Source organism: Vigna angularis, chromosome 3 (genome assembly GCF_016808095.1).
Source record: "Vigna angularis cultivar LongXiaoDou No.4 chromosome 3, ASM1680809v1, whole genome shotgun sequence".
NCBI lineage: Eukaryota > Viridiplantae > Streptophyta > Magnoliopsida > Fabales > Fabaceae > Vigna > Vigna angularis.
This window is the reverse complement of record NC_068972.1, coordinates 41619452-41755974: the sequence shown is the minus strand read 5'-3', so window position 1 is coordinate 41755974 and position 136523 is coordinate 41619452. Positions and strand designations below refer to the sequence as shown.

The window sequence follows — 136523 nt, the reverse complement described above, 5'->3', positions numbered from 1 at the left end:
AGAAAGGCTAAAGTACAAAAGGCAACCTAAGACATTTGATGAAGGAGCCTAAACATTAAATGTGAGGATCCTTATGTTTTATAATTAACTAGTTAAAGCATTTCTCCATCATTAAATGAAAAAACCTATGCTTGTAACTAACTTAGTCAAAACATTAAATGAAGAGGCTCCTTTATAACTAACCCCTTCTAAACCCATTTTGAAACTCATTTTTAGGCTATAATTACCTTATTAAGGCACTAAAGATGCCCTTAAGTTATTCTTAAGGGCACCAAGCCTTATAAACAAAGCTAAACCATGTTTTTGGCCAAATACAAGGTCGGAAATGAACTATACTACATATTTATAAGAGATACCTAAGATAAAAGAAGGCTAAAAATGCGATCCTCCACAAAAGTAAATTTCTTGAAGTTCCATCTTTCTCTTCCACTTTTTTGACAATGATTCTTTATGAGAAGTCCAATGTCCTCTAAGGTTTGAGGGAAAACAAGAACAAGCTTGAAAGTCCTTCTTCTTCTTCCAATCTCCTAGCCTTACCTTAAGTTGATGGTCCCTTGATGGATCTCCGTTTATTTCCCAAGATGGATTCCATCATAGTCAAACATAATAAGTTTTATTTTCTCCCTTTATGAGGTATTTCCTTCTATTAAGGTGCATGTAAGGCCCAGACCTTGCATGTAGCTCAAGAAATCTCTTAATCAATCTCTATTGTTATATCTTCTAGATGATGTGCATAGGTTTCTAATTGAGGTTCTTAATGTCAAATCAGGTCTTCCTTTGTGAATAGAGTTCTAGAGATTACTTATGAGAGTAAAGACTTTTTAAACAAGGTATATAAAGTTAGTTTTAATTTCTTGTCATATGAATTTTTTTTTGTTGACTAATGTTGTGGTAATTTGAGTTTGATTACTAGATTGTGTTTGCTGTAATTGGTTTGATGAATGTAATGTATGTAAATTTGAAAGCTTGGATAGGTGTAGAAATTGGGGTTTTGAGATGCAAAATGTTGTTTGAATATGTAAAGTTGGTATATTTACTTAATATGGAGTTGAATGGATTGAATTTGGTATGTTGGTGTATCGAATGAAGCATCTTATGTGAGTTGGCATTGTCTGAGATGCAAATTATTGTTCTGCATTATGTAGACTTATTAGGCGAGCCTTATTCCAACTAAGCGACAATCAAAATCGAATTTGATAGAAAGTTAGGGGAGGCCTACTCATTGGGCGAGCAGACTCTTGCTGAGCAACAACCCAACTCGAATTTGACAAAGAGTCAGGTCTTACTAGGCAAATAAATTTACATTTTGGTTTTAGTGCTCCACTTACTGAGTAAGGTTATTAATCGTTGAGCGAGGGTTCCCCTAGGGGAACTCGTTGGGTGAGTAAATGATCTCTTTAAGCGAGACTGATAATTTTCATGGTAAGTTTTTGGTTAACAATGGATTTATGGAATGAAGAGTGGACTGATGGGTATGAAAGAGACATGATGGAATGGAAATCTTGTATGTTGAATGTTATATTTGAGAGCCTTGACTTTTAAGGGGTTAAGAAGTGGACTTTAAGCCTAACTCAATCCTACAAAACCGACTTGTAAGGTGAGGTTTGCACCCACTTATATATTATACATTGACTTTATCTCTAGTCGATGTGAGACTTCTAACACAACCCCCTCACACTGAAGTATAAACATCACCATGAGCGTGAGACTAAACATTAATAGGTGGTTCGATAGCGGATGAAACAATGTGCCTAGCAAACAATATATATCGCTAGGATATGCTTTAACCATAACTCTGATACCATGTTAAGGAGTGAACTTTAAGCCTAACTTAACTCCACAAAACCAACTTGTAAGATGAGGTTTGCATTGACCTTACCTTTAGTTGATGTAAGACTTCCAACATAAAACAAAAATCTTATATATACATATATACATATACACATACATATATACATATATTTATCGTAGATACATATATTATATTTTTTGAGATATTAATTGTGATACTCAAATGTACTTATATATACTTATCATGGACAAAAACATAATGCTCTATAAAGAAAAAATAAAATATCGATGCTGTAAAAATCCATAATGCAGTAAAAAACAGATACGTTTCAACTGTAATGGCTAATATTTTTTTGTATACGCAACAGTTTAATGATTTATGATTACGATTCTACATAAATTTAACATACGATTGAAAATGGTAGCAAAATCTAACTCTAGAATAACATGGTTTTATTTAATTATATGTGATAAGAGTAATAATTTTACAAACAAAAGCTTAAACTAAAACTCATACAAATTTAGCCATCCAGGTGATTTTACCTCTTAATGAAATTTAAATTCTACAAAACAAGACAACTATATGGAAAAATATTTTTTTCATATATATATATATATATATATATGTATATTATAGAAAAATAAAACTTTTCTTGTACATTTTACATTTGAATATAAATTTTTATAATTCAAGTGTGGTACTAAGGACAGTGAAACAGAAAGAGAAAGAGAGTACCTTAAAATTTAACTACCTTAACCATGGAACAGTGTGACACATATTTCCTTTTTCCCCTGTGCCACTTCCCTAAATAGAAAATCTAAAGCCAACACTCAAATCTGATACCTTCCCTCATTCCATATCATATACCTTCTCTCTAAATCTGACTTCTTTAACTTCCTCTTCTCACACCCCAAACTAAGATTTCATCCCATCCCAGTAAGTTTTTTCTTCTTTTCCTTCCCTTTCCTTGCTGATTTTGCCTCAAGTTTTCGTTTTTTGCTCGATCTGGATCGTTTTTCCTTCTGGTTTCGTCTGATTTCGCCCTTCCAATGCTCACGGAAATGTCTGCTTATGTATATATTTAATGTACCCGTGATTGCAATTTTTTATTTTTTTAATTTCTTGTTGTTGTATTGAATGGTGGTTAAATTATCAACTAGTTCTACCCTTTTTGATGTTGATGTTGTTTCCCATTGTGCCAGATCTGGGAGTTCCATTGAATTCTTTGACTGATATTTGATTTAGATCGAATGATGTTTCATAATCGGGTTTTCATTATTCATGATTCATTCAATTATCAGAGTCGTGGGATCTTTATGGATCCATCATTTTCATTGGTTAGGTATCAATGGATTTGAGGTCGTTATCGCTTTCTTTCATCTCATTTCTTTTAATCTTTTATTATTTTTTGTTAGCGCACACAATTTGAGGAAAACTAGGAGTGAATGTTATGGAACGGGTTTCACCTTTCTGGTGGAATTAATTAGAATATCTTCACTTACACTCATTTATTGCATGTTAGAACTTCTATTAGATAAGGCCATAATTCTTTGATTCCTATTGATGTTAATTATTCTTGGCCATTTAGTAGGATTACTTTAGTTGACAGGGTATACCGATACATTTGATCATGTTACCAATTATTGCTAGCATCATCTTCTATTTCTTTCTTTTTACATGCTTACATCTCATCAAACACACATCACACTAGAAAAGCAAAAAAGTTTTAAATTGGTTTTTGTATTTGGACCTGTTATTTGTTTTAATTATTTTAGCTCTATTATTTAATTAAGAAGACAAATTTGAAATGGATGTCTGCATTTATTTGCTGACTGCAATCTCCTTCCTTTTTTGCAGGTTAATCTTTGAAGCAGTTATCAGGAGGTCAATTTCTGACAAACTTTGTTAGGAAGCTGGACCATGCTATCTAGTTTGAACTGTTGGGGGTTGCTAGTTTAAGTGTTGTTTTGGGTGATAAATTTGGTGCCTCATGTCTGGTGAAACAATATCTGTGCTGTGATCAGTTTCAGTTCATAACTTAGCCGTGAAAAATATATTTGGATTTGCATTACTTTCATAAATGTCGAGGGGAAGATCTGATGGATCGCAAAAGAAGCGTGTAGTTGCTTATGCTTGTGGCGTGGCTATCTTTATCGGATTTTTGTATGTGTACCAAGGATCCATCTTTGGTTCTCAGAATGTTAGTTCATCTGCACTTGAATATGGCAGCAAGTCATTGAAAAGACTTGGGGTATCATATTTGGGCACAGATGATGCTTCTGATAGCAAGCAAGAGGATTCTTCACCAAGGATTGGGCTGGGAGATGGTGAGGATGATATTGTACCGAAGAGTTTCCCTGTAAGTGTTTGTGCAAGCTAATACTCAAGTCAGATTTCACTCTGTTTTTTCATGAACACTCCTTTTTGCTTCTGAGCTTGCACTTTATGACCCTGCTATTATATATCATGAAGAGTTATTTTGGTTCTATATTCTAGTTGTTTTAATTTAGTTGCTTACGGTTATTCTGATCATGTTACAATATTAATAGTTCGTAAGTGAATACGTAACTACACATATTATCAAGTTACTAATAAACAATGCAGGTCCATTTATACGAGAAAACTTGAACAAAACTAATAGCAAACTCAAGCAACTGAGGTCTTGATTACATAATTAAAATAAAATTTGTAGTTTCATGATATAATCGAGAGAGCACAGCCTCGCCATAGTGCAAGAGGTAAAATTAAAATTTTCATTATTTTCCTCACCATATTTAGGTTCTATTTCTTGGTCTCTGATGAGATACATTCACCACATGTATTGTAAAGGTTATCTAAGTCAGTATATTTTTAACCCCCATCTACTTGAAGGTGGTTCATGCATATCAACAAGATAGTGGAATTCATAACATTTCTGTTTTTGTAGGTTTGTGATGATAGTCATTCGGAGTTGATTCCTTGTCTAGACAGACATCTTATCTATCAATTGAGATTGAAGCTGGATCTTTCTTTGATGGAACATTATGAGAGACACTGTCCTCCTCCAGAGAGGAGATTCAATTGTTTGATTCCTCCTCCGGCAGGATATAAGGTAAAGAGCATACTGAGAGTAGATGTGATTTGCAACTTCATTTCCTTGTCGATACATTTGTATTGTGTTTGTCAATGCCAAACAATTGTTGTTTCTTTGGTGTTGCAGATCCCTATAAAGTGGCCACAGAGCAGAGATGAGGTATGGAAAGCAAACATACCACACACTCACCTTGCACATGAGAAATCTGACCAGAACTGGATGATCGTAAAAGGTGAAAAGATAGTGTTTCCTGGAGGAGGGACACATTTTCATAAAGGAGCTGACAAGTACATTGCATCAATTGCAAATGTAAGGCTTACTGGTATATGTATTATTTTCTACAATTGGTAGCATCATTGGACTTTTTGCATGTTATGCCGTTTGCCTTCGTTTGATTGACAGAAATGTGATCTATAATTTGACGGGCTTTCCAGTATGTTCCACAGTGTTTATTGTTTGCTGCATTCTGATTACTAAAATTCACGTTACGGATCTCACAGTGAGTTTGTATTGACAGATGCTCAATTTTTCACAAAATATTCTTAATAATGAAGGAAGATTGCGAACAGTTCTTGATGTTGGATGTGGTGTTGCGAGTTTCGGAGCTTATCTTCTTTCATCTGATATCATTGCAATGTCCTTGGCACCCAATGATGTGCATCAAAATCAAATTCAATTTGCTCTAGAGAGAGGAATTCCTGCATATCTTGGTGTCTTGGGAACCAAGAGACTCCCTTACCCTAGCAGATCTTTTGAACTTGCACACTGTTCTCGGTGCCGAATCAACTGGCTTCAGAGGGATGGAATACTACTCCTTGAGCTAGACCGGTTGCTTAGGCCAGGAGGTTACTTTGCATACTCATCTCCAGAAGCATATGCTCAGGATGAAGAGGATAGAAGGATATGGAGAGAAATGAGTGCCCTTGTGGGACGTATGTGTTGGAGAATTGCTGCCAAGAGGGACCAGACTGTCATCTGGCAAAAACCTCTTACAAATGAATGTTATATGGAGAGGGAACCCGGCACTCGCCCTCCTCTTTGCCAGTCTGATGACGACCCAGATGCAATTTGGGGAGTAAATATGGAAGCTTGCATCACACCTTACTCTGACCGTGGGTACCTTCTTATCTTCTATTTAGGATATATGATGTTTTTTGCACTTTATTTCTATACCCTGTATACATTTTATAGTTATTTTTATTTTACTAGAAATATATTGTTGCTTTGCTTCTTTTGGTTTATCCGCAAATTGTATATTTTTTTTATGGTATCATGAGCCATACCACAAATGTCTTCGCTTTCTTTTATTGCTATTTTAGTTTATCTCCTAAATGAATATAATGGCCCTGTTAATAAGCTTCCACTTGGTTTGGTAATTTTAAATTATGGGTACTTATAATAAATTGTAGACACTCAATGACCATTTTGATTATTTGTTTCATCTTCATCTCCCCTAATTAGATTGAGCAGTATTCTCTGCGTTCAATATCGAAAAGGTGATTTGATTGACACGTGATTGTGAGAAAAAGAGAGGAAGAAGGGAAAGAGTGAAAACATTGACTTACAGGGCTGTTTAGTTTTAGAGAATGGCCTAATAAGAAACTATGATATTATGTAATGTAATAGATATTTACTGAATTAAAGTAAATTAGATTAAGCAGTGCTCGTTCCCCCTTTTATATTGAAGAGGAATATGTTTACTTAGGCCAACATATTCATCTTGGCTTCACTCACAGTACTCATTCAACACTCGTTATTTTGTATTGTAATGTCCGTGGATTGCTTTTGAGCTGATACTGATGAGCTCGTTGTGAATGTTCCTAGCTAAAGCATTATTTGAAATACTACAGTTTTTTTCCATCTTCTTAGCCACCGTTAGTGAACTTGTCCGGTTTGAGTGCATGCAACCTATGATAAATTATGATAACAACTTTTATTGAGGTTTAACCATTTTGTTGATTTTATCAGATGACAACAAAGCCGGGGGTAGTGGATTAGCTCCATGGCCTATGAGACTGACCACTCCTCCTCCTAGATTAGCTGACTTTGGCTATTCAAATGAAAAGTTTGAAAAGGATACGGTAATTGGAATTTCAATTTATTCTCTGGCTTGTTATAATGAAGTTCTTGTTCTTGTAAACAGCATATAAACTTTTGAACTAACAAGATACAATTAGATAAATGTGCTATAGGCTTAATTATTTCTTGTGGTGTAGGAACTATGGCAAGGAAGAGTTGAGAATTACTGGAATCTGGTGGGTCCTAAAATGTCACCAAAGATGGTGAGGAATGTGATGGACATGAAAGCAAACATGGGTTCATTTGCAGCTGCTCTCAGAGGCAAGGATGTTTGGGTGATGAATGTTGTACCACGTGATGGACCAAACACGCTAAAGCTTATATATGACAGAGGCCTCATAGGGTCTATCCATGACTGGTATTACAACTGGTTCTCCTGAAGCATAAATTTATTATTGCATCTTTGATATCTTTCACTGACTCACTCCACCTTTTAAGTCTCATTTGAATATACTGATTTCAAGACCCATCTAAACTTATTTGACTTAGCTGATTGGGACAGAACTTCTTTATTTGACTAATTAAGCCACTTATATTTGTTACTTCATTGCTTTAACCTGTCGTGTGTCTCCTTGATTCAGTTAAAGTTTTTTCTACTCAAAAGTAGTTACCACTAATTAGAAAAGGGTTAAATATGTTTTTAGTCCCTAGCATAATGCAAAATTAGAATTTGTCCCTATTCCAAATTTTGATTCAATTTGATCCTCAAACTTTAAAAATGAATAGATATAGTCCTCTTGATCCAATTGCGTTAAATTATTTTTACGTGTCAAACAACATCTCAGGCTTGTATTTAAGTTGTTTACACTGTTTGATATATTCCAGTTTAAATGCAAGTCTTGAACATTGTTTAATACATAAAATGAAATTTAGCGTCCTTGAGTTAAAAGGACCATATTTATTCATTTTAAAGTTTGGAACCAAAATATATCAAAGTTTACGACATGTATGAATTCTAATTTTTTGTCTAAATTTAGGGACTTCAAATATATTTAACCCTTTAGAAAATCAACCATTGAGATTGTAATTAATTTTAGAATTTGTTATATATGTTTTAAATCTCTTAAAATTTAGTCTTCAAAGTTTTAAAAATACAACGGGATTTTATTCTCTGAAGTGCTTTTTTTCAATCTGAGGAACCAAATCCTTTTACTAGTAGCTCCTACTTGTAGTGTCCAAAAACAAAATCCGAGTACGGATGTGATTGACAAAAGTGATGCACTGAAGAGTGAAGAATATCTTGTAACAGGTGTGAAGCATATTCAACATACCCCAGGACTTATGATTTACTCCATGCATGGAGTGTGTTTTCTGACATTGATAAGAGAGGGTGCAGTCCAGTGGATCTACTGATTGAGATGGATCGTCTATTGAGGCCTACTGGTTTCATCTTCATAAGGGATAAGCAAGCTGTGATTGATTTTGTGAAGAAGTACCTAACAGCCTTGCACTGGGAAGAAGTTGCAACTGCAGATGCAGGTTCAGACTCTGACCAAGATGCCAATGAAGTGATTTTGGTTGTCCAGAAGAAATTGTGGCTCACCAGTGAAAGTTTTAGGAATACAGAATAGGACAAGACAACCACAAGAACCATATATGGCTTATCCATTTCCACTTTCTTATAAATTATTCTCTGCTGCTACAAGGGATCCAAAGCATGCATGCCCTCAGTGTTGGAAGCAGTGAACAACAACTGCATTTTGTAGCATTATTACATAATATTTATCATTTTCCTTATTTAACTCATTTTTGTGATAATGATGCAAGTTATTATTAAGCCAAAGGCATTATTATGCTTCTATAGGCTATTCATTATTTTGCCCTTCATTAGGGTATAATGTAAGCTACTTAATAATCAACACATAGTAAACTGTCTTGGTGATTGAAGATTAGGACTTGTCACACTAATGTGTAATATTTATGCAGGTCTTTTTCTGCTTGGAATGAAATATTATATAAGTTTCTTGCTTTCACTTTACTACTTATTTCAATGTAGATCAATCAAAGATTACAAAAGTCAACAAAAATTTAATTAACACTAACCATAGACTCTAATCTTTAATTTGTCTTTAAATATTCTAGGCAATAATATACATTACTAAACTAAATGAGAATCTAATGTAATATGGTTTTGTGGCGTATATCATTGCAAGAGTGTGGAGTGTAACATTTTAAAATCCTTTATTAGAAGTAACATTTTAATATATAAAACATGATACACTTCTTCTTTTGTCCTATTTTGTATTTTTAATTTTATCTTCTTAATAACTACTTAATAATTATTTATAACAAAATTATTTTTCAGTTTTATATTTTAGTAACTACTTTTTTAAATTTAAATAATTACTCATTATAAATAAAATAATTTAGAGTAAAAAGTTAATCAACTCAACTATTGAATTGAAAATAATAAAGTAAACTAATATTAATATATAAACACTAATGAGAATAATTGAAGTAGGATGATTATGTAATTACAAGTGTTTTTACTTAATATATACAATACAGATACTGAATCAAACATATTATATACTATTTCAATCAAATTTATCAGATAAAATATTTATATACATTTTCACATCATATATATCATACAACTTTCAATTTATCTTGCATCATAAAAGAATCAATACATAAAAATATATAATCAAATTTAATTCATTAATATTCAAATAAATGTTAAAAAAAATAGATGCAAAAGACATGAATAAATTATGTTTCATATCATTAAACTTATATATCCAAGTATACTCATTCTAATCATTCAAGTAAGTTTAAAAAGTATTCGTTAACACAATAATAATGTATTCCATGGAATAGCTAATATTGTTCAAATTGACCATAAAACCCAAATTCAAGGAAAAAGTTAACAATGTCTAATGACACAATTTAATCCAAACCTGAGCCCATTAAATGACTAGTTCTAACTCTTTTAACAAGTTTTACACTCCATTATCTATCAACACATTTTCCACATCAAAGTGCATATATAATCACTTAATTCTACAAAACACTCAAACATGTGTATAAAACATAACCTTCAATGTTCTAAAAGTAATAGTAATAATGTATTTTTCTCTAATCAATTTAATTATCCCTAAATACCAAATAATTCTTATACAACAAAACTACCTAAAGAGATTTGAAGTTAAAAAAAATTTCCTTATTTAGAAGTTGGTTGGATTCCAATTAATTAAAATAAGAGAGTAAAATGACACCAAAATTTTAGGAACCTAGTACAACATAACCAAATAAATTTTAATTAATACCAAAGTTTTAGTGACCTAATATACGTAACCAAACAAATTTTAAATTTCAACCAACACCAAAATTTTAACATCATAGTACAATACAATATAACCAAACAAATTCCAAATTTCAATTAAGAATTAAACTTGATCAGATAATCTTTTTTCTCAACTTATGACTAAACAAATTTTAAATTTCAATCAAGAATTAAACCAATTGAAAGAATAACGTTTCTCAATTAAATAAACTAATAGAAGACATGATCTCTATAAGTGTTTTTATATTGGTTTACTCCAACAAAGCTACGTCAAGTTCTTCCTTAAACACACTTAAAGGGTTCATCTTTAAAATATTACAAAGAGTTTTATCACTCTTGTTTACAAACTATCCAACCGGGATAGACAAGCTTACTCATTCCTGATTTTATCTAACTAGACCATTTAGTTCAATAGAACTAAACAACCAAGTGTTTTAATTCATTTATGAATATACTAACACAACAAAGTTGTTTTTGAAAGACAAGTACATATTTAAAGCTCTCAAAAGGGAGGATAATTTCAATACAAAGAAATCTGAAAACTTGTAAAACTTTTTCTTTTACAAAGAAAGCGTTAAATGATGAAAGCTGAGAGAGAATAACAACTTAAGATAGAGTGTTATTCTTGTTGTCTTCTCTTCATCCATTCTTTTTTATATAGCCGTTTTCGAGTAAAATCTATTACTAAGAGAGTTGACTTTGGTGAGAGTAGGTAGCATTTAGGTCAGGTGCTAGGATGTATATTGGAATAATGTTTTTAGTAGAAATGACGTGTACGACTCATTCAGAATATGTAGTGTTAAGGAAACATTTCAAGAATATCTTCGTATCTCTTAATGTCTTTCTAATTTAGTGGAAGACTTTTGAATAAAGCTTGGTACTTTCATGATTTGCACAAATAAAGAGAACAAAGCACTAAGTACAAAGTGTACATGCATTTAATGTTTTAAACATTATAGACCGTTTACACATGTTTTGTGTACTAAGTATTTAATACAGGTATTTTTTTTAGTAACACATAGTTTACAATAAAAGGTATAATGTTTAATGAAACTTTGTATTAGACGGTTTATAATGTTAAACATATTTTCATCAAACATTATTGTAAGTCATATAACATTCTATACAAACTTGTCATAGATGATTTGCTTATGTTGTTCAACACTATTTTTAGTAAATATATCTAAATTTAATTAATGAATGTTATTTCGTTAATTATTTGTTTGTTAAATAAACTATGAGAATGTAAGATTTTTAATAGAGACTATTTGAAAAAGAGATTAAAGAGCATGTAGAAAACTGAGAAAAACAAGAAAAAGAAAGGAAAAGAATTACCATTTAAAAATAAAAATTACCATTTAAAAATTCAAAATCCTAAACACAATCATATATTTTTACTTTATTTTTAAATTGCGCACCCTTATAAAACAAATTTTCATACAAAATGAAAATAACATATTATATTATTAAAAATATAACTTGTTATCTTTTTTAAGGACCATTTTATTACATATAATATTTCTATGTTATTTATAATTTTTTTTTAAATTCATATATAATAATGCTATTTTAAAAATTTAATAACCCATAGTGTTTCCATTATCTAAAAAATATCAACTTCATAACTATTATATATCATATACGTGAATATTTAATAAATTTGTTACTTAATATACACATATATAAGAAGCTATATATATTTATAAAAATAACAATTTAAATGTATCCGTGCTAAAATTTATAGTGATTATTTTTTTAAAAGAAAAGAAAATAAATGACAAACGTGTAAGATTAAATGGGTGTTGTTAAGTTATGAAGCACAACATCTTTCACTTTGTGAGTAAAGAGTAAGAAAATATTTCTTATTCTTAGATTGGAAGATAGGAGAGAGAATGAGATGAAAGTACCAAAATTTCAGTATTTGGCTTAGAAACCAGATGAAAGTCATTTAAGATAGTGGACGTATAGTTTAGCATCCACACATGAGCCAAATTATCTCACAATTAAAATTTAAAGAATAAGAACCACATATAATCATTGAGAAATCTTAACTTCAAAAAATTGCTAATTATATTTCTAAACTTTAATAATTATTTATAAACAATATACTTAGAAACCAAACAAATATTCCCTTAATAGCATGATATTTATGCATTTTCTAATCATGCAGGACAAGTGAGACCAAAATGATATAAAGTATTTTAAGGATAAAAAATTAGATTACAGTTAAAAAGTTGCAGGTAAAATAGAGTGAAAGCGCCAGTGCAACGACATAGAGTGGAACAATACGTTTCGATCTTTATGCCCTGTTTTGTTTTTATCTTAAAATACACCAACAAATGATAAAAGCATCATGTGATTTTTCTGCCCGATGAGGAAAACAACAGCTGCAGAACACAAAAATATGGAGTGACATCAAAGCCAAGAAAAAGTGACATGATCCAATGCCTAAGCAACATGGATCATAATTTTACATTGAAGTTTATGAAAACATTTTTATAATATTAAATCCATGTACTGGCTTGCCAAATAAAGATATCACAAGAAAAGATAAAAACATCAAGTATAATCCCATTTGGCCCTAGTTTTTTATGTATCTTATTCTATAGACATTTAAACTTTCTAAACAAGTTTTCACTTGCCTCGAAAATAATTACTGTTCATTTGAAATAGAAGTTGAGACTACAAAGAAACAGATTTCCAAGTTATTTATTTAAACAAAAATATATCTTTTAAACATATTCCCGTCACAAAGATGAAATTTTTTATCTCATTATTTTTTTTTTCAGAAACACACTTAAATCATAACCATTATTTAACAATTATAGGAAAAGAATCTATTTAGAACCACAAAATTGCAGCAAAATCTTAATGGTATTAGTATTCCCGAGCAGAAAAAAGAAATACATTTAATTAATTCTAAAATAACTATTGATAATCAAATATCAACGATCAAAATCGGGTTTTAATGGATTACGAGCTACCAAAATGATGTTAAACCTCACATTAACTTGTATAGGCTCCCTTAAAATAAAATATAGAAAAAATGACCTCAAACTTATAAAAACTGAATCTAGGACATTCTTTGGGCTGCTTCTTTTGCAAGGAGCTTCTCCTTGGCCCTGGTCTTGGCTTGGGATTTGGAACCCATGATTCCACCACCCCACTTCTTTCTGTACTCATCATACTTGTCATTGAAGTTAGCCTGAAAAGAGAAGCAAAGACCAAAAACCAAGTAAATTCAGTCAACATCATCGATTAAAAGAGTAATTAACTATAGGCAATCGAAATGTAAAACTAGATCACCTTAATAGCTTCTAGGATTCTACTGAACTCCAATTTATCTTCATTCTTGACAGTTGTCAAGCACAAAACTGAAGCCGTTTTCTTGTGGACAACCTGTCAAAAGAGCATATTAATCAGCCGAGTAAGTAACAAATCATAGATTCATACACATGAACTTTCTAAAAGCATCAGCGGCAACGTTTCAAAAAAACCAAACACCGGTGTTCAGTTTTAAAAACATTGTCTTGTTCAATAAATGTAAGTACCGTTCCCAAGCGTGCTTTGCCCTTGACAATGCAGTATGGAATTTCCATCTTCCTGCAGAGTGCCGGAAGCCAGACCACAAGTTCGATTGGGTCCACATCATGAGCAATCACAACAAGTTGCGCTTTATTCTGAAAAAAGTAATCAAAAAAACTTACTCCAACATCACCTGAAAATTTTTATTCATGTTTCATTATTTTCCTTGAAAAAAAAAATCCCTTGAAGCATCAATTAACAACAATAACACAACATTATGGTATTGGGTACAGTTGTTTGAACTGTCTATATACAAGATGAAATTGAAAGGAATGGAAAGAAAAACAAAATGTAGCATTCCCTCAAATAAGCCTCTTTTTCTTCGCCACCAAAGGGTGAGCTAGCTACAATAAAACACTCCCTTCTCCATTCCATCAAACAAATATCTAAACAATGGAACGAAACTGCGTTCCTCTCAATTAAATTCAACTTATTCTATATCAAGTATCCAAACATATGAAACTTCACAATTACGGCAACAATGGCATCCTAATCTCTAAAGCACTGGACCCCACTTAAAACAAAATTCTCGCTATTATTATTCAACATAGGCCAGGAGTCAACAATTCTTAAGAGTACTTCAAATAATCAGAAGATCCCAAAACATAAACATAAATTGCATTCTTTAAAGTACTTCCTTTAAATAAAATGATCTACATTATCTTTGGCAGTTCTCCACAACCACAACTCTGGTCAAACCTTGGCAATTTCCCACAATGTTTGAGGATTGTAGTTCCAACATTGGCAATTTAAAACCTTGGCACTACAATTAATAACAATGAAAGCGAAAAAAACAGCAACAATAACAGAGAAAAAAAATACCTGCTCAATAAGGTAAGTAACGTGATTGAGACCATATTTAACAACAATAGGCTTCTTGGCTTCAACACTTTTCCCATCAGCCTCGGCCTGAGCCCTCTTCAACAAACGCTCTTTCTTCTCTGCTTTGTCTTCTGGCCTGTACTTCAGCAGCATCTTGAATAGGTTCGTTGCTGCTTCCAAAAAACCAGATAGTTAATATTAAAACAGTGTTTAACTTTTGGATGAAATCTTTTCCCAGTTCCCTAAATTTGTCAAAAATCAGTTTTAGTCAATCTCCTGTTGAGTTTGCTTAGAAGTGATTTTACCATAATTAATTTCCATTAGAAGCCACAAATTACTATATTCGTAAAATTAACTTATTTTTAACAAAACAAAATTTCTTTAGAAATTACAGCCAAGTTCCAAGCATACGGCTTCTAATCTCCCATAAAAAATAGCCTTCCCCCACAAGCATGCCCTAGCGTTTCAGTCAAACTCTGACAAAATCCGTAATAAGAAAAAGAAACTCAATTCAATCATTTAACATTTTATATTTGTATTAGTGTTTATGGAGAAGTTTATTATACCGAGATTCTTGTCGAGGGTTTTGGTAAACTGATTGAGTGCGGGAGGGACCTTGAGCCTCTGCTTGAGGATGCGTTTCTTGCGTTGGATTTGAACGGTCTTCGGCCATTTCACGAACCGAGTCAGGTCTCGCTTTGGAGGCAACGCCCCTCCAATTCCGAACTGCTTCGGACGCTTCTCGAACAACGGGTTCGAAACCTTCTCCTACACCAATCAACAGAGAAAAACAAATCAAAATCACGTTTATATCACTCCACTCACTCCTCCATTTCCCCCAAAACCTTAAAACAAACCTGAATAGTCGGTAGCTTCTTCTTCGCTGGTACTCTTTTCGGAGCCTGTGAGGTCAAATCAAATTAAGTAAAAGAAAAAATGAATGAAGATGATGATGAATGAAGAAGGTGTTAAATGCAACACACCATTGCTTAGCGCTGGTAAACGCGACGGAGTACGAAGTGCAGTGGAGACGGTGAACGAACCAAAGATAGAACCCTAAAAGAAGAGGTTTTAGAATTTAAAAGATTGGGTTGAAGGTTGGGTGAGCCCCATATTTGATGAACCCAGACCGCAACTTTCTAAGGTCTATAATTACTAAATACGCCTCTGCATTTTACTTGTACACCTCTCTTCCAACTTCCTTTTTGTTTTCCTAAAATAGCCATATTGTTTTTCATTCAAGAAACTAAGCTGCTAAAAAAATGTGTCAAGTGGGTGGTTTGACCCAGATTGTAAATTTTAGGTTAATTTCAATATTATATAAAAATAATTTGATATATAAATTAATATTTTTTTAACTTATAAAAAATTATAATTATTATTTTAATAACCTAAATTTAGTGGTCATTTTTTTATGCTAACAGTATATTTGAATAGAAAATTTTAACAAAGTAATTATTTTTATATAAAATTTGAAATGTTTTGTGAAAAAATATATTTTTAAGAAATTTAAGTCACTAAAATACTAAAACTTTTAAATTTTATAAGATCAACTCTAATAGTTAAAATTAAAATTAGAGAATCTCAAATCAAATATAAAAGTTTAGAATTTGTATTTTTTATATTCTCAAATGTATGCTTTTGTTTTGGGTACATTCTAACATTATTAAAACAAAAAACATTTTTAGTTTACCTATATTTAAGTGCCATAATTTAAATATTGTTTTTTTTTAAGTCTTAGTGTCTCGTTCATGCTAAAGTCAATTATATCTAATTTTATTTTATTATTACTGTAAGCTAAAGTTATTTTTCAAACCAAGATTGTGATAAATAGAAATAGAAATAATACTGTGAAGTTTATTTTTTCTACAATAATTTAACATCGAAATACAACAAGATTTAAAAAAAATAGTCATTTGTTTCATTTCATAAAGCATTTCCAGAGGAGATGTTTATACTTTTGACTCGTCAAAATCTTTAACAATTTCACTTTTTTCTTTATTTTGAGTTAATTTAATGTTTTCAGACACATGTGGTTTTAAGATAAATGCATGTGAATAAATTAGTTCAAAATAATTTTTTGTTTAATTTTGATCATAATAATATGTGTACACTTGTGATTTATTGTTTGTGTTGGTAGTTAGAATTTCATACGAGAACTAAAGATCTAAGAACTACATTAACTTAAGAAGGGTGTTTCCTATACAAAGTAAGGGAAGCTAATTTAAATTTAATTATTATCGATGATTAATGAGTCTAAATTGTATGATGATGATTGGTGATGAATTGATTTTTGCATAATTTGTTTTATAATGTTAATTTTACATGTTTGAAGTTATTAGTTGAATTGATGCTTAGGACTATGAATTTTAAGTGTGTGCAATGATGTTGTCTATGTATTGGTAATGTAAATAGAATTTAATTTGTCTTATGTTAATTTATGAGTAAAGCTGTGTATATTTTAAAATTAAGATAAGTAAAAGCTTAGACAAGTTTGTACATATGACTCGTTGGGCGAGGATACATAATTTGTAAGTGAGCGAGTTCTAGCATTTTGGTTCATTGGGCGAGTAACCCTCTCATTGGGCAAACTTATTAAAAGTAGTCCTAGGGTGTTATACTAGCTAAGTGAATTACAGCTTGTTTAGGAGAGTCTGAAATTGCTGAAAGCAAGATGTGTACTTGTCTCTCTGAGCGAGATAGTCTTGCTGGATGAATTGAGAGATTAGGTAAGTAATGTGGTCGTTGGGCGAGCCTCCTTCCAAAGGACACTTGCTAAACGAGAATGTATAGAATTAGTTTAAATCTTGTAAAGTCTTATATGTGGTGTATTGTTTGAAATATGGTTCTCAAGTGATAATGTATGATTTGTAAGTGGAAAAAAAATATGCAGGTATTGTATGAATATTGATTGTGATTTAATATGAACAGGACAAAATGAGGAAGTAATGGTTCCTAGGTAGGGATACTGTTGTGGTTGTATTGTGTGTGGTGTATTGACAATAAGGAATAAAATTTCATCATAACTCTATTAGTAGTGGATTCATAAAAATGAAGATAATTAGTGTTGAGAGACAAAGGAGATTCATATATAGAGTATCGAAATAGTTGAACTTGATAGAGATAGAATTTACTTTATCATACTTTGTGGATCAGAGGTGGCCGGTACACATTATAATTATAGCTCTTGAGATGTCTAAATGATTGAGCAATTATATGTGCAAGGTCTCGGGGTGCTAGTCAATACAATAGTCTTTTCAATATCGTATTTGTTGTTCTTGGTTTAAGAGAGTCATAAGAGTCTTTATGTTTCGATGTAGATTATATGATTGATGTAAAGTTAAATAGTGATTTTTTTTAATGTTTCTATATAAGTTTTCTTTTCTTCAAAACTAATAAGTTTTAAACTACACTACTTTATCCTACTGTGTGATGTGTTGTGATTTGTCCACTTACAAGGATCAAGATAGTGCAGATGATACTAGTTAAAAAATCGCGTACAACGTTGAATATTTTGAACTTTTAACGGCAAAATCGCGAACGACGTCATATCAAGAGACGTTAAATTAACGTCGAATTTTCTCAACATACGATGTTAACGTTAATGTCGATATTTGTCAATATTCGACGTTAATCAATTTTTTTTTGTTTTTTTAATTAATTGTGATTCTTTTTTACAGCTCTACGAAACCTGAAAAGCATAAAAACAACAAATTTCAGTTTTTGGTATTTTATAAAGCATGAACTATGAACATGTAGTGTAGTATCAACAACAAACAATAATAACCAACAACAAATAAGTTCAATGAAACAACAACAAACAAGTTCAACCAAACAACAACAACAAACAAGTTCAACAAAAAAAAAAACAAGTTCAACACATAAGTTCTTCAAAACGAAAACGAAAACTAACCTTCAAAAAGTGGGTTCATTGGAATAATGTTTTGTCACCAGTAAGAGAGAAAACAGAATGCGCCTATGAAGGACAAGAGCACAAAAATAATCGGTTAAAACAAACAAAAATCATACATAAAGTAGTTAATTGACATGCATTTGTATCAAATGAAAGAAATATGTGATGTTCGTCAAATTTCGTTCGAGAAAAGTTTGAGAAGAAAAGATAGTATCGCGCGCTAAGATAAAGCAAATGAATTTTCAATCTCACGCTCAAATTTTTATTGAATTCACTAACCTTTTGACGTCGAATTTAAAGGGCATTCGATGTTTTATATCATTTTATGTCGAATTACAACGATGTTTAATAATTACATTTATTTATAAAATTGTCACTGTTTATTTTTATGGTTGATTATTCAGTGGTTGGGCGTTGAACGCGTGACGTTATACACTATTTTTGTACTAGTGTGAGAGAACTCTGAAGTGATATAATGCCTGATGGTCTTCCTATATAGTGTAGTTGTTATTTAATAATATATTTTTGTAACGTATATGAAGTGTTATTTATCTTTCAAAAGTTTATTTTAGTTTTTCTCACAAACGATTTGTGAATGCATTTTATATACTTTTATATCTTGATTTATGTTTTTTTATCAATTGTGTAATGTTTTAAATTAGTAATGTAAATCATACTAAATTAAGATGTTACAATTATAAAAGTTATTATTATTAATATCTTAAGTAATAAAATTTATTTAGTTATTGAAAAGTATTTTCGATTAATAATAATTAAAATACATTATTAAAAAACTATAATTCAATTATTTTAAATTATTTAATTAAAATAAAATATTTCAAAAATTATATTTTTTAAATGATGTCAAGTGACAACTAGTGAATAATAATAATAATAATAATAATAATAATAATAATAATAATAATAATAATAATAATAATAATAATAATAATAATAATAAATTGTTAACAGGAGTGACAAAAATTTAAGAATTTAGTACTATATTTCCAAAAATATAGGATCTTTTAATTCGTATTAGTTCCTCAAATTTGATATTCATATTTTACTAATTTTGAAGAATTAAAATAAACTTTTCTTTTAGTTTAAGAACTATTTGTCAAACTTCATAAATTAAAAATATAATTTTAAATATAAGGTCATCATTAGGAACTTTTAAGATAAAAAGACACATATATAAAATTATAAAAAGTACCAAAAACTTCTTCAATATGAGAAGTAATATTACTAGATATTGAGTTTTTCCTATGAAACATTGTTACACCACAAAAAAGTTGTTTTTCATACAAAACCATAAATTAGAATATTAAGTAATGTAGACTGATACTCTAATTGAGAAGTAAGCAATGTGTCTGATTAGTGACAGTAAACCCACTATAAAGCATACTTAATTAAAGACATTATTGCTTTAATAATTTTCTTACACACCTTTATCTTTTTCTTAATCAAACATCAAACATCTCGACAAATTAACATTGGGAATCTGTACGGAAAGATCTGTAGTTAGTGTAATTCCAAATCCCAATTGAAATCAATCTCTTAAATTATGTATTTATATCTCACTTCATCATTTTCTTCAATCCTCGTCTTTTATCCCCTAAAAAGTAATGTGAACGTATATTATTAAAGATTGACTAAAAATTATAATGGTTTTTTTTTAATATTTGATTTAGTATAATGATAAGGACTTTAAGAAAAAAAAATGTCTAGCTTAGATTTATTATTTTTTAAAATATTTCTCTTTTATTTCCACTCCATTAAGGGTAATGTTGGCAAATTAAAGTAAAAGGATATAAAATTAAAAGGAAAAGTTACAAAGTGTGGTTATTGACTATTTTTCATTGCTAAAGAAAGGTGATATTTGTAAGGAATATATTATCCAAGCTCATTTGTGATTTCTTGTAAATTGAACCATAGAGAATGTAATTATGTTTACAATTATCAATAAATAATATGTTGACAAAAAAACATGGGATAGTATATTGCAGACATTTTTCTCCACTCAAATTTAGTAAAAATAATATAAGGGTGTGGTCCTGTCCTTTACTGCATGCATGTGAATTATGTATTTTGATTTGGCTATTCACATCTTCTGTTTGCTGGGAAAATGTTTGACAAAATACATGCATTGCATTCAGAAAGAAAATTACCTTTTCAAAATATAATAAAAAAACTAAATATAAATTCTGTAAACTGTTAAAAGCTTCTTTAAAATTTCTATAACAAACATTAAGCAGAATCATTTTTATTAATGGATTTTTTTTCTCTCAAAATCGATTTATTCCACCAGAAACTATTCCCAAATACAAAACATTCTGACACTACTAATTACAAGTTTTCACAAAAAGATTAAGCACATGTTGTGAAATATCATATTAAAAAAACAATCTGTTCTCCAAAATCAGACAAACACATATATAGTACTAAAAGTTAACATTTCCTTAAATCACAGAAACACTAACACAATGTTCTCTCTTCCATGTCAGTTTCACCACATTTTTCTGATATCTTTTGCATGACATGTATAATTTTTTCTGTATCTCTTCTGAGATGGATGGTTATCATTAGTTCTACTACAACGCAAAGTTTAAGAACATTTTTCAAGCACTTTTTGGACTTCAAAAAGTACGTTATATCAATAAAATAGAAGCTAAGCCTCTTCCCTAATAAAATTACGTTTTGCACTCTTTAACATATATTTCTAACGAAGATCCAAACACAGATTAAGACCCTGACATGTGATTTTGAAAAACTGATAAGGGTTGATATGTGAATACCCTACTGAGAGATTCACTGGTTTTTCACTCCCGCTGAAGTAGGAGAAGTGATCAGAAACCCCCAGAAAGAGAGAGAAAGAAAAAGGTTCATTAGAAGCACAGACTTCAAGAACCAAACACTAATCACTGCATGTAGAATTTTATGGGTTATTTCATAAGTAAAAAAGCTTCACATTTTCTAATTTTATCATATACAATGTTTCTAAAAGTTTTTAGAGTGAAGAACAAGAGACTTGAGACGCATGAGATTGGACTTGCAGTCACAACTCACATTAAAATTTTGCTGATTTGCCCTGCGTGCCCAGAGGACTTGCGCCATATCCAGAGGAAAAGTCTCTCCACAGGGCCCCCCTACCCTAGTATCAGAAAACCCAAAAGCACGAAAACATAGGAAAAAAATAAAAATAGATGTACATTCGCACGTACATAATACTATATAGTAAATAGTATAATGCTAGAAATTAACCAGTGGATGATCAAGTGCGTGTGTGTGATACTTGCAAAACACTTACTATTAATTCATGTGGAAGGGTAAAAAGAAGACACAAGTAATAGCATTTCACCACATCCAACAAAGAAGACATGGAACATGATCTGCAAATCCATTACTCGTCATAAATGACCCACCTTCAAGTACATAAACATATTTATTACAAATTTGACAGTGAATAGGTCACACAATAACCCCTCTCACTTCTTCACACCCTTCGAGCTAGCCCTTCTACCAGTAACACTGCAGTTTCCATAGCACAGTTCTTCTTTTTCCTCAGGGCAAGTCTTACATTGCAGGTTTCAAATTAACCATCACAAGTGCAACCCTTATTATTGCAATATTATCAAACCTCTGAACACTTCCCCAGCCACGTAAATTATACTTGCCTGAAATTTCCTTTTGTCAACCATAACATCAAGGGAAGCCCCAACCGCAATTTAAAACCTTCAAGAACCTCAAGTCAAACAAATCACAACTTCTGTTTAATATAAGAAAATACATAACAAAGAAAAACAGATGGCAACATCACGTACTATGCATATATTACTTAGGATACAAAATGCAATACATAACAACATATAGCAAGCATTTAAACTATATGTGTAGACAGGTAATCAAACTCAAATACAAAGGGAATCTTTAAAACTATATATTATATGCAAAGATTTAACTTGTGTTGATAGGGTTTGATTTTTTTTGCAATTTCTGATAGTTTAAGACATCACAGACAAATACAATCATGTTTGCAGCTTCAATGCAATTGCACAGACCAAAAAAGTTTGCTGAGACTAAAAGAAATCTCAAAGTTGCAGATACAATTACAGTTGCAGACAGTTAAAACTTCAATCATATAAATAATAATAATATAACATGCGACTTTATTGATCTGTCTGTCTACGTAGTAATATATGTCATGAACTTTGTGAAGAAATTGTTAAATGGTTTACTACTATTAGAGTTTTGGTCAATCTGTGTATGACATACTGAGGTTTCATTAATTCTTTCTAGGTAGGTGGTAGAAGCCATGGATTTCTGTTAATTCTTCTAGAATTGTTTTTAAAACTCAACCTCGTATGTAGAAATCAGTTGGGACCATGAACATGTGGTGGACCTGAAATTGTAGACTATAATATAATAATGATGATGATAATTTGTAGAGTTTATGGTTGAGTCCTTACTATATATATATGCATATATTATATATACTACTGAGTGGTAGCATTTGAAGAAGGTGGCTGAGGGGGACGCTTGCGCTTTTTTTTCTCGTAGCTGATGCCTCTAGCTTTGGCCTGAGAGTCACGAACTTCACGAAGGTAGAGTCTCACAGCACGAGCACCAAAAGGGTTGGCTTCAGGCTTTCCACCGTTCTCTTCAAACGCTGCTCTGAGACGCCCTATGAGGGCATCAAGGCTTCCCCATGCTTGGCGCAGAGGGCAGGGACACGGTGCAGGAGGGTTTGGATGCCCAAAGAAGGGACAAAGATGTGTGTGAACCTTGGTTTTACCGAACTGGTCGAGGTATCTGAGGAACTCAAGAACATGAGCACCACTGCAGCGAGAGAGGGAAAGTGGGGGCCTGTGGTTTCTGAGATACTGCCCGAAAGTGTTCCAGTCTCTTCGCTTTTGGTTCTCATAGCGGCTTGGGGTGGAAGGTGGTGATGAAGATGTTGTTGTTGCTGATATTGTGGAAGAAGATGATGCTGAGGAGAAGTTCAAGGAAGGGGTTAGGTTTGTGATAGTGTTGTTGAGGCCCGTGTTAATCATGTCTTTGCTTGGAGAGGATTCAAAATCCTGAAATGAGCTCATGGTTGGTTTATGAATTCTGATCTAGATTGGACTCTTTTCACTGGTTAACATGGTTGAAGAAAAAGAGAAAAAGAAGGAGAAGAAGATGAAAATGAAAACCTGATCAGATCAGATTTGAGGAAGAAGAAGAGGGTAGTGTGTGAGGAAAGAAGGGAAGGGTTGGAATAATGTTATAGGTGAGAGAATGAGTTGAAGAGAGGGTAAAAGAATAGTGATTAGACTATAACATGTTTTGGTATGGGGCTAGGTTGAATTTCCTTTGGTTTTTGTGAATTCCTAGAATACTTTTGTAATATTCTAAGTTTAGTTTTTCTCTTTCTTTGAAAAAGGTGTTTTACAGAAAAAAATTTAAAACATAAGTGTTATCTTATTCTGTATATATGTTATTAGAAAACCAACTTCATGCTAACATACTTAAAAATGCTCTAGTGTGTGTCTGTATGTTGAAACCTGCATGATGCTAGGTTTTTCTGAAATCTTTTGTGGGGGGAAGTAAGATTTTTTTTTTTTTTTTTTCTGTGAAAAGAGTAGGAAGGGATTGCAAATAGGGTATTGGTGAGTGAGGCAAATGGAGAAAAGGGAGGGTGTAAATGAGAAAGAAGGGGTGGTGTGTTTTGGCCTTTAGGGCTTTTGTGGAAATGAAAATAGGTTGATAGTGACAGTGAAAGGTGACTGATGCAGACAGCATAAAGTCATGGAGGGTGAAAAAAATATGAGAAAAAAATAAATGAGGGAATAACATGATTTTGTTGCACCTTCCTTTTGGGTTGATTGACAACACCTTTCCTGAAATGACAACTTTGCCCTTCTCTGTCTGATATGACTAACTTTACTTCATGAGTGGGATCATCATCAGCCAGAGCCTGAATTCACATGCACAGTAGTGTGTAGGAATAATAATTAGGGTTTGCAGAAAAAAATAAGAAGAAATCACCTTCATACATTGCATTTCAACTGTTAATCCCCAGAGATTTCTGTTGCAGATTATAATCATTTCCTTTCAACCATGAAATCATTGACCACAAAGGCTTCATTAAATTAATACCTAATTGTGGAAGTTTATGGATTCTGTGTTAAACACTTAAAAAGGAAGAAGAAGTCATTTCCATCACACAGACTCAAGTTTAATCTGTGCTAAACACTTGAAAGGGTTTCTGTTGAGTTTATGTCTAGTTAAAGTTATATTCTTTTCACATTAAATTATATCCTTTTAGTAATTAGTAATTTTTTTTTTATGAAATGAAGTAATTTATAAACAAATCTGTTTGAATATATTTTGTTTTGAAAAATATATACAGTCAATCAAATATTTTAATACAGATACAGTAAATCAATATTGTCTTCTTAAAGTGAGGTGAATTCATCAAAGAAATGCATCACCATGTACAGTTTAAAAAAAAAAAACGCAGTCTGAATAGAGATGTAATTCCAGTAGAATAATTTTTTTCACAATAAAATTATCTAGAATAAAAAGAATGCATTGACAATGTAATTTTCTGTTTTTATTTCATTATTGTGATAAATTGGTTGACTTTCATATCAACTAGGATAAAAGTTTATATGTTTTTCAATTAGTTGGTGATATAAATTTTATTTTAACTATACTACATGTTATATGTTCACAATACAATATAAGTACTTGTTTTTTATAATTAGAAATCATATATAGTAAATTTTATCCTAATTATAAAAACTATATTATACTGAGAATGTATAATTTATATTATCGTATATTTATATTTTTAATAATTGATACATTGGAAAACATTAAAATTCAAGTTGGATTAAAGACACTGGATATTAAAATGACAAATAAATCTGTCATGCAAACATAAGAGTCCAACTTCTGAATATATATATATATATATATATATATATATATATATATATATATATATATATATATATATATTTATAATAACAATGTGTTAATATTTTCAATTTATTTAGAGCTGAGATTGAAAAGATCAAATGTATCTAGGTGAGGTATTAAAATTTTGAAATATATAATCAAATTATAGATATAATTCTTACTAAATTTTATATATATTATCAATAAATTTATAAAAAATATATATTTTTACTAATCTAGGTTTTAAATTATATAATTTAGTATAATTATACTTCTTCATCTAAAATTTTATTAAAATTAAAAATAATGTTAACTCATATGTGAAATAAGTTTAATTGTAAACACAGCCAGATGTACTATTTTTTTATATAGAATTTGTGTAGATAAAAATTTTATACTATTTTTTAGAAGAGAAAAAATAATATATTTTTATAAATTAAAATTAATTTATGCATAACTAATTAAAATAAATTAAAGAATTAATATGAAAAAAATATCTACAACATTAATTAGTCTAAACTTATTAAAAAATTAATTTCATTTTTTCTTATATTTAGTTCTTTTAAAAGCTGTATAAATGAATTTTTCAAAATTAAATTATGGTTTCTCACTTTTAGTGTGATTTGCACTTGAGAAGTGAAAATAAATTAGTATATCAGTTTAAATTCACAATGATGTATTATCTTTGTGAATTAATTACCTAATTACTTAAGTTGCTTTAATATGCGAATTAAATATATGTTAATGATTGGAATAAAGCTAAGATTGAATGATGATATCTTAAAATAATGAAAATTTGTATGTATATGAGTGAAATCTTTTCATAAAGAGTGGTCAATTTGAGTTAGTTAAATTTAACCATGGTGTACATATGATTTAGATGGATGCATTATATTATCTAAGTTGAAGTGAATTTTTATATGTCTCGTGATTATTTGGAATTATTTAAAAAGAATAGTAATATTTGAATATATGAATGTTAAAGTTGAAATTAGAGGTTGAGGAGCCAATAATGCATAAGAAACATAATTTTTTAAGAGATCATAAACTCCTTAGAGGGGATTGAGATGATATGGTTTCTATTTGAAATGTTGCTCAATTTTTCATGCTAGTGTATTTTTTTGCTAACTAAAATTAAGCTAAGATAATTTTATTTCCTTGAGTCACTTAAACAAGATCACAATTCACATTAATAAGAATTTTGATTGTTGGATGAGAAACACTTGATGCAATGTATGTATAAATCTATAAGTTATGGTTAAATGTTGATATTTATGAGAATATGATTGTGAAATGTGAAATTTTTTAAGGTATTATTTATATATTGGGATAAATATGATTAGATCCATATGATATTATTTATGAATTGTACATACCTATATATATATATATATATATTAAACACAAAATGAAAACAAATATTTTGGCTATAGTGATGAAATGATTATATATATTTATGTCATTTTTGTAAAAATTTGAAAAATATTATTGTATTAATATTTTTTATTACAAATGTAAGGCAATGAGCTAATATAGAGACATGATATTTTCAATAATAATATTTTTATAAATCAAATATTGTATCTATTGTCTAATAAAAATCTTCTATATGACGAATCGTCTTTTAATAATTGAAATACAATCATGATTCCTTTATCTTTTGATAAAAGTAATTCAAAAATACTTATTGTGCTTGTTATATATGCTTTTTTATATTAAATATGAATGTGCTTTATATATATATATATATAAATTAATTAGTGGGTGTGTATATTTATTTCAAGTTATATGGTACATATGTATTCATTAGTAGTTACTTAAAAGTTTTTGAATTTTACTAAACCTTTTTAAAATAAAATAAAAAACATTTTATTTTAAAAAGTTAAAAAAATAAAACTAAAACTACACTGTATCCTATAACAACTTATGTAAGGATAAATTTGCTGGATTGAAAGTTACTAAAATGTTCAACTATTTATGATAGGAAATGAAGAAATATAAGTGCTTTTAGCTGTCGCCAGCTACCTAGAACTGTTTCCTATGACATAATGGAGTGTGATAATTAGATCATAGATAAGTTTCTGTTGAATTTTAATGGCATTTAAAATAAACAAAATTACTCTTTAAGCACTTTTGCAAAAGAAATTAAAAAAAAAAACTAATTTGCTATAGGTTAAAATTAGTCTATAAATAATAATTTAGAAAGAAATAAAGAAACACTTCATATATAAGTTAATTTTTAATTTAAAAAAATATTTTTCAAGTATTCTAAAAATACATATTTTAATCCATGTAAAAAAATCTTAAATTTCATTGTGTAGGTGGTTGCTACAAAAGTCACAATAATGTACATGATGAATATTGCAACTCAATTAAAGCCATTAGACACTTTTGTAAACTACTTCACTTTTTGTGGATAGCTACTTTTTAAGAGTACACACACACACACAATAATAATAATAAAACACCTCCAATAGCACTTATTTGTATAACGACTTTTGTAACTTCATTTTCAATACTAGTTGAAAAAATGCCGTATCAAGATATATTTTATTTTTAGAATTAATTTCTACATATATTCAAGATATATTTGGGTTAGCAAAATTAAAAATACTTTCAGAAGAAAATTTTCGTAAAATAAAATTAATTATTTACATATTAAAAAATTAAAATTAAAAAGGGTAATATGAAACAACCTTTACCAATTAACTTACCCGTAAGTTAATTTTAATTTATAAAAAATTAATTTCATTTTCTCTTGTTCTTACTTTTTTTAGATATATTTACATAGAAGAGAGAACAAATATTTTAACATACCCTTAGTTGATTGAATTTGTTACTTCAAAAAAGATAATCAGAGGATAAAAATAATTACATGATAGAAGAGTTGTTTGTGCAACGAGCCTCAAACTTCTTTATAAATGTTTTTAAAAAATGTAAACAATAATTTTTTTTTATAAATTACAATTAAGTTTACGTATTGCTGAGAATTTGATATTATTAAAAAATATATATAAACAATTTTGAAGAGTTGGTTTGTCAATAAACGTGTATCCATCAGATAAATGTTTTTACTATTATTATTTTGTAAAACATATTCGAAATAATTGTGTTCCTAACTAACTTGTCTACGTATTTATTTATTTTTAAGTTAAAAACACCAATTTTAAACTTGTATCAAAGCCTCAAACAAGATAATTCAAATCACACAACCAATCAAAAATACGAACAATACAGAAAACTTAGATTACATATTAGGATAATGATACTTTGACAATATTTTTTGACACCATTTTAAGATAATCTACGTGTCATTATGTGATTGGTCCAAAATTACTCCACAATCAATAATAATAATCATAAACACCAATATGGACCAATCACAGAATGATACGTAGATGATGTTTCAAAAAAATGTTGTCAAAATATCATTATCCTAAATTAATATGTCCTTTATCTATATATTTCAATCAATTCATTCTTTATACAACAATTTATACCATTATATCACACTTAGATCACAATTTCTTAGATCACAATTCATTAAATAGTAATAAAAATAAATTTTTAAAACTAGTTCCTCTTAACTCGATTGACATTTATAAAATTATCAAAGTATTCCTCCAACGGTTCACATTCACATGTAACTCTATTTCTAAATAAGAACATCAAATCAACAATTTGAACGTACTACTAAGATCATAAACATATAGAATTATTGAGTTAACCAATTATACTCACATGTAAATGAAAGTAACAAAGTAAGATAAATTTATTCATGTTTTTCATAAAATAATTGTTGTTTGTAGAATTCATAAAATTCAATTTATAATCAATTTAAATGGATTGAAAACAAAAAAAAAATATTATTATTAATTAATATTATGCTTTCTTTCTTCAATCAAACCAAACATATATACACATTTATACTTTTCACTCATTTCATACTTTTCGCTATTATATATAATCTAATTATAAGACTAGACATTGATAAATAATATAATAAGATAGGTTGAATAAATAATAAATATTGTTAGTATAAGATTTGAGCTACTCTAATATATTTTAAGTGGGTTTTACATTCTTTATATATTACAACTCTATTTTATCTAAATTCTAAACCTAATTGGAAAGATCAAAGTGTCATATGATGATCTTGCAATGCTTCAATACATTACATGTACAGTGATTTCTGTAATCCGACCAAAGTTGGAGATTTTGATTAATCCATGATGTTGGGTTTTGGTATAGTGAGCATTTCCTCAATGAACAAATTAACATTTTGGATATAGATTTGACTGATTGTAGGTAGACATGGTTACAGGCTCATTTGTCACAGAACTATAACAGCACCCACCACTTCATTATTTTGAAGTGACTGCAAAATCTTTACATTTTATTTTACTTTATTTATTAGGTAAGAGTTTCTTACCCAGTATTTAAAAAACAAAACTACTGTTTTGATCACAATAAACATATAAAAAATCAAATTTAATTAAATTCTAAATAACTTATAACTTCTATAGGTATTTTTAATCAAACTTTTACTAAAAGATTGTTTTATTAATTTTTTTTAATGTCTATTTGATTTTATTGTCAATGAGATAATATATTATTAATTCATCTTTAAATTTTTAACTCATTAATCAATTTTTTATTTTTTTAATCTCTTAAAACTTGTTGATCAAACTTATTTTAACACAAATGAATGGATTGATCAATAAATTACAAAATAATAGATTGATTAATAAATTAAAATAAAGGGTTAAATATGTTTTTAGTCCCTAAACTATCAAGCGATTTTGGGTTTCGTTCCTCTTCGAAAAGTTTGTTCATTTTCGTCCTCTTAGTTTTGAAACTCTTATTTTTAGTCCTTAAAATTGAATGCGTTAAGTTTTCTTTGATGTAGCAAACGACGAGCCACATCACTTTTTCTTTTTCTGAAACGTGTCATCCTTCTTTCATGCATCTTTGACTGTTAAATGTTTGATTCTTTGACTGTCAAATGAAAGGTTACCACGTGACAGTTTTTTTCTCAAAATTAGGGTTCAATGAAGATGGAGGTTTTTTCGGCAAGCTCTGCGGTGGTTTGGTTCAGATGTTGAGGTTAGGCGATTAGAGGAACTCGATCTGGGTCATCTTAGTGTTGCACCAATTTGGGATGCTAGCATGTGTGTGGTCGCTGCCCTCTGGCAGTGTCGTGAGGTGCGGCAGTGACGGTGGGTTATCTTCTTTGACGTTGTGCAAGCTGCTTTGGATCTCAGTGTGAAGCCTCTACAATTCTAAAAACCCTTTCAAGTCTTCAGTAAAACAAAAACAAAAAACAGACCACCAGATGATGATGCAAGAACATAGCGTTGCAAACTGTAAAGTTAACTATAACCGATCGGAAGAGCATTTATTGTCCAGAAAAACTTCAATTTGAAAATTCTATTTTTCTTTTGGTGAATATTGAAATTATTTTCCAACCAAAAACAAAGAAGGAAGAAAAACATTAGTACCAATTAGGCAACTAGGGGAAAAGGAGGAAAGACCCATGGATAAATATTGCACTACTAAATCTGTAATATAACTGGTATGAATAAGATAATCCCGATAGTTATTAACAAGAGAAAGTCTAATACAATTTATCAAACTAAAAGTGTATACCAGTTTGCAAATGGATGATGATGTAAATGTTGGAAGATGAGTGCATATATTATTTGTTAATTTTTTTCTTAGTGTAGATGAAAAAAAGTAAGGTAAAGAGATGAAAATATTACCTTCCATTCTTGAAAGCCTTGGGTGCTTTCGGGGTTCAATTTTTTTATGGCGACGACCATGCCAGAGCCTGGTTTGGCAGGGGTAAGATTCTTCTCATCCAACCAGTCCTTGTAGACTCTACCAAACCCACCTTCACCCAACAATGTGTCTCCCTTGAAACTCTTGACCGCGGATTTCAGGTCCCCAAAACTGAACTCCTTCAAGTTGGGTCGTTCCAGAATCTGGCCGTCAGGGGAACAAAATGGAAGAAACCCTTCGCTGTTGAACCATTCTTAGGAAGACAGGGTAAATCTGTATCAAACTCATTTTGAATAAGATCTATGTTGTGACCCATATTTTCTTTTCCATTTGATGAGCAAATGTTTGTGTCATCATACTGTTCAAAATTTTGGTTTGCACTAAGGTATTCACCAAGTCGTCATCTTCAGGATCTTCATCACTTTCCAACTCCTTGCACTGGTAGGCACGTGAGGTTCATATGCATGAAAGAAGGATGACACGTTTCAGAAAAAGGAAAAGTAACGTGGCTCGCCGTTTGCCACATCAAAGAAAACTTAACGTCGTTCAATTTTAAGAACTAAAAATAAGAGTTTCAAAACTAAGAGGACGAAAATGAACAAACCTTTCGAAGAAGGACGAAATCCAAAATCGCTTGATAGTTTAGGGACTAAAAACATATTTAACCCTTAAAATAAAAATATGTGCGAAGTTAGAAAATAATATTTTAGAATTGAAAGTAATTTAAAATTTATGAGATTAAGTTATTTTACTATTAAAAGGGTTTATATAAATATGAAGTTTTATATTTCATTATTCTAAAATACACATACTCTTCTAAAATTTATTTTTCTGGAGTTATTTATCTCTTCTTTAAGAGTTCTTAGTGTCATTTCATCTTATTGAAGATCCGAGACCATAGGAATAATCCTCGTAGTGAATTCTTCAATTTAGACATATTAGTGTTTTCAATTGAGTAATTGGTTTTCTACTATTTTCTTAAGTCTAATCAATTTTCTCTTGCAAGTGAGTGGTAGAGTGAAATTCATTGAGCAGAGCACTAGAGACTACCATAAGTGTAATACCTCCCGAAATTTCACATCAATTATATCCGGATAATTGAGTCTTGTTCGAGTCTTTTTTAAACTTTGCCAAGTGTTAAAAAGGATCTTGTCACGTGTTAGAGATAGTGTCACGTGCACTGTTGGGGAAAATGTCATGTAAAAATCTCAATTTAGTTATTTTATTTGTATTTTGTCTCACTTTAGTCATATTTTTTTTTTAAATTGGACCAATTTCATCTCTCCAAATTTAAAAAGAAATTATGACTAAGGTGAGACAATAAAAGAACTAAATTGAAATTTTTCACATGCCGCAATAGTGACACCATCATTGTCACATCACACTATCTCTGTCACGTGATAGGATCCTCAATTGACACATGACAATATTTTTTTTAAATAAAAAGTAAAAAAAATTAAAAAAAAAAACTTAGATAGACACGTGGCATTGAGTTAATTGAGAAATGGCCAAATCGCATTTCAAAATTTATGACCGAATCAAGACAACTTAAAACAATGGGAGCGAATTGAGATTTATGTATAAACATGAGGACCTATAACCTAAAAAGTAAATTAAAGATTTAATTATTATTATAATTTAAAATTATATATATATATATATATTAAATATTAAAAGAAAAAATTATAAATTATCATAAAAATATTATTACTTTATAAATTAAATACTTTATTGATAAAAATTGATATATTATCAAATTATTATATACAAATATATCGGATATACATGAAGCTAATTGAATAAATTATTATAAACACTTAATTACTCAGATGATTTACATTTTGGGAACACTATGTTAACTTGCTCATTGATTTAAAAAAATAATTTCATTTCCAAAATCGTTAATATGCATCTATCAAGTTCTTGACGTTAGTTTTTTCAGAGACTGTGTTAAGAGTGTGTAGTGATATGGCAAAGAACAACATACTTTGTCGAGTTATTTGAGTTTTCCATACACTTTACCGAGGTCTTCGTATGTCTTGTGAAACTGTTTGAGTTCTCCATACTTTTAACCGAACTCTTGAAATATCTTGTGAACCTTTAAACATCCTCATTGTACAATTACAAATTTTTATACATACATGTTGTCTTTTACTACATCACTACACTTTGAATATCGTTTCTAGAAAACTAATCACAAAGACTTTTAAAGACTTTTAAAGACTTTTAAAGACTTTTTTTAACATAAATTTAACACAATGTCCAACTTAGACAGGAATGACCTGTCGAGTTTTTTTATTACGTGGCAAGGGGTTGAAGAATCAAGTGAAATTCGTCATCTAATTAATTTCCCTTTTGTTAATTCAAATTCCAAAAGATACTTTACCCTTTACCTTAATCAGAGTTTTAGGAAGTCTTGACTTCTATTTTCGGGACTTCTTTTTTCTCGAACAAATCCAGTAGTGTCGGTTTCTTGTCGCGCAAGGAGACACACTCCTCCTTCCTCCACTCTGTTTCAGGGTTAACATTATAGGGAACCTTTCTTCTTTCCTTCTTCTTGTTTTGGTTTTGTTCGTATCAGGGCTCCGAATTGAGATTCTATTTTTGGGATTCTGATCTTTCGACGTTGGATTTCCTTCCTTGAATTAAGTTTCTGTTTTGTTTTCTCTGCAGGTTGGTGACGCAATAGTTGAGGTTCTTCCTGATCTTGTGATTTGGAAATTTTAGAGTTTTTGTTTGGGACTGAGGGTTCTCATTTAGAAAATTTTTGTGTCTTGTTTTTCTTCTGCAAATTGTTAATGTGATTTGGGAGTTCGGATGAATTTTATTTTCTGATTTCACGTTTTGAGCTTATATGTAATTATATTATTTTGTACTTTTTGGTTATTTTGAAATTTGTGATCTTACTATTTTGAGTTCTTTAAGTTATGTTTTTGAAATAAAACTTTGATAATAAATTACTTCTGACCCAATTAAAATTTTGTTTATCCTTAACTTTAATTTTTCTATGTTAATAACTTAGACTTTTAATATTTACGAACTTGTCACATAATAAATAACTCTAGAAGTTATTCAGTGTTACTGGAAAAAAGAAACACAGACTTAAACCAATATTAAGCCAAAAAAATATTTAGGCAGTGCGGACCCACCGGCTTCTGTAGAAATGAAGATATCTTCGTGGTGTGATTTATGTTTGTCTATGCTTCACTTCTAGAGTGAGCAGAGTCTGTGCAAAGGATAAGCTCAGACATGGCCTCTCTCAATTCCTTCATTACTGCTGCTGCTTCTTCTTCATCATGTAAAAACCACTCTCTTTGTCACCCTCTCAAATCACCATTGCCCCTTGTTCGCTCTTTCACCCTTCCAAGAAACACTAAGAAGAAGAGAAGTGCAAGTGTTTGGCCTCTGTTCTGTGCCCTCAACAACCAGCCGTTGCAGTATAGGAACCTAGGAGACTCCGACCTCAACATCAGCGAAATCACTCTTGGTACTGTAAGTCATATTTTCTCGTACATTAAAGAAAAAAGGAACGACATTGTTATTCCTTCGTTCGTTTTCATTTTGGTTGGTACGACGTTGTTGATTTCAGATGACCTTTGGGGAGCAGAACACGGAGAAAGAAGCTCACGACATTCTTAATTACGCGTTTGACCGCGGCATTAACGCTCTCGATACTGCTGAGGCTGTAAGATTTGTTCTTCCAATCTTTATCTGCATTTGCCATGTGTGTTTAGATGTTGCTGAAGTGTTTCAATTTTTTTTTGTTATTTATTTCCATTCAATTGATTTCCCCCCTTTGAGATGATTTATGACAGTGTTGAAGAAATCAACTAATGTAGAAGATATGATCGAATGGATTGTTTAGGAGAGGAAAGGTTAGAAACTTAAGGAAACCAAACTATGATTGATGGATTTCAGAGATAATTTTTCTTAGAATTTGACCTCTCAACCCACACAACACGACAAAATTAGTTTGTAGAATGAGATTGACCAAGCTTAATAAACTTCAATTAATTTATATCTCTAATTCATGTCAGAATTAAGACAATTCCAAAGAGGTCACAGTTAAGGCAAGCTAGAGATGACAACTACTAAAGGGGCTTTGCAACAAATTTTAATGATTTTTTAATATTTAAAGGATTACTGAACATGGAATTTTAGGATTACCGAACATGGAATTTTAGGACTACTTAAGTAATTTTTTTTTTAATTTAGGAACCATCTCACGTACCAGGTAAGAGCATTAGAAGAGTGAATCTGAACCATACAATCATATGGATGATTAAGAGTGAAATAATTTTGACTATGATTTATGATTCTATGACCCTGATTAACTCTTCCCATCTCTCACGGTCTATCTCTCTATATAGTTAGTTAATTTAGTATTTATCAAATATGATATGATGTTTTGATATTATGCAAGATTCACTATTTGATTGCAAAAGGACCCAATCATTATCATTGCTATTTCATAATGACCCGGTGGTATTTGATTGCAGTACCCAATTCCAATGAAGAAAGAGACACAAGGAAGAACTGATCTCTATATTGGTAGTTGGCTCAAGTCTCAACCTCGTGACAAGGTATTGAATGCTCATTTTTCAACTGTCTATGCTGCTTTTCTATGAGTTCTGGAGACAGGGTCTGTTAAAAGTTCAGAGTAATATTTCACGATTGCTTTCAATGTGAAATAATGCTACTAAAGTTAGACTGTCTTGTTTGTAAGCGTATGAAGCTTTTGGTAAGTCGGTTTTGCATTGAGAAAAAATGCTCATTGAAACGAATTTTACTTTTGCTCGATTTGCCATTGTGATGCCGTGATACTTCATGCTATGTCACATATTTGTGTCCGTATGCTCTAAAAGACATTATCTATTGATGAAGTGCTGATAATTTTATGACTGACAATAGTTTATAATCTTTTATTTAAACAATGATGTCTAACAAATGTGATTTTAATTTAGATCTGTGTAATTGCAATTGTATATCTATTATGTTTTAAGAAATTTTATATATTTTGAAATCCATTTCTGTCATTGTATTTATCCTATCTTGTTATTAGCATAGTATCTAATACACTTAACGTATCAGTGCATCATCGTTTTGCTAATATGATGATGGACTGACCCTGAGAATTGGCTTTCAACTGTTTTGGATGGATTTTGCTTATTCCACTCTTAAGAATTTGAAACCATTTTGAAACATCTCTGTGAATAGATTATTTTGGCTACAAAACTATGTGGTTATTCTGAGAGGTCGAGTTACGTGCGTGAGAATGCAAAGGTTTTGCGGGTTGATGCCGTAAATATCAGAGAAAGTGTGGAAAAAAGCCTTAAGCGCCTTGGCACTGACTATATTGATTTGCTGCAAATTCACTGGTGAGTTTACACATCGCAAACATAAGTGGCTCACTTATCTTTTTCGTTACATTATTAGTTGTGCATGTAATTTGAACTTGTGTAAATCCGTAGGAAACTTTTTTATAGTTTTCATTGTTAAAAATGATTATTATTATTTTAGGAATCTTTGTGAATTAGTAGTGATATAGGGTCAGACTTGTACTAGTTTTTGTTGGGTCTATTGAGGAGGAAGTTCCCTCTGGGTTACACAAACACCAATGACATATGAGTCAACTATATAAGGAATCGACACCACTCTTTACCCAAAACCTTAAGGCAATGGGTTAATGGGTCTTTCACCTTTATATACTGCTCTACTTTCTCATTTCTATCCAATGTAGGATTTGGACTCACTTGGATTCCCAACAGTTTTGACTACAGACAACTTGATCTAGAATGTGACCTTTATTATCAGTATTGACAGGAGTTTTATGCGTTTGTATATTTACGTGATATATCATATAAACAAATAAGTTGCAAGCATTCTCCTACTTGCATCTTGAAACTGAAAGCTAGAAGGTTTTGAGCTATTGATTTTTTAACATACGGTGTACTGCTTCATTATAGGCCAGATCGATATGTTGCACTATTTGGTGAATTTACTTATGATCCTTCAAAATGGAGACCCAGTGTGCCATTTGTTGAGCAGTTGCAAGCCTTCCAAGAACTTATCAATGAAGGAAAGGTGACTTATGTCTATCAATTCACTTTATTCTTCAGCTTTCCTTGTGTCTAAGGATATCTAATGATTTCTACTGGTATTGGCTTGGAGAAGCTTAGCACTTCTTTTATTTGCTAAAAATATTTATTCCAAGTGAAATTATTGATATTTGCTTGTAAGTTTTAACTTTCTTTGCTTAATTTTAGTGTTATTTTTTACGGAGAAAATGAAGTTGAGGAATGGCAGAAAGAATAGTTTGACTCTCAAAAGTTTTGATTAGACGAGAGGGGTGAAATGGCCATACCCTTTTGTAGGCTAATTTGCTATGCTATTTGGCCAATGTCTCATCCTATTACAAGCCTGTAAATAAAAACAGACAATTATATGTCTCTTGGTTGGAAGCTTGAACCCATCACCTTCTTGTTCAATCAAGCTAGGATTCTCTGTCTCATCTGCTTACTTTTCCAAGAAATTTGTGCCAATTGTAACGTGAAATTCTAATATTCTGATCACAATGTCATGTTTCTTCTCTTGTCCATGAGATTGGGATTCAGTTTCTTGAGATTTCTGTGTGCATCATAGGTACGCTACATAGGTGTTTCAAATGAGACTTCTTATGGAGTGATGGAGTTTGTCCATGCAGCTAAAGTTGAAGGCCTTCCAAAGATTGTCAGTATCCAAAACAGCTATAGCTTGCTTGTGAGATGTCATTTTGAAGGTGAGATTGTGACATTCGCCAAAGGCTTGTATGGATAACTTTCTCAGCAAAAACATTTAGAAGAAAAAAAGAAGCAAAATCAAATAAACTTTTACCTAAACTAAAATAAGTATTAAGTGTTGGAGATCCAATATTGATTAGAGATATGGCAAAAAATAATATATTGATGGGTTCAAACCTTATCTTATTACATGTGAGGTTGAGTTAAGATTAAATTCCATTTTCTTAAGATAATATAGATCTTATTTTAGCCAAGTTTGTTTGGCGTCACCCCTTTATCGGATTCCACCATGGTTCCACATTCAAGATGTTAAGTATTGAAACTGAGGTAGTTTCTTGGGAATTCTACATCGACCGAAGATATAGCCAAATAATAATATTACATTGGTGAGTGAAAATTTCACCTTACCAAACAAGCTTTTTTGAGGTTGAATTACACTTAAATTTTACTTTCTTCAAGATTAGTTTTTGTACAAGTTAGAAATAGTCTTTTAGAGAAACTAATATAGTACAGTTTATACAAATTAACATATGTATAAAGTTAATTTTATCTTACGAAATAACACATTTGATTTTTCCTTCTACAAGTAGTCAGAAAAGTTATCTAATAAAGTCTCGTTCATATGACTTAATGTTTTATTTCTTAGTGTTGCAAAGCTGCTGCTCCTCCTGTAGCCTTGATAAATATTTTTGTCAAATAGTTGCGCTGATCATTACAAATCACATAGCGCCTTATGCATTGTTATTCGTGAAGAGTCCAAACGAGACAAAGTTGCACTCACTCTTGCTTTTAAGTTTTTTAAAGTCTTTTAGGCATTCCGTCCAATTTTCAATCCAAAATTAACAGAAGTGGTCAAATTTGTCAAGCTCGAGTCCTAAGTGCACTTGAACCTAAGATGAAAGGGATAACTTGAATCTTTGCAATAAAAATTGGTGACATGATTTGAGGATCAAAGTACATATATGACTCTAAGTTGGACGGGGGGATTGTACTTTTTCCCTTTTGTAAGCTTCTTTAAATTGTGTTCCTTTACTTGTTTTTTTTTTTTTTTGCAGTTGATCTTCTGGAAGTTTGTCATCCAAAGAATTGCAATATTGGGTTACTCTCCTATTCCCCACTTGGAGGTGGATCACTCACAGGAAAATATATAGATATAAACTCTGAAGCTTCAAAAAGAGGAAGGTTGAACCTCTTTCCCGGTTACATGGAAAGATATAACAAATCAGTGGCAAGGGTACACCATCTAGTTCTTGTATTTGGACTTTAGTTCTGTTTGTGTAAACTTCTCTGCAAATACATGTAAAAGCAGAAAAGAAGAGAAAATGAACTAAATTGAACCAGTGAGTTAAAAAATCAATTAATGCACATAAGTTTTGGAAAGGCCAAATAAGAGAACTTTTGTTGAAGTTAAGTTCATACATTTATTTGATCTTATACGAGAAATTTAATTCATATTATCTTTTCATGTTCTTCTATTATTGTTTGCAGAAAAAATTATCCATATAGTCTTAAGACTAAGTTCTAAAATATGGTGACAATACTGAAGTACCTACCTATTTTTGTTGCTGGATTTCAGGAAGCTACTATAAAGTATCTTGAGTTGGCGAAAAAGCATGGTCTAACTCCTGTTCAGCTTGCACTTGGATTTGCAAGAGATCGTCCATTCATGACTAGTTCAATTATTGGTGCAACCTCTGTGGACCAGCTAAAAGAGGACATTGATGCTTTTACAACAACTGAGAGACCCTTACCAGCAGCAGTCATGGCAGATATTGAAGATATCTTCAAGAGATACAAAGATCCTGCAATTTTTTGATCATTATACCTCTCAAGTTCACCATTGATTCAACATATTCCTCCATTCCTCTCTTCTCTATTCTTTTTGTCATGATTAAAACCAGAGTGCATATTGAATCGATACATTGAAACTAGGACTTATAAAAACTTATGTATTCCTCCCTCAGTTACAGAATGTTATCAGGCCTTACAATTTAAGACTCTAGTAAGTTATTGGGTGGTTTTGTTTAAGACATTAATGGCTATGCATTGTGTAAAGAATTTTACACTATCAACCGTTATTGGTAAGGTAGTTAAACTTACATGTTATACTACATACACAAAGGTTTATTTGTTTGAATTTTTAAAAGGGAATTAGTTTTGTAGTATTAATTGAAATGTTAAAGTTCATAATAATGTTTAATATAAGTTTATTTAAAAATTTTAAAAAATATCTTTATAAGTATCTTTAATCTTTATTATATATAATTTTATGTTTGATTGTTTATTAAGATTCAATAATATGCATTATAATAAAGATAAAAAAACTACCTAATGTAATTTACATCCAAATATAAATTTGGAGGGTCATGGCACCTCTCAGCCTCCATAATCACTATTCCTTGGGGTGCATATATATATATATATATATATATATATATATATATATATATATATATATATATATATATATATATATATATATATATATATATATATATATATATATATATATATATATATAACCTATTATTCTATACAAAACTTCTAAAAAATTTCATTGTTATTATCTTTTTCACTTGCATTTTCATTATTTTCACTGTGATTACTTGTCTAGTGAAAATGTTCTTTGTTTCTCATAAAACTTTTCTCACTTAGTGAAGTGCAGGCTTGTAAAAAATACTTACACTACATTTTTTAAATTTCACCTAACAAAAATTGTTCGCTTAATGAGTTAAGTACATACCTTATTTTCAGATTTTTGATATTTTCATTTTCGCTCAACTTCTCATTTACTAGCTTTGTGAATATATCTCATGACATAACTTTTCGCAAACTCACTCAACGTGTGATAATATATACCCATCGAATAAAAGTGTTGGAGTTTTATGGAAGAAAAATTATGCATTCTTGCTCATTTACTAGATGAAAACACACCAATTAAAATTATATCAAATACGTGAGACAAATTTAGCTAGATCATGAAACTAATTAGAATAATAATAAGTGCAAAACTAGTTCGGAATGCATACCAAAAATCAATACAACTCAAATTAGATTTCACACATAATAAACATCATTTTTCACCATTTTTCAATTCAATCTCATTGTTAATATCTAAATTTAAACCAGCTTCTAGCTTCCATTACATGAAGTACAAAATCCTAACTCAAAGGCTGTTCCTATGACTCTAACTCTGAGAAGATATTCTAATTATATAAAGAAAACTCTTATCAAATATCAGAATAGATCCTTATGATCGCAACCAAATAAAGATTCACTTTGAGTTATATAAATGGACCAAAAAACCACACGCAATACACTATACACTATACAAAAACGAACTTTTCTTGTTTAAAATTTTGATAGATTGGATGTATAGAATTCTCTATAAGAATTGTTTTTATGATTTTATCTTCAAACATATGAAGAATGAAATAAAAGATCTATACCAAAAGCAAAGAAAATTTTTTAAATTTTTTTTAGTGTGATAATAATTTTTATAAAATGAAACTTCATTAATAAAATTTATATTCATAATATAACATTTTAAATAATAAAATAATCAAGTGTCATATTTTAAAAACAACTATCATTATTATTTACTATTTTTTTTACTATTAGAAGTTATTAGAGAACTTAAAATATGATTAAGTCAGATATATTAAAACCACACTTTTAAAAAATAAATTACCTCCCCATAGCATTCAAACAACGTATAATAAACAATAAATAAATAATATATCCAGTAATTATTTTTCTCAACCGGCAATGTTGTAAAAAAACTAATTTTACCTCATTTAAAGATAAAGTTTAAATGCTTTTTTTTTATATATTTTAAAGTTAAAATTAAAAATAAGAGTTTCACATTTTGTGGTAAATGATCGTAGTCTGTAATTGATTTTGACTCTTCAATTTTAAATAACTCATGTCATGGTTAAATTGTAAGGTTGAACGTATCAACAATTATTTTGAAATATAACAAGAAATTAAAAATATATTTAACCTAAATTACTAAATAATAATATATTTTTATTTAAAAATTAAAATTAATAAAAAAAATCTAAAAAACTACAAAGTTAAATTTAATTTATTTACAAAAAACTTAAAAAAGTTATTTTAATTTATTTCTTTTTCGATATTTACTTCAATATAATATTTTGTCTTAAAGAAAATAAAATTTAAAATAAATAAAGTCAAATATTTCTCAAGTTATTTTATTATTAAGGACAGATGGTTTAACTATTAAAATAACATTATATAAACGCTATTAGCCCAACATTAGCTTTTTCCTTTTCAGTTTTAAAAGTAAATTTTGAACTGAAAACCAAACATGTCATTAGTTGGGGAACGTGGAAGCAGTTTCAAAAGGGCGCCAATATCTCATTCCCTTTCCTTTTACGTAACTTTCGCATCTCTCTCAACTGCTCAATCCAATCTTGCTCAGAAACTGATCACACACATGTTGATGCAACTTTCAACCCCTTTTGCAAATTTTCAATCTTTTTGGCAGTGACATGATTAATCGTCTCCTGGGTCATTCTCGGATTCTGATTCTATAGTACATGTCATGCGCAGCCATTGCTGCCATATGAGTTTGAGGTTCTTATTCTTTATTTTCCTTAACATTGTCCAAATTCTGGGGGGAAATTTTCATCTTGAGGTTTTTGGAGACTTTGATGAGAGGCCTAAGTAGAAAGCATGATGCTTGAGCTTTGTCCTCTTCTGTGGTTTCCTTATAATTTCTCTCAGATGGAATGGCAGATCTTTCTATCTTTGGAAGTTCTGAGCGTCTCGAGCAAGTTAGTTTCACCACCAAAAGCTTTTATCTGAAAAATTTAAAAGAATGTGTGGTTTGGTTAGGTTTGTAACAGAAAAATATTAGAACTTTTCTTTTAATTTCTCACATTAGGCATGGGTATGCTTGTTTGTTTGAAGTGAGTATTCATTTTTGAAGTTGTTATCATGGAAATAAAAATATAAATATTGAGGAATCTTTTGTTATGGTGTAGTTGGAGATAAGACATGCCTCCAAAGCTTACAGTTTGTTTCATTTCAAAATCACTTTATCTAAATGGGGAAAACACTAAGGAGTCTTTTTTTTTCTGGAATATAAATTATCACTGTGATTTGATTCTGTTGAGATTATGTTGCTTCGTGTTATAACATTGCCAGGGTTTCTATCTTTGGTGTGGCATTGCTTCTCTCTTTTGCTACTACCTTAACACTTCGGTGCTCCACTTAATTTAATTTTTGTCTTGTTTCTTTATGAAGGCGTTCATTACATTAAAAAAGGGCACGCAGTTAGTAAAGTATAGTCGAAAAGGGAAGCCGAAATTTTGTTCGTTCAGACTCTCATCGGTGAGTATGTGTGCTGAATAAAATTCAGCATACTGTGCAAACAATGGTGCATGCTTATTATTTATATATTGAATTTCATACCTCTTCATGAATGATTTCATATTTAGTAGCATTAGCAGGATGAAACAAAGCTGATTTGGATTTCTCATGGAAAGGAAAAGAATCTAAAATTAGCTGCTGTTTCACACATCATCCCAGGACAGAGAACAGTGAGTTATATGTTTGGTCTTTGGAGGCTAATTTCATGGTTATGTTAGCACTCTGATAAAGATATCTTGGGTTTCCTTTTAACTGCAGGCTGTCTTTAGAAGATACTTGCGTCCTGAAAAGGATTATCTGTCATTTTCACTGATTTACAAGAAGGGGGAAAGATCACTTGATCTGGTTTGAAAACACAGTCATTTTAAATTTAAATTTGTCAATTTCGTATAAATTTTGAATCTGTTGCTTCCCCTTTTCATATTGTTAGATCTGCAAGGACCAAGCAGAGGTAGAGATATGGTTTTCATGTCTTAAAGCATTAATTTCCTCTGGAGAGCGTATTAAGCGTGGAATAAGTGATTTAAGCAATGTGAGTTAAAAGAAATTGTTTGAATGACAGTTTGTTTTAAACTTATCTTAGTTTATAGGTTACACAGTTTCTACTTCCTATATATTCCTCCAATTTCTCAAAGATTAAAATCTAAGTTGGTCGTGGATACAAATATCAAATTTTTAACTACTTGGTCATGGAAACCATGAGAATTCTTGTTAAAGCTCAAGTGGTTTTGCACGGGTGCACACGCACACACACACATGTATTATGTATATAAATGTGTGTGTATTGTTTCTAACATCTATGTTTTTAGAGCATTTAGGTAAAGTAATTCTTTTGACTCTCCTTGCAGGATTGTGTTGACTTTGTTGCTGGAACACTAGAGTTCGCATCAAGCATTAGCCGTAGCAGGTTTTCTTTTGAATCGGCATCTCATGAATCTACATCGTCTTGGTCCAGGTCGGATACAAATATGGCACAGAGGACAAGTATCGGAGACGGTTCTCGTGTTAGTATATCAAGTATTAGCCACTCAAGTAGTGTAGGATCAGGGCTAGATGACATAGAATCTCTTGGTGATGTTTTCATATGGGGAGAGGTTTGGGGAGATGGCAATTCATCTGATGGATTGGGGAGCCAAGCTTCTGGTAAGATTGATGTGTTGACTCCTAAGGCATTAGAATCTGATGTTGTTCTTGATGTCAATCAGATTGGGCCCGGTGTACGTCACATTGCGTTAGTTACAAGGCAAGGTGAGCTTTTTACATGGGGAGAGGACTCTGGTGGAAGACTTGGCCATGGCTTTGAAAAAGATTTTGGCCGACCTCATCTTGTAGAGTCCCTAGCAATTACCAACATGTCTTCTGTTGCATGTGGTGAATATCATTCATGTGCCGTGTCTGTATCTGGTGACTTGTTCACCTGGGGTGATGCTACAAATAGTGCAGGACTTCTTGGTCATGGCAGTGATGTTAGCTACTGCATACCAAAGAGGGTGAGTGGCGCTTTAGAGGGACACCAGGTTGTATCCGTAGCATGCGGCGCATGGCATTCAGCATTAGCAACCACCCTTGGGAAATTGTTTACCTTTGGTGATGGAAGATTTGGTGTATTAGGCCATGGAGATAGAGAATGTGTATCATATCCAAAGCAGGTACAATTATTGAGTGGACAAAAGGCTATTAAAGTTGCATGTGGAATGTGGCATTCAGCTGCTATTATAGAGATTATGGATCCGTCTGGTTCAAACCCTTCATCCAAGAAGATCTTCACATGGGGTGATGGTGATCAGTATCGTTTGGGTCATGTTAACAAGGAAAATTACCTTCAACCAACTTGTGTAGCTGCCCTTGCTGATTATAGCTTTAACCAGATTGCATGTGGGTACACTATGACTGTTGCACTCACTGTATCTGGTCATGTTTTTACAATGGGAGGCACAGCATATGGTCAACTAGGAAATCCAAATTCTGATGGAAAAGTCCCAATTCTAGTCCGAGATAAGTTGGTAGGTGAGTTCGTGGAGGAAATAGCATGCGGAGCAAATCATGTCGCTGTATTGACTTCAAGAAGTGAACTATATACTTGGGGTAGAGGTGCCAATGGAAGACTAGGACACGGAGACACAGATGACCAGAAAACTCCAACCTTGGTAGAAGCCTTGAAAGACAGGCATGTTAGGAATATCGCATGTGGCTCTACCTTTACATGTTGTATATGCTTACATAAATGGCTTTCTGGAGTTGACCAATCTGTTTGCTCTGATTGTCGACAACCGTTTGGATTTACCCGAAAAAGGCATAATTGCTATAATTGTGGATTGGTGTTTTGCCATCCTTGTAGTTCAAAAAAGGCTTCTAGAGCAGCATTGGCTCCGACACCTAGCAAACCACATCGTGTGTGTGATGCTTGTTATGCTAAGCTAAAAGGTGCTGATAGTGCTTCAAACTTAAATAAAGAAATTAGTCGTCCTTCCTCGTATGGAAGGGAAAAATTTGAGCGGGCAGAGGTGAAGTCTTCCAGAATTCTCTTGCCTCCCATCACAGAACCCATAAAATACCTTGAGATTAGGACTATTAAGCATGGAAATATAGATGAGACTTCTTCCATGGTCCGAGCAGCTCAAGTTCCTATATCTTTGCAATTGAAAGATGTCGCATTTCCAATTTCGCTGAGTTCTGCACAGAATTTTTTCAAGCCTCTTATTCAGTCAAGTCATACTCAGTCTCCACCTCCACCAATTAGACCTATGTCACCATATGCTAAAAGAAGACCACCAAGCCCACCTCGTTCTACCTCCCCTGGATTTTCAAGAAGCCTTATTGATAATTTAAAAAAGAAAAGTGATCATATGACTCAAGAAGTCTCAAAGTTGCAAAACAAAGTATATTTCATAGTTCATACCTCTTTAATATCTATTAATTATGTTCTTTATTCTCCGACCAGAACTTGTGCCAATTAATATAATTTGTGTATAATTCTTTTCTTGCATAGAATAAAAGTTTGAAGCAGAAGAGTGAAACACAAGAAATGAAGATTCAGGAGCTTCAGAAAGTTATTGAAGAGGAATCTTCTAAGTTTAGGGAAGCAAAGGATTTTATTAAGTCCATGACAGATAAGGTATCATAATTCTATATTTTGACTTAACAGTTGAACTCAAGTTTATTCAAATTATTCTTGCTCGAGTCTTGGAACAATGTTTTATCCAAAATCCTATCGTGTAAAACGGATCACCATCCTATGTTTATGTGTATTTATTGCATTAAGTTTATATGAAAGAAACTCCGTTGTGTAGTCCCGACGCAGTTTTAGCATCTCTTGCATTTGTTTTATCTTTTCAAAGAGTTAAATTTGGAAAACCAAGACTGCATAAACATCTTATGATTGGGCAGATGTCCATGACAATCTACTATTCTTCAAAGTCTTTCGGCAAGAATTAGAAAATAGATAACTATCTTTAATGATTGTCAACATTCCCTAAAACTAAGCAACAAAAAGCAATCATTTAGTTGCAGTCAGGTTGAGTTTCACAGTTACATAATTATTGTTACCCGGATTTAATATTATCTGCCATCTTTAATGTTGATAATTTTTACCTTCTACACCTTAAAGGAGAAATAACTTTCTTCAAGATAGATGAACCATCTTTTTTTTTTGTATACTTGTTCCCTAAGGAGATATTGCAAGACACGAGCTTAATTTTTCAATCTAAATAACTCTACACAAATGAACCTTCATGACTTCATCAATGTACTGGTAATGAATTGGATTAACTAAAGTCATTGCTTGTTATGATAAGCTTAATGTTTGAAGGAAAGAAAAGGAAGTTGATCAGAATATCTGACTTAGGGCCTTTCTGGACGGACTTTCCAAAAAGACTCTTAGGAGGAAAATATGAAGTCGACTTCATAAGTTAAAATTAGCTTATCCATAAGCTAAGTCGTACAAATTTTCTAATATAATGTTTCTAAATTTTTATTTTTAACTTATATATGAACTAATTTTGACTTGTGGAAAAGTTAATTATATTTTATACTTCATATTTTTCTCCTGTAAATCCTTTGGAGAAGCTTGTCCAAACACATCTTTATCATACTAAGGTTTAGATTAGCTTCTAGCTAATGAGAGCTTTTCAATTGAGATAAGTATTTGATTCCTAACATACAAAATACCCCTTATAAGTTTATAGCCTATAGGTATTTATGAAGAAGTTAGCTGCAAAAACTTTTGAAAAGTTAAGATGCAAAAGTTGATTTTACCATATGCAAAAGGTTTAATACATTTATCTCCAAGGTTTATTTTATCTGCTTTGACGTTATTGCTTGTTGAGAAGTTTGTATCAAGCTGAACTTGCTTCTGCATTTGGTTTATTTAGTTGAGGGAAGTGATTGAGACTTTGCAATCTGAGATTCCTGACAATGAGACTTTGAGAACCATGCATGCTCAAGCTGAAGAGTTTCTTAATGAAGAAAAACGTTTGGAACCTTCTTCCTCCCAACTGAGCCTCAACTCTAATCCACAAAGTGCACCTGATGTACCTGCCTCGGATAGTAACTCTCCAAAGCTGAAAGAGCGAAGCGATGATACTTCCGGGGTTGTTCCATCCCCAGACGGAGAAAATACTTTTGAAGAAACCGGCAACTCATCTGCATCTAGTACAGCAGTGAGTACACCAAACTCAAGAAATATTTCAAGATTAAGGGACTCCAATGTACATTTGACAGAAGGAGAAAGATCAATCATTGAACAATTTGAGTCAGGTGTTTATGTCACCCTCGTTGTACTACCTAATGGTTACAAAGTTTTCAAACGAATTAGATTCAGGTATAAGAACTACTTCTTTTCTAACCAATTTCCACATATTTTCTGTCATTAGGTTTATCATTGTATATGTTGATCGCTTTTTAGAAGTTTCACAAAAAATCCTGCTTCGTAATGTGGCTACTGCATGTAACAATTTGTATTTTTGGTTAAAACGGTAACTAGATGTTGAAATCATTCAAGATCTTCTATTTCCATTCCGAACACCAATCATGTTATATCATACAAATTCGCTCTTATGGAGGTAGTGAAGTGCATTGATAGCTTCTCAACTTTCTTTTTTTTCGTTTATTACTACTTGATATTGATACACACGTACACTCATATATATATATATATATATATATATATATAGATATATAGATAGATTTAGATTTAGAAAGACATTTTTTCTTTTACAGTATTGGCATGAGGAAGGCAAATGTTACCATGATTATATGAAAAGCTTCTAGGGAATTTGGCTTTTTATTTATTTTTTCCTTAGTTTGATGGCAGGGGGTTAACACTTTGAAACATTATAATCTACTATATTGTACGATTAGAGTATTGATTTTCTTATTTTAATTGTTCCTGTCTTTAATATTATCTCTGTCTGTTTTCTCTTTTCCTTGTGCAGTAAACGAAGATTCAATGAGCAGCAAGCAGAAGAATGGTGGAACCAAAACAAAGATAAGGTGTATAGTAAATACATTCCACCACCACCCACAAAAAATGCAATTACTGAACCATCTGTTACCTCTACAAATGCTGAAGAGAATAGTGAGGCGTTACCTTCTTCCTAAACATATTTCTCTGGTTTACCTGGACATACAATATTCTGATGAAATGATTCAGAGAATAGAGGTAGCATCAGTCTCTCAAGTGTAAAAAAACTATATTAGGCTAATTACTGTAAAAAACATGTCAGTATCTACAGCAGTCTTGATATGACCTTGAATAGAGGATAGAATATGTAGTATGATTTAGAGGTAGCAAAATTTACTTTTGATTAACATTATTTGGATCTCACTTACCCTGTAACTCTTCCTCTATAAATCCCTTTTATTAGCTTTTGTATTTTTGGCCTTCAAACACAGATATTGTTATTGGTATTGTACATTGGTACATGTGTAATTTAGCTCCTCTACCAAATCTAGAGATTCAATTAATAGACGAATGATGAACTGTGCTCCAACCACACTTCACATAACAATAGTAAGAATGACACTAATAGTTCCATACTTCATGTTCTGTTAAATTTGATGTAGCAGGCTCTTGGTTCAACAGTGGCAGCAAGTGTGAATGATTAAACTAAATATCCTGAAATAGTTGTTTCAGGCTGATGTTACTACTACTAAAAGGATATGTTAAATAAAGTGAGTTCCCAGTTTTTAAACAGAAAGGAAAAGGCTATTTAAATAAATTTCTTCAAACACTTACAAAAGAAAAAAAAATGTAAAACGAGTCAAGTTTTTCATGTTGACTTAACTCTTACAGAAGATTTTCCATTCAACTTTTCCAAAACCAAATGTACACAGGTTATTTTAACATATGGAATAAGTTCAATTCATTTTATTTTTTATATTTTGTCTATAAATACTTATGAAGAAGATGATTTAAACAGGACCATAATACTATTGTGAAAAATATCCAAACCCTACTGTTTGTTGTTATCTCTTTCTAAGCAAGGTGGAGGGGACGGTGGTATGCTTTGTGGTGAGTCAAAAATCACTATCCTCTCTAATTGGCTGCCAAACATGGCCTAATCACAATGCTTCCAAAACAAATGGGGAAAGAGTGGTGTAAACTTTCAGTGCCAGCCCATTTTCCGTCGTCTAGTCTATTCAACAGGGGACATTCAAATCCTCAATGTCTTCCTTTGGAAAATGAAAGCAGATGTGTCCATAAAATGGTCATTTCATTGATAGTTTGAGATAGAGGAAAAGTTAGTACTACAACTTATCCTAACTTTTTATCATAAATTGATCATGATTACTTTAGTGTATTTTAAATAAGACTCAAATTATTAAAGAGGAGGGTGGAGGTGATTAGACTTAGACTGCAGATAAACTGATTTTAAGAAATCTGAAGATGAAGTGATTTTAAGAAGACTGAAATTCACATTATTAGAGAGGATGATTAGACTTCAGTATATATGAAATGATTTTATGAAATCTTGAAAATAAAGTGATTTGACCATAATATATGAAAAAGTTTTATGATTCCACAAAACTTAAGGCAGTGGCAATCTAACTGAAACAAAGAAAGTGTCATTCTTTTTCCTTTTCTGCAATGGGGAGCGGGGTTCTGATCAGTGATCAACCTGACTTTTACATTAGAAATAAAGAAAAGGAGCCCACAATACAACTCAAAAGTTGCATACTGCCACCACATGGGAAAACCTATAATATTGGTCTCTACAGAATATACCTTTGCTCATTTTCTCACAATACTTAGCACCCAAGGTTGCTTCTATGCTGTCAATTCTGCCGAAAGTGTTGAGTTAGGAGTGATAATTACACCCTTAAGATCAAGATTTCATGTTATTTCAATTCATGCCATCAACTGCAATTTTTTGACAAATAATGCAGAAAACAAAGCAATGGCAGTCGAGTAATTCTTGTGACAAAAATGTGCCAATTTGAGGCACCAAAAAGATGGTAGCAACTTGTAGAACAAATTTATTGTTTAAAAACTAAAATGGGGCATAAAAGGGTTCCTTCATGAGATTGAGAACCATTTCTAAGAGTTCTTCCCTCCCTTTAGATACACATTCTTTCTTCTTCCAAGTACTCTTTCTCTCATCAGACCAAAACCACCCTTCACTTTGTGATGTCTCGCATGAGGCTAGGTAAGAAGCTTCAACCTGCAAAGAAGGCATGGAATAGCTTTTCCAACACAGTCCAATACAAACTCCACAAACTCAACATCCCCAAGTCCTTCAAAACCACCCTTCAACGCCTCCTCTCAGCTTTTCACTCCTTTGGCCATCTCATACACTCTAAACTTCATCGCTCACTCACCACTACAAGGCCTCGTGCCACAACTTACTACCATGTTCAACACAAGCACTGTGCAGCCATACACATAGATGACCTCTTTGACAAGGCCAATTCCGTGTCCATGCATGCCACCAACAACAGAAGTGCTCATGCACAAGGGCAAACAAGCAAAGGCAAAGAGAAAGAGGAGCATTCCATCTTAAAGGGTAATTTGGTTGGTGAATGTTACAACCAAAGTCACACCCTTTTGAAGAGAAATTTGACCTATGAGTGTACCAACCAGAATCACCACAGTGAAATTATTGTCAAGAGAAGTTTAACTGATAAGCATCGCAGCCAGAATCAAAGCGGTGAGAGTAGTGGATTGAACACTATAGAGGATGCATGGAAGGTTGTGGTTGCTAAGTCTCCACAACTACACGTTGATCAAAAGGCAGAAGAATTCATCAGCAAGTTTCGTGAAGATATGAGGCTTCAGAAAGAGAGGTCAATGCTTGAATTCCAGGAGATGCTAGCACGAAGTGCCTAAAGAAATTTGATCTCAGCAACTGTTTCATTTATCTAATTTGACATATAGAGTATAAGATTGATGTATACATACATGGAGCATGATGGTTTGATACATAGTTTCTTTTTCATTTCATTTTGGATTCTGTTGAGAAACAAAGTGAACACATATATAATTGCTTTATAAGTAGTTGTTTGTGTGAAGATGTATAGGAAAGTAGGGTTTGTGAGGGGCTTTTTCCTTTTTCTTGTGTAAACATAATTTGCATTCATTCTTCTTTTGGTTGAAAATAAGCATCTGATGGATTGTGCATTGTTCTGTAATCTGACAGATAATGAAGTGTGTATACAATGTATTTGAGAGTTTTGTTAAGCTTTGTGTTTGTGGTGAAAACATTTGCTTTAATGTTGTCTGGTTTTTCTTGTCAATTTGTTTGTTCTTGTCCAATGTCCACATGCATTCATTTTCTCTCTAACTTCAATTATTTTCAGTTGCTTTCTCAGGAAATAGTGATTTTTTTGACTCATCCAGCTCACAAGCTAGAAAAGTGCCTCAACTTTAATAATGTGATGAACTAACATCTGGGAAAAGAATTTGTCTATCCAACAACGAACAATGGTTAATTTTGTTGCAAATAATTAAAGATACATAAACGTAATCATAAATAGTTTTATGGATAATTTCAGTAATATCCCCATATAAAATAAAGTTAACCACCTCACCTCATAATATCATTAGCTACATATATACAATTATATTAATTTATTTTTTACCACTTATGAATTAACTTGTGGAAAATTGGTTTATCTAATTACATTGTATATTCATTTCGAATATCAGAAAAAAAAAAATCAGTTTTAGTTATTAAAAGCTAACCAGTTTGGTATTCGTGTGATGCAATATAAAATACAATGTAGTAAAATGAAATCAATGTAACCCTAAAAGTAGAGAATGATAAAAAAAAAAAAAAAAACATGAAATTATAAAAATTCCAAAAAACGCCGTTGCCGGGGATCGAACCCGGGTCGTCCGCGTGACAGGCGGAAATACTTACCACTATACTACAACGACAATCTTTGATGTATGAAATTAAGTAAAACAATCTATTAGTTAACATCTACCATATTTATATATCCGAAATTATATATGCTGATAAAAGAAAATCACGATTAGGACATCAAACTTATATAATTGAAACATATTTTGGGTTAAAGATATGTTATAATCGATTATGAAGTTCCAAAATTGATCTAACTTTTTTTTATTTTTTTTATTTTGGATGCTCATTTTCTCAAAAATAAAATAGTAATAATATTATATATTTCTTTTGTTTTTCATTTTTCTTCAACAAAATAATTTTTACTTTACTTCTTATTTATTTATCTTTCCATTTGTTTTATATACCATTTATTCTTTTTTTTTATTAAATGGAGCCTAAATGACTTTCAATAATCTCACTTGTGTTGTCAATCAATAACATTGAATCATCAATGATTAAAATGTCAATGTAACTAGTTAAGGGTGAAATATTAGTCTATTGGGAAGATCTAAGGGAAAACAATGAGAGAAAAATAACATGAAAAAAAATGTAAATAACGTTTTAAAAATACAAAGATAATGTTTTTCAAACATTGTTAAATGTACATGTAATGTACTTTATAACGTTTTAAAGTCATTGAATTGTAAAAGTACTATTAACATAATTGAATTAGTATTATTTAGTTATTTACATGTCAATTATTGATAATTTAGAACACATGACATGTCACACATTTATTTGTTTTTAATAGTGTATTGATGGGTTAAAAGAGAAACATGTTTATATAAGTTATCATTGATAATACTTTTAAGTGATGTGAAAATTTTAAGTGCATTGGATAAGTTCATAAATTAAGAATTAAAATCACTTGTAATTAGATATTATCTTCAATGTTTCAATTCTAAATTAGTTATTGATGGGTTAAAAACCAATGTTTTAATTATAAATTAGGTAGATAATATCTTTACTATCAATTATTTTATCTGAAATATTATTCTTTTGGAAGATAATGAGGTAATGATTGGTTTATATTTCAAATACACTTTGGTCATGAAATGATATTATCTAAAAGTGTTATAACGGTATAGTCATTATATAGATCAATATATTTTAGAGGATTATTAGTTTTGATCATAACAAAAATATATAGTTTTATCAAACTCAAACATTTATAAAGAAAAATTATAAGAGTATCTCTATAGAAAAACTTATACTATATACTATATTTTGTTCTTACTATAATAAGAAAGAAATTATAGTCTTAGTGAAAAACTTTAATTGTTTTAATTTTGTTGAAACTTAGTTAATGGTTAAATCACATATTTAGTTTTTAATAATTGTTAAATGTATTTATTAAAACAAAATTTAATTAATATTAATTTTATTTTTCTTTTAATGAATACACGTGACAATGGAAATTACAGTAATTCAAACATATGTTGAATTATCAATAGATATATAGTATATAATTTACAGATAATTTTAAAAAAAGAAAAAAAAAAGGTAATTTTATGAGGTTAGGAAAGAGATTCTAAACTTTGAAAAAGCTAAAAATTAAGGTCCACATCTTACCACATATGTGGCTGATGATGTCTCATCACACAAATTAAAGGACCCACTTCAATGGATGCTCCGTGACCACTCTCAACCTCTCTTAACCCTTCTGTTAAGCATATACACAGAATATTCCTTTTCCGTCTTATATTTATTATTTCACAAGTTTTACACAGCTTTCTGTCATATTTTAAAACTACTTACTGAAATATAATAAAAAAAATCACTTCGTCCTAAAATAACTAGTGTTTTTTTTTAATTTTTTCTCTTCTGTAATTATTTACAAGTAAATTTATTAAAAAAAAACATGGTTATCTTTAAATTTAATTTGTTATATGTTAATTCAAATAAATTAAATTTAACTATTTGATTGTTAACATTCTCTTTTTACGCTTTCCAATATTAGATGAAGTTCATATAAATTATACTAAATATATTAATTTTATTTTCCATTCTATTCATATACTTTTTAAACTAGTAGGGCCGCATTAGCTTTATCCAGAAATATTTATGGAAGAAAAAAAAAGTTTCTTTTTCTATAAACTACATGTAATTTATACCTTAAAAATCAATGCGATGAAATTTTATAAACAAATTTGTACTAATTTATATACTCAGGTGTTTTTTTTTTCTTTCTAATAAGTGTTTTTCCTCTAAAAAGAATAAAAATAGTATAGTAATACTTCTCTACATTATTTGCATATTTTACTTTAGAAGAAATATAGAGTCAAGCGGCGTCGTTCTGATTCGTTCTAACCTTCTCCACACGAATAAATACCGAAGTCCACCCTCACTCGGTCACTCACTCCTTCAGTGTTCATTCATATCTTCAACCCTCTTCGTTCCTTCAATTCGTTCCATTTCTTCCAAAATGGCCAAAGACCCAGTTCGTGTTCTTGTCACAGGCGCAGCAGGTAATCCTCTATTATCCAGAATCTATTTTTGTACCTTTCATTTCTTTTAGATTCGTCACGATCGCTTGGTTTTACCCTTCTGTGTTTTCAATGCGAGATCTGTCGCTCTGATGGTTGTTTTGAATTTGTTTGACGATCTTAAGTTATGGGTCTCTATGAAAATGATGTCTTTGGCTGTGTTTGAAACTTGATCTGCTTATGGCTCAGATCTGTTTCTGTGATGAACCTTGGTGATGGTTTATAACTGTGTGTTGTGATCCCTTTTTATGTAGATTTGTTTTCGTTGATTTGATTTGTAAGTTTGGCTTGTGATTCTAATCTAACTGTTTGTTAAGGTTGTTTTTTTATGCTGTTATAAAGAAATGGAATGTGTTTTATGTTTCATTAGGGAGTGGAAGTTGAAAATAGCGTAGTTTTGAGTATCTGCATCTTTTATCATCTTATGGTTTCTTGGTATCTTTATTCTCTGTGATTGTATGAGAAACATCTGATTCTGTTATATTCTGTGTGGCAAGTTGACTTACTATCTAAGAAGTACCGAGACTTTCAATTTGTATCATGTATCTGACATGTCGTATCCGGGGCACCATAGATTACTTTCGTGGGTAGGATCAGGAATGAAATCTGTTGATTATATTGTGTGTTTATCACTGTTGTATAAGAAAAATTGCTGTCACTGTACACTTTAATTGAACTGAAAACAGAAGCCTTAGTCAATTTGATTTTTTTTTTCTGGAGGTGCACTTTCTGTTGTTGGTGTTTCTGTACTCTCTTCTTTTCTTTTTTTATTTTCTTTTAAGCAAAGATCTATGTGTTGTTTTAAGTTATTTATAGACCTCGTTAAAAACTTACAATGATGTTTTCTGATGGTATGATTTGTTGCCTTCAACTGAATTTGGTCTGCATGTGGATGCATGGAAATTTATTTTTTATCATGTTGATGTGCTAATCAAGTGCTTTTATCAATTGTAGGACAAATTGGATATGCTCTTGTCCCTATGATTGCTAGAGGAGTGATGTTGGGTCCTGACCAGCCTGTGATCCTCCACATGCTTGATATTCCTCCAGCAGCAGAATCATTGAATGGGGTTAAAATGGAATTGGTGGATGCTGCATTCCCTCTTCTTAAAGGTTTGACACTCCATTGTTGAACGTTGCTTAAACAACATAGAAACTCGATCTTAGAGTTGAGATAGGTTGTTTTAGTGGTTTATATAATCAATAGTGTGAACTTTTTTGTTTCAGGTGTTGTTGCAACAACTGATGTGGTTGAGGCATGCACTGGTGTCAATATTGCCGTGATGGTTGGTGGATTCCCAAGAAAAGAAGGTATGGAGAGGAAAGATGTGATGTCTAAGAATGTCTCAATTTACAAGTCTCAGGCTTCTGCCCTTGAAAAACATGCTGCTGCCAACTGCAAGGTAATCCCTTTCATCTGAATCTGCAGTCCTTATTAACTACATTTGATTAAATTGCAACTGTTTTTTTTTGTTGGCAAAACTTGTATTTTGTTGGGGCATGTTGATTTTGTCTTCTAATTGAAAGCTGTTAATTTTGTTGGTTTCACACAAGTCCAATGAAATATAAGCAGATATGCTGATCTTATTTGCAGCAGCTTTTGTACCCATTAACATATTTGGAGTTGCAATGGCTTTATATGTATCCCCGTAATTATGTTGAGTTTTTGTACTTGCTTGTTGAACTTTGACCACTTTTAGGAGATTTGAAACTTTACATGAACTATGCATTATGGAATAAACTCCACCTAGTTCATATATGTGCAATTGTACTATATATATGGTGAAGTTCTTGTTTCTTGCGATTCAATCTTAATAAAACCTAACTGTCTATGTCTATTCATGAAATGTATACTGCATGTTATCTTTTTCAAAAACATGTTTTATTGGAATATTTATAAAAGATTTTGCATTACCCTGCAGGTTCTGGTTGTTGCTAACCCAGCAAACACCAATGCATTGATCTTGAAGGAATTTGCCCCATCAATTCCAGAGAAAAACATTTCTTGTTTGACTAGATTGGATCACAACAGGGCCCTGGGGCAAATTTCTGAAAGACTTGGTGTTCAGGTTTCTGAAGTGAAGAATGTCATAATCTGGGGTAATCACTCATCCACTCAGTATCCCGATGTTAACCATGCAACTGTTACAACCCCAGCTGGGGACAAATCAGTCCGTGAACTTGTTGCTGATGATGCCTGGTATGTTACAAATAATGTAAATTATGGTAGTTCTTTTTTAAGATTGTGTTTATTGAAACATTGCTGCAAATTTTCATACTCAAGGTTGAATGGGGAGTTCATTACAACTGTTCAACAACGTGGTGCTGCAATTATCAAGGCTAGAAAGCTTTCAAGTGCACTATCAGCTGCTAGTGCTGCTTGTGACCATATTAGAGATTGGGTTCTTGGAACTCCTCAGGTTGGTTGGGCTTTTGTTTGATTTTTAATTCAGGTTTTGTATGTGTCTCCAGCTAAGTTAATTGTTTATTTTTGCATTGCTATTTTAGGGCACCTGGGTGTCAATGGGAGTATATTCCGATGGATCGTACAATGTTCCAGCTGGACTGATCTATTCATTCCCTGTCACTTGTGCCAATGGGGAATGGACAATTGTCCAAGGTTAGTTTTTGTCACATGATGGTGTGTTGAATCTAAACGCGGATACGTATTTTTTCTCTTGTCATCACCATTGTATTTTGTACTGAAACAACGTTTACTTTAACAATCACTTCTATGGATGATGCTTGCAATGCAACTAACAGTACGGGCCAGTTTGAGTTTCGAGAATGTTTATTCATGACAGATAACATTTATAAAACTCTAGTAATTAACTGAGCCGAATCATCTTTAGTTGAATAAAGGCTTTGTTATTTTTCTATTAAATGATGTTTTTGTAATAACTACACTACTTTTTCAAAACAACCACTTGTTCTAACTTGAATGAATGCATCTGATAATTATTTCATTTGTCCAATAATTTGCTCAGGACTTCCAATTGACGAGATCTCAAGGAAGAAGTTGGACTTGACAGGAGAAGAGCTTTCTGAGGAGAAGGCATTGGCTTACTCATGCCTCTCGTAGACACATTGACCATGTTTTTGCGTATAGAAGTGTAGCTTCAATTTTGAATAATTCTCCAAGACAGAACAAAGGAAGTATGAGTGCAGAGAGTGTGCTTTTCATTGGCATTACTTGTTGTTTTGCAACATCTAATCCTTTTAGGAGGATATTTGAGTTTAACAGTTTTAGTCATGGTATTTAATATATCATGAGCCGCATATTTAGTTGGATTATGTGCTTTAATGGCTTCAACTTTTTGGTGTGTTGTGGTGGCTTTATATGTTGGATGCACTAGCGTGCAGACGCATACCTCAGCTCTTGTGCAATAACGTCATCATCGATGCTTTTTACCTATACCATCTTTTTCTCACACTCCTAAGTCCTAACGTAATTTTTCTTCCTAACTTTCTTATTAGTCAGTGAAAAATAAAATCAAAATATTTAATTTAAACCCTAAAAGTGTAAATATGCAAAATATTATGTCATTGGTTATTAACTTTTATTCACGGGTAATTGTGTATGCAAGTTCATTAATTTTGTTTGACTAAGAATATTAATATCGATTATTGTTGTGATTAATAATGTTATTAGTCATTGAAACATATAAGAGTGATTAGCTTTGTTTTAATTGAAACGTATATAACTCTTCAGAGAAATCTTGAGAATTTTTCAATTGTTTATTTTCCTTGTTTTTATGCTTTATAAGTAGGTTTGATGATTTTGAAGAGATACAAAAAAATGAGTTTACAACAAAAGAACCCTTTTTGTAACTTAGGTATATCAATATTATATATGCCTGCAAAAATATTCAACTCTTTAATCTTATTTTAAATGAAATTATCATGAAATTAAGCTTATGATCCATCACTATACTCACTGATGCAGCTTCATTTAAAATAAATAGTAACTTAACCTTATACTAAATACGGTGGTGAATCACCAAATAAAATAAAATAAAAACTCACTTAGTAACTAGTAATAATAGTATTTATTTATTTTTTTTAATTTAAACTTCTAATAAATATTATTAAAATGAATTCATATGTGAACGTATTTTCTTCAGAGACGTCAAAGAATATTTTTCTACCAAATATGAGTTGGGATTCGTTTAATGTGTTACCGTGATATCACTAAAATTCTTTTAATTGTACTTCAGTTTTGCATTTATTTTTTCACTTTTATGTTAACAAATTTATCCTTTTACTAATAAAAATTCATCTATTTTAAGAAAATATTTTATAATTAAAAAAATGTCATTTCAAAGTTTTGTTAGTTGTCAATTTGAGCAGAGAAAGATACAGAGAATAAGGTCGAGTGATTTTTTAAGCATCCATGGGTGACAAAATTTACTTTTCAGAGCAGCCAAAAATAACTTGCAAGTTGCAATTATCCGTTGGACCAATTCAAATTTAATAATTCACATAGTGAATTTAAGCGATGCTCTCAAAGATAAATCCAAACAAAAAGGACATAAACAACAAAACACAAGAAGAGAGTGAAAAAAATTGAATACTCCATCACACAATATTTTGCTATTACAATTTGAATAGCCCTAACCTAATCAAACTTTTTTCTAGTACTGCACAATATACATAAAACAAAGTTAGTGTTTGCATATTTTTGCCCATTTTTTATGCATATATTACATTATAACATAATAATTTTTTTAACCCTTTACACAGACTTTTTTTGGCAATGAATGACTCTAGCTCTTAATAATATACCCTGGATTCCTTGTAACAGTCAGATATAATTTGCTAATATAATTATTCTTCCTTTTAAATTACTTTTTCCTATCTACCAAATTTAATGATACCCTTTGATGATAAATTGATCAGAACTCCGGCAACTCTATTGACTCTTCTGATCTGATGAATATGTCATACCAAAAATCCATGCCATCATCAAAGTTTGAACCATTATAACCAAAACTATGTTGTTGGAAAGTTTCCACATGATTAAATTGTGGTTCATTGGAAATTGTCCAAGAATTTGATGGCATCATCATGGTGGAGCTTTCATCTTCAACTGTTGCCTCTGACCAAAAGCTTTCATCAATTGGAGGCATTGTTGTCTCCTCAGACTCTGTGTCTTCACTCTTGATCATGCTGTTGTTGTTCGTGCTTTTGTTTTCTTCACTGAATGATGAAAAATCACTGGAAGAAGTGCATGCTGAGGATGATGTTAGGGTGCTGGAATTAGAATCAGATCGTTTGATTTTTGGATTTGAAACAACCCTTTTGCTATCTGAATTCAGCAACTTCTTCTTCAAATGAGTGTGCCACACATTCTTAATTTCATTGTCAGTTCTTCCTGGTAGTTTTGCTGCTATTGCTGACCACCTGACAACAAAGGTTTATGTTAATGATGTTCTGAGATATGCTAACCTTTTGCATCAGATTCTTGTTTCAGTTTCTAGGTTAAAGTGCTTCAGACTAAACAATAGTTATATATATATATATATATATATATATATATATATATATATATATATATATATATATATATATATATATATATATGTATATGTATTTGTATTTGCATGTGGTTTGTCTTAACATAGGATATGTTAGAAGTTGCATGTGATCTGAAAAAAATGCCAAGTAATAACAAGTTTCTTGAAAGGCACACAGTGAGAGAATCCTGCTACCATACGCACATGTTTACTAGTTTTTTGAATAATAATAATATTAAGCCATATTGATTAAAATCTGTACTTAAATATTATGTATTTCATTAAGATATGGTGTAAAAAAGCATACTGTAAGAGTCTTGATAATCGATGTTTTAAAAGGAACTAATATATTAAAATGATTTAATAAAATAAACTAAAAAGATGGCTTGAAAATTCAATGAAATTCATTTTAGAGTATTTTTTTTTTATTTTTGACGAATATTAAATTAAGTGATAAAAATCCATTATCAATCCTTGATTTTCTATCAAATTGAATGGCTTTCCACTTGTATTAATTAATAATTAAGGAATGGACCCAGTTTCTTTTCCATTTTATAATCAACTTTAACGTGGTTTGCCCCACCACTAAATCTTGATTACATTTCAAAGAAAGCAAGAAAGAGATAAGAACAAAAAAAAAAACAAATTCACTTTCATGAACAGAATCACACATTATAGTAATTTCCGCAGATTACTAACCAATTATTATTATTATTGTTCCATAATGTCATTGATCTGAAGAAGAAAGATGAACCTACCTATTTCCCAGCAACTCATGCATCTTGATGATAATCTCTTCTTCTTCACTCGAGAAATTTCCTCTTTTGATATCAGGTTTTAAGTAGTTAATCCATCTCAGTCTGCAACTCTTTCCACACCTCAATAGCCCTGATAAAAATACCAGACAACCCAGAATAAGATCAATGAACACAACATCACAAATCATCTCAAAAGTACAATATAAACCATTCCAATGTTAAAAATCGTATTTTAAAACCTAACACAATCATATATATATATATATATATATATATATATATATATATATATATATATATATATATATATATATATATATATATATATATATATATTTTGAACATAAAACTAAAGATAACATAACACAATAAATCAAACAAACAACAATAAGATGATGTTTTTGCATTCCTTTATATATTATAAACTCATGTCCAAGAAATACCAAGTTAGTTATTCAAAAAGGTGAAAGGAAGCATGTTAATTATTCATAAAAAAGACTGTTTTTTTCTTCTGTTTTGTAGCAGTCAGACATTGATGAAGTACCTGCAAGCTTTGGAAGCGCACGCCAGTTTCCATGGCCATGTTTTTGGATGTATGATATGAGGATTTGATCTTCGTCTTGAGTCCAAGGACCCTTTTTCAATCCCATCTTCTCACAACAAGGAGCTCTAACCATCTTCAATAAACTTGAACACTATATAGAATAGTTTATAAGTTTTGGTTTTGTGTTTTACTCTTGTGTGAAGAAGATTTTGTGGAAGGATGGTTGAAGTTTTTGTGTTGGGAAATATGAGTACTTATACATGGTTGATATTCAGCACGCCACTGTTGTGAGCCAGAATGGTCCAACACGAAGACCTAATAAAACCATTTTCATATTCAAACAATTCAGCCTTTTGCAGCTTCCACGAAATGGAGCACCTCTCACTTTCTCTCTCTCTATCTCTCTGTATATACAGAAAATGAAATATATATTTTCGAAATTGTAAATTTTCTATAAATGTTGTTAACATATAGAGAATATAGATTAATGTAAATTTCTTTGTTTCAGATGAGTTCAAAAAGTCACACACAACTTAAGAATTGAGATAAATGATAGTTTAGTTTAATCTTTGAGACACATTTTTTAAGAATAAAATTTTGATAAAAATATAATTTTATTTGTTTGAATTTAATTATGAAAGGTGAGAGTGGAAAAACAAGAAAGTAAAATAATTTGAATTAGAAAAAATAAATAAATAGAAAGTAAAGTAAAGTATGAATGAGAAAATAAATACTAATGAGATATAAAGGGACATATTTATTATTATATATGCAATATAAGATATGAAACGAATTGATAAAATACTTAAAATATAATTAATTGTTACAAATACATAACTTTTGTTTATATATATATTGTTGGAAAAAGAGTTTTATGTATGTATTATTTATTATTATTTTTTTACATTTTTGTACCTCAATTTTTTGTGTTTTTAATTTATTTTTCTATATTTTTGCTTTCTTTCATTCTAAACAAACACATTCTAAAATGGTAATAGGGAAAATTTCAATAATTGTTGTTGATTTTTGTTATGTCTGCTTTTTATCGGAATAATTGCAAATATTTTATTTCAGATGTGAAATGTCTCATTTCCAACACCACAAAGTATATTAAAGATCTTATATCAATTACAATTCCAAATCATTTAGTAATATTTTTACTTTACAAATCCACTTTGTAGGATTAAGGTAACTCGTAATTAACTTTGGCCTTTAAGTGAGATTAAAGAATAGTTTGAAATTTTGATTGCATTGTGTCGTATGTCATGAGTTGAATATTATATTCCAAACTCCGTCAAGTACAAGAATTTATGGGTTATATAGGTCTCTTTGTTTGATTGCAAGTGACATTTATTGTGCGGATTCATTTCATCATTTAAAAGTCTAAAATGTTACATCTACTTTAGCAGAAAATATAATATCATGCTACCTTTTCTTATACTACATTTTTAGACTTTAATTGACTTCTACTTATATTCATAAAAGTTTTAATATTCTCTATTAGTCTATTAGAAATCATGATTAGGGTATAAGATGAGTTATTATAAAATTTCATAAACTTACCATATATTATTAGTTTATAATTAAAGGCAACATGATTTTTTTATATGCAAGTGAATGTATATTCATTATTTATTCTTTCTTTATATATATTAGAGTTCAAGCTATAGGCAATCTACTGGATGATGGTGAATAATAATGAAAATACCTTTTTATGATTTATTTTTTCCTTTTTAACTATTGTCAATTAATTCTGAACATGGTATTTTTTTTAATATTAATAAATAATATGATATTTTTAAAAACTCATTATTTATTTAAAGTTGTACCGAAGATTTTCTTTTCTAAAGCTTCGTAGGGATTCAAAAAGTAGTGATTGATAATAAGATGAAACTCAACTTTCTTTTATGCTTTAAAGTGCACTTAAACATGTGTTTGCAAGTTTACACCTACTTGATGAGAATTACAAATATTATTCGTTTGAAGATAAATGGAAAAGAGTACAATAAATTTGCGTTTTCTTGTTATCATTTTATAAAATTACAAGTTATTAGAGATAAGATTGGAATGATGATATGAAGTTTGATAAATATCACTATGAATATAACACTATACTTACATTTGCGGCAATTTTAGACTCAAGGATGAAATTGGAAACATTAGGATATTGCTATGAGAAGATATGATCTTCTAACTTCAGGAGTAAAGTTAGAGAGGATGAAGGAATAATTACACAACCTTTTCTTTAAATATTGTTCCAAGCATGAGACCGATGGCATATCCTCTAGCCATGGTCAAAACACTTTCAAGAGAGTGAAAGTCATTCTTGAAGATAGTATCAACTCTATCTTGTGGACCACCTTTGGAGCCATCATGGAGCATGGATTGAAGAGTAGTGTAGGATATTTAGGCCATTGTACTCAGTCATGTAGTGTAGGTTTGTTTAAGGTTTCTATTAAGGCCTAATTAGCATAGGATTTTTCTTAAGTTAGGCATCCAAACCAAGTGGAAAGTGTGTGCATGAGTGATCCTTCCATTTGAGAGGTTTTGCTTTTTGAATGATCACTTGTCCTTCCACCATTGGAGAGGATTTGGACACTTTATCTCCATCCTAGAAGGCCTCCAAATTTGTCCAAGCCTTGTCCTTTAGTGTTTCCATTTGCTTTTAGGGTTTTAGGTAACACCTTTGCCTATATAAAGAGGTGTCACCACCTTGTAATCATCTTGGAAGTTTATTAATGTTATGCTGCCCAAATTTGGTCATACATTCTTGGATCAAGACAAGAGCAATCCTCGAGGCCCCTCTAGTTACATTCCTTCTTGAGTTGGTCTCACCACTCTTGGAACCACCAAACACTACACCATTACCACTACCATATCTCTTAGAGGTCGTGAACTTCTACATCATCCACACCTTAGCTCATCATCCTTGGACGATTTACCATCACACTTTCGCACCATCTATCTAAGGAAACATTTCTCCATACACATCTCCTAGCTTTGGCCCAACCTAGCATAAAGAGGTTGTTATTAAAGACTCCTGTTCTAAAGCGTAAGCATAGTGATTTGTCAACATCATCCTCAATTGCTTCAATCAAGTCAATTACTCTTGATGTAAGTGATATTACTTTCTTGTCATTTAATTACTATTATTATATAGATGAATTAAACTTTGATTTTGCTTTTTATGTTAAGAAACAAAAACAACACAAGCTTCAGGTTGATGGTAAAGTGGGAAGGAACCGACTTGATATATACTTAGATGAGCCAACATTGGATGTTCACATTATTGCATATGAATGTTCTTGAATGATGAAAGGGTAATAATCAATGTTTTTCATATTTGTTAGTCATGGCTAGAAACTTGTTAAGTATCTCAATTATTACAACTGTATCTGAAGATACATTTACAATATTGGTTCAAGGATTTTGAGTAAGTATAGAAGTTGTCTATTATAAACAAATGTTGAAGTAATAATTTGCATTTCTAATTAGAAGTATGAGTTTCTTGATTATGGTAACTTCTTTAATTTAATTTTTATTAATTTTTTTATTTTCATAAATAAATTTTATATTTTAACTTCTTTTTTTAATTCCATTCTATGTGATATTTAGATGATGATGTTAATGAAGATGGAAGAGTGGAGGAGAGTTATTCTAATGGTGCATCTAATAATCCTGAAAAGGGAAACGATGAAGATTGAACAAAAAAATAATAACGGAAGTTTGTGTTGAATACTTTGTTAATGTTGTTATGTATTAAGTAATTTCTACCTTTGTTGACAATGCATTAGATTAGATATTGATGGTCGACAAGTTAATTTTTTGAATGTTACAAAATATGTAAAGTTTTTGTATGATACATGTATTGCACTACACATACAAATATTGAAACTGGGCTTGCATATACAACAACAACAAAATCTGAAACTGGGTCCCAACTACCAAATTAGAAAGAAAAAATCAAAACGGACCTACTAGCCCACTAACTCGCTAGCTCACAAGTTGAGTTATAAATTTCAATCTGTTTTCAATTGGTAGGCCAGTCCGACCTAATCTGTTTTGTCACCTATAATGTTTATGATAACAACAATAATGTGACTAGTTTTTCCATAGAGAATATAAGTTTTCTTATTGTATTTTGAAGATTTATTATCTTAACGGGTGGAAAAACCATGTTTATGAAAACACACATTTCAATCAACCACAAAAAAGAACAAGAAAAGAGGATTAACTAGGGCTGTCAAAACGGGTAACCTAACTCGACCCGGTCCGGCCCACCACAGGTTGGTCACTTAGTGAGTCAACCCAACCATACTCACTTATTAGCAAGTTGAAAACATTTGAACCCGGCTCGACCCACCACGGGTTAGTGGGTTAAACAGGTTGGCTCACTGCTCATTTAAGGGTGTTACTCCCTCCACCACCTCAAGTACTTCTGCACGTCCCCACTATTTTCTTTTATTCCAAAAATACTCTACATCTCCCCACTATTTTCTTTTATTCCAAAAATACCCTACACCTCTCCACTATCCTCAACAATCTTTCTCTGCATTAATGGAGCATTCATATGGCTTAGATTTAAACTTGTGATATATTGCAAAATATAAAATTCAGAGGAAACTTCAATATTAGTGCTTCTACCACTTCCATTTTATAAACTTAAAAGTTAGATGCAAATACAAAATAATAAACATAATAATATTAATAGTAAATAATATATTATTATTATTATTATATACTAACTTTATAATGACGAAAGAACTAAATAAATTCCAAATTTTTAACAAATAACTTTTCTTTTACATTTTAAGTATTTAATAATATTTTTATATTATTTATCTAATAAATTAAATACTTTAGTCAAGTTATTTAAGTCAAACATGTCGGTAAGTTAAAACTTAATATAATGTTAAAAATTATAGATATTAAATATAAAAAAAACACACATATATATAAACATTTTTCTAGAAATTTAGAACAAAATTTTACCATTTATTAAGTAATTTGAAGAAAAAAAAATATATTGAAAAGTGAAAATAAGATTGAATCAAACTTATTTAAGGAAAAGTGTAAACAAAATTTTGCAATATATCATAAGTTTAAATCTGAGCCATATGAATGCTTCATTAATGTGGAGAGAGAAAGAGAAAGATTGTTGAATATAATGGGGAGATGTAGGGTATTTTTGGAATAAAAGAAAATAGTAGGGAGGTGTATAGTATTTTTGGAATAAAAGAAAATAGTGGGGAGGTGCAGGAGCACTTGGAGTGGTGGAGGGAGCAACACCCCTCACTTAATTATAAGTTTTTTTTAAAATAAAAAAAATAATAATTTTTTTAATTCAAATCTAAATAAATTTCACTCTAAAAGATGTTAAACTCCAAAGACAATTTAAAATAAAATAAAAAATATCATACAATCCAAAAGTAATCAAAAAAGAAGCACAAAAGATAAACAAATAGGTTTTTAATATTGATAATTTTTGTATCATTTGTCCATTTATAATATTAGAGTCTTAAATAGATAAATCTATACTATTTTTTTCTTTTGAAACATCTTTTTTTTTATCTCATCTACAATATAATAAAAAATGTTAACTAATAATATTGAAACACAAAATAATAAATAATTAAATTAAATTAGGTGGGTTGTTTAGCCAACCGGGTGAGCCAAGTTGAAAACTAACCCATATAAAAAAAATTACAATTTTTTCAAAGCCAATCCAGCTCAAACCCATGGTGGACCGGGTTGGCTCGCGTGTTACAACCCATTTTGACAACACTAGGATTAACCTTATTTTCCAATGCTAGAATTTGTTCTCTTAAAATTAACCATTAATAATTTTATTTTTAATGTATAAATTAGTATTTGAATTACTCAACATAATGATTGATTATTTTTTACTTTAAAACTAATTATTATTTAATGATTTTATTGGAATTATATATGTAATAGGTCTATAGATACACCATAGTTACAACTTGATAATCAACAATTATAGATCATCTTTATTTTTTTTAATGCATATCTAAATATTTTTTTCTTCATTAAGGTTTAACGTGATTAAACTATATTAATGTAACGTTATTCTTCTTAAATCAAATTGTTCTTGTTGTTCTTTATACCTAATTAATCATTCAACTGTTTTGAAAAATTCCATACGATTATTTCTAATGAAAATAAAAATACATAAAAAAACCATTTCAACCTAATATTTTTTTTATATAATCAAAGAACAGAGCCTAGACAGAATCAATCAACTTTTTTTCATGAGCTGTTGAATGTTTTGCTTTATCCATGCATAAGACAAACGACAGGCTTGCACTCTCAGATATATATTAAGCCAATTTTGAACTCACGTGCCTTGATTTCTGTCGCCACTATTACAAGTTGACAATTTGCATTTTGCAGTCTCTTTCAGACCAAATCCTATGCAAACATTTTAAATTAAGATGAACAAATACAAAACCTTAATATTCTTGAACATTTCTACGCCAAAGATTGATATCCATACCTCAGTGAGAACCTATTTTGTAGTTTTTTTTTTTTTTTGCCGTCAAGAGTACTTTTATGACCTCGTGTTGGCCATGCATTCATGAATATTGTTTTTAACCCACTGTTTATAATTGCATCAACTTGTACAGCTATTAAAATCTTCTTCTATTGCAACTTTCTATAGTTTAAAATTATTTTTTAACCTTATTCACAATAATATTGATAGGGAAGTTTATACGACCATGAATGTGATCATGGATATTCATTATTAAAAACAAAGACGTGACAAAACAATAAAGTTAGAGAAAGAATGCATAAAAGAATATAATATGTTACTCAAGAAGGCAGCATAAAACTTAATAAACAATTTGAGTAACTATAAACATGTTATTATTAGAATTAAGTAAATTTTACATTAACCATAGATAAAAAAAATTAAGAAACATACAAAATAATTTGCAAATCAATTTTTGTAACGTTTAAAATTGAAAATAGTATTACAGTATTTTATGAATTATTCATGATTTATTAGTGTTAAATTTTTTACAACATTTTTCTTCTAACAGACTTGTTCCAGTATATTTAATAATCTGACATCATTTTAGAAATTGAAGTAAAAAATAGTTTAAATATTCTTTGAACTTTTCGAAATACTTTTCAAGAAAAAACATTACAATCGAAATTTCAGATTCGAGAGTGAACAATTCATTAGATGTGATTAATTAATTCTAATTTGTTTCGGTACATTCAATGAAAATCGCACATCGCTTGAGAAGACTCATTTAAACTTTAATCAATAAAAGAATGTATCACTAATTAATAAAACCTTCAATAATACATATTACTAATATTTTTCAACTAAAAATGAGAAGATACAAGAAAAACACTAGATCAGGATTTTGTTATAATCTCGCCAAATGTGTATAGTTAGTTTGAATTTAAATATAACAAGTTGGATTTTTTTTTACTTAATTAAAACAAGTCAGTTTTTTTATTTTTTTTCAAAATATTTCTTCAGTTTACATTTCCAACTCTCAGAACTGATGCGATATTTGCTTTTTATTTCTATGATTACGCGACTTTTTATTTCTACTATCGAAAGAATACATATTACTCTTTTGTAAGACTATATTTTGACACTTCTAATTTTTTATCTCTAAAAGGAGTAATTACCTTCAAAAAGTCTTTAAAATATTATTTTTAGGGTCGAAATCAAAATTTATTTATTTTATAGGGATTAAAAATAATAGTTAAAAGTTTTAGAAAGATAAAAAAATGTTATAAAAATTTAAATAAAATTTCACCTATTTTATAGAGACTAAATCGAGCATTTAAATCCATTAACAAAAGAATAGTCTCCAACAGTATAATCTCCAAAATTCATCAAAATTATATTTTAATAATATAATTTCCAAAAGAATCATATTTTCATGTTAATAAAAAGTTATGATAAACAAAACAGAGGATTATAGTCAATTTTGACCATTTTTCCAATATCCGTAAACAATTCTCAAAACATACATGTTGTATTTTTCTCCAAAAGATAACGACATTCCGTGAAAGAGTTAATTAATCTTTGTCGTTAGCTTTTACTTATTTATTTATTTTTTCAAGTGCATGCATCTTAAAATGCTCATAAAATATATTTTACTTTCAGAATTCTTAATTTAGACGACCACGTGTATTTGAAAGCAATTAATTTAAAAAATCATCATAAAAAAATGTTAGCATGTCTGCCAGATAATTTATTATCCAATAATATTTAAACCTGAACCTATATATATAAGCATGCATTATTACAAGACAAGGCACATAAGCATAAATTTATATGCTAAATAAATAAATAAGCCTTCACGTTATAAAATTAACAAAAACATGTTTTTGATTTTCTCCGTTTATGTGCATGCATGTAGACTTTTACGAAACATGCAGTGACGACTTTAGTCATACAATGAATTTTTCCATGAAGTCACATATCTAATCATTTTCAATCTATCAATCTATATAATAATGTAATATGACTCAAATTTTTTTTTAGAAAAATAACTCCCAATTAATAACAATTATTTACTAAAACTATTAAACTTAAAACAAATGATCAAATAAAAACGGAAAATAACTCTTTTAAACTTTGTTCGCTTGGAAGGAAAACTTTAACAGTATTTATGATGATGAATTTATGATAGTTACTGTGTTCGCTTTGATGAATTATAATTACTGTGTATGACTAGGTTTTGTTTTGGTCGGCAAAAATATTTTTATTTATATAAGTTTTCTAATAATGAAAGAGTAATGTATTTTAGTAAATTTTTTTAATTTATTTTCATACTAAATGTTTTGACAAGAGAAACATGTGTTTTCGTTGTCATTAAATTTGAAAAAGTTAAACTTCCACATGTTTTGGTGGAAATTTTGGTAAAAAATCATTTCCAAAAAATACGTCTTATGTTGTTTATTTTTTAAAGAAGATGGGAAACATATTTTTGTAATCTTAGACTGAAGAAACAACAACATTTTCAGTTATGTAACTAAATGAATCGAAACTCCAAAGAATGATAATTAGGTTTGATTTGTCAACCAGTTTCTTGGAAAAGAGGGAAAAAGATGACACTTGCAAGAACAAAATTGAGTTTTTTTAGAACACTATTCAAAGAGATTGTTGCAAGTTTGTCTTAGTTTCTTGATGAGGGCACACTCCCACTTAGTCAATATTAACTTCAACACCTTCACTTGAATGACATATGGAATCCTATCATTCTACCTCTTCTTAACTTAACAAACGACACATGGCATCTTAATTATATTAATTAAGACATTTTTCTAGTATAGTAATAGTAAAGTTAAAAGATATTTTTGAAAAATTATATATATATATATATATATATATATATATATATATATATATATATATATATAATTTTAAAAATATTTCAAATATCTCTTTTATTCTTTTCTTTGGATTATAATGATTTTCTTTTGTATATTAATGAAAATTATAATACACTGCTTTAATGAAATCATACATTATTTTAGACATAAATCTTTCATCTTGAATTTAATAATAGTGATATCAAACTATTTTGAATTTAATAATAGTGATATCAAATTATTGTATTATAGTAATTGAGGGCATCATACAATTTCAATGATAAAATTGTATTTATGAGAATGAGTTAGAAAATAAAAATAATAAAAAATAAAAACAATAAAATGTGTGGTCTAGAATTAATTTGATCCACCATCAAATATAAAAAGAAAAAATATAATTAAAGATATAATAAAATAAAAAGTATTTTGAAAATATAAGAAAACTTTTTAGAAATCAAACTAGTTGAACCATTTATGAGTGATAATGAAAATTGTTTTAGTAAAACAAAAAGAATTCTATAAATGAAACAAAAATTAAGGATAAAAAAATTAAAGATTTTTTTTTAAATTGAAAGAATCAAAACATTTTCATGTAAAGAAAACAATAAATAAAAATACTAAAAGGTAAAAAATATCTACAAAATATTTACACACAATAAAATCCATTGATAAATTAAGGTTTACAAACAGATTTTATATAGGTTTTTTCCGTAGGTAAAATCTCATTAGATACGGATATTTTTGGTATGTATCAACAAACTAGTTTGTCCTCTTTTTTGGTGTGTAAAATCTATGTAAAAGAAACATATTTTTCATATGAATTTACATACATATTTTAAATAAAAAATATTAAAAGAATAGAATTTTGAAAAGCTTCTTTTGTTGGTGAACATATCTTTCTTCGATGTTTTCTATCATTTCCTCTATTTGAAAAGCTCATCTTCGCTGTTCACGTTGGCGTCATACTCTCTCCAGCTTACATTGGCATTATGTTATTTCTCAAATCAAAATTTATTTGGACCTTGGAGTGAGAAATCAAAATTTAGAGTGATTTTTTTTACATTATTTTTTATTTGTTGTTAAAATAATTAAATATGAAACTTAAAAGTTATTTGATTCACTCAAATTAATAATACATTATTTAAACATAATTACATAAAAAAATTATGTAATCAATAATTGAATAGAAGAAAAAGTCTCTTGAAAATATCAGTAAATTTTGTGAATATAGAAAAGTCAAATAATTATAAGTAAAGAAAAAAATATAAATATTTTTATGTAGGAAAATATTTAGGAAAATATGTCTATTTGTCATTTCAAGACATACTATTACGTAATAGAACTTAAAATAATGGGTAGAAAATAAATTTATGTAGATTATTGTACGAAATTATTTTTTCTTGTGTGGTATTTATTATATTTTATATCTTTAAACTTCTTATTAGAACTAAAATGAGATTTTCTTTTTTTTCTTTTTATGTGTCTCACGTTGAGTGTATTGTTATCATTATTATCTAATAGTAATTGGGATATATAACGTGTTCTACATTAAAACACTGTTATCGACATTGATGGAAGAAGATGAAGAATGGAGAGAGAGAGTGGTGGAGGAAGAAGAAGATGATGATGAGTGGGGGGCTTCGATGGAGGTGTTGGAAAAAATGTATAGAGGTACAGCAAGAAGTTACCTACTATTTGTATGGACATTCCTTTTGGGCCGAATGAAATCCAATTAAATTGGGCCATCATTGCCATGTTGGTATTTTTTTTTTCATCCCACTACATTATAACATCTCAAAAGTAAATTTGAAACTATAGTGTAATTTATATAATTTAAAATATTTTTGGATTATAGTTCTAAATCCTCTAATAGCAGAAATATAATAAATTACATGATTTAAATTTTTTTTGAATTGCATAATTAATTTAGAAATGTTTTCCAATTGTATAATAAATAAAAATGTAAAATATAATTTTTTATTCTATAATCTATAAATGTTTCAAATGGTCTAATTCGAGAATATAGAGTCTAAAAAGTCGTTCTTAATTACCTAATCCTTAAATCACTACTATAATAATTACAAGTCGTAGTCTTAAATAGAGATTAATTTGAAACCTATCAAAAAGGTCTTTAACATATTTTGAAAAGAAGGCGATTATATGAACAACGCTATTTTAGGGCATAACAACGTATGAAAAAGTCTTCGGCAGGGTAATCACTAATTATGCATTTTTTTCTCTCGTTTAAGCACACACGAAAATATAAATATATAATATCATAGTAAAAGAAAGATGAAATTATTTTTTATCTTCAAAATATATATATATATATATATATATATATATATATATATATATATATATGTATGTATGTATGTATAAACTTGTTCTTGGATATGAAGCATGCATCTATGATAACATGGTTTTCGTTTCATTTTTATTTAGACCCTGAAAGGCAATAATTTTCTGCGTTGTATCGTGGATCACAAGGTCAAGATTTTGACGTGTTTCATAACTTTATTTTCTATTGAATTGCTTTGAATCTGTAATTATAGTTTGAAAGGTTGAAATTACAGAGATGATTTCATCAAAATTATCGTAGATTTAAATTATAGCTTGGTTTTTAATGAGCTTTTGAATCATTTTCAGGATTTTACTTGAAGCAAATTCATTTAAGTTTAATATACTAGCGAACAACAAAAATAAATTCTTTATATTTAATAGAATTATCACTAATAAAAAAAATTGAGTCAAAGTTATTTTAGACATTAAATTTTGATTTTATAATCAGAACATATTTAGAAGAAGATAAAAAATTATAATTTTTTTCTCTAAAACATAAATGTCTTTATTATGTTTTCTTTCCCATAAAAAAATGAGGATTTGGTTTTGATTTGTATAGACTATCGAAACTTAAACTCTTTCTTATTTAAAAAGTTATTTATTTTCTAGATATTAGATTTTGGTAACTCTTTCTTATTTAAAAAGTTATTTATTTTAAAGATATTAGATTTTGGTAACAAATATAACCGAAACCAAATATCTTTATAATTAAATAATATTTTAAATTAAAAATATTTTGTTTTAGTTATTATAAGTCTAATAATAATCAAGGTTAATACTTTAAAATTAAATAATATTTTAAATCAAAAATATATTGGGTTTTGTTCTTAATATCCATAAAATTAAATAATAATTTTAAATAACAGGGTAATATGTTTTGGTTATCACAGTATCCAAGCCTAGTATCACTTTATATTTCGGTTTTGGTTATAACTGAAACTTAATATAGACATTTTTAATTTTTTTTCTTTTGTTTTTTCCTACATATTAAATCTTTATAAAATATTACAAAAACAACACATTATATTTATCACATCCAAAATAATCCAAAATATAGATACAAAAATGTGTTATCCTTAACACAAGTAAGTGTGCTAATGCACATTTGTATTATCTATTTTGCACAAATTATCTTTAAATACTTAATGAACTTATCAAAAATTGATGTAAAAGTCTTGAATTTATGCAAAACAGAATGACAATCATTTCAATTAGTATATAAAAAACAAAGTTATAATTATTATAAAAGTGATTATCAATCACAATCAAAAGATAATACAAAACACAAATAAAAAATATTCATATATTTTAAAATATGTATATTAAAATATATATGCATTAATAAACTATGAAAAAAATTTATTTTTTTTAAACTGTTCAACCGGATAATTCAAGATTTAATACATAATTAGTATGGTCTCATCTTATATTAATTTTTAAAAAGCATAATATATTATAAAATTTAGAGGCAATAAATAATTTTTGTTTTAAATGTTGAGAATCTAAGATTAACTTAACAATCTCATAAAAACAAAATTTAAGCACATAATTACGAATTATAAAAAAAAAGACAAGATATATCAAATATAAAAAAAGTACATTAAAAGAATATAGTTTAACATAAATATACAAAAAAAAATATTTAAAACATATTTATAAAATATATAATTTTTTTTTATGAACTTGGAAACACAAAACAAGTTGGAACTTGAAATCTCTCAAATCTTCAAAGTACCAAGTGACAAATTACATTTGGTGTGAAAAACTTGAACTAAAAAAAGTTGCATTAACCTTTCAAATAGAAAAATAGAAAAAAAAAACTTCAGGAAACCTCTCTTGAACCTCTCTCTCATGATTTCGAAACAAAAATAAAATGGAGGTTTTGAGTTGAGGATGTAGAAGGGAAGGGAAGAAAAGAGAATTGAGGAGTGGAAAAGTGGTAATAATGGCGAAGCGATGACGTGGTGGCATTTGATGACAAAAACAATGAAGAATGGTGGTAAAACGATATTCGCAGAGAACCAGAATAGTGGAGGAAAAGAAAAAACAATGACGCATTCATAAAAATTTCTTCAAAAATAACCCTAGACAACATTTTGTGCTTTGGTTATAATAAAATTTGAAGGCTAAAGGATAATATGCTTCAATTATTAATAAAACTAAAGCATAAAGACAATTACTTTTGGCCTCGATCTTATAGAAACCAAAGTTGAATACATGTATGACTTCAGTTGTTTAAAAATCAAAGTGAATCTACATGCTAAGATAAAATAATTAAAAAAATGAGTGATAATTTTAAAATTTTATCAACTTTTGGATCTCAATTCTTTAAAACTTGAAGCAGAATACATGTATGGCTTCAATTATTCCAAAATCAAAGATAAATTTTTTCTCTAAGATAAAATAATTAAAAAATAGTGACAATTTTAAAATTTTGATAAATCTTTTGCTTGGTTCTTTTAAAATTGAAGTAGAATGTATGTATGATTTCGGTTATTTATAAAAGCAAAGTCAAATCTCATCGCTCAAATAAAATAATTAAAAAAATAGCATGCACTTATATGTCTTAATTATGCAAAAACCAAAGCAAAACATTATGTCTTGCAATTGAAGTTTTTAAATTCGTGAAACTTTTAAAATTGTCATTACATTTTTATATACTTCGTTTTTTTAAATCGAAACATATCACACAATTCAAAACATCAAAATTGTGTCAGAGAACTATTAAAAGCACTGTCACTGCCTCTCATTAATTGCTCCACGCGCACCACTCCACCGTTTCTTTTCTGTTTTCTTTCCCCCCTTTCTGTTTCTCTTTCTGTTTCTTTCCTCTCCTTTATAAAAACTTTCCCTGTGTTGTACAATATACATTTTATTCAAATAATACGAAAGTGCGTTTTACAGTTTTATCTCTGTGGGTTTATTCTCTTCTCTTCCACAATGCATTCACTTATACACAGATGCGACTTTGTGAACTTCCACAAATGCTCGGAAGCTTCTGCTGCAGTTCTTCTATGATGGTATCAGAGCTCTTCTTTGAAGAGCTCTGTTGCGCCAACCCTAAATCTCCTTTTCTTTACTTTCTTTTGCTTTCTTTCATAGTTTATTGCATAATGGTAGAAGATCATAACAATTCTTCTAGTTTTCTGTATCTTCATCCTGGTGAAAGCCCAGTCGTTTCTCTTGTGTCTCCACTCCTTGAATCAAATAATTACCATGCTTGGAGAAAATCCATGTTTACTGCCTTAAGTGCCAAGAACAAGGTCCAGTTTGTTGATGGGACTGCTAATGAACCACATAAGGAGGACGTCACTCACAATGCCTGGAAGAAGTGCAACAGTATGGTGGTCTCCTGGATTGTCCACTCTGTTTCACCTGACATACGACACAACATTCTTTGGATGGACAATGCTCAAGCCATATGGGATGACCTCAAATCAAGATTTTTTCAGGGAGATCTTTTACAGATCTCTGCGTTGCAAAATGAAGCAGCTTGCTTGCGTCAAGGAGATAACACTATCACGAAATTCTTCACTAAGCTTCGAATCATATGGGATGAACTTGAGAATTTTCGTCCTGAACCGGTTTGCTCGTGTGAAATACCATGTTCTTGCACAATGACAATTATTGCCCAAAGAAAGCATGAAGATCGTGTCCTGCAATTTCTTCGAGGGTTGAATGAGCAATATGGTAACATTCAATCCCATGTCCTTCTAATGGATCCCATGCCCTCTATTTCCAAAAAATTTTCATACGTTGTGCAACAAGAAAGACAAGTTATGAATAACAACTTTCTTAATGCTTTAGAAACAAAAAGTGTAGCTGCTATTAATCCTGTTTCATGTTCATATTGTGGTAAAAATGGGCACACTGAGTCTGTTTGTTTCAAGAAAAATGGCTTCCCTGCCAACAAAAATTATACCAATCGAAAGACTTGCTCTCATTGTGGTAAAGCTAGCCACACCATTGAGGTTTGCTACAAAAAACATGGGTTTCCTCCCGGTCATAGACTTCACAGTGGAAAAAGCTTCATGACCAGAAATCAAGAAACCAAGACCGAGAGTCAAGACGATGCTCCTGATCATGAAGTTCGACTAACTCAACAACAGTATCAAGCTTTAATGGCTCTTATCAAACCCACCAATGATACAGGGTCTGCATCCACTAATCAAATCAGTTATATAGTCTCTACCTCCACTACTACACGTAAAACCATTTTTGGTCTTAACTCACACAAAGAAAAATGTAGTGTCTCTTGGATTTTAGATTCTGGCGCAACAGATCACGTTGTTTATTCTCTTAATCATCTTCAATCATATGAAAAGATTACCCCAATTACTATCAATTTACCTAATGGCATGCAAACAAAAGCTACTCATAAAGGAGTTATTCAGATATATGACAAGATCATTCTAAAGGACGTTCTTTTCATTCTAGATTTTTGTTATAATCTTATCTCTGTATCTATATTAGTTGCACACAATCATTTATGCCTTACCTTTACTAATACCGTATGTTCTATTCAGGATATGACAACAAACAAGAAGATTGGTTTAGTTAACTCTCATGCTGGTTTATACATCTTTCGTAACTACAATAACATCAGGCAACACTCAAACAACCCTGCAAATACTCACCAAATATGTAAAGTTGGATGTAATAATCTCTGGAACAATCGCTTGGGTCATATGTCTGATAGACGTTTAGATATCTTAAAACAAAAATATCATTGTATTGACTCTAGATCTCATAACTGCAATGCCTGTCATGCTGCTAAACAAAAACGTCTCCCTTTTCCTTCCAGTACTTCTTATGCTTTACATCCTTTTGATGTTAAACATGTTGATATTTGGGGACCATGCTCTATTGCTTCTTTACACTCTCATAGATATTTTCTAGCCATTATTGATGATCATACTCGATATACTTGGGTACATTTGATGAAAACTAAATCTGAAACCCGCCAACATCTTATTCATTTCATTGCATATGTTAAAAATCAATTTAAAACTACCATAAAGGTCATTAGGTCTGACAATGGCAGTAAATTTACTATGCATGATTACTATAAGGCTAAAGGCATAATTCATCAAACATCCTGTAATGAAACACCCTAACAAAATGGTATAGCTGAAAGGAAGCATCAACATCTTCTAAATGTCACTAGAGCTTTAATTTTTCATTCTAATATTTATGTTCAGTTATGGACTTATGCTCTCAATTATGCTACTCTCCTTATTAATATCATGCCTACACCCTTTCTGCAAAATAGTTCTCCTTATGATCAGAAAGATTTTGATATTAGTAGACTCGAAGTGTTTGGTTGTCTATGTTATGTGAGCACCCTTCAAGCTAATAGGAAGAAACTTGATCCCCGTGCCAAGCCCAGTCTCTTTCTTGGGATCCATCCTACTACCAAAGGTTATATAACTTATGATCTTGACAAGCATGATATATTAAAATATCCAGAAATGTTATTTTTTATGAAACTGATTTTCCTGATAAAAACTCTACCACTACTGATAATCTGCATGTTCCTTTACCTTTGAATAATAATCAAATGTCTTATGATCATGATCAACCTTATGAAATTCTTACTTCCAATAATTCCTCTGATTCTAAAAACAATGATGAAGACAATATAGAGAATGAGAATATTCTCCAAGGCGGTCCACTAGAGTAAGAAAACCCCCTGCATATTTAAAATACTTTCAAATCTCTTCCTATAGTAGCACTATCACTAAATATCCTAGTGATCATGTTCTAACATTTGATAGAATATCTATTGCATATAGAACTTTTATTTCTTCTTTAGACAACTTTGTTGATCCACAAGACTACAAAGAAGCCATACAATACCAACATTGGCAATCGGCCATGCAGGAAGAGATCACTGCTTTGGAACAAAATCATATGTGGACCATCACTACTCTACCCCCAAATAAAAAGGTTATAGGATGCAAATGGGTTTACAAGTCCAAACGCAACACTGATGGCACAATAGATAGATTCAAGGTCTGCCTTGTTGCAAAGGGGTACACTCAAATGAAGGGCATTGACTACTTTGAAACTTTCTCACCTATGGTAAAACTTACTAGTGTGAGCCTTATTTTATCTCTTGCCTCTGCTCATAACTGGCATCTAAGGCAATTACACGTCAATAATGCCTTCTTACATGGAGACTTGCATGAAGAAGTCTACATGCAATTACCATCAGGAGTCACTGCAACAGGTCTTAACCAAGCTTGCCTCCTCCACAAATCTCTCTACGGTTTGAAACAAGCTAGTCGTCAATGGTATGATAAATTATCTTCTTTTCTCCTCTCTCAAGATTTTACACAAACATTAGGTGATCATTCTCTCTTTACCAAACACAATGGTGATAACATTACTATCATGCTTGTCTACGTAGATGATATAATATTGACAGGAAATGACATCAATGACATTAATCACATTACCAACATGTTTAATGATCGTTTTAAAATTAAAAATCTTGGTAACTTGTCTTACTTTTTGGGTTTTGAGGTAGCACGAAGCAGTGAATGTATCCATCTCTCCCAGCGCAAATATGCTTTGGATCTTCTCAACGAAATAGGGATGCTTGATGCTGCTCCTGTCAGTACACCAATGAATTTCTCTATCAAAGTTTCCTCTCAAGGTGATCCTGTTGATGATCCTGTTGCTTTTCAAAGATTAATTGGGAGACTTATCTACCTCACCAACACTCGTCCCGATATCACCTATGCGGTCCACCGCTTAAGCCGACACATTGCTTCCCCAACTAAGCTTCATCATCAAGCTGCTTTCAGAATTCTACGCTACATCAAACAAACACCAGGTCAGGGTATTTTTTTAAAAGCTACTAACACTCTCACTTTAAAAGCTTATAGCGATTCAGATTCGGCTGGTTGCCCTGACTCTCGCAAATCCACCACGGGATACATCGTTTACCTGGGTGATTCCCCAATATCATGGAAATCCAAAAAGCAATCAACTGTCTCGCGCAGCTCTTCTGAGGCTGAATATCGTGCTCTTGCTCAAACTGCCTGTGAAATTCAATGGCTCACCAATCTTCTCACTGATCTTCGCCTTCCGTTCTCTTAACCTGCTACCATCTTCTGTGACAACCACTATGCAATCAAAATTGCTACTAACCAGGTCTTTCACTAAAGAACCAAACATATCGAGATAGATTGTCACCTCATTCGCGAAAAAGTCCAACAAGGCACTATCAAGCTTCTCCCCATCCATACCACTTTACAGCTCGCTGATATCTTAACGAAGACCCTTCCACCTTCCATACCATCAATTCCAAGCTTGGCACTCTAAACATCTATGCCAAGCTTGAAGGGGGCTGTCAGAGAACTATTAAAAGCACTGTCACTGCCTTTCATTAATTGCTCCACGCGTACCGTTCCACTGTTTCTTTTCTGTTTTCTTTCCCTCCTTTTTGTTTCTCTTTTTGTTTCTTCCCTCTCCTTTATATAAACTTTATCTGTGTTGTACAATATACATTTTATTCAAATAATACGAAAGTGTGTTTTACAGTTTTATCTCTGTGGGTTTATTCTCTTCTCTTCCACAATGCATTCACTCGTACACAAATGCGACTTTGTGAACTTTCACAAATGCTCAAAAGCTTCTGCTGCAGTTCTTCTATGAAATTGAACTAGTATGTATATAAAAAATTGAAATCAAGTTTTTATAAATGTATTAGTTAGACTTTCAAATTAAATATCATTTTGTCTAGTCTATGTCTCTCAAATGTCTTCTTTTAGATTGAAAAAAAAGTAATAATTGATCAAATGCAATTTAAAGAAAGATGACATTTTTTGTGTGAACTATATTTATAAACATTTAAAACAAGGAGGCAGGGACACGTGACTTGTTCTGTTTCATATTTTCTTGCTGAGTCAAAACATAATGTCTTCTTCCTCCTTTGCTTCTTTTTGTTTGTTTGATTCATTTGCTATTCTTTTCTTCATTGAATTTGTATGAAGAAAGGTAATTGAATATAAAAATGAAAGAAGATCACATTAGGGTAGAGAAAAACGTGATAATCTAGAAGAACAAAACCACTTGTAGACATTATAAAGTAAATTTGAGGTTATAGAACATTTATGAGAGGAACATTTGTTTGTGTTTTTGATAAAAAGGGAAATTGATTTACTTTTGAAAAAAAAAAACTTAGGATACCAATGCCAAACACAGTTTAAATCAGGGGAATTAAACTTTTGAAATATTCGAAGTTACTCAATTAAGTCTAAGAGTTAATTAATGTTTGATGTCTTATATTTTTGAAAAAATATAATTTAACAATAGTATGTCCGTTAGCAAATTGATTTTAGTGATTTTTAATAATTTCAGCGAGATTATTATAAAAAGGAAATCACATGTTCTCAAATAAATAGTTTAAATTTTTGTAACATAATTTAGAGTAATTAAGTTTCAATTTTTTAATCATAAATTTGAGTATTTTAAATTAAATTTTAATTGATTTTTTTTATTGATTACTTATAATGTTTATATTTTTTAATTGGATTATGTCGTTTAATTTTATTATTCAACAGAGTGATGGACTTGTATGATCAATATAAAACAATATTATAATTAATGTAAAACAACAAATAATTTTTATTTCTTTATATTAAATTAACAAAATTATTATTTTTTATTTTATATTAATCATCTCTCAAACGAAGAAGACAACGAAACAATGTGATAAAATAATACACACATCACCAAATTATTGAAAAAAACTAAACAACACAACATACTGAAAATATTTAATAACACCTTAATTAAAAATATTTAAGTTTATGAGAAAATTAACTAAATCAACAATTTAATTTATTTTAGCACAATCACCCTGTTTTATATTTTTTTAAAGAAAATTTTAGGCAGAAAATATAAAATACTATTTACAAACAAGTAGTAAATTATCACGTTTTAAATTTATTTATTGAGAGAAATCAACGTAAAATAACATATGTAGCACAAAATAATCTATATTATTCACGAAGTGAGGGAAGTAAGGACTTAAATATTTCATTAATAGTTATTATTTCACTTTTTATGTTGAAATGGGACGACGATGATGCCTATGTGAAGTTTCTGTGTTTGTCGAATGTTCGCTCCACTCCTTGTTTTGCGTAATCGATCGGTGTGGAGTGACTTGCAGAATACACTCCGACGCTCAAGTCAAAATGTTTCTCTTAGATTTATTATAATTCAATCATGAAAAAAGTGAGTTTACCTCGAAATTAATCCTCTATTTATACAGTTTGTAGGTCTATAGTAATTCAATTATGAAAAAGTGAGTTTATCTCGAAATTAATCCTCTATTTATAGAGTTTATAAGAATCTGAACAATTAATTTACCTCTTAATGATCATTAATGCAAACATTAATCACTCATCAGTAGTCGTTGTAACATTAATTGTGCTTTAACTTCGTTCAACTGTTATTGGGACCGAGGCGCTTTCTTCACGTCCCACTACCCTTTGATCCTTTTCATTCAGTTTGTCACCGTAGCAGTTACAAGCCCATAATAACAATTACATTATAATATTAATTATATTTTCTTTTTCTTCTAACCAAGTAACGTAGGGAGAGTTTTATAGGTTTAGAGGAAAGAGTAAAGAATAAATGAAGAACATATTATTTAAAAGAAATTATAAATATAAAGTAAAATATTTTATTCTTTCTGAAATATATCCCATACGGCAAAGTCATATATCGTGCAACATTAGTATTTGTTGAGGTTTGAGATTAAACTTTTTTTTATCATTTATGATTTTTTATTTTAAAATGTATTAGATTTCTACTACTTTTAATAATCTCACATCATTTAAAAATTAAAATTTAAAATGATTTAAGTATTCTTTTTAAAGATGTTCTTTCATTCACATCATTTAAAAATTAAAAATTAAAATAATTTAAATATTCTTTTAAATGTGTTCTTTCATTCATTTATAATGATTGACTCTAATTATATCTTTACACCATAAATACTAACTTAAATATGTTTTACCGTGGTTTTTGCTTTTCTTTAAACACGTGCTGTAAAGAAATTGCTGATATCGGTAGATGCCAACAACTGGTGAATGATTGGTAGAAAAAAAAAAATGTTACTATTTAAAGTTACGTTATACTATTAAATTAAATAATATAAAAATCACTTATACTATTTTCTTTTTAATGTTTTTCTACCTCGGATCATTGTCCTCTTTCTTAAACAACGTCAGAAAGCATAAGTTTTTAAACATCATGATATCTAAGTATCTTTTTCCTATTGCTTTACCTCAGTTAGGAAATTACATGGCACGTGTGATGTGTCTGCGAGGCATTATCAGCTGCGTCTCTTCAATGTGTTCTATCACACGTGATCCACACACATAGACTTTGGTGGGATCCTCACCTTACAAATTTTGGAAAAAGACAATTTCTTAATTCAATAACTTTTGACCTTTTGCCAATCCGTATAATAGTCTACCAAACTAGGTAAGCCTAATTTACACTAAATTACTTTTGATTAGCTCCTTCAATGACCCTTCAACAAAACTTCATGATGGCTTGGTAAACGCTGAACTTCTACCTCATAAGTTTTGAATTGGGTTTGTTTGTGGCTGGAATTCAAGACTTTTTATGAATTACTCATCTTTTTTTTGGCTCTGTGGTTTCTGAAATATGCAGTCTTTCTTGTTTTGTTGTTCATGGTTTTGAGCTGAACCGTGCTATTTATGCCCCAGAACCTTCTTATTCATCTTAGTCTCTTTTGGTTAGTGATTGGAGATTTCTTTCCCATTTACTCGTTTTTATTATTGGTGGGGTTTGGAATTTAGATTGATGAGTGTGTGATTGTGAGACATGAGGGGAAATGTTTCTGAGTTGGATTTAGGTTGCATGACATACAGAAAACAAAGAGGCAAAGAAGTTGCAATTGAAGATTAGATAAGATAATCAACCTGTTGGTCTCATATCTTCAAAGTCAAGTCCTTTTTGACAGTGATTTGAGCCTGTCTGCTGCTGATTTTATAGATAGCTTTGTGTTATTGAGAAGATTCCAGATCGAAGTTTTACAGCCACTGCCAGGGTCTTCAGCTGCTCTGTGCTGTGTTGTGCTGGTAAGAGTATTCAATAGGAAACCACAAAGTTTTAAAGGTGAGCACTTTGCTTTTTTGTGTGTAGAAGGAAGCTTGAGGTGAAGTACTTGTAGTTTGATGAGGGTTAAGGCTTTGGATTTGGCATGTGAAATCTGAAGAATCCTTTATGGGTATGAACAAGACTATTGTTTGGTTTAGGAGGGACCTTAGAATTGAGGACAATCCTGCATTAGCTGCTGCTGCTAGGGAAGGTTCTGTCTTCCCTGTCTATATTTGGTGCCCCAAAGATGAAGGGCAGTTTTATCCTGGTCGAGTGTCAAGGTGGTGGCTGAGACATTCTCTTGCTCAGTTGGATAATTCGTTGAAATCACTTGGAGCTGAACTTGTGCTGATCAAAACTGATAGTATTCTTGAGGCTCTGTTGGAATGTGCAAATGCAATTCAAGCAACAAAAGTAGTGTTTAACCATCTCTATGGTAAGTGCTGCTGTCCAACAAGATATAGCTTTTTACAGAATTACTTTGTTTGTTAAAGGTGCTAGCCATATTAGTATTGCTTTATAGTATTACTTATTTTGATGTTATTAAAATATTTGAAAACCTAAAAGTTGAGGAAGCAAGTAGGTTCTATTAAAATATTGAATTATCTCAATAGCAAGATTCACTTAATGGATCACACAATACCAATGTATTTGGTTAAATAACAAATTCTGAAGGATATTATTCACTGAGACTGCTATTAACAATTTATCTTGAATATTGGATAAAAAGTAATTTACTTGAAACTTCATATGATGTGGTAAAATTGATAGTAGTGCTTCATAATGAACAAGAAAAAAAGCATTATGATCTATCTCTTCCAAGTTCAATGCTAGATATATGATCACTATTCTTTTGTCAGATCCAGTTTCTCTTGTTCGTGATCACAACATCAAAGAAAAACTAGTGGAGCATGGTATAGGTGTGCAAAGCTACAATGGAGATTTGTTGTTTGAGCCATGGAATATATATGACGAGAGTGGACATGCTTTTACAGCTTTTGATCCCTTTTGGAACAGATGTTTGCAAATGCAAATGCAAGCTTTGTCATCTATTCCTTCTTGTCAACTAATCCTAGCTGAAGGTACCACTTTAATCAAGCTACTGTGTTTTTTTCTTGACAATATGATAATTGATAACATGATTTCATTAGAGTTTAGATATTAAAACCAATGAGAGCATATAATAACTGCTTGTGACAACTAGCAGCTGAGTGATGATGTTTTTCTGTTTCTATTACCACTCTGTCTTCATATTGCAATACAATTTTGCACATCAAAAAAAAGTTTCAGATTAGAATTTGTTTATCTTCTTCTGTTAACGACAGGAAAAGTTGGGAAATGTTCAATTGAAGAACTGGGTCTTGAGGATGAATCAGAGAAATCCAGCAATGCATTGTTAGGAAGAGCATGGTGTCCAGGTTGGAACAAGACTGAGAAGGCTTTAAGAGAATTTTTTGAACAGCACCTACTTCACTACTCCAAAAACAGGTTAAAGATTGGTGGGGACTCCACTTCGATATTGTCACCATATATTCATTTTGGAGAATTGAGTGTGAGGAAAGTTTTTCAGTTGGCGCGTGCCAAGCAGATATTATGGGCAAATGAAGGAAACAATGCTGGTGAAGAGAGTGTAACTCTTTTTCTCAGAGCCATTGGACTTAGAGAGTACTCACGTTATCTTTGTTTCAATTTCCCATTCACATTAGAGAAGCCTCTTCTTGGGAACTTGACATATTTTCCTTGGGAAACTGATCCTGATAACTTTAAGGCTTGGAGACAAGGTAGAACTGGCTATCCTCTAGTTGATGCAGGAATGAGAGAACTTTGGGCAACAGGATGGATACACAACAAAATAAGAGTCATAGTTTCTAGCTTTGCGGTGAAAATGTTGCTCATACCATGGAGATGGGGAATGAAATACTTCTGGGACACACTTTTGGATGCAGACCTTGAAAGTGACATCTTGGGGTGGCAGTATATCTCAGGTTGCTTACCTGATGGCCACAAGCTTGAGCGTTTAGATGATCCTGCGGTATGTCATGTTTTCTTGTAAATTTTTGTACATTTTCTTTGCCATAGTAGGTTTCAAGTATCTGAGATTCATAATTTATATTCATTTTTATGCTTGTATGATCAACACAATCTATACAGTATATCAGAATTTGTTGTTGTATTTGATTCTGCTGAAGTGAAGTTTCTTTCCTTTTTTTCTCACTTTACTTTGTTTTCTTTACTTCCTCATGTGTCAACATTCAAAGTCTGAGTTTGACTAGACAAATTGCTTCCTAGATTTATTTGGTCCTAGTGGGAGTAAAATGCTATAGATTTTAATTCAGATTTTCTTTAATGCATTTGGTATCTGTAGAAACTTTTCTGTTCATGTTTACTTACAAATTTTTGAAGTAACTACATCTGGTTTTATATTAAGATAGACAACAAGATCCTCTTTTGGTCAAAATATACATAACAAGAAGAAAATACTACTTACTCAAAGCATTGGCAAATCCTAACACATTAAAGCTAGCAGTAGAACTTTTCTAATTTTTATCACTTTGGGAACAGATTCATGGGGCTAAATTTGATCCAGAAGGAGAGTATGTACGTCAATGGCTGCCTGAGTTGGCAAGAATGCCAGCTGAGTGGATTCACCATCCTTGGAATGCACCCCTTACTGTGCTAAGAGCATCAGGAGTTGAGTTGGGACAAAACTATCCAAAACCAATCATCGACATAGATGTGGCAAGAGAACAGTTAAGAGAAGCTATATTCAAGATGTGGGAAAATGAGGCAGCTTCAAAAGGGTCTGGTTCAGAAGGAAGACATGAAGTTGTTGATGAAAGTGAAAATTTGGCCATTCCAAAAGTTTTCTTGAAGGACAAGGCTCCACCGGCCAATTCTTCATCTAATGATCAGAAGGTGCCAACACTTCACCAACCCCAGAACGATCCTCCTCATAGAAAGAGATTAAAATGTTCTGCAGAGATCAATCATAAGCAGAAAAGTTCACAAAATCTTAGCAAGGACACTGGAGTGTCAAGCATTGATCAAGAGATTTCCTCCACAGCTGAATCTTCATGCAGGAGGCAGAGTTCAAGCACTTATTCATTCTCTGTCCCAGAACAGTGTTCCTCATCTTCCAATATGAGGTGCTCATGGCAAGATCAGCTGGACATGGAAACCAGTTCTAGCAAAGATGGTAAGTACAACTATATTTGCAAGGGTCTACCTTATGAACATTTAGTACACTACTAAATGTTTTCTCTTAAAATAAGCAAATATTAAACCATTTCTGTTTTTTATATAGTAAATATTTCTTTTAATATACACTTTCAACTCTCAGTTTATTAACCAGCACCTTGAAGATACTAGTGATTAGTATTTGTGCTATTTCCAAAGTGTAAAAGAAGTATAAAGACAGTTTTGAACAAAGAGCAAGTTTAGGACACATGATTCATTGAACAATGTTGATGCGGCATTAAGCATGTTCAGTAGTTCATGAAAGCTTCTATACTATTCAAATCTGTCTTATTTCTTGGGGAAAAATTATTCAATTGGTATGCTGCTAATAGTTAATAATTGCAATGCAGGAGCTTTGGGAGGGTGATGCTGCTTGCAATCATAAATGTAGTATACAGTGTTAGTTACACTTCTCAGCAGGGAAAACATAAGTGCCATATTTAAGTTTTACTCTTTAATGTTTTCAGTATATGTTTACTTTTCTATATCTTCTATCTCATTAAGGCATGCATGCTTAATTTTAATAAAGGCTTAAAGATCTTGAAATCAAAATAGAATAACACAGGATTGAAACATCAGACAAACATATTTACCTGATCACCTGATCACTGTGGAAGGGTAAAAGTATATACGTATCTTATCTCTTCCTTTGTTCTTTACGATGACTTATCAGATTTTGGTAAGTTCTAAAGATTTATTTTAATAAACTTTTCCACAAATAGTGCTGGAAGAAGGAAAAAGGAAATAAACTTTCCCATAAGTTAAAGTTGGTTTTTTCATTAACTATTGTTGGAGATGCTTAGGATTGTGCTGATATAAATTATTCTTCAGCATTTGCTTCAGTTGCTAACTTGCTTCTATAAAATTATGTACCTCTTACAGCTATATGATTGGTATTTGCATCAATTGGATGTGAAAAATGTTTTCTTAAAGTGACCTGCAGGAAAAAGTGTATAGAAAGCAAGTACTTCAGCAAATTGGTCATGGGAAGAATGGTAAGGTGTGCATGTATACTTGTAAACAAGTCCTGTAGACTTAGTTTAAAGGGTTTAAACTGTGTAGCAGTTACCACTTCAAAGAAGCTATTTTGGTAATTTTTTTATAACGATCTAATAAAAGTATCCATGTGTTTCTCGTAGTCACTTTATATACACAGATTTTTTCTTTTAAATCTAGGAATGAGTTCATACTGAATAGAGATAAAAAAAAGTTGTAGATTTTATAAAAAATAAGATTTATAAACTCGTTCTCTTAAAAATTTAAATTAAATATAATGTTCACTTTTTTTTTATGTAAATTGAACTTCTGTTTCACTAGTATTGTGTTAAATTTTCCTACAAAAGACATGTGAGAAAACTCATGAAAAAGTGACAATGAAGAATATTCCTTAATTTGGTTGAATAATCTATATTTATATATAAAATATTATTCTCATGTTTTTGTGTTCACATTTGTTTTTCATTTTTACCTTTTAAATAAAAGTTTTTTTTAAATTAAAATAATTGTTTTATCAATTTTACATTTTTTTTAAATTTAGCCACACTTTTTGCTATTTGATCGTTTTCTTAAACTTAATCATTTTTTTGTTAAAAATTATATAAAATAAATAAAAACTAATTACACTAAAATTAGAAAAAAATATATTTATATTTAATTTAATAATTATAAAAATAGCAATAATAATAATTTTATTAGTTTTTACTGTCTTAAAAAAAGTAGACATGTATTTTCATTAGTAATAACAATAATATGAATAATTAAATATATTTTTAGTTCTTGATATTTTGTGTAAAATTGGAATTTATTTTTGTTGAAAACTTTAACACATGTTGATCTTCAAACTTTAATATAAATGAAAATATGATCTTTCTAATTTAATTATATTAATTTTTTTTAATATGTCAAGCACATTTTTTAACAAATATTTGAAGTAAAAATATGTTAAAAAAATTCAAAAGTTAACATAAAACAAATTTAATATATCTAAAAAATTTAATACAATTAGATTAAAAGATTTATATTTATTTATTTTTAAAATTTAAAGATTAAAATAAAAGAAAATTTTGAATAAAAATGAATTTTAATTTCACATCAAAAACTAAAATCATACTTAACTCTGATATCAATAACCTATATACTTGAAACATGTGTAGACAAACTTCTTCGCAAGGACTGGACTAAAAGTTTAGAAAACTCATGTGAAAAAATTAATATAAATTAATTTATGAAGTTAATATTAATTTTTGTACCTTTTCTAAATATATTAGTAGAGAAATTTATCCAAACAAAAAGGTTTCTCAAGTCTAATGAAAGTTCTATTAATATATATTACGTACTCAGCTCAGACATGAAAAATTATATTTTTTAAAGAAGATTCGGATATCATTGGATTTGACTTTAAACGATTATGGGTTAATTAATTGTAAGTTACAATATTAGTTAATTAATCATTTACAATCTTTAATTAATTGAGTTGTCATGCTTACGATAATTTACTTACTTGATTATTTTGATTTAGTTTTTTTTTTCATAAATTATTAATAAATAACTAAACTGTATATTCGAATGTCAATTCCTATAAAAGCAATATTTTATTCAATCAATTGCACAATATTTCCATCGTTAACATTTGACTTTGCATGAGTATACAGTACAATCATGTGAAGAAGAATGATGAAGATATATCATCTTTTTCTAATTGATAAATATGATATGTAAAAAATCTCTTTTCTTAGTGTTAATTATTAAGTAGTTCAAAAGTTATTTCCTGATTCATAAATAATATATACATATACATATTCCGTTTATTTTTATTATCAAATGTCTTAAAAGAATCCATATTATATATATTGAAAAGTTAAGAGAATTAGACAAACATGATATCTATAATGGTTAAAAATTTAACAATTAAAAATCCTTACAAATAAAATTTTTAACGGTTAAAATATAAGTCCAACTTATATTTACGATTTTATTAGCATTATTTATATAATAATATCAGTAAACATGTATTATTATAAGATAAATATATTTTTAGTTTTTAAATTTTATAAAATTGAAATTCACTTTTATCAAAAACTTTAATACAGAATTTTACAATAGATATAATATTTTTAATAAAATTATTTTAAATTTTTTTACGTGTTAATATTTGGGTTTTTTATTTTATTTATTAAATTTTCATTTTAATATTAACTAATAAACAAGTTTTACATGTCAAAAATATTTAAGCTATTAAATTAAAATACTCTATCTATTTACTTTTAAAATTTTAGAATATATCAAATTTTCCATGAGAAACGAATCTCAATTTCGTATCAAAATTTAGAAACTAAAAATGTATCTAATCTTATTATTATGAATTATGATTTTCTAAAAATATTAAGACAATTATCAAACATATATTGCATTTAAGACAGTGTAATAGAGTATTACTCTGTATTGTTTATTGCTGTTATTTTTATCCAAAAAGGAAAAGTACAATTACCATGTATCAATCTTAGACAAACAAAAACATACAAACTAGCACATCCACGACATAATTAATCATGTGCAAACATATCTCACAACCATAACCAAGTATTAAAATGTACAAAATAACACATTAATTTGAATACACAAACTTAGATTAGAGTTCAATCAAACACGACTTGTCGTAGCAGAAACTTCAGGCTCAGCATCAGCATCAGCACTTCGATCATTCTCCCCACTCAACTCCTCCAGTGACTTACCCTTTGATTCAGGAACCAGCAAGGTGAACAACATTCCAAAGAAGTTGATAACCCCAAGCACAATGAGTGAGTTCTTAATCCCAATTCCTGTAGGGTACCCTGCGTCAGTCTTTTTAGGGTCCTTGCTTTGTGCAGCATATAGGAACCCAAATGCTCCCACAATTGCACCAGCCTTTCCTGCAGCAGCAGAGATTCCATGACAGGTTGACCTAAGCCTTGCTGGGAAGATCTCTGCTGGCACAACAAATGTGGTGGAATTTGGACCAAAGTTGGCAAAGAAAAAGGTGAGGGAGTATATCACCACAAACCCTATTCTGTTTGCTTTCTTAGTCCAATGATCATATGGTATAGCCAAAGCAAACATGAATACTGTCATGAAGAAGAACCCCATCAATTGGATGGCAAAACGGCCCATGTAATCAATCAGAAACACTGTGAACCAGTAACCTGGCACAGTGCTGCACAATGCTATCAGTGTTTGTGCTCTTGAAATCTTGTATACCTGCAAGAAAATCAGTGGGAAAACATGATTTTTGAACAAAATTTGTTCACTAGTTAGTTCATGAACTTTATGTATACCTCATGAATTGCATTCATTGTCTGTGCTGGAGGGATCCACCCAATTGCACTGAAGATGTCTTTTTGGAAAAGGTTCTGGCTGTAGAATGCTATGTCCAACAAGAACCAAGTGGTGGTGGTTCCAACCAAATGCAGGCCATGGCGTCTGAGAAATTCCTTGCTGAACAAACCATACCTGTGGCTCTTTTCCTGTGTCAGTTTCTGCACCTTCTCCTCTTCAGCTTCAAGTTCCACTTGCAACACCTTAGACATGTCTGAAGCAGCTTGTTTTGCATTCTTGGCCACGAGGGCTGTGTAACGTGCAGTCTCAGGCATTTTCATGCGCCAGTAGTAGGTGAGTGCTGCCGGAATTGCACCAAACATCAAAATGATTCTCCAAACATAGTCAAATGACGGCACAATGGAGGCTTCTGGATTTTGTTCGTATGTGGGAAGGTTGTACTTTTGGTCATACGCATATGAAACAATCAAGGCGACTACTCCACCAGCCAAGATTCCAAATCCTTGCATGGCAAACACTGCTGCAATGAATGCCCCACGAGTCTTTTTGTTGGCGTATTCAGACATGATTGTGGCAGAAAGAGGGTAGTCACCACCAATCCCAAACCCTAGCCAGAACCTGAAGAAGCAAAGTGTGGCCAAGACACCCTTTGGAGTGGAGCCAAAGGAGAGTCCTGAGGCAAGGGAGCACACCACCATGAGCACAAGAGTGAGACCATAGACCCTTTTTCTCCCCAATTTGTCACCAAGCCAACCAAAGAATAGTTGACCAGCCAAGGTGCCACAGAGAGCAACACCAGTGACAGAAGCTTGAACTCTTGGAGGAAGAGTTCCTGGCTTTGGTGCACCTGGTTCTGTGTAGTACAGTCTCCCTAACAGCTTAGTAACCAGGGAAATGCAGAAGAGGTCATAGGCATCAGTGAAGAAACCCATTCCTGCTATCACAATTGCTGTGAAGTGGTACCATTGTGTCTTCGCTACATCAAGTGCAGTCAACACTCTGAGTTCTCCTACCATTATTATTCACTACAAGCTTTCTGCACATGCAAACAAAATATCTTACAATTTCAATTTCTTTCTACCTCAATTCCAGCATAAAGAAGAGACAATTGTACGATTCTTATAATTTACTTATGTTAAATGATAGTTTGGGAAACTGCTGCAGCTAATTTTGACCTTTGCAAGAGCTGATGTAAGACATGGATATTTTGAATTAAAAACTTTAGTGATGATCATATTCAAACGAACTGATTCTTGCACTAAATTATCTGGCATAACAGTCCTAATTAAGCCAACTATTTTATGTTGGATAAAGAACTAGATATATTTTGAAAGAAGGTTTTTTTATTAAATTTTTTTATGCTCATTAAAAGCAATGAATTGAAGATACAGTCAAAAGGATCTTTTGTTTTCATACATTTGTATCATTTCTAACTAAATATACTGTAGCATGCAGGTGTAGCTAATGTCTCTGATGAAGGTCCAGAGACCAAAATATTGTGTTGTGGATGCAGAAATTTTAATATTACACACAGACAAGTTTCATCCATTGAAAATTTGGTGACTGCATATCATGCAGAAATATATCAGAATGATCTCAAAATCACACATATTTTTGCTATAGGAAAACTCTTTCCTTACATGAAAGAAAAAAAACAGAAGAATTTTCAAACCAAACCAAGAGGGATAGAGAGAGAACACAAACCAGCTTGCCAAACCAGACTGAAGGAGTAGAAGAAGTACTTTGTAAGGTTTAAGAATATGGCATGGCATTGAATGAAGCTTCACACACACACATATATATATATATAAGATAGTACCAACCATCCCTAGAATTAAAGACTTCCAAAGTCAAAAGAATATACTCAGCATCCGCAGCATATGCTTGAGCTTTCATATTCTTCAATATGTCAACTCTTCACAAACAACACTAAAAAATGTTAGTTTATGCATTGTCAACCAGGTATTGTTCCTACTTGGAGAAAGAAACAACTGTATTAGCTGCAAAACCAACAATATGTTACATGTTCATGTTTCCTCACCTGTTAATTATCACAAATTTATAAAAAAAATTATATTTCCCTTTATTTTCTATATATTCATCACATTTTCATTATGATTTGTTTTCATTCCAAACATATATAAAAGTAGTACACTTGATGATAGCGTGCACGAACCTATTATTCTAATCTGGAATACACTACCTTCATAAAGGTATTGTTTTGTTTTAAAAAGACATAAAAAAGATAATATTAGGATGTTGTTTAATTTGAACTTTGGTGGCTTCATGGTAATTTAATTTTGTCTTTAAAATCCAGGTCGACGGATTAAGAGAGCGTTTGAAAACTATTGTTAATATACGAAACTTTGATTTAAAAAAAAAAACTCTTTAAGGCAAAAGGGTAAGATTGAAATGAGTTTTTATCATATATATATATATATATATATATATATATATATATATATATATATATATATATATATATATATATATATATATATATTTATATAATATCGATAACAGTTTAATAACTAGTTTATCTTTATTAAATATTTTCTTAATTTGTGACTAAATTAAACTAAATAAATAAATAATGAGAATAATAACGTGTAATTACACAACACAACAACATGACACATGCAATGATGCAATAACTGCCTTATTTCTGAACAAATTGATAATACAAGATTTGACCAACAACTCAAACTCACGTTTATGGTTAGCCACATTAGCAATTTGCAATTAAACTAACATTTGTACCATAAAAAAATTAAACCAAGATACGATTCGTGGGTGTTAATTGATAAGTCAATCATACAATACTTACCGTATAAATAAGATTTTGCTTAAATAAAGTCAATAAATAAGAAAAAAAATCTTAGAAGCTCTCAAATTAAAATGACTTTTACTTAATATAGAAAAAAGTTCACTCAAAATTTACCATTCAAATTATAATTTTACTAAATTACATGAAAATTTCTATGAGAAAATATGTAAAAAATCAATAGAAAAGTCATGATGATAAGTAAAACTTCATTAAAATTGCGTAGAAATTCCCGTAAGTAAAAAAATAAATTAAACCTCACATATATATAAGTATAATTTTACATTTCAAATAGCGATAAAGACGTCATATTTTAATTACAACTTTTACATTACAAAAAAATAAAAAATAAAAAAAAATACTAAGAAAAAAACTTAAAATAAAACAATGAGCAAAAACTTAATAAAAGCAAACATAATAGCAGTAAGAAAAACTAAAAACTTTAATAGCAGTAAGCAGAAATACTACAAAGTTAGAGGAAGACAAACAAAAACAATAGAGATAAAATGTTACAAAATTTAAAATGGAAAAGTAAGCAGAAATACAAAAAACAGTAATAGAGAACTGAAAAAAATTTCAAAGTTTTATTACAGAAATTCGTTCTTGAAATTGTTAACTTGTCACTCAATTGTTTTATTTTTTATTTTTTTAAGTGAAGTTATTTATTTAAACATTTATAGATGTGATAATAACACAAATAATAACTTTTATAGCCAACTATTTACTACATAATACTAACACACTAAATTAAGAAAACAAGTACAAAACGTACAAGTTTCGAACACGTAATTGTTTTTTTTTAGACATGTGGACCAGAAGTAGCACACATAAAGATAATGTCTCTAATATACAAATAAAAAACATTGTCCTTTATTTTTTTTTTGTTCTTTAATTATTATTAGTTTACATATCATATCGCTATTATTTGCTTATATCATATTATTCGAGTCAAATAACGCGCCCCCATTTTATTACCGTTAAATTATCTCATGCTTTTGTAGTTGCAAGAAAATACAATTAATTATTATGTGGGAATAAAAGAAACCAGTTGGTGTCACAATCAATAAAAGTCGCATTTGATTTACAAAAATAAAAACTTACTTTAAGTGGAAATTATCGACAAACAAAATCACTTTTATGATATTTTGAGGACACTTAGAAATAAAATAATTCATTTACAATATATATATATATATATATGCGCGCGCGTGAAAGTAGTTTTTTAAAGATTTTTAAAATATAATTATATTTTAATTATAATATATTTATATTCATCAAAACATAAAATAATAAATTTGTAACGTACTTCAAACTTTAATCCTTAAATTTAAAGTTTACCTGCAACATCTCATTCATAGAATATGGACAAAAAGAAGAAGATTTTACATGACAAGATCAACCCTAAAAATATATTGCCATACCATTATTGTCTGTACTAGATCAATTGTTACATCATCTGTTCACATCGTTAAGATGATCATTATTAATAAAAAGAATATACAAACAAAACAACACAAAAGAAAAGGTAAGCTAATGTATAAAAAAATGGGTTAAATATGTTTTTTGTCCCTTAAGTATCACACGATTTTGGTTTTAGTCCCTATTCGAAACTTTGATGGTTTTTAATCCTCGTAGTTTTGAAACTATTAGTATTAGTCCTTAAAAATGGACGGCGTTAAGTTTTAGTATATGTGGCAAACGGCAATGCCCAACTGCACTCTGCACTCTCTGCCACGTTGCTGGCCAATAAGATTCTGACACTCACGTGGCCATTATCGTTCTTCCTCCCTCACCTGACGACGGCGAAAATCTAGGTTTTCGATACATGCTTCCCCCTCTCTATCTCTCTCCAGGAACTCTACTAAGTCCACTACAACGACGAGGAGGCCAGCGTTGCGCTGGGGCTCGACCAGAGCGTCATTAATTCCTACCCCAGGTTCCAGTTCGACAGGGACAACGCGCGGAATAGTAACGGGAATAACAACACGTGCTCCATATGTTTGTGCGAGTACAAGGATTCGGAGATGCTCAAGATGATGCCCGAGTGCCGCCATTTCTTCCACCTTTGTTGCCTCGATTCCTGGCTCAGACTCAGAGGCACCTGCCCCGTTTGCCGCAACTCGCCGCTCCCGCCGTCGCTCTCCACGCCGCTGCAGGAGGTGGTGCCGCTCTCTCAGTACGCCGTCGATAGAAGGCGAAGTAGGTGACTTTTTTTTTCTTTTTTTTTGAACTTTTTGGGTTAATTTGTGATGTAGGCTTTGCCTTTTTTTTGGTTGTTGGGAGGAGATTTTTGAAGTTTTGATTTTTATTTTAATTTTTAACCATCTCCACGGGAATATCCCTGCAGAAACTGATCTTCTTTCAAAACTAAGCTATTTGAATTTGTCTTGGAATGATCTTCAATCACAGATGCCTCCAGAATTTGGCCTCCTTCAGAATCTAGCAGTTTTGGATATTCGAAACAGTGGCTTGCGTGGTTCAGTTCCAGCAGATATATGCGACTCAGGCAATTTAGTTGTCCTCCAACTAGATGGAAATTCATTGCAAGGGAATATTCCAGAAGAGATTGGGAATTGGGCATCGCCGTTTGACGTGGCAAACGTGGCAGAGAGTGCAGAGTGCAGTTGGGCATCGCCGTTTGCCACATATACTAAAACTTAACGCCGTCCATTTTTAAGGACTAATACTAATAGTTTCAAAACTACGAGGATTAAAAACCATCAAAGTTTCGAATAGGGACTAAAACCAAAATCGTGTGATACTTAAGGGACGAAAAACATATTTAACCCTAAAAAAAATTATAAAATAGGTATATATTATCACATATAAATCATTCATAACAATACCATATCACATACCATTATTGTCTTGTACTATATCAATTGTTACATCACCTATTCACGCCATTAAGGTGATCATTATTAACAAAAATAATACACAAACAAAACAACACAAAAGAAAAGGTAAGCTAATGTACAAAAAAAAAAATCATAAAATAGGTATATATTATCACATATAAATCATTCATAACAACATCATATCACATACAAAAGACTTACTAAATTAGATGATCCAGATACATATATTGATATTAGACTTGGGTGAGTTATACACTTGTGGTGACCTCTACTGCTCTGCAGAGTCGTCAATGAGTTTCACTCTACTACATACAAGAATAGTCTGTTAACATCTTTGCCCAAGGTAAAATTCCTAGACTAAGACATCATGCTCCTCTTACCACATCTTTAACCCTTCTCTACTTAAGATTGGATGATTATTAGAGCAACAAGATAACTCCGTATACAAAATTCATATATCAATACATACACTATTGTAACCACAACTAATCCTCCTTTATTAGTACAACCCATTCTCAGATGACTATCATAAACAAGCCATCATTTTAACATTCACAAAATCACACATTAAACATACCAAAAGAAAATATAGTAATGTTTTGTTAATCTCACTCAGCGAGAATATCTATTTGCCAAACGAGTAGTACTTAAAAGCACACTCGCCCAATGATCAGATAGTTTGTCCAACGAGATTATAATTGAAACTCACAAACTGAAATTCTCCTAAAGTCACCTAGTGAGACTTATGTCGTCCAGCCACTATCAAGTCATTTAGCTCTTTAACTTTGGTTTTGTCCAACGAGATTATTCTCACCCAGTAACCACCAAGTTAGTAGCTCTAACGTTGACTTCACCCAACGAATGAAAATTATTAAAATATCTTTAACCTTAAAGGTTAGAATCCATGATATATAAGGATATTTTTGTCTACTAAAACCCGGTACACATTGCTAAAATGTACTAACTGAAAAACACGCGTACGCGTGTTAGCAAACCCATATATATATATATATATATATATATATATATATATATATATATATATATATAGAGAGAGAGAGAGAGAGAGAGAGAGAGAGAGATATTTTTAATATTTGTTTTTAATTTTATCCTTAAAGTTTTTAAAATTAAAATAATATTTTTATTATTTTTACTCTTTAATTATCTCTTTCTTTAAATTTAATTGTTTCATTGATAATTGTTAACATTTACAATAAATTAAAATGGAATAGAACTAAATCACATATAATTGCCATTAAATAGAAAATAGTAAGAGTAACAATATACCCTATCAAACTCTAACACCAAAAAAGAATATCTTTGTAATCACAGTCAATACGTGTTTTTGTTCTGTTAGGATGATGTGTTCTGTGTATTCAAACAGAGTGTGTTTTGTGCATAATATGTAACGAAGCATGGTTTTGTTGAACACAGAAAACATGTTCTCATTGTGCACAAATAACCTTTCTAATCCAACTAAATTAAGCTTTAATTGCTGGTATTAGACAATGAAAACACGTTTGATCAGACATGTTTATGGAAGAAGTAGCATATTTATAGCACAAATAACATGTTATCATATTGAAACAATGAATTGCTGTAACAGGAAAGAAAGCCAAAATGCATATGCTGCCATTTATAATACAACAGTGGACATATAACTGTCTCTCACATAAAAAAACTGAAACAAAGGAAAAGTGAAACCTGACCCCTCAAATTGTGGTGGCAACATTGTACATGATGAGAATGTTCCAGCACATAAAAAGACATTGAGCTATACTAAAAAGAAAACATAAATTTTCCTATGTTCTTCATAGACCTCAACTTGCACTGCTGGTTGAAATCTTCCTTCACATTGAAGTGAACAGAGTTGTGACTTTGTTCAAGTCAATTTAGTTATGTTACAAACTTTATTATTGGTCTAAGTCAGCTCAATGAGGACGTACTCTTGCAGCATCAAGAATTGCCTGCTTCAAAAGGAAAGAAATACACAACTCAGAACGATTTTGTGCAGTGTTTTTGATAGAAAAATTTGATGGATTCATCGAACTGGTTCCACATCTAACAACAAGAAACTACCAGAAAAATGTACACCAACATGATTCAAGAACTAAAAGATCAAGACTTTTGTAAAGAGAACTAGCCTTGAATGAAGTTTTGCTCCCAAAACCAAACTTAGGCTTTCTGTTTTCCACTGGCCTCAGTATCTGAAAAGAGCACATAAGTGTCTCATCGACAGTCATCATAGCTCCAGCATTGTCAAACTCTCCACAGTAGTTAGGAGCAGAAAAGATAGTCACAAGTTGTCTATTAGCAAAAAACTCATATCCATCCTCAACAACCTAGAGAAAGAAACACACAAGCATATTACACAACACTTGAACACTTTTCACAATTGTAAACTCAAAATTTGCAAAAGCAAAAGCATATAAAAACCTGGTGTGCTCTACAAATCAAGTCAAGATCATGCTTTCCAAGAAATTGTGTGACCAAGCTGGCACCAAAAGTGTATGAAACTCCACGTTGACTCTCTCCCCAACCCTCGGAGTCTTTACTAGGATCAGACCACAAGAGATCACAGAGTAGACCACTGTCAGGTACTTCTGTTGGACGTGGCAAAGAGTTTATCTGACTTAGATTGTGCAGTTCGGGAGAGAGTCCTCCATGCATGCAGAAGATTTTTTCATCAATGATGGCTGCCACAGGCATGCAGTTGAAGCAATCTGCGAATATTTTCCACAGCTTGACATTGAATCTTCGTTTACATTCATCATAGAACCCATAGACACGGTTTATGGAAGCACATTCATGGTTTCCCCTAAGAAGGAAAAAGTTCTCAGGGTACTTCATCTTGTAGGCCAAAAGAAGACATATTGTCTCTAGACTTTGCTTTCCACGGTCCACATAATCACCTAAGAATAAGTAGTTGGAGCGAGGAGGCAAACCACCATGCTCAAAAAGTCTTAGAAGGTCAGAATATTGACCATGGATGTCTCCTGGTAACACAGTGAAATGAAACAAGATATCAGTTTTTTCTCCTACCTTGTACTCGTAACAAAAAAACTTAACTGAGAAACATGGCTTCTTTCTACAACTGAGAATAGTTTTGTACATCAAACAGTTTTTCTTTTCTATTTATCTGTTTCACTATGCTCATATACATTATCTTTCTTTCCCATGAACAATATGCTTCAAAATCAAAGGGACAGCTTTTTCTCATCCCAAATTGTATTCTAAACCATCCTCAAAATCATTACAACTTATCTAGTGACAGATTTGAATACTATGCATGAGATTACAGAATCTAACACCAGTGTCACCATTTCTTCCACAGAAAAGTTGATGACCATATACTGAAACCGAGTAAGAAACTAAAGAACATATAAAATTAGAAGGAAAGAAAATGGGAAAGCAAATAGATACCACATATCTTAATTGGTGCCTCAAGTTCTAAGAGATTGGGCTGCTTCAAGAAGATATCCCTAGAAACCATACAAAGCTGTTTGATTTCTCCCTCTGAGAGCTGCACCTGTTTCCCTGGTCTCCCTCTGACTTGAAGCAGTCTATTGATTATGCCATCAAGAACTCCACGTTCCATTGCCCTCAAAGATAACCAACAAAAGCAAAGAACACCAATGCAAGAAGGGAAAAGCAGAGACCAGGAAACTTATGTTGTTGAGTCTTATATAAGTAGCATTTCATTGGAAAAAGAAAACTGGGACATAACTTGAACAAAAATTAAGGAGGGAATCAATGCCTTGGTTTTTGATATGTAATCTTTTGAGGGTCACTTTTGGTTGTGTCTTGGAAACGAGTGGTGGCAGTTGAATTGGAAGGACAAGAATATATTCTGTTGAGGAAAGAGTAGAATTTAAACCAAACTATTAGGCAAATAGAGAGTCGTTGTGGAGGGAAGAAACGAATGAAGAATAAGATTAAGGAAGCCATTGAAGAACAAAGTGGAATTTGATTTATTGGTGTAAGTGATTACTGCTTCACTCAGTCTTTGTAATGTTCAACATTCTTTATAGTACTTTTTTTCTAACTATGATGAACTATTTGTCTTGTCAATGATAACGAATCATTTTTTATATGTTTTTTCGTCCAAAAGACTCATAATTTTCTTTTTCAAAGTAATTTCAAACAGGTTTAATCATTTCAGTAACTATATATATAATGTCAATAAAAAAATTTCTTATACCCAAATGGTCTATTAATTTCTCTTGCAAATTTTAGAGATTATTTTTACTTACATTTTGTTGGATAAATGACAAATGTAGTTCATAATTATGTAGATCAATAACAATGGAATTCTTGAGAGAGCCAAAAATTTAATTTAGTTTCTTAGTATACAGAAAAAAAAAATACAAATTGATACCTAAACTTTATACTTTAATTTCAAATTAGTTTTTTATAAAATGGTATTACAAGATCTATATATTTGTCACATTTTCTTAAACATTGAAATAAGAAATACGCAATTCTGTCTTCTTATAGACTAAATTGATACTAATTTATACTTTCAAATTCCAAACTAACCATTTACCCATTTTAATATTTAGAAGACTCAAATTTGAAACTTTTCAAAAATAATCTTTATTTAGTATCGTTCGTACGGGCAGTATTTTGGTAATTTTATACTATATTTATTATTTATTTGAATTTCTTGAAATTTATAAGATTATAATGAATAAAAGTAAAAGTTATTAGTTTTTCTTTTCCTTGCACTTAAAACCGTGTGGCGCAAAGAAATATTTGAAACTGTTGAATTTAATCTTATCGCAAATGTTAATATGCTATGAGTCGACGCGTGAAAGAATTTTTTTTCTTGGCCGTTAATTGATATATTCTTTTAATTTCATTTTCAGAATATTTTTTTGTGGAAATTTAAAAAAACTAATAAAAGACAATATTACCAGGAAAATTAATAGTCGTTCATATATTAAAAGAAAACATGTTTGGAAAAAAAATATAAACTGTATTTATCGATATATGTTATAGAGTTACGTAATGAAAAATGAACTTATAACGTATCTCATCTACCATAAATCCACGAAAAAGCCAACTTAAAAAAAATTCTATTTTGTAAATAAAATAAAATGTTTAATGTTGGACATCAAGATAAAAGTCTGTTTAGAGGGAATTAATGTCATGTATTTTTTAAACATTTAAAAAAGTGAATAAGAAGATAATCTTTCTAAAGAGTTTAATGTTAAAATTAAAGCAACCGACATGATACCACCTTTAGACATAAGTTTGGAAAGTATTGTCGTCATATGGTTTTTAAATATTTAAAAAACTAATTGAAAGTTAATGTTCTCGAAGAGTTTAACATTGAAATTTAAGGAGTCCATCTCATATCACCTTTAGACGTTTGTTAAGAGGGAGGTCCACGCCATATGATTTTTAAACATTTAAAAAGCAAACTGGAAAGAACATTTTTTGTATTCTTTAGATGTCGGATTGTATGGGAACTGACGTCATATTTAATTAGATGTTATATTGTTTGATAACTGTGATTCTTACCATTATCAGAGGTTCATTTTATAGACAAAATCAGCTTCCCTTTAGCTTGAAACTTGTTTAATCCTCTCTTTTATCTTGCTTTTGTAAATAATTGTAGTTAGGTTACACTTAGGAAATATAATTACTGATTCCCTCATTTTGTAGGTCAATTTTGTACTTTGGAAGAACATCAAGCAAATCAAGGTGTTGAAACCCAGAAAAATCACCAAGAGCATCAAAAGCATGATCTCATGAAGCTATGATCATGCCTGGACGCCCCTCCAAGGGCCCTGAGCGCCATTTTCCTCGCAAAGACCACGCCTGGGCACCCCATCCAGGGCACTGAGCGCCATTTGTTGCACAAACTTGGTGCCTGGCTGGCCCAACCAAGGCGTTGAGCGCCATTTCATTCGGCATTATCGCGCTTGGGCGCCCCCTCCAAGGCTTTGAGCGCCATCCAGTTCTGCAGAATTGGCACCTGGGCGCCCTCCTGTCTGGGTGCTGAGCGCGACTTTTGTTGTGTGGCATTTGTGACATATTTAATGTTAACATGCAACGAGGATGACATCTTTTGGCGGCTAAAGCACAAAAACACCTTCTTCGAGCACTTGGAGCGAGCCTAGGGTGTGGGAGCTCTCCCTTCCTCTTCCTTGGGTCTCCACCTCTTCCATTTTATTCCATTGTAAGCTTGAGCTCTCTATGACAATGGAAAGCTAAATCCATTTTTGTTGGGGAATGATGTAACCACAAAACTCTTATGTATTACAACTATTCTTAATGATATTAAGCTTCTTTCATTGATTGTTAGTGTTTATTTCCTTCTCTTAAAGCTTGTTATAATTTGATCAACCATAGCATGATTTTTTAGTTTGCTTGATATTAGAAATTATTGTGTGAATCTAGAACTAAATTAAACACCGAAAGGAAATTGTATCTAGGATTAGAACTTGGACCTTTGGTTGTCTTAAATCTCATTTTATAAAGCGGATGAACTTGTTAGGTTTTCCAAGGGATTGGAGTTTAATAAGTAAGTCTATGCTCTTTCTACCAAGAAATTGAGTTTGAGTAACTTAGTAGATTGACATTAGCACATTAATGAAGAAGACGCAAATTATATTTGCATAAGAAAGAAGTAGGTGAAATCATACCCCTGATAGTGGCATATTTTGCTATGAATTCAGTATTGAATTAGAGAAAATATCAACTCTTTCTCATCCTTTTTGCCTTGTAAATCCTAGTTTTCATTTAGTTTAAGAAGTGGTTGCATCCTAAGCTTTAATTAGATAAATTGATCATTAACCTCTTCATTTATACAAGTGAATTAGTTGGAAGAAGTCTCTGCATCAAATGAAGAGTGCTGGAACCAGAGAAAACAAGAAAACAGCAAAAACAGCAAAAATATGAAGAACCAGAATCTGGAAAAAAGTTAGTTGGAGCGCCCCTGAGCAATGGGCGCTGGAGCGCGCTCTGCACCAGGACTGGAGCTAGCTGGAGCGCCCCCTACAAAAGGGCGCTGGAGCGCCCTTTTTCCAGTCTTCGCGCGCTGGAGCGCGGTCTCAAGCGCGCCTGTTGCTGATTTGGCAGATTGGGTTTATTTAACCCCAAATTAGAAGGGCTTTGACATCTTTGGCATCCCAGACACGATTTCTCTCAATTGGAGCGTCCAGAGGCGATCTAGGAGCTGTGGGAACAGCCCTTCTTCATCCTTGGGTCTTCATCCTTCTTCCATTTCCACCATTGTTGTAAGATCAAGCTCTCCATTCATGGAGAGCTAGTTTCATTCTTGTTGGGGGATTGATGTAACCACGGATCTCTTATGTAAATTACAGTTGTTTTGAATGATTATATGCCTCTTTGATTAATTGTTAGTGTTTAATTCCTTTGCTTAAAGCTTGTATGATTGATTCAACCATATCTTGATTTTAGGGTTTGCTTGATATTGGGAAATATTGGGTGAATCTAGAACTGGATTAATCACCTAAAGGAAATTGTATCTAGGGATAGAACTAGGACCTTTGGTTGTCTTGAATCTCAATTCTTAAAGCGGATGAACTTGTTAGGTTTTCCAAGGGATTGGAGTTTAAGAAGTAAGTCTAGGCTCTCTCTACCAAGGGATTGGGTTTGAGTAATTTAGTAGATTGACATTGGCATATTAATAAAGAGGAAGTGTTTTTCTATGCATAAGAGTGAAGTAGGTGAAATCATACCCCCAACAATACCATTCCATATCATTTCTAATCTTTCATTTCCTAAGTGTTTGCATTATCAAAGATCACTTTTACCCTTTATGTTTTATCTTTAATTTAATTGCATGAAAACCCCAAAAACATGGAATCATTCTTTAGTCTAAATTAGTTAGATATTATACGATTGTCTAGGACACGAGTCTCTTGGGAAACGATATCCGGTCTTACCGGTTTTATTACTTGAACGATTTGGTACACTTGCCAAAGTCTCATCAACCCCAAACATCACCAATTCATATAATTTCTAATCATTTCCATTTCTAATTGTTTTAGCTACAAAAGCTCATTTTACTATTGAAGCATTGTATTAATTTTGATTGCATCTAAATCTTATTTAATGGAATCATTCTTTAGTCTTGATTAGTTAAGCAATTATACGATTGTTTGGTGTTGCACGAGTCTCTTAGGAAACGATATTTAGTCTTACCGATTTATTATTTGAAATGATTCGGTAGACTTGCTGAACCATTAGCACTAAGGTAATCAACATCTAATGGTGTTTAAAATATTAAAAATCCATCATGAAAGTCATTTTGCTATACCTATTAAACGTTGACTACCCTACAGACCCAAAGTCTAATGAGATATGATATTGGCCCCTATAGAATCCAACGTTATATACAATTTTAAAAAAATTAAAAGAAAAACAGTGTGAGAGCATTTCCCTTTTAATGTTTCTTCACGCTCTCTCTTCTCAAGCCTCCAAGCAGTTGCAACGACTTATGCGACCACCACCAGAAGTAAGATTTCTTTCATTTAACATAAATGCATGTTGCTTGGTTGTCTTGGATATGATTTTCTTTCATTTTTATCGATTGCTTTCGTGTTGGGACTTTGTTTTGAACACCTTCAAGTAGCAGCGCGAGTTCTCTTTTCTCCCTCACCAACGGCAACGACGACTCCTCCACAATCCTCCAACTTCATTCAAGCTTTGTTTTGTATACTAAATATTGAATGAATATTTCGTATACGTGTTAGCAAGTTTCGATATGACTTGATCTGCATGAGATTTTACCATTATGTTTCACATTATTTTATTTATCTTGGCCAATTTCTTTTTAGGGATTTGAGGAACTTTGTTTGGAGAAGTTTTTCTCATTGCTTTTTTCTGAGGTTTTGTTGACATGTTTGTACCTTGCACCATATAAATTGATGAGTAGGTGTTACTAAATGTAATATTGTATCAAATAATTCTAATTAATTGATTAAGCAATTAATGGTCATCATACCAAGATAAAGCATAGATGTATGGTTTTATTCCCTACATCGGAATATAAAACCTAAGTTGAAATCTATGTTACAAACATAACTCTTACTTTGTTTCATATAATCTACTTAGTTATATTAACATTAACATATGTTTCGAATATTTCAATTTAATTAGAATTGTGGGTAAACCCAAAGAAAATATGTTCAAAGATTGAAATTCTTTCATCTTAAAGTTATTAATTTTCATGTGTCAATTTATGACATTGATATGTGATTATTTTCTTTGTCATGTTTAGTGTAACAAGCAGTCAGGTTCATAGGCACGTGGCTATTATGTCATGTAATGGATAAAAATCATCATTCAAGCAAAAATTAGAGAAGATTGGATTTAGGTAATAATATATATCTTTCACATATTAGAAATCACATCAAACTTTAAACATTAATATCCACACATAATGAAGTTGTGTTATTTTTCCAACAGTTTAAGAATCCATTACCTATAACAGATAACACAATGAAGAAGATAAGATAAAAGTGAGCATTGTATTTACTAGAACAATGAAGTTAAGACCCACAATAACAATTGTATTGTTAATTTATTGGTAAGTGTACCAAATCGTTCAAGTAATATAAAATGGTAAGATCAAGTATCATTTTCCAAGAGACTCACGTAATACTAGTTAATTGCACTATTAACAACTCATATAGACTGAAGAACAACATATCAATTGAAAAACAAGTGCAAAGAAGATAAAATTTCAAATTTCAACTATACAAGTTTGGACTTTGGTGTTTGAAGACACTTAGACATGGACTAGACTAGAAATGGTATGAAATGACATTGTTAAGGTTAGTTTTCACCGATTCACTCTTGTGCATACACAATTTCATCTCCTCTCTATCAAATTACTAAAGTCAATCCACAAAATTACTCTAGCCCTAATTCCTTAGGTGAAAGAGCCTAGCTTTTCCCTATTAAACTCCAATTTCTTGGCAAATCTAACAAGCAAAACCCGCATTAAGAACTAGGATCTAAGACAACAAGTGAATCATCTTTCATTCCTAGAACCAGTGAACCATAGGACTCTTGTTTAAGTTCTAGATTACACAAGATACATTCCCATAACCATGAATCAAAGATCAAGCCATGAATGGAAACAAGAATACTAGCAATTGATAGAAAATGCATAAATATATTCAAATCATTAATCAAATACACAAGAGTTCAAAGGTTACATTTATCCCCGACAAGATGGGTTTGGCTCTCCATTTCCTTGGAGAGCCTTAGAGCTTACAAAATGGCCATGGAAGAAGAAGAAGAAGAACCCCAAAGAGGAAGAAAGGAGTGTTCCCACAAACCCTAGCACCCCTTCAAGCTCTCCTCTAAGTGAAATCGCGCCTCTAAACCACCAAAGACCCAAACTCCTTCACGTTTTAGGTTTAAATAAGCTCAAACTGCCACATCAGCAAAAGTAGCGCTCAGCGCCCTTGGAGAGGCGCCCAACGCGACCTCTGCAGAACTAGATGGCGCTCATCGCCCCTGAAGGGGCACCCAAGCGTAAAATTCTGGCAAATTCTGGATTTTCACTACTCAGCGTAGCCCAGCGGCAGCTCAACGACAGAATTTCAGAACTCTCTCTTTTTGCTATTTTGTTGCTTTTGTTGCTAGTTTAGTTCTCTACATTGGTGGAGGTTCTTCCAAGCATAGTATTAGCTACAAAATAAGGGGATTATTGGTGAATTTATATCAATGTAGCCCAAAATATAAATAACATTAAAACAAGATAAAAGAGAGGATTTAATCAAGTAATAAGCTAAAAGGGAGCTGATTTTGTCTCTAAAATGAACCTTAGATAATGGTAAGAATTACCGTTATCAAGTATTTTGCTTGAAAATTGTCTAACACAAGTTTTTGATTATGAAAATTTTAGTTTTGTTTTAATAGTTTTAGTTTTTATAACTTTAGTGTTAAAAGTTACATTTTGTGTTTTAATAGTTGTTAGAAAAGAAAGACTTTATATCTCAAGCCAAGAGGGGAGGTGAATTGGATTAACCCTTTTAAAATGATCTTTTTAAAATCTTTATGAGTTCTTTGCTTTCTTGAAATCAATAAACAAAAAGTAATGAATCAACAAGAGAGAGTAGAGAAAGATAAACACAAACAATCTATATTGGTTCGGCTAACACAAGCCTACATCCAATCCTCCTTCAACAACCTTAGTTGAAGGGAATCCACTATAATTGATTGAGTTTACAGAAATATAGAGATACACCTCTCAATGCACTTCTCTCACCACTCAAAATCAATATAGCAACCCAAGAGATGAACAATAATCAATCTCTTATAATATAAGAGCACTCATAGCCCTTAACCCCTGGCAAACCCGCAGAGGAAAACAATACAAAGATTGTCTATGAAGAACCTGATCTCTAAGTCAAACTCCTCTAGTGTAGATCAAAACAGAACATCTTTAGCACAAACTCTTGAATGAATCTTGATGGGTAATCAACCAAAGTACTGTAGATTCTTCAAGAACTCTTCTTGAAAGCACCTATAATCACAACTCACTGAAAAATGTTAATATTTGAAAATGATAAAGTAATTGAAATAGGTTTCAAGTCACACACACACACACACACACATATATATATATATATATATATATATAGGATTTTCAAATCATGTCACGTTATAATCGATTATGTTACTTGCATAATCAATTATGTTTTTTTTTCTATTTTAACATATTATCCTATGAGTATAATCGATTATTTAAACACTTAAGCCTAGTATTGATTCATTGAATAATTTAACATATTAGGCTATTTATATAATTGATTAGACTATTTCTCTATTTTAATCGATTAGGAAACTTATGTAATCGATTATTTCTACACTTGTCTATATTAGTCATACATTATTCATCTTTAACAGATTATTTTACTTATATAATAGATTATGCATTTTCTCTATTTTAATCGGTTATATACTTTGTATAATCAATTACTACATAATAGTTTGCCCCTATTAAGCTTTCTAAATGACCTGGTTAAATCTAACCGATTATATATTGTGTTTAATCAATTATTTCAACCAACAATGAGATTATCAATCTGTTTTAAGTATGATTCATTTATCAATAATGGATTCACATATCAAGCACAAACTTGATCAATATAAAACATTTGTTATGTCATTTGTTGTGCAAGAAACCATTAAATTATTCTATTATTCATCATAAAAAATAAAGATATAAAGAGGTAGGTTAAGCTCCCCATCAACAATAGTTTTAATTTTGAAATATAATCTTCTAAAAAATTTATAAACTATTTTAAAACACTTCCTATTTTTTATTTTTGGGTAAATTTGTAAATAAAAAAATAGTTTTAAAAAATGTAGCATTTAACCATGTTAGTGCACCAATAGACGTCAGACTCTTATATGACTAACATTTTTAGATATTTATTTTCAACACCAACATTTATTTGACGTTTCCGACTAAGACGTAAAAAATTGTTCAAACATTAAATGTCAAAAATAACATACGTAAAATTTTATTTTTGTGATAGTATATATGATTATATTTTAAATAGTATATTATGTATAGAAATAAAGTAATACATGTGAATAAATATCAATTAATTTTAGTTTACATAAAATTTAAAAATATACTTTTATTTAAACTTTGAAGTCTATGATGAATTGCATTCTGTGAAAAGTGTTGTAAAACACAAAAACTTAATTAATCCTTATAAGCTAAACAAAAAAAGAGAGTAAATAGTAAGAATTGGATTGCCAAAATTTATTGTTTGTTAGACATATTGTTTCACCCAATATCAGATTGTTAAATCATCCATTAATGTTAAGTTTTACGTACGATATGTATATACCTCGACTTAGGGTATGTGTTGGAAATTTTATATCGACTAGTGATAAAGTCAATTTAGAATATATTAGTAAATGCAAACCTCACCTTATAAGTTAATTTTTCATTATTAAATTAAACTTAAAATTTACTTTTTAACATTTACATTACGTGAAACTTGTGATGTGAAATGCACGTTTTGTGCTAATGATCCTCTATTTTAATCATTCGGATTCTTTAACCAAATAAATATTTCACATTTTAAAGTAATGTAATTTTTTTTTTCTTTTAATTCTCTATATTTTTTCCCTTCGGATGAATACTTCTTTGCGTTTACCACCTTTTTCCACACTCATCAATTTCACCTAAATTCAGTAATTTCTCATACTAGTTTTGCTTCCTCTTTTTATCATTCGTGCTGATAAATGAGTACAATTGCTTCAGAAGTAAAAAAAATATATAAAATAGCAAAACAATCTCCAAAATTGTTGGCTCTATAAATATCCTTAAGTTAGATAAGAAAAATTGAAAAATTAACAAAGACAGAGATGAAGAGAAGAGGCAAAGAACGAGTGGCTATAGAGAGAGAGAGTTTTCAAATTGCATATATATAATATAGTCTCAATTTTATCTTCAAGTTTAGTTCAAATATTAAAGATTTAACTTGTTTGTTAGTGAGAGTGGGTAAAGAAATTGAGGTTAGCGTGGACTGAACAGTTTTGAAATTTCTTCAAAATTCTAGAATGATCTCTGCAAAGTTAGACTTAATATTGCATGTAATAATTTGAAAAGTATCCACAGATAATAATTAATTAACCTAAATAGTATTTTTTTTTCTATTATGAAACTAAGATGAATATGGGGATAGTAAATTTTATTAATCACACCAGTCAATCACATTTCAATATGATGATAAGATATATGAAAATGTTTTTTTTTTTTTATGAACAGAGAATATTAAATATAATAACAAAGCACTTTGGTACTCCAATTAATCCTATTAAAAAAACACAATAAATATCGAATTTTTTTAACAAGTTCATCCACCCAAAATCTACTAACCTAACATTATATCCCACGCCAAAGACAAAATACGAGGAATGGGTCAAACTTCATGAAACTGAAGATTGAGTGCAATAATGATTAATCTTATCTTGATTAACTCAAACAAGAAAAATCTATATACTAATTTAACCTTGATAGCAATGCACCACCAACAATGCATTAAAAAAGACACGTGTCATTATAAGATAGGTTCGAACAACACTATAAATATGCCATGTTATGGATCTTGTACTTTCACCATAACTCGAAACATAAAACCCAGTATCAAGAACAGAAAATGTCTTCCAAATTCATGTCCCTATGCCTCCTGGTAATACTTGGGATGGCCCTTCTGGTCACCACTTCCCTAGCTGATCGTCGTTTACTTTCAACGGAGGAATCCTCCGTGGAAGACAGCCATGACCACCACCATCACCATCACCACCCACCAAGAAAACACTGGCCTCCAACCACACAACATGAACCTTCAAAAGTAGAAAACAAAGAACACACTGAGGAAGAGGATGGCCACCACAAGCCTCCTTCAAAGAAAAAACCATGGAAGAAGCATCCTCCTTTGGGAAACTAGTCTTGCCATTCGTGAAGCTTCTACTGTCATGCATGCATGCATGCACTCTTGTGAAGAAGCATAATGCTTTGGCTCTTGAAATAAAGAAATTTGATGTTATTTTCTTGTATTCGTACGTTGGTGTCTGCTTTTAATACTTTGGCTTTGTCCAAGGAATATATGTGCATGCTACATATGCATGCAATTACGTGTAATCTAATTTCTATTTTCGTAATATGCAGCTGTGTGAGAATTTGATATTTCAATAAAATGAATTTGTGTTTCCTTTATCATTGAGATTATAATGTCAATCAAGAATATAGAACTGCTAAATAATTTCTACAACCACACATGCTATATTTTTAAAGAACCAAAATCAAATTTCTTTCAAATTTGATATATGAAAAATAGAATTAATTATTAGTTTTATAGAATATTATTCTGCAAAATCAGACTTAATAAAAAGAAGTTCGCTTTAATCAAAACCTTTAATTTATATAACAAAAATAAATTATTACAAGAAAATAAGTATTTGATATCGATAAAAAATCAATTTTGAGCAAATGTATATATTACAAGAAAATAAGTATTTAATATCGATAAAAAAATCAATGTTAAGCAAATGTGTATACTAGTTAGTAACATCAAATTTTCATCACATATATAATGAACTTTAAAATTATATTTTAATTTAAAAGCGTGATTTTTGAAGATCGACTTTAAATATTTTAAACTAAACTAAACTAATATGTTCTAAATTAATTTTTAATTAGAATGATGGTAACATTTTAAAAAATGTAATTCATTATTCTAAATGAATAATTTTGCAACTAACCTACTTTTTCATCTTCAACACACGTAAGAAACAAACAAATAAATAGAAATAACAAAATAAATTGAGTTACAGATAAATTCAAAGAATAATTGAAAAATGACCATTTTAAAAGAAAGAGAATTCCATTTTATTGAGAGAAGAGAATATATTTAAGTGTAAGAATTTATACAGAGAAATAAGTTTAAAAAAATCTTGTGTTCTTATATCACAATATTTTATCATGCTTAAATATGAGTTTCTTTTGTCTAAATAAATAAAAATATTAAAAGCAATAATATTAATTTCAACTAAAAAGACAGCAACATTAATAAATATTAAAAACAATTAGAATCAGTTTAATTAATACGGGCTTAAATAAATATTAAGTTAAATAATATTATAAGTTAAATTAATATTAATTATTCAATCTTATATTTATTTTTATTTAAATAAATATAAATCTAAAAAATTAGAATCAACCTAATCAATGTTAATTTAAATAAATATATATTAAAATTAAATAAAATTATAACTTAGACCAATGTTAGTTTTTATATATTCATTTTTTTTATTTTAACTTTTGAGTTAAAATTAAGTTAGCCGACTACATTCCTATTTTTTTATTAATTTTTTTGTTTCAAATTACTTGTAAAAATGTAAATTAATCAAACCCAAACATATAAGCTACCTATAGCTTATATCTTTTATAATGTTATTTTGAAATTTTGGTACAAATATCTTGTTTGCTTGTGAGAGTAAGGAAGAAATTAAGGTTAAAATCCGTATCTTCTAGAGTAACCTTTTAGTATTTAAGAAGTTTTTGTTTTATTATGAGTTAAAATTAATTTATATATAAGTTAAATTTTGACTATTAAAGAAAATATTTTTGTATTTGGTTTTCTTTTTCTTGTAGAAGTGTTTATATATATATATATATATATATATATATATATATATATATATATATATATATATATAAAGTATGGTCAGACACGTCCTTCACTAACAAGTTTTGCAACCTCTTTCATTAATAGCTTTGAATTTTCTCAAAAACAAAATGACCTTTTGATTTATCCAGAACAATGATAGACCTTGCTATTTGCACCCCCTAACCTAATAAAAATGTTGACCTTTTCTCAGCTTTTTAACTCTTTAAAGAGTAATTCAAAAAATAATAATAATGATGATAGGTAGGTTGCATTTTAAATTAGGATAAAGATAGTTTGAGACCAATTTTTGAGAAACTTTTGGGTAGTTATTAATTTCCTTTAAAATAATACTAAAATCGTTTAACACAAATTTCACCTTTCTTTCTTTCCAAACAACTTTTTCATTTGAAATTTCACATAAAAAGGTCTTTGTTTAGATGTGACATTTTTTTAATTTTAATTTTCAAAATATAACTTGTCACAATATGTTATCTAAATTAAAATAATAATAATAATAATAATAATAATAATAATATTTTACAATTAAATTTAATAAAAATAAGCTATATCCATGATAACAAAAATATAAATTAGATGTAACATTGTTTAATTTAAGGGTTTTTTAAGAAACAAGCTGTAAAGTTTGATAAATACATTAAACTAAAATTAAATTAATAAAAAAAAATATTTAATAAAACAAATACCCTAATTAAAAAAAAACTACTTAGATCCTTTATTAAATGGAATGTTACGATAAAAACAATGTAACAACCCAGTTTTATCGAATAAGAAATATACAATATTTACTCTTTTTTTATATAGTAACATAACATTTTTTATATGTTTGAAAAGGAAATAAGTATATTGTTAAATAAATAAAATAAATCCATGGTTATTGTTTTTATAAAGGACCAATGTAGTAACACTTGAGCATTCTTCTATTTTTCGTCTTATTGGTTTTCATGCGGTGCAGCTATTTTCAGTTATTTAAGAAAAGTATAAAGATTTTAAAAGTAAAATTAAGTTACTTAATTAATTAAAAACAAGCTTTTGTATTATCATGGCTCTCATAAGGTATTAATTTAATATCATCTTTACATGGAAGGAGCGGGGTAGTAAGAGAAATTCACAAGTTTGAGAAACTAAGGGGTGCAATTAGAAAAGGAGGGGATGCGAATTTGGACAACCACATGACCCAAAAGGATGGGTCGAATATCGTATGGGCTTGTGAAATCTATTTTGTAAGGCAGCTCTATTAAACAATTAAATATTTGATAATATTGATAAACACTTGATTAGTCAACTTGTCATTGATGAATAATTTGATGATTAGTATATAATGAGAATACTTGGAGCATTTGTACTTCTCTTTCAAAATGTTAGCCAAATTCACTTAATCATGGAAGGTGGGAAGCACAATCAATCAAAGTTAAATCATGGATTTCCACTAATACCAAATTAACCATGCTAACTTGACTTGACCATGACCATGAAATTTCCATTAATATTCATTAATCAAATGGGAATTAGATTTTAATAATTGGTAGATAAATGTTAGGTTTAGTTTTTAAGACCACCGAAAGAAGAAACCAAGAGAAAATGGTGGAAAATTAAGAAGGATATAATAATGACACGTGATGATTAAAATTCAAAAGAAGTCAGAATATGTTGGATTGTGGTCAATTTTGTGAGTTAGACCAAAATAAAAGGAATTGGGAGAAGAAGCTTCTTTTTGCCTCAAACTTGGACTGTAAAACATGACCAGGAGTTTAATATTATACATACCAAGTTTGGATTTGATAACGTTTTTCGACATTCCACCAACTTAGTTTAAGGTTCTTTCCTTGCCCTTTCCATTTTCATTTTCTTCAAAATATTGCTCATCACATCCTAATATTTTTCTTCTCCTTGCATTTTTAAATTCCATTTCCCACAATTAAATTTTGGTTTCTTGGTCCCTGTCTCAAAAAAATAAAACTTGAATATTAAGAACTTGCTTGGAAGAAACTATTGCATCAGAATTAAGAACTAAATATAAATTTTTACTCGAAATTAAAATTTTATATTTTACATAATCATTCTAATCCAACTATGTTTCAATTAAGAATGACAAAAATACTCCTATCTATCCACGGATAAAATCTACAACAAATAGTTAGTACCTGCAAATATTTATTATCTGCGGTAGCAGAAATTTTAATATCCGTTTATAAACAAGTCGAGTGTGGATATTATACTACTCATACTCGTTAGAATTCGTTACTTACAAAGAAATAAAAATAAAAAATAATTTATATTTTATATTTTATTAAGTTATATTAAATTAAAATTAATTTATATTTATCAAGTTAATTTAATTTATATTATATATATATATATATATATTTGTAATTTTATTTAAATTTAAATTTTAAATTTTTTTAAATATTTGCGGATATCCATAAGTATCCGCAGGTATTTTTGAAATAGATATCCGCACGGCTAGCGAATAAATGACAGATAAATTTTTTTGTTGCAAGTCGGATAGTGAGTAGACTCTATTTATGTTTAATCTGACCCGACCTATTATCATCCTTAGTTTTAACGTGTCAAACAACTTTTTAGACTCACATTTAAATTGTTTACACAATTTAACACATTTCAATTCAAATGTTAGTCTAAAACATCATTTAACATGTAAAACAAAAAAAAATATTAGATTAAGATAACTATATCCATTCATTTTTAAGGTTTGAAAGCAAAGACAAATTTTAATTTCTTATTCAAGTTTAGAGACTACAAATATAGTTAATCCTTTTAAACAATTGTTCACAATAAATTAATTTTAATTTGAAAAAATAATTTCAATTTTTCTCCATTTATCTTCCCTTGTTTATAAATACCAAGAGTTACTTTTAATATATTTCTCATTTTTTTTATCTTTATTTTATCTATAAAACTTGAAATTTCACTTAAAAATCCAATTTGAAAATTTCAAATCGATTAGAAACATAATTAAATTATAATTTATAAATAAGATGTAAACATTATCATATAATTCAATTTTATGAAATTATAATCATTCAAAACTTATCATAATCTATTTTGTTAGAATTATTATGTCATTTACTATTAAAAAAACTCACATTAATTAAAAACATGATATAATATATAAAAGATATTACATAATATACAAATGTATAAGTCTCATTGATTTTTTTGAATTAATATGAAAATAACACTAATTATTATGACTATTGACTTGTTAATCAACTATGTTCATCTGAGTCTTTGGTTTTTGTAAGCAATTAGTTATTAGTTATATAAGGTGACGAGGGAAACCTAGCCTCCTACCATGGCAAGATAGGTATGCCACTTCTTTGGAACATATATACTTGTCATGAAAAGGAACCATTTCAAATAAAAATAAAAATAAAAATAAAAATTATAAATCAACATGGGACCCTAAACCATGCATCATCGATGAAATAATTGTTGGAAATGTTGTCATCACTTTTTACGATCGTTATCGTCATAAAACTATCACATAAAAACACTATTCTTTCTTGTCTTGCTTCATAAATCTCAAAATTTGTCATAATATGAAAATTTTTCACCCTTCAAGACAATAGGCATAAGAAACCCTCGTGTGTGCTTACACGTGTGCAAACCTTGGTCTTACAAATTGACTCAAATGCTTAGAAAAGTAAACTCTTACTTGATGGATGTTTAAATTCTACTGTTTATTATTTCTTTTAATGTTCCAAATTATAATTTTTAAAGATGCAACATTTATATTTAATGTATGAAGGACAAGCTTTCCTTTTGATAATTTTCATGAATTTAATACTCAAACTATTGTTTTTTATTTCCTTTGAATTTAATAACAGTAAATTAAAAGCCCCACAAAAAGGACAACCAAGTATCGAAATTTTCTATGGAAGGAATGAATCTTTGGTTGTCAAGAAGAGAATATACTCTTGGGTATGTTTAAAACAATATTTTTAAATGAAAAAAAAAGAAATATTTTATTTTTTAAATTACGAGAAATTATATAACGTTATAGAAATAAAAACATCAAAACATTATAAACTTATATTAATTTTTTTTATTTTTCACTTTTACTATAAAAACCATTAAATTGTTTGAAGAATATTTATTATATTACTTTGTTTTCTTTCTTTAAAAATTTATCCCCGAGCATATTCCTATCGTATACCTAATAAAAGTCTTACATCCAACAGTAAACGTTTAAAATAATTCACACTTGCCACAAGAAAATGAAGAAAACAAATCAAGAAACTCATTTGTATTAAATTCACATGAATCTCTTATGGAACCATGCAATATATAGTTTTATCAAAAACAAGAAGAAAATTAGTTGAAATTATTTATACACATATTTATCCAAAAAGAGACGAGTGTTATGTTCCTTTCATGTATATTAACATGCCAGCTAAAAAGAAAAAGGTCCCAAATATTACGTATTTTGAACTTAAAATAAAAACAAAAACAAAAAGTTCAACTGAAACAATGTGATTTGATCATTCTAAAATAGCAAACAAAATCAATAACATAGAAAAGTCAGTTGAAAGGACATAACTTGTAGAAATATCTGTAAGACTTAGGGTTTCACAAGAAATAAATAATGAAAACAAAAAACATAGGAAATATAACTAAACATTAAACAAAACAAACATGAAAAAACGGGAGTAAGTTGAACTAAGCAAAACTTGGATAAATATTTAAGAATTAGGGTTTACTAATGATCTAAGCACTAGAAAAACATAGGAAATATAATTAAACAAGATTAATAAAGTAAACAATAATAACAATATAGCTGGAGCTAATTTGTTTATCAAAGATTAAAAACAATGGTTCCTATGATTCACCATGTACATCTAGCATCACTAGAAGACATCATTAACAATTGTTCTAAATACTCTTTTCCCAAGTCTTCCAACACAACCACGTTTTCTAACCTAACACTATCACTCTCTTGTGTCTCTTCCTTTTTTTTCTTTGTAGTCATTTTGCGTCTCAATGAATGTCTCCTCTTCAAGGCTACAACGGGAGAACAACCTTCAAGTTGAGAGAATGAGCAATCCATATCTCTCAATGACTCCTTTACTTTCTCCACAGAAAAGTTGAGTACCGCGGCAGAACCTCGCATGACAAAGGCAGCTTGGTCATACGCCAACGCTGCAGCCTCGGCGTTGTCGAATGTTCCAAGCCATACCCTTATGCCATGTCGAGTAGAATCTCTTATCTCTGCCGCGAACTTTCCCCATGGTCGTCTTCGCACACCTCGAAAACTCTTACCATTGCTATTACCACTACTACTTTTGTGTTGTTGTGAATTCACCTCTTTTTCTTTGATGATGAGTTTGCATGAGTTGTTTTGCTCTTGATATGATGTGATCATGCCATAGAGAAGCATCTCTTCGGGATCATTTTCGTTGAAAGGGAGATGGTGATGAGGGGATCCCACTGAAGATTCTGAAGAGTTTGATGAATAGAGAATGGAAGAAGAATCCATTGAAGAAGGGATACGAAGGAAACAGAGTTGCTCTGTTTTGGATTAGTTTTGGAACACACGGCTTTTAGCTTATATAGGCAATGGAATTTAAGAGTCAACACCTATACCTACTTCACACTTGGATAAATAAACGCTTAAATCCATTTTAATTTTTTCTCCATAGAAATTTCTAAATATAGTCTTTTTTAATTCTTGCTTGATTGTTTAATATTAAACAATTTTAATCGCTATAAATATGTTATCTAAATTACCAACAATATATATAGTTGATATGAAAGGAGAAAATATTATTATTCTAGAGTCAATCACAATAGTCTTTTTACCTAAGCAAGTGGCTAGTGTGGAAAATTCAATCATATGGTGTTATATTAAAGGTGATACCGTTGGCTATTCTCAAACCATGTTTCCAATACTCTATTTTTAATTATATTCTTCTTTTTGGAGGACAAAAAGAGATTAAGAATTACAATAGAAGTTCTCATTTATAATATTCATGTTTGTAATAAATTAATGAAACAAAGTGTTGGATATTTTGGTGGGGAGAGGAAGTAACGTGTCAGGTGGAGTATTTTCTTAAGAGAAAATAAATACTAATCACAAAAATAATTATGTTAATATGAATTTTTTATATAAAAAACTTACTTTTTATTAATTAAAAACTATATTTTGTAATATATTTTACTATTGTTTTAAACTAAATTTAAATTTTGTAACTTTTATTCACGTATTAATCATTTAACTAGACTTTTTCACTTTACAAACAAATTCACCTTAAAATTTACTATAACTTTGACCTCTTAACTCACACTCCAAAATTCATCAATGAAAACTTTTTAAAATAAAATTAATAATACAAAACATAGAAAAACCACACACATTCATAACAAAAATTACACTTCAATAACATAAACAAAATATATCTATTTACTAATAAAAAATAAATTAATTAATTTATCAACACAATGAATAATTTTTTAAAAAAATATAAAAAACTTTGAATTTCTTATTACATATTTTGTATTCTAATATTCATTTCTAATACATCTTTAAATAAAACATCACACTTTTCTAATATTAAAAAATAGTTTATATATATATGTATATATATATATATATATATATAATATAGTATAACTTAAATCATTAATATTTATAAATTAAATTTTAATTATTAATTGCTATAAAATAATTAAATAAGTAAAATTAACAATAATTTTAACTTATCATATTAAAAAAATTAATCAGTTAGAAATTTAAAAATAATTAAATATTTTTCAAATACATATGTATAAATAAAATTAATGTATTAGTTCAACCGATCTTAATAAAATTAGCTTAAATTTTCGACCCATTTTATGGTAGGAGTGCATCCCCTCTATTTACGGCGATCATTAGGTTGGAAATCATTGAACATACGTAAACCACGTCAAGTTCAGAAGGAAAATTATGATTTTTAAATAGAAAAATATCTTTTCCAACAATATTTTTTTACAATTCTTCAACCATTTTTGAACCTAAGTCATGCAACTTGCTGGTTGCCTGTTACTAATAGCTTTTCCTTTAGTTTCTGTGTCCCTTCCAACTCTAAGAAATGTGCTCTGCACCAACTTTTTGTGGCTTACAGGTGCTGTCAAACTCGCCTCTGTGAGGAGGTACTGCTAGAGCGTTCCTAGGAGTGGTACTGTTAAGCTTTCCAAGTAAGGGGAGCTAATTATTTTTGTATTAATTTATTTTATAAAAAATATATGCATATGAATGTTGAACTGGTGTGCTCTTGTGAAACTGTTTTATGACTTTTATTGTATTGGATGTTATAACTCAAACTGTGAAATTGTGCATGTGATGTGATGGATTTAATCTGTTTTGAATGAGTTTGTTGGCTGAAATTAATCTTGTTGGAAGATCTGGAGTAAGGGTTTTATAATAACATGTATATGGTTATTAAATAGATGTACATGTATTATTTGAGATTGTTGTGAGAGGAAGTAAAAATATTAAAATTAGGCATTTCAGATTTAGAGCATAAGAGAACATGGTAGATAATTTAAATAAATTAATTGTTAATTGTTAAGAGTCTTTCTTTGTTGGTAGGATAGAGGAACCTTAAAAACCTGAGTTGGCACATCCCTGATCATAGAGCAGCCTTGGCCTGGTCTAGTCAGTTGTGACTAGTCATATGTTCTGGCCTTGAAGGTGAGTTTGATGCGTTCAGACATTTGGGTCCTCTCCGGTGACCAATTGGGATAAAGAAAGATCTCTACTAGGATGAAAATAAAATAAAACAAGTTGATTGTAGATGCATAAAGTTATCATGTGTTAGTTAAGTTATCATGTATTAGTTTCTAATCAATTATAATATATATATATATATATATATATATATATATATATATATATATATACATATGTATGTACATATGTACATACATATGTATGTACATATGTACATACATATATGTACATATGTACATACATATATATTAGTTGAATGGTGCGTTGGTATTTCCAAACAATAGCTCCAGTATCCATTCTGCACTTTGTGATTTACAGGGTGGGCAGTTAGTTATGATTAGTTTAGAATCCAGAGTAGCCTTGATTGTAGCAAAAGAGGTGCCTGAAAAGAGAGTTTGATATGCTTCTAATATAATATAAATATGTATATTTACAAGAGACTGTATGTATCATATGTATATATATATATATATATATATATATATAATAAAGTAAGGATAATTGTTTTTTATATTGAAATGTGAGTGTTAATCGATAATTATATTACTTGTAGGTATGTATAAATTGATGTATTTTATGAGCTGTTATGGGTTAGTTGGAGTTGTTTGGTTCTTGGTATTGATTAACTTATATTCAATTGTGGAGATGTTATTTTTATAATTTGTGAGTGGTGAGTAATGTATATTGTTGAGATTGTGTATATGTTGATTGTGGCAGAAAGTATATGATTACAAAGTGATGAAAGTATGATCCAAGTTGTAAATCAAGTTCCATATGTGTAGGATCTCTTGGTGAGATCCTTAGTGTTTTAGAATTAAAGTAGGAGCTCAGTCTTGGGGGTCATTCTGAAACTCCAATGGCTAATCATATTCAAGTAGAGGGATTAATCCATGTGGTGAGGAGTAGTAGGAGGTCTTAGTCTTGGGGGCTTCCAGTATGCCTCAAGGCCCAGAACAGGCTAATCTCGTGAGTGTGGCAGGGTGTGGAACCCAAGTTTCATAAGTCACCACGAGTGCAGGACCCGTCATAGCTCGACTATCATTCTAAAGTCCGGACGAGTCAAGTCTAGAAGATAACATGCTAAGATGTATGCCTTAAACTGCTTTGATTTAAGTTAACTCTTATATTTTATGTGCTTGATATGATGCATGTTTTTATATAATTAGCTTACCCTTGCTTGTTTGTGTGTTTGTTGTATGTGTTTTCTTTTGCAATGATCATCTACTTGGATGTGAGCAAAGGAAAATGAGGTTTCTTTGGAGGCAACATTGGAGAGAAATGAAGATGATGCTGCAGCTTAGACTCACTAGGAATTCTTAATTCTCTTATGTCATTTTGAAGAACCTTGTTATGTTTTAAGTTTCAAATTCTGGACATATTTTAGAATACTCTAGTGCTTGAAGTTTTAGTTTCTTAGTAAATTCTAGAAGACTGTAATCTTATAATAGTTTAAGTACATCTCTTAACTGCTTTCTAATATTATAAATTGGTGATCTCTTTACATATATTTCTACTGTATATTTGGGATGTTAGAAAGAAAACCAAATTACATTATTTTGATCTCGCTTTATGTGCCCAACAGTGTTTGTATAATGTTTCAAGATTTCATATTATGAAATATATTCCTATATTTTAACTTAAGTGGAGAAGCGGAAAGAAAAATAAAATGCAAAACTTCGTAATTTACTTTAAATTCATTCACTTTTTAAATGAAGATAATTTAAAAAATATAGGCATTCTTGAGACAAAATGTATATTAAATAAGGGTAGAGTGTAAATATTTACTGTCAACACTCAATTTCGTCCGGATTGACTAAATATTTTGTTTTATTGTTTTATCCTCATAAAAGGAAAAATTAAAAAAAAAAATGTGTGTATATAAAAAGAAAAAAAAAGTATATAATAAAAATTATTAAAAAAAAAAAAAAAAAAAAGTAAAAAAAAATAAGATGAAGCGTTCGTCCTTCTTTGGGAGCGTTCGGTTTTTGCCACTGTTGCTGTGACCGTTCGTCCTCAACCGTCAGCCTTCAGCACGTTCCCGTTCGTCCTCCGCTTCAACCGTTCGGTTATCATCCAGCTTTCGTCCTCTGTGTTCCAGCGTTCGGTCTTGGTGTACGACTGATCTTTAGCGCTCGTTTCTTTAACGTTCGGCATGCATGACTGTTCGTCCAAACTCTGAGGCGTTCGTTCGTTGCAGGAACCGAGTACCACATACGTTCCATCTTGTGACTGTTCGACCGTTCGTCCTCACCCTTTTAAAAGCGTTCGTCCTCCATTGCTTCGACCGTTCATCCTAAACTGTGAGCCCTCAACGTTCGTCATTTCTCAGCCCAGCGTTCGTTCTCGAGGATCGTTCTTCCTCTGCATGGCACGACCGTTCGTCCTCTGTCGTTCGTCCTTCCCACTGTTGCAGTAACCATTCGTCCTTCCCCACTGTTGCTTTGGCCGCTCGTCCAAACAGTTACCGTTCGTCCTTTGCCTTGTTCAACCGTTCGGCATATCGTTCCCTCTGGACGTTCGTCATCAACCGTTCGGCCATTTGTTCATTTTGGACGTTCGTCCTCGCTCTCAACTGTTCGGCCTCTCATGTTTGCCATTCGGATATTGTGATATGAACGTTCGGTCTTCTCAGTTGAACGTTCGGTCTTAAAATGTAAGCGTTCGGGAAACAGTTTGTTGAGGCGCTCGTCCAACTCTTACCCTTTCTGCAGCTCGTCCATAAGTGACTATTCAACCGTTCGCCCATTCATGCTTGTTTGGACGTTCGGCAATTCTTGTGCTCAACGTTCGGTCTCCACTATTTGAACGTTCGTTCTTAATGTGGTTGGTTCTCGGTTTAGCGAGCGTCCATGCCGAGCGTTCGGTCTGTATCAGATTCTAAGCTTTCGGTCATGTAATCTGAGCGTTCGTTCATCTTTGTAATGGTCGTTCGTTTTGGTAGCTGGCCCCGTATTTGACCGAGCGTCCAACTTAGTGGGGGCAATGATTTAAGATGTTTTAGAGCGTTCGTTCATACAATTTAAGCGTTCGTTCGATTTCAGTTTTGACCGAACGTCCAAAAAAGCTGGCGATATACTTTAATTCGGTCTGAACAGTGAAGATGGCCACCGTCTGCCACTGTCCGCCATTAACATCTGAAAGCCATTTGCAGTATGGGTTTCTGCAAGAGAATATTTTGGCAGGCTTTCACTTTTGGATTTTGATTTGGAGAAAGTTAGATGCATGGCTGGAAGCGGACGCAATCTCAGACTCAATCTGGAAGCATGGGCAGCTGAGTTGAATATTAAAATTGAAGAGAAGCTCATGGTGTTTTCAGTTTTCACGTGGGCAAAATGGTGGAGCAGAATTTTGGTCAGCACATGCACGTGAAGGTGGAGGGACATGGAAGAAGGAGAATAAAATGGTGTTTTGATGACATGGAAGAACCACTTGACAAGAAGGCAGTCAATGAGCACATATTGGAGTGTCCCACATGCAGCAATAATGAAGTAAAAAATGAAGAAATCAGAAATAATGCAAAGGGAAGAAGACAAGATTGGGAGGCCCTCACCCTATTTTCTCACGGCCAAAAAAAACTGTAGCTCAGCATGCAAAGAAAAGAGGATCACGGGAAGAATTCTGAACAGATTGGGAGGCTCACGGGTTCTGAGATTTGGCTATAAAAGAAAACAAGCAGCAGAGGAAAAAGGGGGGGCACAATCCAGAAACCCAGAAACCACAGCCGTGGGACACTGGCTCCCTCAGTCCCTCACTCGTAACCATCCCAACTGCACTTCCTTTCACTCCCAATTCCTCACATCCAACAACATCCATCATCTTTATCCTGAACACGGCCTAACCTCAAACTGCCATTCTTCATCACCCAATCTTTCAATCTTCATCCATTCCCAACAATCCAAATATACCCACGGTTACTGGGGAGCGATCATCTTCATTTTACTCTTCATTCCTCATCCACCTTTTGACCGTGGGCCATTGCCAACAACACGGCCATCACCTTCATCTTCATCCCTCTCAATACTCCCGACACACTTCCATTACAATACCTTCTTCGTTTTCATCCCCAACACCCGAACACACATAGCCCATATCATCATCATCAACACAGATACCTTCCAGACGGCCAACACCTTTCTTCCTCCCCCTTCATCAGCCTCAAACTCATCTTCCCTCAGCAACCATCACACCTCACGGCCAACACCCGTCCAACACTTATCACCGCCAGCACCCATTAACCACAGCCAAAGACCCATTTTAAACCCACCATCTTCATCCTTACCCTGCGGCCAGCATCTTCAACTTCACCCCTCTCCCTTTTCATCATCAACACCCGTAACCTTCCAAACCACTTTCTTTTTCTTCCCAACCCACTCGCTACCTCCACCACATCTCCCTAAACCTCGTCATCTTCATCTGTACACCATCTCCAACCTTCATCATCATTCACTCATTTTTCGAGCCTTTGTCCACTCCAACCCTTGTCTTACTCACAAGCCACCATGCTTGGATTCTCAACCACGGTCTAACTCCCCTCACCCAATCATCAACCAATATCCAGTTCAACTTCTCCCATCAACCAAACTTCCCTTTCACTCCCAACACCTCACCTCCGACAACAATCATCATAGGCCTCAACCACCAGAACCCAAACCATACCTCACGGCTTTCAACAATTAGGGACCAGTGCTCTCTTTGTGGAACCCAAACCTGCCAACTAATATACTCATACTCTTTCAAACACAACACGTACCCATTGTTCCTTATCCCAGTAGATTAAACATTGATGGAACACGAGTTTCTCAATACTAAATTGATCAATAAATGATGTGAAGAAGAGAAGGGAGGAGAGAGAGGAGTGGTGTTCGTCGGCAACGGTGGATGGGAGTTACACCGGCGCGAGCAGAGTCGAACCACGGAGGCACCAGTAGTGGCCGGATCAGAAGCAACGCTGGCGGTGGTGGAGTCGTGACGTGAAGGAGCACGGTGTCTCTATCCCTCGAGCAACGAAGAAGAAGAAGAAGTGTTCCTGCTGGCGCGCGAAGAAGAAAAGGAGACATCGAGGTGGTAACCGGAGGCAACCCTGGTGAAGACCGGTGATGCTAGCCGGAGCCCTGGCCGACGCGGTGGCCGAGCTCGCCTGGGAGGCGATTCACGAAGGAGAGTTTCTCCCTCGCGCGCGAAGAAGAGAAGGTGGCGTCCTGGGTTGCCGGTGGCTAAGGGAGCAGACGAGATCGAGGAAGCGGTGGCTATCTCTATCGCGATGGCTGGTCTGTTTTGGAGGTGGCAACCGGCAGAGTCTGTGGCGACGATTGATGCACTGACGGTGTCTTTGGCCGCAACTGGCAGCGAGGAGGTAGACGGGAAGGCAGCGGCGCCGCGGAAGAGGTGGTGGCGCGGAAGCTTGCTCGTAGAAGCGGTGATGCAGTCACCGGTGGCAGCGGCGGCGAGGATGCCAGGCAGAAGAGAGAAGGAGATCCTGGGTTTAGAAGAGAGAAGGAGATCCTGGGTTTCAGTAAAGGTAAAAAATGGAAGAACCCCTAAGGGTTTCCTGAGCCAAGGAACGAAAAGGCCTTGGCCTTTGCCTCTGATCCTGCTTTCACTTAAAAAATACATATAATATATTTACACATAAAAATAAAAATACAATTTCCCCTGCACAACCCCTTTCACACCCCACTTTCATTCGGGCTTAAGCCCATTGTGTGCAAACAAAATATAAAAAAAAACAAATAATAAAAAAGAAAGAATGGACCTAAGAACACTATTTCAGGATGCACCCCATTTTCGTTTTTGCACCCCAGACAGACACCAAGTGGAAGATAAGGGTTTTTGGCCCAAACAAAGGAGCTTCAATTTCACTCGGCACTCCTGGTTTTTATCTCTGTACTCTTATTCATGTTGGACTTTTATTTTGCTTTATTTTTTATAATTGTTTCTTTATTTGATTATTTGGTCATTATTGCATATAATTCCTTGTATGGTTTCTACACCCTTTTGTTTTATTTATATCTATTGAAGTTTTACATAAAAAATTACAAAAATATAAAAATTAAAAATTACAAAAAATATGTTTTAAAGGTTTAGGCACATGTGTGATCGCACGCATCGTCCTTGTGTCAAAAAACCTTTTCTCTTTCTTCAAAAAAAAATGTCAAAAATACGTTTCAAAGGTTTAAGCACATGTGTGATCGCACGCATCGTCCTTGTGCTAAAAACCTTTTCTCTCTTTTAAATAAAATTACAAAAATATGTTTTAAAGGTTTAGGCACATGTGTGATCGCACGCATCGTCCTTGTGCTAAAAACCTTTTCAGTCTCCTAATTAAAAATACAAAAAAATATAAAATCTTCAAAAACTAAAAAACATCTATTTTTCAAACTACAAATAATATTGCCCTGCAGAACTACGTGATCCTTGATTCTCCATCAAAAGTGGAGATACGTAGGAGCAAGGCCAGTCCTTGTCAGGCTCACTCTCCCAAAAAATCCAAATCATTTTCCAAACAATTTCCCAAACAAATTTTCAAACATTTTCCAAACAAATTTCAAGCAGTTTTCTAAAAGAACTACGTAACCCTGATTTCTCACATGAGAATACGTAGGAGCAAGGTCAATCCTTGTCGGGCCCAAAAAAAAAAGCTAAAAATATTGTTTGTTTCTTTTGAGTTTTATTTTAATGGAAAGTTAAACATTTTGAAAACCACATCCACATTCGCGCATTCAGTTAAAGGTACTGCCTTAGGGCAGGCGTTGTAGGGTGCTAATACCTTCCCTACACGTAACCGACTCCCGAACCAAGAATCTGGTTCAATTTGACCATGCCTTATCATTTTATGGTTTTTCCGTAGTTTTCCAGAATAAACTATGGTGGCGACTCCAAAATCTCTTTTATATATATTTCTTCTTTTATTGGATCGTCGTCCCGTCGCGATTCCGGTTGCGACATTTACAAATTATTATTATTATTTTTATATATCCAAACCGATTTAATAAATAAAGAATTTAAATGTGAAACTCATTATATATTAACTATCCTAAAATAAGAAGAAATAATATTTATGAATTATTTATAAAATGCAGAAATGCGTAATTTGCTTTAAATTCATTCACTTTTAAAATGAAAATAATTTAAAAGATACAGGCATTCTTGAGACAAAATGTATATTGAATAAGGGAAGGGCGTATATGATCAAATTTATAATATTATTATTATTATTTTTTATATAAAAAATGATTTAATAAATAAAGAATTTAAATGTGAAACTCATTATATATTAATTTTAATTATAAAGGAGAAATGATATTTATGAAATATTATAAAATAACACTAAAAAGATAAGTTATTTGTTATTTACAACATAATCATAATAAAATACATTACTTTTGTAATTAACATATATATTTGTATTAAATTTTTTAATTCTTTTTTTTATATAATGGACAAAATCAGACGATAATATGATTTATAAGACAAATAATAATCAATTACCAATAAGACCTTTTAAATAAGGATTTTATTTAATAATTTGAAATTAGTTAGATAATAAGTAAAGTGATCGAATTCAACATACGTACGAAAATAAGGGATGATGTAAACTTTTTTCTCGAATGCATGAATTCATCGTTGAAGGTAAAGTTTGAGATTACATTGTTTTATTTTTTAACCTTCCTAGGCTTAAGGAAACCATAGATATTATCATTTCCTACATTGACAATTATTTCATTCAGATTCCTACATCGATACAACTTCACAGTGTTTAAATTGATTTCTGTAACATCCCAAAATACAGTAATCACCATATAATAGAATTAATTACATTAAACAGTTAAACAATGCAGTTTTATAAAAAAAAAAGAAAATATATTTTTAGGAAAATTGCTTTGTTAGAATCTTGCAAACACATCTTCCCAAATAAAACCCAGGATTATTAAAAATAATAATTATTTATGTTGATAAGTTTGTTAGAGAAGGAAGGGGAAACGTTTTATGAAGCAGAAATAGAAGTAATAAAATGGTACCTTATAACGATGGTAATGATCATCAGCAACATCGCCGTTACTTCCATCAGTTATAGTTCCTGAAATGTACAACCATATATATACCGTTGGATTTTTTTTCCCAATAAACAATAAGTGTTTTAGAAAATATGGAGTAATAAGAATGTGAACCTGGTTTGTGAGTGAAAACATCCCAGTTATTTAGCCCCTTTCCATCAGTCAAGTAAGCTCCCTCAATCTGCAAAATCATTCGTTATTTGGGAAAATGATTGAGTAGAGAAAAGAAGAGGAAAAGGGTGAGAGAGAAGCTTAGTGCCAAGAGTGATAGGAGTGGAAGTTCCATGTTGTATGTTGAGTGTGTTTGAGCGAATGTGGAGTAACAAATACTTAATTGCAAACAAACAAAAACAACCCATACCGACCATAATGGCCGGATGTCATCAAGGGGAATTGATATTTTCTCAAGGACTATGTTTTCGGCTCTCCTCTAATCAGGTGATTTGATTTTATAACAAAAATTTCAAATTAGACCGGAAATTAATTCACTTTTGCTCCGTCCATTTGTAAAAACTCTATATTAGGAACGATGATAATTTAAAAATAATGAAATTTAATTATTAATATAAATAATTTGAAAATACGGTTAACATTTTTTCCAATTACGGTTTTAATTATGAAAAATAAATATGGTTAACATATATTTTTTTATAAGTTTTTTGTTTTTTAATTAATTAAATATTTATTATATTAAAAAACAATTTTTTATTATGAAATTTAAATAAATATTTTTTAAATTTAGTTTTTCAATTTAAAATATTAAATTTTTAATATGTTTTTTTTATTATTAATAAATAAAAACAAAAAGAAAAAAAAAACCTTAAACGGCGTTCGAAAGCCGGTTAAGTAAATTTTTTAGGAAAATGATACTTGAACAACTTCATTTGACAACATTTAGACACGGGACACGTGTCTAAATGTGAGCGGTCCACGCTTTTAATGAAAAAACTGTTCAAATCTGACGTGGCAAGGGCCGGGCAGGGGTTAGAAGTTGCGTTTGAAATTTGAAATTCATTTCCAACATTGTAGAGAGAGAAGCGGCGCGAACATTCAGAGGGAGGCTGTGACCTAAAGAGAGAGCCCGAGAGAGTTGGAGAAAGGGAGTTCGAGCGAGAGAGGTCCGACGGATTGCTTGCCGGAGTGCCGCTGGACAATGTTGAAGGCCGTCGGAGGTCCTCAATGTTACCAATAAGGAGTATTGGTAAATCTTGAAGAAATTTGTTTTGATGATGCTACAAGAAGTTTTAGTTGAAGAAGATATTAGAATTAGTTAAAAGCAATTTGTAGAAATTAAATGTAGTAGGAAATTCTTGTAAACCTTGTAAACTTGCATTTTTAACTGCAATAATCGATTATGGAATGGCAATAATCGATTATCACAAAGTCATACAGGAATAATCGATTATCTCTTCATATAATCGATTATCACATTTTGAAAACCCTGTAACGGACTTGAATAATCGATTATCACTTACAATAATCGATTATTCATGGCAGTTGGGAGCTAACCTTTGGCATTCAGTGTACTTGGCTATATATTTTGATTTGGAGAAATAAAAAAAAAAAAAGGTTGTTGAACAGAAGCTCTAGCAGAATACTGTTTGTCAGAGGAAGTTCTCAGAAGCTATAGTTCAAGTTCCCTTGCTTGGTCTCGTGAACAGGAGAGGCTCGCGTTTCGTGTGTCGATTGTCGGAGCAAGCTCTCTTCGAGTTAGCAAGGTGCTCTGCCTGGTCTCGTGAATAGGAGAAGCTCGCGTTTCGTTTGTCGATAGTCGGAGCGGTTCTCTTCGAGTTGGCAGAGTGTTCTTCTTCCGGTTCGTTCGTCGAAGGAAGGTTTATTTATCTGCTTTATTAACTATTTGTTGTAATCTGTTAAACCATTTTTAGTGAAAAAGGTTAATCACTATTTATAGTGATTAACGACTGGACGTAGAATCTTTTGATTCGAACCAGGATAAAAATTCTGTGTTGTTCTTCTTATTCCCTGCACTCATTTTATTTTACGTATATCAACCGTTTGGAAATTTGTCTCTAAGAAAATTAAATTTCTAAAACGAACCATTAAACTTGATTTGTGACCGTAACACGCTTTCTAAGTATTTTATTCCGCTGCGCGACTCTATAACGATACCGATTGTTCCGACAATTGGTATCAGAGCTTGCTTTGATAGTTTTTCAAAATTTGCGAAAATGGCCGGTCACAATCAAAACCATGTATATGCTGAGGGTGCTTCCATTAACAGACCTCCATTGTTTACTGGTGATAACTATGCTTTTTGGAAAGTGAGAATGGAGATTTTTATGGGGTCTGTTGATAGAGGTATCTGGGAAGCTGTACAAAATGGCCCTTATATTCCTATGAATACTGTTGATGGTGTAGAGACTGAAAAACCTTATTTTAATTGGACTGCTGAAGAAAATAGACGAGCTCAGTTTGATATTAAGGCTCGGAATATAATTTTATCTGCACTAACCATTGATGATTTTTTCAAAGTATCTGTTTATAAAAGTGCTCAGGAAATGTGGAAATTTTTAAGAGTCACTCATGATGAAGTATTGAATGTGGCTAAGTTGACTTGTTCGAACTCATGGTCTACATTAAACTCCTCAAGCTCAAGCGATTCTAATGAGCAAGAAAATCTATGCTTGATGGCCAACGATAAATCATCTGAAAGCAAAATCTTGAAGGAAAAGAAGGACTATCAAGGTTCCTCTTCAAGCTTCAAATGTTATGGATGTGGTGAAAGAGGCCATCTGAAAGCTGACTGTTCAAGCAACAAAAGAAGTAAAGAAAGAAAAGAAAAGAAAATTCACAAGAAGAAGAAGGTTCACATTGCCTCGAAGGATAATGCATCAACCACCTCTAGTTCAAGTGATTCTGTTGAAGAAATAAACTTGTGTTTGACAGCTAATTTTGATGATGCTGGAAGCCAAGTAAGTAATTCTAGCTATGAATCTAATGAATTTGATTTACAAAAGGCGTTTCTTGAATTACTTGATGAATCTGAAACATTGAATGCTGCTTATAAAAATATGAAAAAGGAATTTAAAGAATTGAAATGGAAATATGAAAATGCATTAGATGAGGAAGTCATATTAAGAAACAAAGTTAGTAATCTTGAAACAAAATTGTCTGAATCTAATTCAAATGAAAAACCTGTTGAGTGTTTATCTTGTAAAAGTCATATGTTTAACATTGACATACTTGAAAATTTACTTTCTAAAGCAACCAAGTCTGTCTCACATGTTTTTAGAAGGAGCAATGTTAGAAATAAAGAAGTGCATCATAAAAAGTCTAAAGTTAAGAGAACTCGTAGAGTTTGGGTTGAAAAAGGAACAACTGTAAAAACCAAACTGCATGGTGTTTGTTGCTTCTATTGTATGAAAAAAGGACATACTTCAAATAAATGTAGTATCAAACATTTTGATGTTCCTGATGGAAAATGTGCTTGGATTCCCATTATAAAGTAATTTGTCTCTAACCCTGAGGACCCAAATGAGATTATGGGCACCAAACCTCTCTTGGATGGTTTTGCAGGTTAAGTTCTCAAAAAGAGAGGAGAGATCCATGGTATTATGCTTTCGGAAATAATGATCTAAGAGCAGGAAGTGAATCCATCAAATGGCATTCAAAGCCTTGGTTCGAACTCCATGTGATTGAGCTAAGTGTTGTTTGAACTGTGTTATTGCACTTTGTTCTGGTTATCTTTCTAATTTTCCATTATTTGATTATTGTTATATTCATTTAAATGAGTTGGTTGATAGATTTTCATTGGCATTTTTAGATAATTAAGTTATTTGATGATTGAATTGGCATTTCCGTTTCAAAGATGTTTTCTGTGGAGATCTATTTATATGCATGCCATATGAGCTATGATTTGCTCCACATAAAACTTGATTACAAACTGTGAAAATCACTGTAGAATAGTCTTTAAAAGCAGTTGTCAAAACTACATTTCCTTGTTTGAGTCAATTTTCCAGTTTTAAATTCTGGTTTGCCAATATTTCATGGATAAAATCCATTGAACCAAGATAAACAATGTTATTGAATTAAATCTGATTACTGCATATTGATGTTTTAATTTTTATATATGTTGTTTTATATGCAGAGTTGAATTCATTGGGTTGAACAGATTGGGATATGAGAGTGCATGAATCATAGCTGTTGTTTTGAAAGTTGTAAATTGTGTTGTCAAAGTTAGTTTTTTGAACTGATTGTGCTAGCTGAAATGCTTTCATATCAAACCTGTAGCAGCTGTGATAATTTCCATTTAAGCTACTGTTGCATTCATTTTAGTTTATAAATTGGTTGCTTAATCATTGATATCTTAATTGTTTGAAAAATGGTTGTTGATTTCGTGGGTTAATTGAGTATGCTAAAAGTTAAATTTGAATTGCATATTTAAGGGGGTATCTTTACTTTATGAACTTAGAAGAGAGGTTGGAGTGTTAGACATATCTTAGAATCAAAATCTATGCAAATTTTTGCATTTTTCGTAAACTTAACGCTTCATAATCGATTATCATCAAGTCATAATCGATTATTCATGCATTAAAATCAATTCTGGAAAATCTTGAGCAGATAATCGATTATCATTATGCATAATCGATTATCATGCAATTCTGGGCAGTAATTATTGAACTGATAATCGATTATCACAAGCCATAATCGATTATCACGCTGACATGTTCAAAAATAGAGTCGTTGGAGCATCCCATAACGGCTATAAACGGCTAGTTTGTCCATTCTTCTTATAATGTAATATTTATTTTCATAAATAAAATGATCTCTTGATTATATGCATCCTTTGATTAATTGAGGGGGAGATCATATTTAGGGGGAGCCTTCAACATCCGATCTTTTTGCTTCTGATCAAAAAGGGGGAGAAGAATAATACAAGGGGAGAAGTATAAATTATTACAGGTATTGCTAACCTTGTTGTTGTTTGTTAGCTTGTATGTTTTGCAGGTAAGCCAAACTTGCTTTTAAAATTGAATTTTTGATCATCATCAAAAAGGGGGAGATTGTTACCAATAAGGAGTATTGGTAAATCTTGAAGAAATTTGTTTTGATGATGCTACAAGAAGTTTTAGTTGAAGAAGATATTAGAATTAGTTAAAAGCAATTTGTAGAAATTAAATGTAGTAGGAAATTCCTGTAAACCTTGTAAACTTGCATTTTTAACTGCAATAATCGATTATGGAATGGCAATAATCGATTATCACAAAGTCATACAGGAATAATCGATTATCTCTTCATATAATCGATTATCACATTTTGAAAACCCTGTAACGGACTTGAATAATCGATTATCACTTACAATAATCGATTATTCATGGCAGTTGGGAGCTAACCTTTGGCATTCAGTGTACTTGGCTATATATTTTGATTTGGAGAAATAAAAAAAAAAAAAGGTTGTTGAACAGAAGCTCTAGCAGAATACTGTTTGTCAGAGGAAGTTCTCAGAAGCTATAGTTCAAGTTCCCTTGCTTGGTCTCGTGAACAGGAGAGGCTCGCGTTTCGTGTGTCGATTGTCGGAGCAAGCTCTCTTCGAGTTAGCAAGGTGCTCTGCCTGGTCTCGTGAATAGGAGAAGCTCGCGTTTCGTTTGTCGATAGTCGGAGCGGTTCTCTTCGAGTTGGCAGAGTGTTCTTCTTCCGGTTCGTTCGTCGAAGGAAGGTTTATTTATCTGCTTTATTAACTATTTGTTGTAATCTGTTAAACCATTTTTAGTGAAAAAGGTTAATCACTATTTATAGTGATTAACGACTGGACGTAGAATCTTTTGATTCGAACCAGGATAAAAATTCTGTGTTGTTCTTCTTATTCCCTGCACTCATTTTATTTTACGTATATCAACTGTTTGATAAATTTTCTCAAAGAAAATTATTTTTACTAAAAGGACCAAATTAATTTTAATTGTGATCGAACACGCTTTCCACTCTCTTTCAAGTTTTTAATTCCGCTGTGCGACTCTATAACGGTACCGATTGTTCCAACACTCAACCCCTCCAGCCGGTTCCGATTCACGGTCGCCGCAGCTCCGACGTTGGCGAACGAACCGAAGACGGCGTCGTCTTCCCTCCGGCCCAGCGAACTAGGTGCGCGTTCTGAGTCTCGCTTCGTCCCACCTGCTTCCCTCCCTGTGCCGGACCTTTGCATTCACCGCCGGAGTGCCGCCGGAGCATCGCCGGAGTGCCGCCGGAGTGGCGACTGTACGGTGGACGAAAAAGAGGGGTTTTTCGGGTTGTTAGTCCCACCCACACATTTTTCTTCCTGTGTGTTCCAACCGGCACATGTTGTGTTCACTGAAGGTTCGTTTGTTTTATTTCAGTGGAATGAAGCTTTAA

General features: G+C 31.1%; 13 protein-coding genes and 1 non-coding gene across 18 annotated transcripts; 7 read left to right on the top strand and 7 right to left on the bottom strand.

Moving 5' to 3' along the window:
- The first annotated feature begins 2570 nt into the window (after positions 1-2570).
- Positions 2571-8917, top strand: LOC108326194 (probable methyltransferase PMT3). Of its 2 annotated transcripts, none has more exons than XM_017559540.2 (8): positions 2571-2728; positions 3650-4151; positions 4719-4883; positions 4992-5174; positions 5383-5977; positions 6834-6946; positions 7082-7302; positions 8194-8917. In XM_017559540.2, the coding sequence occupies exons 2-8, from the start codon at positions 3873-3875 to the stop codon at positions 8513-8515; spliced, it is 1878 nt and encodes a 625-aa protein (XP_017415029.1). In that variant the 5' UTR covers positions 2571-2728; positions 3650-3872; the 3' UTR covers positions 8516-8917. The 2 variants fall into 2 exon arrangements, with proteins under 2 accessions (XP_017415029.1, XP_017415030.1); XM_017559541.2 differs by lacking the exon at positions 2571-2728 and adding an exon at positions 2748-2865.
- A 4156-nt stretch (positions 8918-13073) lies between these two features.
- LOC108324066 (60S ribosomal protein L7a-2) lies at positions 13074-15775 on the bottom strand. Its single transcript, XM_017556864.2, has 7 exons — positions 15621-15775; positions 15495-15539; positions 15204-15405; positions 14638-14807; positions 13782-13910; positions 13537-13629; positions 13074-13435 (listed from the first exon to the last, which is right to left on the bottom strand). The coding sequence occupies exons 1-7, from the start codon at positions 15621-15623 to the stop codon at positions 13304-13306; spliced, it is 774 nt and encodes a 257-aa protein (XP_017412353.1). The 5' UTR covers positions 15624-15775; the 3' UTR covers positions 13074-13303.
- Positions 15776-21928: 6153 nt separating this feature from the next.
- LOC108324067 (protein LIGHT-DEPENDENT SHORT HYPOCOTYLS 4) lies at positions 21929-23818 on the bottom strand. Of its 2 annotated transcripts, none has more exons than XM_017556867.2 (2): positions 23017-23818; positions 21929-22292 (listed from the first exon to the last, which is right to left on the bottom strand). In XM_017556867.2, the coding sequence occupies exon 1, from the start codon at positions 23641-23643 to the stop codon at positions 23044-23046; it is 600 nt and encodes a 199-aa protein (XP_017412356.2). In that variant the 5' UTR covers positions 23644-23818; the 3' UTR covers positions 21929-22292; positions 23017-23043. The 2 variants fall into 2 exon arrangements, with proteins under 2 accessions (XP_017412356.2, XP_017412355.2); XM_017556866.2 differs by having other exon boundaries at positions 21929-22282; positions 23017-23817.
- A 10595-nt stretch (positions 23819-34413) lies between these two features.
- On the top strand, positions 34414-40128 carry LOC108324964 (uncharacterized). Of its 2 annotated transcripts, none has more exons than XM_017557925.2 (8): positions 34414-34768; positions 34866-34961; positions 35776-35859; positions 36494-36654; positions 37243-37360; positions 37919-38054; positions 39111-39289; positions 39632-40128. In XM_017557925.2, exons 1-8 carry the CDS (start codon positions 34526-34528, stop codon positions 39869-39871), a joined length of 1257 nt encoding a protein of 418 aa, XP_017413414.1. In that variant the 5' UTR covers positions 34414-34525; the 3' UTR covers positions 39872-40128. The 2 variants fall into 2 exon arrangements, with proteins under 2 accessions (XP_017413414.1, XP_052731445.1); XM_052875485.1 differs by having other exon boundaries at positions 34639-34763.
- Positions 40129-42410: 2282 nt separating this feature from the next.
- On the top strand, positions 42411-49323 carry LOC108325520 (PH, RCC1 and FYVE domains-containing protein 1). Its single transcript, XM_017558602.2, has 9 exons — positions 42411-42854; positions 43327-43413; positions 43533-43622; positions 43711-43797; positions 43883-43984; positions 44301-46331; positions 46442-46567; positions 47823-48271; positions 48885-49323. Exons 1-9 carry the CDS (start codon positions 42810-42812, stop codon positions 49048-49050), a joined length of 3183 nt encoding a protein of 1060 aa, XP_017414091.1. The 5' UTR covers positions 42411-42809; the 3' UTR covers positions 49051-49323.
- Positions 49324-50961: 1638 nt separating this feature from the next.
- LOC108325350 (uncharacterized) lies at positions 50962-52129 on the top strand. The gene has a single exon (XM_017558413.2). It carries the CDS (start codon positions 51080-51082, stop codon positions 51776-51778), a length of 699 nt encoding a protein of 232 aa, XP_017413902.1. The 5' UTR covers positions 50962-51079; the 3' UTR covers positions 51779-52129.
- Positions 52130-52756: 627 nt separating this feature from the next.
- TRNAD-GUC (transfer RNA aspartic acid (anticodon GUC)) lies at positions 52757-52828 on the bottom strand. The gene has a single exon. It is a non-coding gene; the product is annotated as a tRNA-Asp (tRNA).
- Positions 52829-55064: 2236 nt separating this feature from the next.
- On the top strand, positions 55065-58697 carry LOC108325993 (malate dehydrogenase, cytoplasmic). Its single transcript, XM_017559186.2, has 7 exons — positions 55065-55264; positions 56237-56395; positions 56510-56685; positions 57205-57482; positions 57567-57702; positions 57791-57902; positions 58270-58697. The coding sequence occupies exons 1-7, from the start codon at positions 55222-55224 to the stop codon at positions 58362-58364; spliced, it is 999 nt and encodes a 332-aa protein (XP_017414675.1). The 5' UTR covers positions 55065-55221; the 3' UTR covers positions 58365-58697.
- Positions 58698-59839: 1142 nt separating this feature from the next.
- On the bottom strand, positions 59840-62454 carry LOC108325994 (transcription factor MYB4). Its single transcript, XM_017559188.2, has 3 exons — positions 62101-62454; positions 61557-61686; positions 59840-60685 (listed from the first exon to the last, which is right to left on the bottom strand). The coding sequence occupies exons 1-3, from the start codon at positions 62231-62233 to the stop codon at positions 60178-60180; spliced, it is 771 nt and encodes a 256-aa protein (XP_017414677.1). The 5' UTR covers positions 62234-62454; the 3' UTR covers positions 59840-60177.
- A 21857-nt stretch (positions 62455-84311) lies between these two features.
- Positions 84312-88751, top strand: LOC108326110 (cryptochrome-1). The gene is made up of 5 exons (XM_017559386.2): positions 84312-85393; positions 85818-86039; positions 86283-86989; positions 87520-88153; positions 88545-88751. The coding sequence occupies exons 1-5, from the start codon at positions 85084-85086 to the stop codon at positions 88559-88561; spliced, it is 1890 nt and encodes a 629-aa protein (XP_017414875.1). The 5' UTR covers positions 84312-85083; the 3' UTR covers positions 88562-88751.
- A 2867-nt stretch (positions 88752-91618) lies between these two features.
- On the bottom strand, positions 91619-94292 carry LOC108326111 (low affinity inorganic phosphate transporter 1). Its single transcript, XM_017559387.2, has 3 exons — positions 94210-94292; positions 92505-93541; positions 91619-92427 (listed from the first exon to the last, which is right to left on the bottom strand). Exons 2-3 carry the CDS (start codon positions 93519-93521, stop codon positions 91834-91836), a joined length of 1611 nt encoding a protein of 536 aa, XP_017414876.1. The 5' UTR covers positions 93522-93541; positions 94210-94292; the 3' UTR covers positions 91619-91833.
- A 2741-nt stretch (positions 94293-97033) lies between these two features.
- LOC108324375 (RING-H2 finger protein ATL67-like) lies at positions 97034-98106 on the top strand. Its single transcript, XM_017557321.2, has 2 exons — positions 97034-97064; positions 97196-98106. Exons 1-2 carry the CDS (start codon positions 97034-97036, stop codon positions 97534-97536), a joined length of 372 nt encoding a protein of 123 aa, XP_017412810.1. The 3' UTR covers positions 97537-98106.
- Positions 98107-99797: 1691 nt separating this feature from the next.
- LOC108325036 (uncharacterized) lies at positions 99798-101876 on the bottom strand. Of its 2 annotated transcripts, none has more exons than XM_052875483.1 (4): positions 101611-101876; positions 100624-101183; positions 100332-100529; positions 99798-100157 (listed from the first exon to the last, which is right to left on the bottom strand). In XM_052875483.1, exons 1-4 carry the CDS (start codon positions 101783-101785, stop codon positions 100119-100121), a joined length of 972 nt encoding a protein of 323 aa, XP_052731443.1. In that variant the 5' UTR covers positions 101786-101876; the 3' UTR covers positions 99798-100118. The 2 variants fall into 2 exon arrangements, with proteins under 2 accessions (XP_052731443.1, XP_017413505.1); XM_017558016.2 differs by having other exon boundaries at positions 99798-100154.
- A 17362-nt stretch (positions 101877-119238) lies between these two features.
- LOC108324376 (ethylene-responsive transcription factor 1B) lies at positions 119239-119911 on the bottom strand. The gene has a single exon (XM_017557322.2). It carries the CDS (start codon positions 119887-119889, stop codon positions 119239-119241), a length of 651 nt encoding a protein of 216 aa, XP_017412811.1. The 5' UTR covers positions 119890-119911.
- Between the last annotated feature and the right edge of the window lie 16612 nt (positions 119912-136523).

Excerpts from the sequence above, each read along its gene's own strand:
- LOC108326110 (XM_017559386.2), top strand. The coding sequence starts at position 85,084 with ATGGGTATGAACAAGACTATTGTTTGGTTTAGGAGGGACCTTAGAATT. Across the intron at positions 85,394-85,817 it reads AGTGTTTAACCATCTCTATG|ATCCAGTTTCTCTTGTTCGT; the intron begins GTAAGTGCTGCT and ends TTCTTTTGTCAG. Across the intron at positions 86,040-86,282 it reads TCAACTAATCCTAGCTGAAG|GAAAAGTTGGGAAATGTTCA; the intron begins GTACCACTTTAA and ends TGTTAACGACAG.
- LOC108325520 (XM_017558602.2), top strand. The coding sequence starts at position 42,810 with ATGGCAGATCTTTCTATCTTTGGAAGTTCTGAGCGTCTCGAGCAA. Across the intron at positions 43,414-43,532 it reads GTTCGTTCAGACTCTCATCG|GATGAAACAAAGCTGATTTG; the intron begins GTGAGTATGTGT and ends TAGCATTAGCAG. Across the intron at positions 46,568-47,822 it reads TTAAGTCCATGACAGATAAG|TTGAGGGAAGTGATTGAGAC; the intron begins GTATCATAATTC and ends TGGTTTATTTAG.
- LOC108324375 (XM_017557321.2), top strand. The coding sequence starts at position 97,034 with ATGCCCAACTGCACTCTGCACTCTCTGCCAC. Across the intron at positions 97,065-97,195 it reads CACTCTGCACTCTCTGCCAC|TCCACTACAACGACGAGGAG; the intron begins GTTGCTGGCCAA and ends AACTCTACTAAG.
- LOC108324376 (XM_017557322.2), bottom strand. The coding sequence starts at position 119,889 with ATGGATTCTTCTTCCATTCTCTATTCATCAAACTCTTCAGAATCTTCA.
- LOC108325036 (XM_052875483.1), bottom strand. The coding sequence starts at position 101,785 with ATGGAACGTGGAGTTCTTGATGGCATAATCAATAGACTGCTTCAAGTC. Across the intron at positions 100,530-100,623 it reads TGATTTGTAGAGCACACCAG|GTTGTTGAGGATGGATATGA; the intron begins GTTTTTATATGC and ends TTCTTTCTCTAG. Across the intron at positions 100,158-100,331 it reads GGAGCAAAACTTCATTCAAG|CAGGCAATTCTTGATGCTGC; the intron begins GCTAGTTCTCTT and ends TTCCTTTTGAAG.
- LOC108326111 (XM_017559387.2), bottom strand. The coding sequence starts at position 93,521 with ATGGTAGGAGAACTCAGAGTGTTGACTGCACTTGATGTAGCGAAGACA. Across the intron at positions 92,428-92,504 it reads CAATGAATGCAATTCATGAG|GTATACAAGATTTCAAGAGC; the intron begins GTATACATAAAG and ends ATTTTCTTGCAG.
- LOC108324067 (XM_017556867.2), bottom strand. The coding sequence starts at position 23,643 with ATGAGCTCATTTCAGGATTTTGAATCCTCTCCAAGCAAAGACATGATT.
- LOC108324964 (XM_017557925.2), top strand. The coding sequence starts at position 34,526 with ATGGCCTCTCTCAATTCCTTCATTACTGCTGCTGCTTCTTCTTCATCA. Across the intron at positions 35,860-36,493 it reads AGTCTCAACCTCGTGACAAG|ATTATTTTGGCTACAAAACT; the intron begins GTATTGAATGCT and ends CTCTGTGAATAG. Across the intron at positions 38,055-39,110 it reads TGTGAGATGTCATTTTGAAG|TTGATCTTCTGGAAGTTTGT; the intron begins GTGAGATTGTGA and ends TTTTTTTTGCAG.
- LOC108324066 (XM_017556864.2), bottom strand. Across the intron at positions 15,406-15,494 it reads AGAAGCTACCGACTATTCAG|GAGAAGGTTTCGAACCCGTT; the intron begins GTTTGTTTTAAG and ends TGATTGGTGTAG. Across the intron at positions 14,808-15,203 it reads AACCCTCGACAAGAATCTCG|CAACGAACCTATTCAAGATG; the intron begins GTATAATAAACT and ends TTTTGGAAGCAG.
- LOC108325993 (XM_017559186.2), top strand. The coding sequence starts at position 55,222 with ATGGCCAAAGACCCAGTTCGTGTTCTTGTCACAGGCGCAGCAG. Across the intron at positions 55,265-56,236 it reads TCTTGTCACAGGCGCAGCAG|GACAAATTGGATATGCTCTT; the intron begins GTAATCCTCTAT and ends TATCAATTGTAG. Across the intron at positions 57,703-57,790 it reads GGGTTCTTGGAACTCCTCAG|GGCACCTGGGTGTCAATGGG; the intron begins GTTGGTTGGGCT and ends TTGCTATTTTAG.
- LOC108325994 (XM_017559188.2), bottom strand. The coding sequence starts at position 62,233 with ATGGTTAGAGCTCCTTGTTGTGAGAAGATGGGATTGAAAAAGGGTCCT. Across the intron at positions 61,687-62,100 it reads TGCGCTTCCAAAGCTTGCAG|GGCTATTGAGGTGTGGAAAG; the intron begins GTACTTCATCAA and ends TATTTTTATCAG. Across the intron at positions 60,686-61,556 it reads CATGAGTTGCTGGGAAATAG|GTGGTCAGCAATAGCAGCAA; the intron begins GTAGGTTCATCT and ends CTTTGTTGTCAG.
- LOC108326194 (XM_017559540.2), top strand. The coding sequence starts at position 3,873 with ATGTCGAGGGGAAGATCTGATGGATCGCAAAAGAAGCGTGTAGTTGCT. Across the intron at positions 4,152-4,718 it reads TTGTACCGAAGAGTTTCCCT|GTTTGTGATGATAGTCATTC; the intron begins GTAAGTGTTTGT and ends CTGTTTTTGTAG. Across the intron at positions 7,303-8,193 it reads ATAGGGTCTATCCATGACTG|GTGTGAAGCATATTCAACAT; the intron begins GTATTACAACTG and ends ATCTTGTAACAG.
- LOC108325350 (XM_017558413.2), top strand. The coding sequence starts at position 51,080 with ATGTCTCGCATGAGGCTAGGTAAGAAGCTTCAACCTGCAAAGAAGGCA.